This window comes from Coturnix japonica, chromosome 3, assembly GCF_001577835.2.
Source record: "Coturnix japonica isolate 7356 chromosome 3, Coturnix japonica 2.1, whole genome shotgun sequence".
Lineage (NCBI taxonomy): Eukaryota > Metazoa > Chordata > Aves > Galliformes > Phasianidae > Coturnix > Coturnix japonica.
This window is the reverse complement of record NC_029518.1, coordinates 24,874,143-25,018,321: the sequence shown is the minus strand read 5'-3', so window position 1 is coordinate 25,018,321 and position 144,179 is coordinate 24,874,143. Positions and strand designations below refer to the sequence as shown.

Here is a 144,179-nt window from a genome sequence, read left to right as displayed (position 1 = left end):
TGCTAGCTGCAGCCCCAAAACTAACTAAACAAAGGAGACAAGCTTCTGGGTTTGTTCATTATTCTTATAATCCTAAATTAACAAAAACTCATGACTGTGGTGGGGATAAAACATTCTCCCACTGCCCCCTCCTACCACCCAATTACAGTTTTGGATTAGTGCAATGAGCTGCCTAGGGTGGTTTGGCCAGCACCCAGCTCCGAAGTCACTCATCCCTGACAAAGTCTAAACTACTGCAGCTGAGAAATCTTGGAGCTAGGCTGGCAGACTGCCTGGAGAACAGAGACAATGCCTATGCCTAGATCTTGTTCCTCTGAGAGTCATGGGCTCTGCCTGTTTATGTTCTCCCGCACTGCTGTGTGTCCACAGGAACAGTAAGTAAGAAGTCCTTAAGGAAGAAGAAAAAAAAAGGTGAAACAAGTATGGAAAACCACCATGGAGAGATATCTACCCTCTAGTGTGGATCTGCACTGTAGTTGTAGCTAAACATAAAGAGGCAGTTACTTTTAAAGACAATCAAAGACTTACATCTAAAATTCAAACACGGCTGGAATAGCTACACCACTCAAAGGTATTAGTTTGTAAAACTCCATACTCTTCTACAAAGAAAACTGCTTTTTAAATTATATTTGCTTGCTATGCACAGCATAGAAAAGAAGGAATAAGATGAAAATTGGGTATTTACCAGATTGGTTTCTTGACGGATTCCTTAATTCTCTGTGATGGCACACGATATCCTCAGCACCTTCCCAGCAGGAAGGACACCCAGCCTACTTGGGGCTGGCATGGCCAGTGCAAACACTGCTCCTAGCCAGAGTTTCCAAGTCATTCAGCATGGTCACTGCCACTTTGTGTGCAGTTCACCCCTCCTCAGTTCTGGTAGAGACTAGTCTGCCCTCGAGCTCAGATAATCTGGTTTCCGCTTTATGATGTCTTCATAGGGTACCTTAATGAGGGCAGACATAGTTCCCCGTAATAGGTTCTATTGTAGTGAGTAGCTCATTCAGAACATCCCACCTTTATAGGCAGGGAAAGACACCGATGCTGTTGAAAAGTGACTATTATCTGCTTTGGTTACTTTCTTTTTATTGTCTGCTCCTGTCATTCTTGATGTGTTCTGTCAATTAACTGGTGTACCAGTAATAAAGAAAGTTTTCCTCACAGTGAGTGTAGACAAGTCAGACAGGAAAATAATGCTCAACTTCTCAAACCTATTCACACGGCCATCTGCATTCAAACAAACAGCAAATGCTTTCAGAGTGATTGCAAGACAAACATTCAGACAAAAAGGCTGAATATAATGAGGCAGGCTGAGCTTAGTTCTAACTTCTCTCACTTTACATGTAACTACAGGTGTTCCATGTCTTTAAAAGTCAACCCTCAAGCAACCAGCATTTTGGAAAATCTGGCACCACAGTACAAAAAGGACATAAAACTACTGAAGAGTGTTCAAGGGAGGGCTATGAAAACAATGAAAGGTCCAGAAGGCAAGATGTGCAAACCACAGGTGAGGTCCCTGGATTTGTTTAGCCCAAAGCAGAGGAGTTGAGAGGAGGCTTTTGGTGACATACAGCTCCTCACAGGGAACAGAGAAGCAACACTGAGCTCTGCCCTCTGTGACAGCAACAGGGCCCAAGGGAACAGCACGGAGCTTTGTCAGGGTAGGGGCAGCTGGGGGGATAGGAAAACGTTCTACATTTAAAGCATGGTTGGGCACTGGAACAGCCTTCCCATGGAAGTGGTCATGGCACTGAATTTGCCAGAGTTCAACAAGTGTTTGAATAACACTCAGACATATGGTCTGATTTTTGTGTGGTGCCATATAGAGCCAGGAGTTGAACTCGGTGATCCTTATGGGTCCCTTCCAACTCAGGATATTCTGTGTTTCTGTGATTCTACGATCTTCAGTTAGAGAAAAACAGTAGCACTCTGTGACAGTGTGGGCACAAAAACCATCATGAAAAAGTTATTTTTATAATCTGATGGCATATTGACTGAATAATTATGGAGCAGAACTTGTTAACAGGGCTTATCCTGACTACTCAGTTTGTGTGCTGCTTCTTATAGGACCATTATTGCCATATTACATGAGAGATTCAGTTGCAGTATTCAGCATATCTTCCTAGCAAGGTGGCAGGTTTTTGCCACCCCCCTTTACCTTGTTTTATCCTTCTCCACCCCAGTGCTGGCCCCAGAAGACAGCACTCTGCAGTATTGGGGCTTCACAAAAGGGGTTCTTTCTCCAAGGGCAAGGGGCTGAGGTCTTCTGCCTGAAAACAGACCAGCACTCACTGCAGTTCCCAACACATAGTAAAGGAGAACAGCCATGAGGGGCCTTCCTCCTTCACTCCAGTTTATGTCAGAAAGTATCATCTTGAAAAACAAGTACTTGAGACAAAATAGGCAATAGAGAGCAGACTGAGCAATTTACCCAAATCAATTAACAACACTGCATACACACATTTCCAGGCAAAGTTTTGCTATGAATAGAAATATTCCAATAGCAAATAGTAATGGTAGTTTTCCATTAAATATATGTATCAGAAAATCCAAGATGGCCACCAGCGCACATTTTCATTTCTCTGGAAGAGTATAACACACACAAGTAATGCTATAATGCTACCTTTCCAGCCTTTACTTTCTTCTCTACAGCCATGTGGCTTTTATTTATCTTGCCAAGATTTGATATCTCCATAGCATTCTCCAAGCAGCACTTTCCTTCCATAGTAACTGATGCTGCATCCAGGCATTGCTCAGTTATTTCCATTCACATGTGCACCAAACTCTGCCTCTGGAGGCAGACATCGATTCTTTATGACATTCTGTAAAAAAAAGTGATAACATGTTCCCTTTTATCTCAAAGTGTGAATTGACTGCACTTAAGAAAAATAATAATAATAATAAGGGAGGAGTATCTAGTTTTGATCTCCAATTGCTATTTACAGCAGTCATGGATTATCTTGGTAGTCCCAGTCATATCACTCCTGACCACAGTGTCAAGAACATCCTACGGAAATAGAAGGCAGCTACTACTTCTGAAAATAAGACTGCCCACTTATTCAGACCCAAGTTACGCCTTCATATAATAACACACACAGATTATGCATGGGAGTAGCAAGACTTCATCAGCATTTCTAACAGCACTTGGAAGAACCCTGGATAAAAGGCGCTACAACATCCATATTCTTAGCCAGGAATAAGAAGAATGGGGGGAGGGAAAAGCAATGTGGAAATTCATTTTGCTAATATAAGGCCAAAGCAAAAAATAATCTCCATGAATGGACTCTACTAGGGGCTTCTATCTGACAAGCCACATGAAATATGAGAAGCTGCTAAGGCAGGATGGCAAGCTTATCTGGGAGGAAATGAACAGAGTGTATATCTGGCTGTCACCAAGAGAGGAAAGTGCCAAACCCGTATCTACTCCCAGCACGAGGAGCCGTTGAGCTGCCCTGAATGACAATAGCTCTCATCAGAGAAGGACACAAAGTGCCTGAGGAGCGATAAAAAAGCAGCCAAGCTTTTCATTTTCCTAAGTGCATCCCCTCATTATATTTTCTTTTAAAAACATCTTTTGACCAATTTTAATGCAGATGAGAAGTTGCCAGATTGACAGCCCCGGAGACTAAAGACCTTCCTCATTATCTGTAGCTTAGACAAGGGCAAGAAATCATTCCTCAAGCTCTCTCTACTCTGGCAACGCGCCTTCTGGCCAGCAGGAAATGAACTGGAGGGTAGGGAGCTCTTTCTGAGCACGAGCTAAGCTCTTGACCCCTGTATGGATCTACCTGCTAGCTAGATTAGATTGTAGCCTGCAAGATGCATGCCATAGGACTGTGCAGAGGATAATCTTCTAATTTTATATTACAATAATAGAATCCCTCGAGCAACGTGCACTGATTGGTGGAATGCCTGTAACAGGAGGCATAGTGCAAGAAGAATAAACACAGTAGAAGTTACCAACTCACACAGTGAGCTGGATTCCTACCTTTTGTCCAGGAGAAGTTTAAAGGGAAAACAAATCCCAGGCAGCTGCTGTGTGACGAATTGAGGATCCATCTGTACTTTGCACATGCGAGGGGAGGAGCTGGCTGTATATAAGGCAGAGAAACAGAGACGCACCTTTCTTTTTTCTTTTGAGGTACAGCCTTACCTTCCTCTAGCTCTTGCTGAGTTTGGAATCCTCATGGAACCGAGGTAGAGTTTGTCTATTTTCATTCAGCAGAATTCAGTAGGAGCTGAGAAGTTATGTTCTGTACCAAGATGCCTCCTATCTACCTTGATCAGAGAGGTCGTATCATTGCTCAAGGCAGCAGCTCCAGGCTCCTGTTGAGTTAGGAACAATACTCCCCATGCAACAACAGTATTTTACATCAAATACTGAAAAAGACCTTTTTGTTGTTTTTGCTTTTCCTACTAATCTAACAATCAAGTTTCCTGTTCAAGGAGCTGCACATTCAACCTGAAACAACTGAGGAGCTAACTTCAACTAACCCTTCCCTGGTAAAAAATTACACTGTTTTTCAAAAATTTACCTGGGGAGAGGAGAAGGAAGGATTACCTGCATTAGAAACACAGTCATACTATTTGTGGCAGTGACTGGTATTATTATTGACTCTGTTTCCACATATGTTATTAATATGCAGTAATTATTAAAGGTAACATAATGGTGTTATAGTAATGCTACTACGTAGCATAGCAGTATCGTTCCAGTAATTATTATACTATTAGCAAATTCTGACATCCTAGTTCTCTTAGCTGGCTATACCTGCAAATACATATTCAATGGTAATCTCCAGCTAAAACAATAAATTATTATTTTTTTTTAATTGCTGGAGTAGGCTTAAATTTTGCTTTAACTTCTTACAATGAGATGGATTTTTAAAAAAAAGCTTCAAAGTGAGTATGACGTAGAGCCAGTATTTTAAATCAGATCATACAATGCTGTTCACATCACCTCCCCTGTGAGTGTTGTACAAATACCTGATCACGAGGCTTCAAAAAAGGCCTTAGTCTTTAGAGAAGCTTCGAGCTCAGTGGAATAACACAATCCCTTCTTCTCTTGTGGGAGCTTTATCTTGACTGCTAATAGCATCTTATCACGAGTCCCAGAAGATCTGGTGAATTTCTAATACCTTTCTCCTTCAGTCTCAAGAAAAGGAATTCTCAGGAATTTTCCCTGGGAGGTTTCCTCTTATTCAACTCAGTATTAAAGTACAGTCTGCCTATCATCACAAACAGAGAACTTTCCCAGTTCTCTTTTCCTGACTCAACCAGGTGGCAATGCTAATGTATTTTACAGCACTCAGCTGAAAACTCAGATGTAGATGAGCAGTTGCAGCTTTCTTCATGATTAGGAGCACAGGGCTGACTACTTTGAAATAAAGTAGTGTAAGAGACTAACATTGCTGTAGGCTGTAATTTAGATGTTTCTCCTCAAGCTCTTCTTTTTCCATACCAAACAATGAACAACAGGTTTGAAACATTACAGGTTTTTTTTAAATAAAGTCTAATATTCTGAAGTATAAAACTGTGATACAGGCCGTTGCATTTTTGTACAGAAACTATTTCTGGATAAGCTACTTTAACCTCAGTGTCAATGACCGAGAGGTGTTAACTCTGCAGCAGTGGTTCCAGATATGGGAAGGAATAGGCTCAACTGGATTAGTCATGGCTCTGGTCTCGGACACCAGAAGCTCCAATGTATCTCAGGTGCTATTAGATATTCAGGCAGGGTTCACTAAGATGTGCAGATCACTCTTTCACCTGTCTTACCTTCAGACTTTCCATAAGCATATAAGCTTATGCCTCAAATGCATAGTTTCTTTGGTTGGTTAGTTAAGTATCCTAGAGCCTCTCTGCAGCCTACAAATGTTGTGACAAAAGCAGCACAAATAAGGTCTAAAAGACCTTGTGACAGAAACTGATGCTACCTGAGCTCTGTCTGTTTATCCTTGCCACTGCTTGATACTCTCTATTTTGTGCTTATCACATTTCTTCTTTACACTTTCAAAGCTATCTATCTTTCCTTCCATATGCAGAAAAATTGTAATTATTCTCTTTGGGAGAAGACACAGATGGGACCTCAACGTTTTTTTGGTAGTCTTCATACTTCTTTGACTCAGCAAACCAGATTTCACTTTCATTTAAATCTACTTTTCAAGAAGTATAAATTAGAGCAAGTTGTCTATGTTTGCATCCAAAAACCATACAATTTCTTTTATGTTCAGTACAAACCATTCAGAAAATGACATTCTGAAAGAAAGATTTCTCTGAGAAATAATTCTCTATGGTGCTAAGAACTTACAGAAGGAGCTGCTGTCAAGGTGCTGAATATTTTCAGTAAGATCAGATCCTTAGGGTTTATATGGGAAATTGGTAATCACAGCCTGAGCCTCTGATTAATCAGCTGAGGCAAGTGTTGGGTCAGCTGTGGGAGCACAGGTGAGAGTAATTTAGCTGTGCTCCCAGAAGGGGTGGAGCTTGAATCCACCTCCTCTAGACCTCATTAAGGGCTGACCACCACTAAGGCAGTGTATCTTGGAGATTGCTCCCTTGTGGAGATTGCTTCAGTGTTTCCCAGCAGACTGAAGGCTTCCATATGGGTGGGTTTTCCCTGTAAATAACCTTTTGGATATTTACTACCATCTTTACATTACTGTCACTATACAGGGTTTAAGGCTTTATACAAACATATGTGTATGTATAAATATATGTATATTTTTATATATTCCCTAGCCACAGATTATTAACAGGTCTCCAAAATTCTGCATTAAGCCTTTCCTTTCCTGGAGGTGAAAGGGACATTTCTGATGATATTTGGGGGTTTGTGTGTGTTTTCAATATCATGTGCATCTATAGAAATCAGACCTCTCAGCTATCTTTTTTATACACGTAAACAACTCCTCATTAGTTGTTCAGCTCACGTATACTTTTATGCTACTCTATGTAGTTCTGTTTGATAAGATTGCCAGAAAGATGCTATTTTCTGATGTGGAGGTAGTTTATCTCCCTCGCTAGTTGTCATAGCATTTCCAAAAGTTCTAACAAAACATTGGCTTCTTCATGAGATCTCTGAGGGCAAGAAGAAGATAAAACAGGTTACATTTCATTAACCTACTAAAATGTTACTGAATTATTTCAGTATAAACACCAGTACACTACCAGATATTCATTTTTTACATAAAGCAAAAGTGAAGCACAATGTCTTTATGGCATCACTAGTATTAGCTAAGTATATACCTTCTGGTCATTTAAACTGGATTTTTATGTCTCCCTTGAGCTTTTGAGCCTGAACGGCATATCCTGAAATGCAGAAAAAGCCTTGTATTGAACAAAGGGATGAAGTTTAGTTAGGAAAGGGTTATTTAATTTTCATCCCAGCACGAGCCTCAAAGGCACCTCTGAACACTCTAGTCCTTGTTAGCATCTCATTATCCAGCATCTTGTTGTTATCTGTTTTACTTTGCCATGAGTCTAATGCAAACTGTGACAGGGTGCACTTTGGGAGGGCTATTTAGAGCCTGCTGGGTCAGATCCTCAGTTCATACTCTACAGTATGCCTTCATTGGCACTGGCAGATACACATAGTTCACTCACACAGAGCAAAGGCACTGGTCCTTTGAACACTACTAAATCCAGACACGATTCTTGTCTGTCCTTTGAAATTATGTGACTTTGCCCCTTTTTTGTCTATTCTAGCAACTTATTGCTCTGTTCTACCTTTTTCAGCAGCCCACCTCTCTCTCACTTATTGTCTCTGTTTGTTTGCAGTCATGATTTTCCTTTTTAAAGCTCTTCTCTAAGCAGCTTGTGCTAATGCAATGTCCAAGCTGCTTTATTTGCTATCTGTCCAATTACATGTGCTCAGCCTTTGGGGATTTGTGGCATTTTGTGTTTTCATAATGGCAGATGTCAAGTGAGCCCTTTCGCTTACTGCAGTGAAAACATCATTGTTTTGGATTTCTTCTCTGAACCAGTTGCGCATTTTCAACTCTTCGCTTGTTTGAAGACATCCTGTGCTTGAGGACTCTGTTCATAGCTTTCCTCAGCCTAAGGTCTGCTCTTGCAAGCTGCTGCTTTTGTGGATATGAATAGGACCCAGGGAAAAACAAATAAATAAATAAAAATCTGTCCTATATCTAAGAAACTGTCAGCATTGGAAACACATTCCCAGTTCTTTTAGCTCAGCTAAAGAGTATCCCTGAGATATATATTTTTTCTCTCCCAATTAAATGAATCAGAAATATTTCCATTTATCAGCTGTTGTAAGTCAACGCAAGTTAGCACGGCTTTACTGATTTATGCTTGTTGGGAATTTGGCACATGAGCCACGCTTAGTAGCTTCTCCACCAAATGCTCTTCCATTGTAACTCTAACTGTATCTTTCTTCATGATAGAAAATGTGAACCTACTATTGCTGTAATAACAAAACAGCATCATTGTTTCTCTGTGTATTGTGTCTACTGCCATCGCCTTGCTCAGCATAAAATACTACTCTAGAAGAATCTTAACAGTTGAGTCTGATAGATTTTATGCCAACTTCGCAACATTATATCTCATCTTACCAGCTGAAAAATAAGCTCTCCAAGGCCAGAGTCCCCTAGATTCATCTTTGTTGCAACATACCTATGCAAATACCTAGGGATTTAGCTGCTGCAAGAAAATGTTCCTCTCCCCATGTATCTAAATGTCGCTCTGGAACAGAGTCAGTCTGATCTCTCCAAAGCATGCAGTAGTGATCCACAGAGATTCAAAGTCAGAGCTGATCACTCATTTATAATGTCTGAACTGTAGAAACTCTTCTAACTCCTAGCTCCAGAGATTCCCTGTCTGAGACTCACCTCCATACTGGGGTGTATGCATGGTTTCCTCCACAGTATGCTATTGATCTCATAAACCTTTGAATTCACAGTCAATGGCAGTAGAGACCTAGATGGGAAAGGGGAGAAAAAGCACTGTTGAGCAGCCTTTATAAACTCCAGCAGATCTCCTCCCATTTGGAGGTATGGCTTGTCTCTGCCACTGCACACGGATGAATTCTGCTCTTCTGACTCATGTCTGTTTTATGATAGCTTTTTACCAACATAGTTCAAATCTGTTTTACTTTTTAACCTGCTTTTCTGACATTTCTTGCAGAAAGGGCTTTAGTTCTCTTTCCTCATCACACCTCACCCTAATCTTATTATCCCTTTCCTTGTATGTTATCATTTTCCATTATTAAAAAAAAAAAAAAAGAGAGAGAGCTATCTAAATACTTCTCTAGTTCTTCTTCCTTTTCTTCTTGCTTGCTATTTAGAAGACACTGAGCTACGTAGTTTTTTGGGGGTATTTTTTTCCTTAGGAAATAGAAAGTGGTCATTTGTTGACTAGCTCATCCAAGATGTTCAAAGTTTGATCTTTCCCTCTCTCTTCTATCTTTTTAGCTGAGAGAGCCATGTTCATAGCAAGGCAATATCTCTGCCTCTCCAAAGATTTCCATGCTCTGTTGAGTTGGTCATAACAATCTCACCTTCCACCTTTTGCCTGTTTATTGTCCCCTGAGCAGATGAAAAGACACTGAAAGACTTCTCCTATTTAGTAGGGCTTATTTCCCTAGGGCTGACCATTATATGTTTACAGGTACAAGAGAGCTGCCTTCATGTGTACCTCACAGTTCTACATCCTCTTTCCAGCCATTGTGCTGGCACCAGGCACCACAGACTGTCTGAGCACTGTTGTCAAGCAGCTACTTACTTCCAATATGAAGAGATGCTGTAAGTGGTTAAAGATGTATAACTGCTGTACATGTTGACCTAAAATGTAGCTCCTGGCTTAAAGAGATTCCAAAATCAATGGAGGACAAGTAGGAGAAATGAGAGAGAGAGAAATGTACCAGAACAAAAAGGGCTAATGGTAGCAGCAAATCTTAGAAAACCTCTCTGGGTTTTGAAAACTTGTCGAGGTTTCAGAGCCACGAGAGGTTTGCAGGAATATTGAGATGGAAAGCCAAGAAATAGATAGTTATGTAAAGTTCTCCTTTCTCACACACATGGGGAGTGCAGGATAAAATCAGGAAGATACTCAGTGAGGTACTTCAAGGTATTACTGACAAGGGCCAGATGGATGTACAGGAATTCTTATGCCGCACTTCCTCTGCAGATAGAAACTTCTGTGAGCAGGAGGCTGTTGGTCACTTTTCCCCATTTCTGCTTCCAGCTGCATAACTTTTGATTTGATCTACAAAGCAGGTGAGAATTTGACTGCAAATTAAAGGCCTGGAATGACATTTTTCTGCCTGTTCTATGTTCTCAATGAATACGCTTTGTTTGAACTGATAACATTGCACAATGAGAAATCAGCAGAGAGCCAGAATCATTTCTCTTGCCTGAGTCGCAGTGAAGCAGTGCTCTGTACCAGACAAGATCTGTTGCCAAGGCTTGCTAGTTAGGCCTGCTTAGAGATTTGTTTAGGCATCTGTTCCTAATTTTGCAGGGCCATAGTGATCCTTCATTTCTGGCCCATGTGCAAACTAATGATCTGTACTGCAGTTTGTCTTTTAATTAACTTCCAGAGGGGCAGCTCACTGAGATGCAGATTATTTAGAAAGGCAGAGAACTAAGGAGGCATGTGTTAGCCTCCAGTGGCAGGATGCAGTGGCATTGTGTCAATGAGTCTGAGAAAGGCCTTACTCAGATGATCTTGCTTACCATTCTTTGCTTTACCTCACTGCTAGGAAAAGTGATGGAAGCTGAGAAGATGCTAAAGGAAAAGGATTATTTTGGACTTTCTTTTACAGACTCTTGTGTGGACAATGCTCTTTGTTGTTGGATGCAAAATAGAAGGCTAAGTGAACAGAGCTTTGCCAATCTAAGACCACTCAAAATGACTTCCTTTCCCTAGATATTCAAGCTTTTAAGCATGTTGAGAGAGAATTACTGAATAATAACTTCATTGTCAAGTGACATAAAGCCAGCATGCTGAGGAAGTAGACACTGACCTTGTGTGTAAAGGCATGATGTGAGTGAGCTACCTGAAAAAGCCAGAAGGCTTTTTTGGCCAGGCAACCCGTCTGCTGACAGTTTATAAACAGATATCGTCATAAGCAAAACAAAGCAAATTGAAATGAAGACCAGTCCAGAAGCTTTTTAGGTTTATATCACTTCAGCATGGACATCCTTGACCCACTGATAACCTGGGTTTGGAATAATGTGTACATTAGAGAGTATATGTGAGCTGAAATAACTACTATAAATGCAGTTCAGGTTCTTCACTGTAACTCTGGGTTTCTCCAGGGTGAAAAAGGTGGCTTTGGGATCACTGCCAGGCTGCCCTGACCCCATGTATTCCCACAGCCTCTTAGGCTTCTAAGTCAAATGAAATCATTTCCCAGCAGCCACTCTCATAGTCACTAGATACTTCTGACAACTCTTGTTTATTGCTGATCAGCATGCCTTCCTGTAGACAGCAGGGCATTGTTTTTTTGTGACACATAGTGGATACTTGGAGGATATTTCAGATTTGGGAGAATTATAATGATGCTATGTTTAGGGAGAAGGACTTCTGGCTTGTGAAGCAACCAGGCAGGAGACAGGTGGTCCTTCAGGAATATAAGGTGGTGTTTCTCAAACAGCCTGGAACATGAGTAGCCCCAGGCTGCTGGTTAAACTTGATGTGAACAATCCTGGTCTTCTGCTGCAGCAGATCCTCTTCATTAGTAAGAGGCTATATTTAGGTCTCTCTTGACAGGTAGGAGGACCAGGGTTGGCAAGCAAGTTAAAGAGAAGTCAGAAATTACTAAACTTTTCTTGTACTCACAAGGTGAACTTGAACTCAACCTTAGAGAGAAGAGGTGTATTTGTTTGTTTTAATTTTTCATGCACTCCTAATGAAGAAAAAACTCTAGTGGCTGATGCCCCAGTTCAAATTACATACACAAAACACAAGCTTCTACTGCTTTACTTCTGAAACATTTTCCATTAGTAGCAGTTTTCCCATAGTTACATCCACAGAGCATCAGGGTCAGAGCAGGACCTTAACTCTTGCAAAACACTGCTTTCATTAATTCTTTTTTTTCCTCCCACCAGAAATGGCAATTTCAATTGAAAAGGGGCAAAAATACACAGTGCTAGCATTTAACCACGCATTTTTGAATGAACTTACATATGCAATACAGTTTTAGTCCCTTCTCAGCTAACTACTCAGATCCTAGGGGAAAAATAAAAAAGAAAATCTTTTAATCCACTGCAAGACTACTATTTTAAGTCTACTTGTTTGTTTTCTAATTTATGAGGCAAACCGGAATATAAACAAGAGAAATCAAAACTATGTTGTATTACCAAATAAATTTGGAAGATAGGACTGCATTGTCTAAGGACATTAGGAAATCTTATATATGCTCTCCAGGTGCCTTATGACAAGTTTAAAACAAATGCGTAGATGCTTTTACTAAGGAAAACAGTACAACTGTGGAATTCATTGCTATAGATTGCTTCTGGAGGTCAGAATTATAAATAGTTACTCCACTTTGTGCTTTGGGTTTTCTGGGTCAGCACAGAAATACAACTGCCAGCCCAACTAGTGGTATTTGAGGAGGCGGGGCTACTCAAAACCAGTCATAAAAGCAGTTCTAGCATGGACAGACCCCCAGAAAAGGCTAGTTTGTATTCAGGAAAAACTTTTTGCTATGTTGGAAAGAATAATAAATTAGTTCTTTATGCAGTTTCAGGGAATGAACATTGCTGTGAGAATTACAAAAAGGTACAGTACCTGCAAATTTAATACTTTTAAAATGTAAACAAATCAAATCCCAGGGGAAAGGCATTGGCTGGCTTTTAGCTCCTGGGAGTGAAGAAGAAAGTGTTTATGAACGAGAGGTATATGTGGTTCTTCACACTCCGGAAATGCTCACTGAATTTGCACAGAACTGAAATATAAGCTGAACAACTTGATTAATCCTATCATGCATTGCTTGAATGCAAACTTCATTATAAAATGGAAATTGAAAGTATTTTGCTATTTGATCCATGCTGTATATATAGTGGTTGCTGCTAAAACCAACTATCATTCTGTATGATAGGCAAAGAAGTTTTCTCCCATCCTTGGAGTAATGTGCCTGGGATGAGTTGAATTTCAGCTGTAGCTGAACGTAGAGAGAACTCAGCTCTGCCCACATCCAGTAAGTTGTGAACAGTCTAATCCACTCAAGTCTGAGCTCACTGACAGATGCTGAGCAACATTTGCCTCTCAAGGCACTGGAGCTCTGTTCCTGAGACAAATTCAAGGTGCACCCTGGATTTACAGCTTGACTAAGGATAACACATGATGGCCTTTACCGTACACACTAATGAGATGAGAACAGAATGATTGTTTTTCAGGCTCTGCACTTCACCTTAGAGAGTGCATTCCTGAGCAAGTATTTCCAAGCAAGAGAATTTCTGATATCATTAGAAATAATGCTCCTGGATATGCCTTGAAAAACTGTAGATAACATTAGGTTTTCAAAATGAACATCTCATCCCTCTGTGTTTAAATGATGTAAGCATAGGTCATAGGCCAGGTCATAGGCTTTATGGTGAAACCCTGCCTACAGCTGAGTTTCACCCGTTGCTACACAGATATCATTAGTCTGCTGAAGATACACCAGAAATGTTTTTCCATAGTCGCTAAGACTCAATCATGAGGGTAAAAGGAGAAGATATCCTTACTGACCTCTTCCCTTTCTTATTTCTATCATTCTGTGAACAGAATAGCTTATTCTGCTTTAGTAACTAAAAAAAAGCTCACTTTTGACTTTTTTTTTAGTGTCCTAAGCAATTACAATAATTTATTTTCTTTCCTCCTCTTCTTATAATTAAATCAGTTTCCTAAAAAATCACACAAGCCAGCAGTACTCAGTGTACAGATTTTAATAGGATAGCCCATGGGGAGTATACTCTTGTTTTACTGAATTTAGAAACAAGTACCTTTAAAATAAAAGGATGCTTTAAAATGTTGGCAGCTCAAAAGACAAAGGCAAACAGATCAATAAAGAGACATAGTTTGTATGTTGTTTTGGGATACCTTTTCTTGCAACAAAAGATATAAAAGCAAATATTGATTTACCCTGGTTGGATTTTGATGGCTAAAAGGAGCCATCAAGGAACTATCAAAAGTTTGAAAGTCATGTAAAACAGAAGTAATATTAACTATTTGGCGATACAAAGTGAAGTTTCTGCAAATATATATATGTAACATATGTGAATAAAAAGACAGAAAATAAGACATTGTATTCTCTCCTTTCCTTAGGGTGAAGCATGTTTGACTTCCTCATCAGATCTTACATGTGAGATGTGTTTCTGAGAAGAAACTGCCACTTCTTCACTCCTAACAAGAGGATTCATTAAATACTGCTTTTTGCTTAGCCACAAACAGAAGCACTGACCAGGCAGTAGCACACATGATTACTGACTTGCTGGAAATAGCATCTTCTGTGGTAATGCAAAACCAAAATCCTGACTACTTATTTCATTCCTGTTATACCTTTAAACCACCTGGTTATCATGTTCAAGTATACTTAGAGATCCACTCAGTGTAACTGATGAGTATACATTCATAAATGGTTACTGTTTTGTGGTATTTCCACTCCCTTCTCTTCATAAATACATCAGGCTCAAGAGCCTAACCCCAAGCAGACTTCAGACCTCACAAGGAGTCTGCCAGACACTGCTTGTCATAAAGAACATCTTTGATGCCATTGATTTTAGATGCAAGTCTCACTGCATAAGACAGCAATGGATAGCAGATGTCTACATAAGAACTGTGACATCCATTTTAGATGGTGTTTCCAAGCCAAATTTCTGGGATAGTTCATCAGGTTATCTGCAGTTTCAGCTGAATTTCACAGGCTATTTCTTCATCTTCCCTAAACAGTCATACAACTCTGCAAAGCTGGGCAAAATCAATGAGTTACAAGCTCAACAATTCTAAGGTTAACACTGATGACATGAGTCCCTGAGTAAAGAAATATATAAATACAAATCAAAAATTTAGTCTAGACCCGCTTTTCAGAATTCTTTTTTTCTTCAACAGATGATGATGCTCATTGCCAACTTCTTATGGCAGACTGGCAGACGTAAACTGCTCCTGCTTTTGTCAAGCCTTTCACTGCCCATCTTCCAGTAGTGACTCAGTTTATTACAACCTTTTTTCTGCCCTGAACTCCAATCCCTGCCCCCTGTGGGCTGCTTGCCCTGTCATGAATTCCCTTCTCCCCATCATGTGCCCCTACCTGCCCATGAAGTGCTACAACTACTTTCACATCCTACAACTACCCAGTCTCCTACAATTACCACCACGTGTGTAAGCCTGGAAGCAAGAAAAACTGCTTCTGGTGAGTTGCTGGTACTCAGAATAAACTGTGTTCATCTCATACTCCCTGACGTTTAGGGTAACAAAAAAATATATGCCCTCCAAAGAACAATGCTGGGAAGAAAAGAGATGATGACATCTATAGGGGTGTTCCTAAGTCAGAGTACATGCCGATCCAGCACCTTCAAGCAACAAGATGTGGAAGTAACGGGCCAGTTCTCAAGCCTGCTGGCCCTATAAGAACCTGTGCAGTGATAAACTCCTTTGGCCTATAAGCTTGAGCCAATATGACATGATAATTGGAAAGAGAGCAGACACATGTCACACTTAATTAACTAAAAGACATTTTTTTCCACCATGGCAGAGTAGTTTTAAGTAAATTGTCCCTGATTCTCAGTAGTGACAGCTCACGGGTAGTCACAGCTTGCTTTGGTCATCTGTCATAATCATTGCTACCCTAGAGAAGATGAAAGCAGAGACTTGGCAAATAGTTTTTCAGCTATTTTTGTGGGTCACTATGAAAGTATATAATGGTAATGAAAAGCCACATAATTGAACCTCAGCTGAGACCTTCTGCATGAAATAATGGTGCCCTTTGCTTCAGGAATAACCCTTATTTGGCTGAGGAGTTGAATGGCAGTTGTCATCATAGATAGTTTATGATGCTTCATCACTATGGAAAGGTTCATAAAGCCTTGCATCTGGCCCTCACTAAAACTCTGGCTTGAACATTCAATAAAAGACAGGTTGACTATCATCTCCAGTCTAGATAAAGTATTGGCCTTGCCCTAAAACTTATCACCACGTTGCAAGAACCTGACACATTACTGCTGGTCTCCCTGCTAGAACCTATGACATGAAAGTACAGTGACCCAATATGTTTTAAATCTGGGTCATTTTCCTAAAGCAAGCTTGTTCTGTTAGAAACCAAGCACGGTTGCTATAAAAATATTCTGTTTCTGCTTTATACACGCCCTGTTGGTTGCAAAGACAGAGATGGGGGTTGGTATCAGGGACAACAGACAAAGCCAGGCAGTCAGCACCTGTCTGTCTTCTCCAGCTCCAAGAAAGCAACAAACTGAAACAAAGAGGAAAAAAATGTTCACTCCAAAAGCTTTCAAATGCCCGAATATGTATTTATGCCCCCTCTGTGCTCATAACAACACCCAGTCCCTGGAGTGGTTCCACTTGACTCCAAAAATACAAGGGCTCAACAGAGGGGTGAGCTAATGAGGAAATGCATGGCCCAGAGCCACACGTTTGGCTGTGTAGTGTTGCTTCTTGCCAACAGGTAGAGTGCTCAGCATGGCTGGCGAGCCTAGTCCTCTCCTGCTGCCAGCAACAGAAATCTGCTGCCTCCTCCTGTGTCTCCATAGAAACTTCTCTGCCATTTGAAAGAGGCCAGCAAAGAGCTTTACTCCTCTGCAGCATTTACTTAACATAATGTATATGGAAGGAAAAGAAGGAATAAAGGTAAGAAGATCAGCAGGACTTTGCTGGTGGGATAAATGCAGCAAAGCTGTTCACAGTCCTCTGGTTGCTACTCTGTTTCCACCCCCACAAAACCAGATGCAACCCAACTTAGCATGGCAGCACTCAGCAGGGTTAGGGCAATGCCACTGACAAAATCAGCTTCAGCCTAATGTTCAAGATGGGATGCATCTCTAAACTTCTTGGCTGCAAGCTTCAAATCCACTTAAGGGACCTGAAGGCTCAGTTTCCATTAATTTTCAATGTGAAGGGACTACCTGCATCCTCTGGGCAGCTATGGAATTACAGAACTAGAAAAACCAAGTCACGGACTACAGGTGTTCTGAAGATAACATTAGTCTTGAGCTTTGTGGCAATCTGGGTAGAGATGAGAATTGCTGGATATAGAGCCAGTGGGCTCCTAGAAAAAAAAGGCAAAGGCTAAACATGGACAAGAAGTGATAAAACAAACAAACAAACAAAAAACCTACATTTTAAAAATTCATTAAAACTCTTTTGTGAACTTAAGTAGTCTCTATGAAACTTGGGGTTGGAGGACAAGCTAGTCTGCTTTTTAACCTAGATCAGTTCTCTAATATATAGGAGAATTGATTAGAGTTTTTGGAAAAACAGAAGTATTTCATTGGTAGATGGCTTTTCCCTTAAGTAATCAAAAGAGTAAATATGATATTAAAATGTCTATTTCTCACAGAGTATTGGATGGAATTCTTTAGCACACTCTCAGAATTGTTACTGAGAGTCATCACAATATTTTATTTTCTTTCTTCCTTTTTAATCTTTGCTAGATTGATTATTTCTTAATTTTTAGTAAATGCAAAACAAGCAGTTTATAGAAAATAGTCTATAAAAACTTTCATCACATTCTAAATATAAAGAAGTAGAAAATTAAAACTGATTTTGAACTCCATACAATGGAACCAGTTTTGAATATATCCAGAAAATATATTTCTCAATTAATTTATTTCACAAGGCTTTCCCAGGAAAAGTTTTCTATATGCTTGGGAACATTTTATCACGTTACTGTGAAATAAATAGCAGCGCCATTATAGCAACAGCCAAGTGCCACTTGTTCAGTTCACAGATTCTTACATTCCTAACGCACCCATTACTGTGACTTCTGGGTTGATACTGTGGGAGAGACTGAGCTGAGAAAAAAGGTTTGAGTTCTGCTTTTCCCTGTAGTCTATCCTCCAGATACTTTGCCTGAAGACTTAGAACCTGTGCAGAGGAGAGAAACGTGAAACGCCAGGTAATGAAGGGAGGAGGAAATGTCCATAGCCACAGTGTTAGGAGAGAGCGGTGAAGAATAATTTACAGGGATATTAATATTTTCAATTGCATCAGTCTCTCTGTGGCACCCAGATAACAGAGAGAGAAGCACTTAGAATAGACAGAAAGGTAAGACAGCTGGGCCAGAATGGAAATAGTTTAAAAAATATACTACCGTAAGGTTTCAGTAGGTAATGAGAATTTACCATCCCTGCCAACCTACTTTCTTCAGAGACCTGAAAAGGTGACATGCTCATTTCTAAGCAAACTGCTTCACACAAAGAAGTAGGGCCTTGATAAAGTTATTGTTCTCAGAGGTAATTAAAACTTGTATTAGATCTCATTGAGAAGCAAAAAGGTACTGAAAGCAAATGGAGGAAAAATAATAATATTGAAAGAACCTCTTGCCTCATCTTCAATTAGCCATGCTGTCTCTGGAAACTTAAGTACACGGTTCATTACTGATGAATAACCACCATAAAAGTAATGAACTCAAACCTGCGTGACTGAGATAACTCATCTGGGGAGTGTTTCTTATCAAACCATTCAGCAGAAACTTTCCCAACAGCCAACAAAGTGGGCAAAAGGGGAGTAGGCTTCCCCACACCAAGTCTTGCCAGCACATGGGCTGAGTGCACTTAATACAGCCACACAGAGATTCTTTCCTGAGAAAGCACTGTGAAGTATTCTGACTGGATTTGGTTTACATTTCCTCTTTGTTTGTTTTTAAACAAAAGAAAATCAACCAAAAAACAACAGCAAACTGACCATTCCAACCATGCAATGTCATTCTGTTCCCAGGCTGAAATCCTGGGAAGGTGTGGGCTCTTTAGGGTGCAAGAGGTTATATTCTGTTCACATTTACACCACATTTGTTCTACTCTACTTTAAAAGCTCTAAATCAGGGAAGCTGGAATCTGGTTTCAGTCTGCTGAAGAAACTGAGTGGTTTTTGCTCTTCATTAACCTCACATAGATCCAGATTTACTGAATCAACTCATGATCCATAGCTGCAACCTGAACCTGCTCTTCACTTTCTCAGTGTGATCTCTGCCAGCTCATGCCAGGGTTCTCTCACAGACAGAATATTAAGGTGGAAAGTACTCCATAGAACTGCTCAAGGGCCGGGAGCTTCATGACAAGCACCATCTCAGATGCTGAAGGTTCATTTAAAATATTAAATCATCCAGCAATAAATCTAAGCAGTCACTGCATAATCACCCACATCCTCAAGATATAGAAGAGAGAAATGAGAGTCAACTCCAATCATTCTACCATCATTCTAACAGCATAAGTAATAACCCAGCTGGGCAGCCCAGGAAAGCTTAGAATCACAGAATCAATAAGGTTGGAAAAACTGCTAAGATCACCCAGTCCAACTGTCAGCCCATCCCCACCATGCCCACTAACCATGTCCCTCAGTGCCGCATCCTCAGACTTTTTGAAAACCTCCAGGGATGGTGACTCCTTCAGTACCCTGGGCAGCCTGTTTCAGTTCCTTTTTGGGAAAGTTTTTCCTCTCTCCAGCCTGAAATACTCTCAATGTATTTTGTGCCCCAAACAGCTCAGAGTGCAAGAGTAATGTACCATCACACTGTGAACCTTATTTAATCCTGCATAATGCTGGAGCTTTGGTAGCTGGTCTGGATTGAGGACTGTCTCTCGGAGGGGTGATCAGCATGCCTGTGTTTCTGGCCCGCATAGGAAGGGTTAATACCACTCAACAGTAGGCTGGATGCCTCTGGACTGTGCCAGGGAGTTTGATACAACAAGGTAGTGAGGTGCAGATCCACACCTCAAGTGGAACTGAAGAGAGGGCAAGAAAAGTTATCTGCCTGAGTACTGAGGAAGTGCTTTCCTTTCCACCTCTGCAGAAGAGATACAGGCTATCTAGCAATAGGCCATTAGCTCTAAAGCAGGTTCAGTACAGTGTCAGATGGGCAAGAGAGAAGGCATTAATACAGAGTCATGACAACAGTTGCTATCTAGGAGTTCATAACACTCATCATTGCAGTCCCTGGAAGCCCTGACTGAGTGGCAGAAGAGACTCTGGAAGCTCAGTCCTAAACTTTGTGTCAGAAGTGTACAGTTACACAGTCAGTAGGTAAACAGAGGTTAAACAGATGTTTCACATGAAAGATTATCATGATAGAAAGATAATCTATGATAAATGGAAAATGCTCACCAGTGTTGAAGGTTTGCAGTAAACTCCACACAGAAGCAATCTCCAGAGAAAGAGAACCTGCCTTAGTGGTGGTCAGCCCTTAAATGAGATCTGGGAGAGGTGGAGCCAAGCTTCACCCCTTCCGGTAGCACAGCTGAATTACCTTCACCTGTGCTCCTGCAGCTGACTCATCACTTGCCTCAGGTGGTTGGTTGATCAGAGGTTCAGGCTGTGATCAACCGCTTCCTTTACAAGAAGGCTGAAACAGGAGGACTGCCCCAGAGCTGCTCCCAGCATCAGGGAGGGATGCGTATGCATTGCGGTGCTTTGGCTCTCATAGTGTCTTTCCAGATTTCCAGAGCATGCATTTCAGCTCCTTCCATACAGAACTGTCTGCAGCACTTCTACCCTTCCAGAAACAATGTGATTTCTTTAAGATGTTTTCCATTCCACTGTCTGGCACTTTTTATTCTGCCAGGAGCTAAGCCTTGACACTTCTGCTGAATTTTAAAAGAAAAATCTTACTTATTTTTCACCTGAATGAGAAGGCTGTGACAGAAAGGCTGCATGAAAGGAATGAGCTTACAGTGAAAGGAGTGTGGGGTGGGAAAAAGGTTGACTAATATAAACACTGAAACCGGTTTTCTCCTGCTCCTCCCAGAAGTGAAGGGCTGGTTTCCACTCCTATAATCCCAGACACCTTTTACCAATACTCTGCATGCCAGCACGTTCTGAAACTTGTCCTAACCCCCCTCATCTTTGCTTCTGCCTTGATCCACAGCACCCCAGAGCCTACCCCTCTCATGGAAGAGCTGAAAGTGCAGCTTATGCCAGCATTAACTCACAGCGTATTACTGTCTGATCTCACAGAGCTGACCTGAACTTTGCATGATATAAAGAAATGAAAGTCTCCAACAGTGGCTGTAGAACACAGTGCCCACAATGAGGCAAACAGCACAGCAAGCAATGGGACTAATACCATCCGTACAAGACTCTGGGGTACTCAGAGTAAGATATTAAAGGAGCATTTTTAGTCTGCCTGTATTCACTGTCTATATTAGCATGCAAAGGAAATCTTGGAATAAAGTCAGCACAAGAGCAAATCCGGGGAAGAAAGTCTTTGGGGGAAACAACTTTCTCAGTCTCTCCTGTCTAATTCTGGACTAAATCATGCTCTGTCTAGATGCTTCTTTTTCAATTGACTGCTCTGAATTGGCAGGCCTATTCAGGGTGAGACATCGTGCTGTTTCCTCACTTTCCTGGAAGTTTCAGTGCAGAAGCCTTGATTCAGCAGATAAGTTTTTGGCTGCTGGCAAGGAGTTAGAGACCATTGTGGGATTTATGGAGCAAGAAGAGCAGAGTCTTTAACACACAGACATGGGGTGAATGGGAATGAATTTCAGTATTTCTGTCTTTCCCCTTCCTGAATAAAATAATGATACAGTCAAAAAAAAAAAAAAAAAAAAAAAGCAAGGTTTTCTTACCGCAACCAGGATCAGACCTCTCTCTCTCTTGGCAAGGACATATCCTAGCCTCCAGACCTGGCTTACACCATGCTGCAAGTGGTCCCAAGACCCAGAATTTCTGCCACAAGAAAGACCCCAGGGCCATAATTCCCTCCTCCTGTGGTTTTTACCCTATCAACTGCCCACACAGCCTCAAATTCAACCTCTCTATTCTGCCAGGGCCAGTTTCCCATGACCCACTTTCCACGTTTGCCCTGCCTCAGTTGCTACTTGTGGCCCCCAGGAGCTGCCCTACAGATACCACACTCATGCCCACAGCCCCCCAAACCTACTCCACACACATTCTTATGCTAATGCTCCAGAAAACCCACTGCTTTTGCCCTGCTTTCCCTAGAGCCATCCCAAAGTTTCCAGGTCATACTTCTACACATCTGCACAGCACCAGACTACCGTGCTAGAATCTCTGCACTCAGCAGCACCACTGTTACTCCCACAGTGCATCCCCGTCACATATCTACCATACAAAATACTCCCCATTTCTTTGAAGAGCCTGTTTCCCCACCATTAGGGAAATGGATCATCCATGTATATTATTAACCATACTCCATCTGAGATGACCATATTCCTAACATCTCACTGCTTCCTGAAATCACCCAGCTATCTCAGGTGCTTAACACACAATCATACATGCACACGTGAGACCCTGGTACACTAGCTCCTGGCAATAGTTCAGGTCAGAGTCCCCCGAGCTGTAGAGATCAGCTGCTTGCTCTACTTCCCTCCTCAGAAACTGCACTTTGAAGTAAGAAGGACATGCTATTCCTGATATCACAGCCACAAATCTCCAAGTGCTGACACTTGAAACAGTTTCCATCTGCTTCATTAAAGAACAGAGCTGTGGGTCAGGCTGTTTATTAGGTACTAAAATTTAAATTGAGCAGTTTTCAAAGAGGAAACTTTCCCAACGCAGCATAAAATTGCTTCGATACTAAAAAAACTCCACTGCATGGACAGATTTAGAACCCACCTCTGATTTTGTTTATTTATAGTATTGTTTGTTTAAATACAAGAGTAGTTTATCTTGTACGTTACCTCCAGTTGTCTGGAAGCAAAGGGACCAACCTAAAAGCACATTCACCTGCCTCTGAAACAGCAAGTCTTTGTGCCTCTCCAAAAAGACTCTGCAAAGGGACCTGTGGACAAAAGTCCCAACACTTAAGACTCACTAGCACTTCTCATTGAAAATCAGCTGCTAATTCTTGCATTTAACTGGTCTAGACTGTAGTTATCTTTATAGAAGTTCTCCTCACAGATCTCAGCATCAGGCTGAGGTGGACAAAGAGGACTATGCACAGTTCAGCACCACTGGTAAAGCTGCTGAATGACTGAAAGCAAAGTAGGATGGAAAGGAGCAGAGGACTTAGCATAGCCACTTTTGTTTCTATGTATCTTGACTTTTGCACTCTTCTCTAAGTACAAAGTAACAGATTGTAGTCTTTATAGCAATGATTTTTTTTTAGCGTCCATTTAGTTTGCAATACTTCAAAGCTTTTTGGTCCGCTTTGTTCAATGCGTAAAGCCAATATTTACCTACATGTCCAGTAGAAGCTTCCAAGCCCGACTCCCACAGATATGCCAGTATTTCCCACTTGCAAGGAGCAGATCAAAATAAGATTCCTACTAAGAAATGTGTGTTCCTTTTTTTCCTTCCCCTATAATATTCTTAATCAGTCTGGGCCTTGCATGCTGGAAGCTATGCCATGTTTGCCTGGTCTGGTGGTTGACAACCCTGCACATAGCAGGGGGGTTGAAACTACATGATCATTGTGGACCTTTTCAACCCAGGCCAATCTATGATTCTCTGATTATGCTCTCTGGTTCCACACTCAGAGATCCACATAAGGGTCATTCCCCCTTTAAAGCTCACCCTCTTTGAAGATTACTTTCATTTCCATTGGAAGAATAAAAACCAGAGTGGCAAAGGGACTAAAGAAAAGAACTTAAAAAGAACTTAAGAGGAGGACTCCTACGAAAGCTCTGTTGAGCAAATTCACTCATTTCCCAAGATCCATCCTTTCCCTGTTTTAGCCAGTGAAATAAGCAGCTGTTTTAATAGAGTTTCACCCTACCTTGAAATACTTTGTGCTGTAGAGGTGCACTGATGCGCAGCCAGTTACCAATGCCCCTGCCTCCTGCTCTTCCTTAAGGAAAGCAGCTTCAGCTTGTTTTGAGCAACAAGCAACAGATGTGAACATTAGCTCAAGCCTGACCACTTTTGGCAACCAGCATTAACTTGCAAAGACACCTGCAGAGATGAGGGAATTCAGGGCTGGGTATTAGGATCTTTTCAAAGACATTTAATTAGTCTGACAATGGCTTAGCTTTGTAAAGTGTTTCTTACCTAGTAGCCATTAGAAACCCTCCATCATCCATAACACTATAATTTATAGTTATGGTTCTGCATCCTAGTGAATAATTTAAGCTGCACAGACTGTGAAAGTTACTGCTATGTTAACTCTTCATATTTTTTTCCTACGGCAGTTCTTTGAAACATAAGCTACTGATGTAGTTACTGGTGACTCATCGTCTTAGCTAGTATTTTTGATGTAAAAAGATCAATTATTAAACTGAACATTTTTTTTCTTCAGAAACCAGTCCTTTTAAATTCCTCATACAATGCAGGCACCTAGCTACTTATGAGCAGGAACCACATTCCTTGAATCTTCTGATATCTTTAAGCATCTGAATTTATTTGATTTGAGCTCAGGAAAATCCAGACAGTCTCATTTAAAAAAAAACTTAGGGCACTCCTTCAGCCAAAGAAATATATTTTTTTAAATAGGTGAAGTCAGCTGAAAGTTTTGACCCTTCTGAGACTGAACCAACCAAAGCCTTTGAGCTATTGTTTGCAAATTTTCATAGCCATCATAACAGCACCATTTTCTTTAGTGTTGGCAGCAGTAGAAACAGGAAAATTTACATAATGAAGCATGAGAAGGCATTTAGCATTCCTGTACTCATGTGACACGATTTGGCATAAATTTTCCATAGCACTCTACTTACACTGTGTGCTAAATACCTGGTTTCAGAAGACATGCACGCCAGTAGTGAGACATCTCACAAGGCTAAGAACGTACTGGTAGTAAATAACTTCAATAATTCTCAGTGTGCTAAATGACAGAAGCCAGAAAATTCTAACAGAAATTTGCTTTCTTCCCTCATTCTTCCATCCAGTGTATTTGCCATTAAAGCCTTAGTTACATCCTTCCAGAGTGCAATCCTCTTCCCAGCCTTAGGCCCTTCTATTGGATTAAATGGAATTTCTGGTTCACAATAGCTGTGAGATACATATAGGGCTAAATTGTTCTCTTCAAGAAACAGCAAAAACCTATAACCAAACATCGCATGACTGTAGTGACTGGAAAACAGGGTCATTTCCTCTGTGGAACAGTGATTCTAGTCAAACTTGGGGAAAGCTGAGACAAGACAAATTATGGGTTGATACCAGCACATCTGGTGGCTCTTCTCATTTCAGTGGATCTGTGCCAGCCCTCCTATAAACTAGCTCCCCTAGCTTTAGTGGTTAGGAGTCCAATCAAAGACAGACATCAACACTTAGCTCCCCTCATCCCAAGCATAAGCAGGATGGCTGAAGGTGTATGTTGAGCAGATCCTGCCAAGCACCACATGGTACATCTCAGATCCTGAGTTTGCACAGGGAAACTGGTGCCTGGGATCAGCTGGCAGTCACACAGGTCTTGCCGTAATGAAGTGTCTGAGCATACCTGAGCCTCTGCAGAGGTCACACTCCTCCCATGCACTGCCTCAGATCTCAGAAGAACAAATTACTGTGCCATTCAACATGTCATTAAAGAACTGAGCCTTTTACATGAGATCCAACTGGTCAGAGGCTCCAAACACTTAAAACCTCAGTCCTGCGAATACAGCCCAATAACATTTCTAAGATGTAGAAGATGCCTTACCTCAGAAAGGACAAATTATGAGCAGGACAGTCATAGTTGAAAGTTCAGGACTGTGACCACTGGCTCCTGTAAAGAAGACAACGTGGCAGACCCTGCTGAGATTTTATTGCTAAAGAAAGCTGCCAAACATGCAGACCAGTGATAAGCTTTATTTGCAGTAAAACAGATAGAAACTTTACAAAAAAAAATAATCATGCTAATCCTTATCCATTTTATATCTTTACTCAAGGACTGCTTCTAGAATATTACAAACAAATGGAAAGGCTATACAGATGGGGACAGGCTGCTGAGAGCCCACCCTGAGTGTATAAAGGATGTAAGCTTCTCAAGTGCTCAGAACTACAGAAGGAAAACAAACAGGGACACAAGAGCTGAGGAGCCTGAGTGTATTTTTGGATTTCACTCTTTTTCTCTGCAGCAAATGCTCTCTGGGATATAGATTAAGTCCCCTTGTTCATTTTTCCAGCTGCCTCAAAAGCAGAGATGACAAAGTCTCTCATGAACTGACTGAAAGGTCATTTGATTTCACTGCTGCTGTATCCAAGTACCTCTGTATCCTCCACTGAAATGTCATTGTGTGCCTTCTTCAGAGATACTCCTTAGTGATTACCAATTAAGGTACATTAGGAGTACATGGAGCATTACAGACTGCAGGCCAACATCTGTTCTTAATTATAATGGTATACATTTAATATTCCCAACTTGGTTCACAGAAATATAAATGAAAAAGGGTAAAGGCCTTTACAGTTTATACCTTAAATATAAGGTCTATCTGTGTCATCTACTGAAAACAGGAATCTTAGGAGCACTGGAAAATACTGCCAAATCATTATACTGGCAAATCATTAAGAAGCAATGACATTTCTAAGTCAGTAGCATGGTACTATTTTTCCCCATAGTCCAACCAGTGCTGATGAGAGATGATTGTTAACTGATTATTACTCAGTAAAATATTTTTCACACACCTGCTCCCTCAAAACAAAATCCCTCTTTAATCAGAATTGTTATAAGTATAAACTGATCATTATGTCATGCTGATTATTCTCCATTCAAAATGGTTTCTTATTTATCCCATTATAACATAAGTAACATAAGGGTAAAAGTAGAAATCAATATTGAAAGACTATTGAAAGACATTTTTATTTTCCCCAGTGTAAACTATTAATTAGTAAAGAATTAATCTCAAGGTTTTAGAGGTTTTAACTCATCAAGAGTTAGAAGTGTTAAGACTTTTTATGAAAAAAGCAGATATTTTTTATTTCATAGAAAACATCTTTATCAAAATATTGTTAATCTAAGAACCTTACCTGGATATCAGGTGTGTTTTTATTAAAAAAAAAAAGAGGATTCAACACCAACTGTCTTTTTTATTTTAGCTAGAACTATTTTTCCTCTTGTATTTTTAGATCTTAATGAAGCAAATAAGACAAAGAAAGAAAAAAAAGCAAAAGATAATATATTTGCCCAAATGAGAGGAAAAATCATAAGAGGGAAGAAAAACGAGATCTTTATCTGAAGCTTCCAAGGCTAGTACTTTTGTATACTTTGCCAGCAAAAGAACATTATTATCAAGTTGCATGATTTCCCATCTCAGAAACCTTGTCCTTGCTCACTCAAGAAATGAGTTTTTAAAGAATTTTATCTTAGTTTAAGCACTGAAGATGTTGCATAGCAGCAAGTGTTAGAAACTCCTGGGAAGCTCTTACACTCCTGAGACCTACTGTGTGAGCTACTATCACCTAAGTTTCCCCAGCTGTGTTCCCAAGAAAGCAGGAAAATTCACAACACGTAAGAAGGGAACAAGTTGATACTGGTATTTATCTTATTGTCTAATACAGAGCAGCATCCATCAAGAAGCTACAGACCAAATGTTTCTTCAATGCTAGCTAAGGAAAGCATATAATATCAGGAGGGCTTCAGTAGTATGATCAACCAAGAAAAATGTTGAGGAATATCTTTGGGGGAATCAAATGTATTGAATAAAAGGACTAAGATGCTCCTCAGTCATTCTCTAAAATCTTGTTCAATCTCTTAAGACCCTGAGGAACAAGCACTCCAAGTTGAGATTCAAGCGTGAAATCAATTTGGAAATATAATTAGAGGCATTATGCAACCTGCATGAATGGTAAAGGAGTGAAGGTACACGTCAGATTGAAGCCTTTCATTTGAGTATAAATAACATCAAGAATGGGAGTAAGTCGTGCTTGCAGAGTTATAACTTCACAGTGTCTGCTTACAAGTCACTGTACTATTCTAAATGCTTTTCACCAAGTTTTATTTGAGGAGTAAATTTTAGGAATTTTACGATTATTCCTTGTTTGACTGAAAGATATTACTGTCTCGGATTTTGGTTACAACAATGATTTTGAAAACTCCTGGAAAAATAAAAAGGATTCTACTCTGAGCTTTACAAGCTATTAAAATAAAATACAGTGAAAAGAAACTGTAAAAGAATTATGCCTAGTACTGCATGTCACCTCCTTCCCTTTTGTTCAAAGAATGAAGAAAAAAGGATAATGAATCTTAGGTACGCCTTTTTAAGTCAGCACAAATTTTGTTTGCTGCAACATAGGAAAGATATTTGGATAATTCCTTATTATTTCTGTGACTTATTCTATTTATATGTTTATCTGGGTGTCTCTCATATCCAGAGCACTTAATATTGAGGATTTATTCTGAGTCCTTGTACCAGATAAGAAATAACAGAGTTCATCTCTGTTATAGGTTTGTTTACAGGTGATTACTTTAATACTACTGCTGCTTGCTATCTTGTAATACCCAGAACCAAGGATCATCTGTTACATTCATTCTAATTTAAAAAAAAAAAAAAAAAAAAAAGAAGAAGAAGAAGGCTGTGGAGAGAAATAATTATAGAAAGAGCACCATCTATTGTCAGGTAAAAAAATATTAATGCTGTTTATAGGCTTAGAGATTTCATAGCATGGTGACAGCTGTGGGATTGGGATCTATGCCAGCAGCTAAGCAGAAAAGCATTCTGAATGCTTTTGGCCCCAGGATGAAATTGCCTAGGTGCTATGAATGTCTCATGTTATCTCATAGAATATGAGCTGCCGAAGCTCACATGGGGCTGGGTGGTTTTTATGCAGCTTTCTTTATAGGGGCCTCTTAAAAGTGAGCCATGAACGAATATAGAGTGGTAGCAAAGTGAGCCCGGACAGTGTGGCATTCAGTGGGATGGCATGGGGCAGAAAGACAAGGTGTGAGATATGCTGGCTGGCTGCAGGCAACACTGGGCATAGCGCAGAGTGGCTAGTGCCCAAGGCAGCAGGAACAGAGAGGCAGCAAGACCTACCTCACAGCCAGACCCAGCACCACTCCCACAGGGCCAGGCTTCCCATGCCAGCCTCCATCGCTTGGCGCAGGACAGCTCAGGCTGCTCTTACTCTGCCTTGCAGACATTGCTGATAAAGACCCTGGAATGGCCTGGGATTTTGCCAGGATTGTGTCTAGAGAGGGTCAAAACTGAAGCAAGGATATTCCTTGGTGGTTATTTGGTAAGACAGACTCATCCCAGGCAGCACAAGTTGTTATGCCAAACACTTCATAAATCATTTATTCAGCTCTGAGTTTCCACTAGACAGCTTCATTATTGTTTTAATACCTTAATAAGAATGAAAGGCAGAGACTCCCCAGACTAGCTTCTGTGGCCTTTCCTGTTGCAAGCAGCAGCAGAGGTGACAGAGGAAGCTAACAGGAATGGATTATATTCATAGACTATAAGAAATAACTTCCTCCCCCTTTCCTTCTCAAGCTTCCCCATGTAACTGATCCTACACTGGGACTTTCATTTCAAGGCAGAAGATAACAAAATAGAATACAAGTACAGCTAGTGGAATGTCAGACCAGCAGAAAAAACATCTCATCTACTGCATGTAAGCTAATAACTCATCTACACAACACTGGCCATGGTGCTCCTTGGAAGAGCATTTACCATTAGGCAGGGTGTTCAGCTACAGAGGCTAAAGGAAGATAAGTGGGTGCATTTGTAAAAGAACGTGACTCCACTTGGAAACTTGTGTATGAGTGCTGGACTGGTAAGTAAAGCAAAATATAAATAGCGGCACAAACCACTGACCAGAAATGAGCTGTTTATAGACTTAATGGACAGCAGGGGACAAGTGCAGAGATCAGGGAAAGCAAATACAGTATAGTCCAGTAAGCCAGTGGACTTCTACCACTAACCCACTACTGTGCAGGTAGCATGCATTGTATCATGTGAGCAAGGAACAGATGAGAGATGTGGAGAAGAGGGAAAGATTTACACTTCATCTGTAATTGCACTGATGGAATCCTTTTTCTCCAGTGGCACTGCTTTTGGAGGAATACGAGTGCAAATGAAAGCAAGGCAAGCAATGAGTGGGGGGGGGGGGGGGGGGGAAAAAAAAAAAAAAAAAAAAAAGTGCTCTGGCTTCAGCATTTAAACCAATCAAAACATAAGAACCAAGCAAACTCCCATTGTATGCAGTGACAAGTTCTTAAGTGTACATAAGAAGGATTATCACAGTGGAAATATTTTTTATTTTTTTAAATTTTTATGTATGCAGGCTGCATAAAGACAGATCTTCCCCTCAAAACTTACTGGAACCAAGGTAGAGTGGGATCAATCTGTTTCATCCCTTCTTTAATCTAGTGAAGCTCCTTCCTCTTTCACTCTCACATTCTTGGTTTCCTCTTGATTATGAGAAACTTACACAGACTATTTCATTCAGTAGATAGTAAAGTTCTCAACAGTGATGAGGGGTGTTATAGTCTGCATTTATTGATGAGTGAGCCAATACCCAATACCCAGCCTTGGAGCCACTCATCAACATCAGCTAATGTAATAGGTTGTAAAGCAATAGAATGGAAATATTCAGGCTCTCATTTCCTACCTATTGCATGTTTCACTTGCAATTGAATTATATAAACTTGACAAAGGAAACATCAAAACTGTAATAATAATAATAACAACATAGCCACTACAGAAGTGAAAAGAAAAAAATAAAGAGGAAAAGTAAGAGCACGGTTCAACTCAACCAGAAATATTCTGATAATTCATGCATGCCACAAATAATACAGAAAATAATATAGGAAAGAAAATAAAAATTTCTCCTCTATCAAATGGAGCAAGCTTCCAGCACACTATATTCATTTTGTCAACTGAGGCTTAAAGGGAACTTTTTAGTGTGCGTGCTAAAGAGTGAATTTTCAGAGATTATTATTTACTTGTGTTAGTTTGCTAACCCGTTGATTTTTCTAGAGAACTTTAAAATGGAGATTTCTTTCTAATGGAACTCCAGGATAGAGTGCCTGGGATTCAGGGGAAATTACAGAGAAAGAATGATGACAACTGAATTCTCAGACTTGCACAATGCCAAGTGAAGCAATCCTACTTGGAGTTTAATTTCTGAAAAATCAGCATTCCAATAAATTAACTCCAGTAACGGCAAGTAAGAGTGAGTGTCACAGAGGTCTCCATCAGTACAGTTGTGATGCTCTTCACAATGACAAGAAGACAAGGGATCTGGACAGAGAAAGATAAAGCTGTTGCGGAGCAGTACAGATAGGAAGCATAATGTTCAAAAAACCTGAAACCACCTCCAGCTGTGCCCCCAGATTTTTCTGAGCATTTAGGAAAGCAAATAACATGTTCAGTTCTTTTTAAGTAAAAGAGTGGTCAAAGATTTCTCTGTCTCCCCATATTCTTTATTAGGAGTATAGTTTTCACTAGCTACTGCTACAGAGTTCACATCCATTGGAGAGTGGCTCTGAGCATGCCAGCTAATTACTGCAGTGTAAACAGTGAAGACCAACAGCACTTTGCCAAAAGAGCTTTGTTTTCCAGAGCTGCCAACTCAGAACCTTTTGCCAGCACTGACTTTGTCTAAAAAGATGGACACTGAGGGAATGGCATGAGCCATCATACCCCTAGAAGCACAGGTGAGCGTGGACCAGATCCCAGATTGGATGGCAGCTGGCAACAAGTCTTCAGGAAACTATGTCCAGCAGCAGGCTTGCCTAGTGTGAGAGATGAGTGGTGTGTGACCTTCCCAGAAACAAATTATCCTTATTCCCAGAGACCACAGAAAAATATTACGCCCTCACTGCATTCTCACTGCAAAATATCATGTCTAAAATCTCATATCTTAAAGCAGAACACTAAGCAGCATGGCAGCCAATGGGTCCGGACCACCTCTGTGGGAGGAATGTGGCAGCCATTTCAGCAACAACAGCAATAAAGGCAAATGTTTTAGGAAAAGAGTAATAACTCTCACACCCTTGGTTCTGCTTGCTTTTCCAAGCCAATACATTAACTATCTGTGGGATATCTTCAAATAAAAAAATGCGCTTTCACAGTGGAGCCAGCTATTCGGAAGTAACAACATCAACACTGCATAAAGGAAGATCTTAGAAACAAAATCAAGTCCTGCTGATCCAAATGACCAGGCCAGAGACATTCTCCTGAGCTGGTGACATATGAGCAAGGGGATGAGGAAGTCAAGGACACCATCTATATAGAAAAAAAATTTCCCCATGAAGTCAAAGAAGATGATATAAGGTTACTGCAGCCAATGCTTTTTGAGAGCAAAGTATCAGTAGAACATAAATGAGACCTGCTTGCCCTGAACTCCTTGAATTCCTGCTCCCTCTTAAATAAATAATGATAGTAATAGTCATAATAATAAAAGAAACCCACTACCCTATCTTTCCATACTTCTCCAATAGCTAAATTAATGATAAAATCTTGGTGATTATCTTCTCACTCCTGGACTAAGGCCCAACTCCCATGAACTGGAGACTAACTGGGAACTAAAGAGAACATCATTTTGGAACAGGAAAAGTATTCCCCAACTCTCCATTTCTTCTTTTCTTTTATTTAAGAATATATGTCCCTCATTTTGACAGCTGATGGAAGGGAGAGAAGATGAGAGAGGAAAGGAGAGGGAGCTGCAACTGAGCTGAGAATGAATGAAAGGTTATGGACAAGGTGATGAGAATAAATTGCATGTCCAGGACTGGAGGAATTATGGCATCTCTGCACGTTTTCAGGCCTTGAGGGACTGAATCTTTTCAGAAGAAATTCTAGAGACTAGAGGCTTAAATGGGAGGGGAATAAGGCAGCATGAGGGCTTGAGCATGCATGACTGTGTGCATCTGGCATGAAAATAATTGTGTCTTTCTCCCTCCATAAGAGAAGAAAAGGAAAGCAGCCTGGGCCGTGCCTTTGGGGAAATCAGCATATGCACAGAGCAGCAACACTGGTATCTTGGGCATCTGCTCTTTCCAGCAGGGAATAAATTTATTCTTTCGGAGTCGCCTGGTGATTTTCTTCTTCATAACAAAACCTCTTCAGGGGAGAAGGATTTGACATAGTAAAAGAGCACTCTACTATGATTTGTTTCCTCAAATCTTGTATTTGAAATTCACCGTCCACTTGACGTATTCAAACATTTTTCCTACTTCCAATAAGTAACACATACAAATGTAATGCATTGCTACTCCTTTCTTCATTAATACAATTTATATGAGGATTCCAAGTGCCTTTATGAATAAATGTTGATACCACCATGGGGAAAGACTAGAATTCAGGAGGTAAACCAATTGTTCAAGGCCATACAGCTTTAGAGCAGCAAGCTGAAAACTTGATACCAAATTTCCAGATTCTCTAAACCTGCTCCAGAACCATTTTGGGTTCCATCCACAGCTGCAGCCTGCTTGAAATACAACAAAGCCAACACCAAAAACCCCTTGGCAAACATTTCCACCTGTCTCGGAAAACACGCGCCCGGTGCTTACGTAGAGCAGCTCTGCTCTCTTTCCTGTGGTTTCTTGAACCTCCCCCAGGCTTCAGAATGTGCAGTTAACTGCCACCCAGCTAACAGGATAGACTCTTTAGCAGGAGCTGGAGAGGCTCATCCAGTTCTGCAGGCCTATGCCTAAACTATGCATTCAAGCACTGCCAGCAAAGGGATGTGATAGAAACTTGTGCAGAAGTGGTTGTATTACCACAGTCATAGTGCAAACGTGGCTCAAAGCCCCAGTAGGGTAAGGCTCACCATACAGACATGGACTGCAGTATCTGTACAAACACTGTCTCAACCCAGAACAGGCTCAGAACTGTAAGAACACCGTAAAGAGGAAAAAAAAAAATCCATACTCCCACTGACAGTATGACCAATAAAAAAGCCTCATGAGGCCTTCTTGTCTTTTGGATTCAAGAATAACGTAAGCTTGAAAAAAGAGAAAACCCTTGCACGCAACAGAAGAAAGTCTTAGACACTCCATGTCCTTGCAGACCCCACCACTGGGACCTGTACCTAGGCACGACAAAATTAGCATGTCCTGGCTATCTTGTGCTTCAGTAACTCATTGCAATGCAAGGTCCCCTACCTCCAGGGAAATGCAGAACAGCCATCCTCTAGCTTTCTTCCCAGCCTACGCCTCTACCAGGGTGGCTGGCACACTTCCACAGTCTGCACCACTGTTGCACTGAGGCACAGGGAGCCCAGATGCAGACTCAGCTAGAGCCAGGGCACCTCCATGACACCACTATCATGCTGATACCACAGCACCCTTGTTGAGTCATCAGCAAAGGTGGGCATTTGTAAGACTGAATGTTACAGGACTGGGTTCCTTTGTCATACACAGTACTTGTTTAGCTAGACCCCAACAGTAAGAAACCTGATGAAACACAACACTTAATCTTGCTGTAGGGGTTGTACAGTGACAAAAAAGAAAAGATGGTAGTAAATATCCAAAAGGTTATTTACAGGAAAAACTCACTCATGTGGAAGCCTTTGGTCTGCTGGGAACTACTGAGGCAATCCCCACCAAGGACCAATCTCCAAGAGATACTGTCTTAGTGGTGGTCAGCCCTTAAATGAGGTCTAGAGGAGGTGGAGTCAAGCTTCACCCCTTCTGGGAGCACAGCTCAATTACTCTCACCTGTGCTCCCACAGCTGACCTGACACTTGCCTCAGCTGATTAATCAAAGGTTTAGGCTGTGATTATCAATTTCCCATGTAATGTCCTTACTTTAGAATTTGTTTATGGTACAGATTTTTCTCTTTGCCTCCAAGTCTCATATATTGCTGCTTCTTCAAAACAGTCAGGACTGGAGGAAAGTTTGGGGGAAAAAATTGCTCACCCCAAATGTAAAAGCAAGGAGAAGAAATGTCATTGGTAAAGCAGAGAACAGGAAAAAAAAAAAAACAGAAAATTTGTATTCTTTGAAGGAGTGGCAAACTCACAGCATTGCTTGGACTGTGGAATAAGCTTTCACAGTGGGATCCTGCTGCCTACAGATGGAATGAGTCCAGAGCCAAAAGTAAATGTGCAATAGGCTACAGGCTGTGTTATCATAGCTGGGCAGCCCAGGATGGTAGCACTGGAGTAGCCAGGTGAAATAAGCTGCGAGGCTTCTTTCCCACTCTGAATTCCCACAATGCTTGCTGAGGCATACCTCTGTTTTTGCAAATCACCGACCCAAATTGCCCTGAATTCCCATAGAGTTCTAGTTTTATTTCATAAGCCCCCTACTGAGCAGTGACTGGAAGCTGCCTTTCCTCCACTGCATTCACATGCTCTGTAGAGCCACTCTAGGACAAGGAATATTTAAGGTAGTCACACAGAAGCAGAACAGCTTGCACAGTGGGGACAGAGCTCTCTCTCCCATGTATCATCAGTTATGCTGATGCCTAAAACTCTGGGGGTTGTTTGTGGTTTTTTTTTAAACTTTCTTGGGGAAAGAGATTCAGTTCTGACTTCTGCCTGGGGAGGTCTGTGTTCCCTGCCTCCAGCACAACTGCTGTGATAAGCAGCCTACAGCCAGCTTTAGGGAGCAAAGGATTCCCAAATCCCAGCTGAACAGTGGTTCCTGTCACATCCTCCAGCTGGCATCAGCTTGAAGGAATAACCCCTGTACCTTGCAGAAGTAATTTCTGGGAAATTATCTCACATTACCTTTAGTGTACATACTGAATTTCAAGTATTGGTATTAAAAGATTTTCCACTATCAATCTGTACCTGGAAATCATGTCCCTACCTGCTAATATACGCCCCTACTGTCATTGCAGTGAAGGAGGTATATCTCTCAGTTGGTCCAAAATTGGGACTCCAGTGGTATGGGGGGAGGGTGTCTCAAATTCAAATTGTATCAGCTGGCTATACTACTTTGTCTTCCCTTTTATTTTATGGAAACACAGGATTTAATGTCCTACTGCAGAAATAAGGCTCCTTGTGTTTGCAGAGCTCTCCAAATCAGAAATTAATGGCAACACTTTTCATTCTTAGGTACCAAAGCACTCTGTGTAGATCACTGATTACATCGCTTCCCTCATTTTACCAATGAAGTCTCTTAAATCTGTTTCTCTAATCTGCTGAAGACCAGATATCAGGTAAATGGCAGATAAGCTAAGGCTCCTAATTCCTAGTCTGTGCTCTGTTGACTGACATTGTGTGAGGGTAGGAGACTGAGACACAGAGGAATAGGTGGAGAACTGAGGCAGCATCTCAAGCATTTATATCAGTCTCCAAACACTTAGGAAAATATACTCCACCAGTGTGCCCACAAGTGCTAAATGGCACTGAGTGCTTTGAGGGAGTCTGACAAACATGGGCACAGCCATCCCTTATTGGCAATTAAAAACAGAAAAGTAATGAGAAAGTGAACTGCCTGTCACTTTGTAATAGAAGAGCACTTTGGAGTATTTATCAGTTCTATGGCCAATAACATATGAATTTTTTAATAATAGCCCTGTTCACATCCTCACCACTGCATAATGAACTCAGACCATTTTAAAGCCATTAATTAATCATTTATTACTGATTACACTTTACAATAGCACCTCAGACTGCTCCTCTGGTAGTGGTAGTAAACATGTCATGTCATGTCCCTTGCTTCACATTCAAGAGGCCAGCGCATCAGCAATCCCTAACAGCTCATTACCCAGTAGGGCTTCTGTGACTCTTTATTATGGTAGCAGCTCTGGAGCTCAGGATAGCGTAAGCGTGTGGTATAACCTTGTTCCTGTGGATGTATGGCATGGCAGTAAAACAGTCACAGATAGTGCATTCTACTAATGAGGGTACCTTAGAAGGATCTTTTGAAGCCATCTGAAACAGCTTCCTGAATCTGCCTTTTCCATTAACTCTTCAGACCTCCTCTAAGACTTTTGTCTCTTCTTCCAAAACTGGTTCCTTCTTGCTCTGCTTTGTTTTTTGTAAATTATTCACCATGCAGCATCTCTCACACCACCATTTCCTGTAATTTATTGTATCTACTATGTTGTATTATTTAACAGTGAAAAGCATTACAGGATCCAGCTTGAGATGTAGCATGGAAGAGATAATAAATCGTGTTGTGTTGTGTAAAAGCCTAGCCAATAAAATGGAAAACTATTAATAGCTTAATGGTTGTTGTCTTGCTAATGTCTCTGTCTTTTGTGTTGATAACAAGCTTGTCACATTTATTCCACTGAAAAGGGGGCAGGAGCTTTTAAACTTGTTTGCCTCCTCTCAGGGAAATTGCTTTGTTCTTTTCAGCTGACACCACATGCCTGTTAATGGAGTATTAATAATATCCATGTGATAAGCTTCCTCCATCAGACAGTGAAGTCCACTAAATAATCCCCAGCAAAGACTTAATTCTAGATCAGAAGTGCAGAAGGTAAGGACGCAGCTGCTGGCAGTTTATTCAGCTTTCATCATAATGTCATATCAGAGTAAGTTATTGAAGATGACTTGTAATTTACTTATCTCCTCTCAAATACAAACAAGCTAGAGTTCCTACCATCGCATTATACCTCAATGCATTTATAAATCTAGAATAGTAATCCAGCTTGTTTGCATGTTATATAGTGAGATGAGTGTAAGTTAAAGTTTTATTTGGCAGGTGTGGAAGAATGGACATTTATTTCTCATAGAAAGCATAAAGACTAGGTCAGCACCTCATGCTTGGTGAAAAATATGTTGTTTAAAACCCCTTAGCTCTTCTTTTTATGGCCATATCACTGACACCATGTGAATTTGTACCAACATTGTGGTACTAATTTTGGGGGGAGATTCTCTGTCTTTACACCAGAATTAAAAAAGAACAGGAATAAGTTCATTGCCTTATATTGAAGGGAGCAAATAAGAATTATGAATCCAAGCCAGATTCTGTCTCAGATAACACCAATTATGCATTAATTGTACCACAAAATTATCACTGAATCTGTTACAAATATCCAAAGTTCAAACCCTTTCTGAAGCTGTATCTGGTATCCCCTTCTTTGTGGCTGTGACGGTTTAGTGTCAGAAGTTTCCATTTCACACTCTTGTTCCAAAAGGCTTCATTTAAAGACCAAGATAAAAACACATGTATTATCCACAACTGAATAACAGCTTTCAGCAGCCGTAGTGACGGATAGCATGCCTGTTTTTTACATGAATTGTAAATGTTTGGCTCAACTCCAGGTCTTCAATAAAAATCTTTACTGAGAGAGAAGCAACAGAATTTCACAGCCAGCTCCTTAATGAAGATATCTAAATGCAGAACCAATGTCCCTGCTTAGGCATCCCATTAAATGGTTTCATTTTCAGAAAAGCAGATCACACTGGATCAGATTTTGTCTCAATAGATTCTGAAAATGACTGCTTCTGACATGCCTTGTAAAGATGTTTTATGGTTTTATTCATCTATTCATTGCTTTCATTGGGAGCAATTCACATCAACATTTTGCAAGAGAAAATCTAACCAATGTAGTCTGAAAAAAAAATCACCTTTTTATGTGACTGTTTATCAGCAACATTATCTCAGATTTTAGTTATTCCATAACAGTAATACTCATTCCATAGGGAAGTTATGATCTTTAGTTCCTTGAAAATAGTACGAGTCTGTTTTTCATATTTTGAACCACAGTGAATTCCTTTTCATTCCTTTAATAATAGGCGAGCTCCGTGCTTACCATCCCAACTGTGCGTTGCTTTTCTTATCTATGATTGGTTAATATGCGAATGACTACTCATCATAAGTGTACACTAATGCTTGTTTTAGCTTGAGATTGCCATTATTTCCCTTGATAAAGCTAGGAGAAATAAGGTTAACTGGCCAATATCTTACCCACAAATAATCTTGAATTAAAAAAAAAAAGGCTATGTAAATGTGTTAAAATGTCTTAAATGTGTAAAAACAGAGCCGTGGAGGAGAAAGTAACAGCAACACACTATGTAAATTATTCCTTTGTGGAGAGTTTTCAAAACTCGCTACCTTGAAGAATATCCCACCTGAGCCCTACCTTCAAAAAAACTGAGGTAAACGGACACAAGAATAAAGTGCATAAGAAAAAAAAAAGAATTCATATCCAGCACATGATTACACCAGCAATGTGCATTAGAAAAGTGGCCATTTCTTACTGTTCATGCTTTCCTTAACAAATTATATAAACTGAGGACAGATAAACCCAGCATTATCCCCAGAAGAGCAGCAAGTAAGGAAATTACAAGATAATGAAATCCAGAGTTAAAAGTAAACAACACAAGGACAGATAGGTATGTGTTCTTTGCTTACTGTCTATGAGACTGCGGGGTATTATTGATTACATAGTCTCATAGTACTGGGCTGGGAAAATGAAATGAGTCAGCAGAGAACAGAGTCAGAGCATAGCTACCCTGAGCAGCCTGTGCATTCTTACTGAGAGGCATCCCAGCAGGAGATTTTCCCCATGTAGTTTCTCTTTCTAGCTTTCTAAAGCAAAATTCTCAGAAGAATGTATAAAAAGGTGCCAGGACATGGAGGTTTGTACAGCCATTCGTTCCAACAGTTAGTTTGGGGTTGATGAAAACCCAACAGTTTATCCAGTTTTCCTGACTAAATAGGGCAGTCTAATAAAAGCTATTACTTGTCCTACCTGTCTGGCCTCTGTTGTACCTGCATGTCCTTCCACAGTATATCTCCAGTGAAAGGTGCTGTCCCTTGCACTCTGAAGCATGGGCTGGACAAAAAAGGGCATGATTCTGCTGCTGGTGATGATTTTGAAGCAGCAGGCTGAATTGCCTGAGGGCAGGAACTGTCATGTTCTTCGCAGTCTATAACTAACTCCTTTCTTTTCTGATGTGCTGCAGAGAAAACATACAGAAAAATATCCTTGTGCATTTGGTGTGGAAGAGAGGGATCGGGGAATTTCTCCTTGAGTAGAGCATCAGTCCTCATTCACTCTCTGCCTTTTGACTTTTTATGCCATGTCAGTGATGTCAGAAAATAAACAATATTTATTTTTTTTAAACCAGAAATGCTGTATCTGCTGAGCTGTTAATCTAAGGCTAGAGAGATGCTCAGGCTTTCATAAATGTAGCTTGTAGGCTCCCAGGATCCTGGTCTCTATAACAATCTGAAAGGATGCTATGGCAAGCTGGGGATCAGCCTCTTTTCCTATGTAACTAGCAATAGGATTAGAGGGAATCACCTCAAGTTGTGCTAGGTGATGTTCAGGTTGCATATTAGGAAAATTTATTTTTGAAACAGTGGTCAGGCACTGCAATGGGCTGCCCAGGGAGACGATGGAGTTCACTGTCCCTGGAGGTGTTCAAGAAATGTTTAGATATACTAAAGGACCTGGTTAAGTTGGGAAATATTGGTAGGTGGACAGCTGGACATGATGATCTTTGAGGTCTTCTCCAGCCTCGGTGCTTCTATGATTCTATTCTAAAAGCAATAAGCAAGAGGAAGATGGAGACTTACAAAATGCAGCTGTCCATCTTTTAAGCAGCTCCAGATATGAAAGATCATGAAAAGAAACCAAAGACAGTGAATGTATCTCAACTGTCTTATGTACAGAGAAACACTGGGAATCTACTTCAAATTATTACCCTCTGTAATTCAGAAAGCAAAGAGATATTCCAAAGAGTCCACGGAAAATCACTTTCTTGTGATATTGTACAAACAACACTGGTGCAAATACCTGATGTGTTATGATTATGATCTTCAGTGTAAAAGCTGATTTTATCATAATTTTCTCCCGTATATGCGTCAATCATTGTACATTGCCTGCATTTATATCATTGAACTGAGGATAGAAATCACGACAAATAAGAAGGAATATCCTACTGCATGAGATTAAAGGAACCCAAATTAAAATTTAAAAAATCATCATGTTATCTTAGATTCTCCAATTCAGGTTCAGGAGAACAAAAAGAAAACAAACCCCAACACAGAAGAATCTAAGATGCTTCCTGTCCAAAAAGGAGAGAACAGTGTTATGGTTAAAAATGGGTTGCATCCAATTAGAACAACAGAATTGTCATGACAAGAACAACTGGCATTTCCTCTGGGAGCTGTCTGGTGGCTGGCAGTTTTTCAAGGAGGTACCTTGTTTAACAGTGTATGTTACAAGCAGTCCTGAGAGTAGAGGAGAGACTGCAAGAAAACCAAAGGATTTGATAACCTATATTCAGGATACCTTGGGTACTGTTCAGAAAACACTCTAATGCTGCCTGATGTAATAATACATGTTTGCTCCACTGGTTACAATACAAGACATCCATGGATCCAACCAAATGATCACTACTCAACGTTTTTATATCCTACTGCATTTCTCTAATTCAGTTCATTCTCTTCTTCATAGAGAGAGGGCAATAAAATAAAACAAAACAGAGAATGTAAGAATTGCTACTACAAGTCAATTCCAGGTAATTTTTTCTAGGATTGTTTAACACTGTTGAAACCCTTTGTAACACCTAGTGATGCGTTCATAGTGAACGAAGATATTCAGATGTGGAAATGATCATGCTTGTTACAGAAGAATTTCAAGAAACTGATAATTTAACTGAGGCCACACTGGGTTCAGTAGTTACAGGAGAAAATGGCAGCAACTGAAGAGGGAAAGATAAGATCAGACGAAAGGAGAAAAAGTAGAGAAAGTGACAACAGTGCTGAAAAGATGTCAGTGGGCTTTCTGATATCTATTACCTCCAAACTGCATCTCCCTGAGACACTCTGTGGCTCTCCCAACTAGAGATTTCTTTATAGAACAATTTTAGCCTGGAACCGTCTTAGGTGGAAAAGGCTTAAATATCAAACTTTCTAATAAAAAAAAAAAAAAAAGGCAAGCAAATTTTTCAACAGCATCAGCCTCACCTCTTAGTTTATTCTAGGTTCTTCTTGGTTTTCAATCCCCTAACTTTTTTGTCTGAGTTTCTATAGTATCTGTGGTGTTTCTTTAGCAATTGATTTTGCAGCTGAATAAATATGTTGGTTGATTGTACACTGGGGAAGATCAGATCAAGCATCACCCAGCAGAAGTCACTGCAGATGCCTCCACTGGCACAAAGATTTCCCTCTTGCACCTGCATTTTTCTTGATTCTTTCAGAGCTGGACCTTCATATAGAAGAAGCATTGATTGATAGACTTAAGCTAAATAAGTATCTCTGGGCATAGTAATCAGTCCTTGACTCATTCTGAATGTACTGTGACTGCATAATAAGCTGGCACGGAAAAAACATCTGCAGCTTCTGGGCCCCCTTCTAGACAACTGAATCCTATGAATGCTGATCTCCTATGACATCTGAATTCAAAACAGGTGGTTAAACAACTCCTATTCTTTGTTTGTCTTTATATTTTAGTGGGACTTCTTTGTGAGTTTTTGGTGTGGTTTTTTTTCACTTATACAAAATTCTGTTAAGTTATATGCTAGAGATTCCCATGTTTTGGTTAGGCAATATAGCTGTTACAGTCAGTCAGCTCCTTTCTCCTCCTCTGGTTACAAAGGCAAAAGAGGCAGTGTTACATTTCTATAATCCTTTCATCAGAGACATGCACTTAAGAAAAGGACCAAAAGGTGGGGGTGGGGGGGGAATAAAAGAAAAAAGGAAAAGGAAAAAAGGGGAAAAAAAGAAAAGGCTAAGCAGAATATTTTGTGTGTGTTATGCCATTATTTCAGGCGTCAAAACTTCATGGATTTCATCCGTACTGCACAGAGTTTGATAACATATCAGTGTTAGTTAGGGGCTCCCTATGGGCTCTTCTTTCTTCCTTGAGCTTGATGCTCAGAAAAGCCCATGGCACTGAAGAAGCTGGCACCATTTCATATGGTCTGCACCTCAGCTGTCAGTGTTACAGTAGGTTTTAGGGCTAGTATTTAAAAAAAAATAAACAAACAAAAAACTGGGGAAACAGGCTCACTAATTTGGATTCTTGTCCTGTATTTTCCTGGTACACTGAAACTGAGATTTGTTTTGGCATAGTTCTGTTCTGGTTCATAGTGTGACTCTTTCAAGAAACTATTGAATAAATATTAAATATATTTTTCTGATTATTTATTTTCTTCCTTTCACACATTCTTATAACTATTCATGGGCCTGCTCAGGTTATTCACTTGTTTGTTAATGACTAAATGTAGACGGATAGGCTTCATCCGAAGGCTCTGTGTGACAGGCCAGTACATTCTCCTCCCCTCTCTATTCCTGCTCATCTTTCATGCTTAAAAACTTTCAGTGCTAAATCTTTCCACATTCTGCCTTAGTAACTCAAGGTTGTTTTGAAAGCTGCTGGCAATTCTGCCATCATCTCTCAGCTCTTCCCTTTTGCATCACCCAGCAGAGATGATCTATAATAGTGAATGTAATTAGAAACCACTCCTGGGCAGTGTGAGGTTGCAGGGTTTTGTTCTTTTGGGTTTTTTTTAGCTCTGGAAATCTCACATTTACTTGTGTTCAAGAATAGAAGCTGATCTACTTCACTATAGAATAACAGAATTATATAAAATTACAATTCATCTGTATTTATATATGTGTGTGTGCGTGTGGCTTCAAAGACATGTAATGCATGTATACATACATTATACATCTTTGAAATCACGCATTTAAATAATTGCATTTATATGTATATATGCATGCACATAAATATAAATATTTGAATGTATTTGTGTCACTTTATCTTCCACCACATATACATACAGTTTTATTTGTATTTAAGGCAGCAGAAAGCAGAGAAGTTTCTGCAATTTTGGGCCAGCCTTGATCCTAATGAACTTTTTTTGAAACTGTAAGTAATTTCCTTCTACATTTTAGAGGTTTGTGGTGATTTATTTGTTTGCTTGCTGTACCTCAGGCTGTTCTTTAGCCAGCTTGCTCTTGCCTGGCATTAAATATTTGGTGAAATTTGTGTTGAAACACAGCAGTTGGTTTACCCAGGCACGGGAATTAGCAAAGTTGTGAGGAACCCCCCCACTAGGCTGGGGGTCCCCACCCCACAGGAGTGAGAACAAGGTTATCAAGGAGCTAGATGCTGCCTGTTACCAACACTCAAGAGGGACTCGGGCAGATTGGACAGATGACTTGTAAGTAGCACACTTTTCATCAGATTTGTCCAACAGGGAACATTAGACATACATACATACAGGACTGCAACATAACCATTTGGTGCACTGCCAAGTGTGCACATTCTGTGCAGACAGAGATGTGTACTTTGAGTGACACCTCATTTAAATGGGACATTTCTCCACTGCTCTCAGACATTTCAAGGTGTGACCAGTATCTCCTGCAATCTTTTAAGGTTCTTGTCTGTTCCACTCACTTTTCTTCTCTCTCAGAGATAACGGCAAAACCCTCAAACACAATTACTCTGATAGATGATATGAGCTATATACTTCCAGTTTGAAGTCTGTAATCAGAAAGTATACAATATTGAACTCAGATGCTGCATCTTTACAAAACTTGCTCTTCTATAGATCTGAGGGCAACCGTATATCAGAGGAGGATGCCCTCACATGTTTTGCCATATCCATCCACAGAGGTTTTCAAGAGTGAGCTGCACAAAGCACTGAGCAACCTGTTGACAAGGTGAAAGCTGTCCCTGCTTTGAACTGGAGATCTCCTATGGCTCCTTCCAATGTGGCTTGTCCTCTAATCCTGTGATACTGCACAATATTTCTAGTCGGTAGGTTGAAGGAGTGAAGCATCTTAGCCTTTGGTAGCCATGCTGGCAGATTGTTCTCTGCAGCTTGAGCACCAAAAATAAAAGATCTGGTAGATGACTAGGTATGCAGTGAGGAGGAAAGGCAAGTGAATTTTGAGACAGTAGCTCTATATAATACAAGCCAAATATCATTGTCTTATTAATCAGCTGAATTCAATCTGATAGGGAATTGTGGCTTTACCTCTTTGCCTTTCAAACCTGAAAGACCAAGGATTGTCACAAATGCACACCTATCTGTAAAGAAAAGAAAAGCAGGAGTCTGGCTCATGGCAGACATTACTCAAGGTGTGTGATTTAAAGAGAAATCTGCAATGCGCTCTTTCTCACCACTACTAAACTAGGGAAATCCAAGCCTAGCATTCACAACAAACAAGGTTCCTGTTTGGAAAACAGATACATAAATAACTGAGATTTGAGAACTATTAAATTATAGGACCTAATCTCTACCTGAACACTGGAACTAGTATTTTTCTCAAATGTGTCACCTAAGCTGATCCTCTAGGAGGAAAACTGTCGTGACATAGTGGCCTCTGTGGAATCAAAAGCCAAATTCAGAGAAGATTACAGCAGGAGCATGCAGAAATGACTAAAAATGGAGACAGTGAAAACTGGAAAATATAGAGAAAGACAACTGCCCATATCATGACGCACAAGAAGCATTGATACATAACATTGCAAGTGCTGTAAGCAGTGGTGCTTTTGTTTTTTTTCATGCAGGAGCATTGTGTAAACTCTACTTCCAGCCTGCCATGCTCCTCCTGCACTCTGGTGCAGGTATCCAGGGACCTGTATTTTCCAAAAGTAGGCAGATGTCTCCTATGTCCTTCTAAGGATATCCCATAGGGAATGGTAGAGGCAATATTGCTATGAAGTTCACAGGTGAGACAAAAAAATTGCAGTGGAGGCTGACCTAAAATCTGTCTCCACCAGAAAAGGAATCTTATCTGAATCTGACACCAGCTGTACTACAATATTGCAGGAAAAGAAGCAATAACAAGAAGATATGTGCATGAAAGCTGAGTCCCAAAAGAAGAGATTTTAACTAGGCATACAGTGCACGATGAAAGCAATTCACTAAACAAAGACGTTCCAGAGATGCAGAGACTAGGACTATTAATCTGCAGTATTGGCTAGCTGAGGGCTAAACATGAAGCCTTTAGGGATGAAGACTAGAATAAAAGAGATCTGAAGAGAGGATATGGCAGTACTTCACCCTATAATAATCCCACCATCTTGTGAAGAATAAGGTGAATTAAGAATTCAGCAATTCCCTATAAAGAGACTGCAAAACCATCCTTGCAAATAGGGCTGAAATTCCACTCTGAAATGGATGGAAACATAAATGAGTTGATTCAGAACATGACAACTCCTTTTATTCTTAGCACACAAAGAACTTCGTTCAGAGATCTGTAAATGTATTTGAGGGGAGGCGATCAATCTGTGTCATGGAGGACTCAGTGTGTAGGTACTTTCTAATGACTTCTGGAAGATGCTATAGATTTCATGGTTTGGCTCTACCTGTTGGCTCTGAACTAAAACAACAGAGCTGATTTTTTTTTTTTCACTTCCACGCTTTCTGGTTGGTGTCAGAGCATCTGCTGTGTTCACATCTGTAATGTTGCTTGAAACAACACCTTTTGGGATTTGTGTGCTGTCACTGTCTGTTGGTTTCTTGAAGAAAACAAAAAATATCTGTAAATAACAATGGCTAAGATTATTTTGGTATTTTGGACACTATTTGTTTGCTTGTTTCCATTGGGCGGGAATGAAGACAAAAGAAGGTGCTCTGATGCTGTGTTTGAATGCAGCTTTTTGGCTCAGCTGTCTATATCAAATCCGTATAGGGATTCTCACATGCATAGTGATGCTCTAATTTGAACATATTAAAGAGGAAGAGTAGAGAATGAAATGCAAGTGCAAATTCCTGACTTGTATGACTCCAAATCTCAGGAATACTTGAATCAGAGGTTTGGGTTTGTTTGGTTTTTTTTTTTTTGGTTTTTTTTTTTTAATTCATCCCTAGATACTTGGCTTGAATACAGGCTGAGCACTGAAGCACTATGTAGCAAAAAACAATGAAGAACACTATGGAAAGATCTGTTACTTGGGACATCCCAAAATCTTGACATAGAACTAGGTGCTTTCTCAAGTGTTCAAGCCAGCTCCTAGTTCCCAAGGACTCACAGGAGCTACAGTCTTGCTGATAGCTCTCAGAAAAGTCTGGTCTCCAGCTGTATCATGAAGCAGCAAGATTGAGCCTATCCACTTTGCACAGTGTTTGAAGTGTTCCCAAGCAGCCCTGGCTCATGAAAGTCCAACATACCTACCACCTCTTTTAGCCAGGAACATACTCCCAGGAAGATCGGAAGACTACAGAGCAAGTGAGTTAAGCAGTAATAAGCTGATCCCTCCTAACATGGCATCTACTTTCCCAGTGTTCATTTCATTTGTTACTAAGGATGCGTAAGAGTAAAGGACTATCAAATTATTCATAGTGCCACAGATGAAATCTCCATTCAAAGAGAAGTTGTCATGTAACTAAGTCAGGGAATGGTTTGAGCACTTTCTAACGACAGGTAACTCTTGATGTAATGCCTGTTGTATACAAAGCAGAGAAAGAAAAGATTGGAAGCACCGTGGAAATAGGTTCTTATCTTGAATCATAGGTGATTAGTTTTACCTTATCTTATGTAGCTCAAGTAGTCATGAAGTATCTGTCCTTTATCAAAGTCTGAGCTTTCCTGAGTGTCCTTCTGCAATGAAGTCCCACTGGACAGCTGTACGCTCCTGAAACAAATAGTCACGTCAGAATTTTTGTCTTCTTTTATTATCACTGAGCAACTTGTTGTGCTTATATTACTTACTATTGTTGAATGAGCCAGTGACCTGAAAATACAGAATGCTCTCTAATATGTATAAAACAGAATACATAATAGGTTACTACTGTCCTTATGCTACTAACATTTGCACTGCTAGCAACGGGATTCTAAATCAATGGATTTTTTACATCAGTAAAACAGAACCTTCTGTTCATCCCAAAGATTACTCAGCTTCTGTAAAAGAGGAAGCCATCACTTTTCAAAACATGCAGTGGTTTGGGACAGAGAGACTTTTGGTACCCTCTGTTAAAATGAACCTAATATCCAGAGAATACGTAACACCTGGCAGCTACAAAATCATTTTTTTTCTATGAGATTACCTATTCTAGACCCCTAGATGGAGATCTTTATGGATTTAAATGTTTTTATTCAACAAACTAAGGCTGCTAATGTTTGGTCATATACTGGTTACAGTCTGGAACATAAGGAAGTAGTTTTCCTCCAGGAAAGTGTATATGTGGGTACTATTTTCTTCTTTGCCTCTTAAACAAACACCGTTGCTATTTTTAGGGAGCAGCACAATAACAGACTAGATGGATCATTAGATAAGGCAATGGCTTGGTCAGTGGGTAAGCGGACAAATGTTTGTGGAGAGTTTGCAAAATGTAACTATGTAATGGTTTTTCATAATATCTACACAGCCCATCCATTTCCAGACTCATTTTTAGTTTTGCAAACATACAATCACGTTGAAAATGGTTTTTAGAGCCTCAAGAAATATTTTCTTATGCACTTCACAGTACTGTCTTTGCAAATGCAAAGCACAGTGTGCTGTGCTGCATTTATGCACTTCAGGTTTGATAGATGAGGGATGCTAATGGAATATAAGCTATTAAATTAAAAACTTTCATATTAGGGATGCCAATGGTGTTTGCTGTACCTAGGAATGTGGGATGGCACTTGCAAATTTTCTCTGCTTTTTAATATGATGTAATCTGCACATTCTTATATGACATTTTTTAAAGAATGGTAAATGTACAATTTTAATCAGGGGGTGTTCCAGATCCACAATAAATTCTGCATTATTTTTGCATTAAGCAGGTTCATTGTGCAGCCTGCAGAAACTGCCAAATGACAGCGCTTTGCACAGAAGCTTTAAACCTTATTCTTAGCTCCCCACCTATGCAAATAGTACTATATTTGCACATAGTTTGTTTCATTGGATACTTTGCTCTTGTCCTGCAATAAGGACTGAGCCAAAAATGCTGTCAATGTCTGAACCTACCTATATGCAGGTGTGTGAGTAACAGATTTCTGCTCCAACATTGTCTCCCCACATTCCTTACCAAACTAGTGACATCAGGTGTAAATGACTCTCTGCAGCAACAAGTATTTATTTAATCCCTCTACTCTGCTCTAGTGAGACCCCACCTGGTCTACTGCATCCAGTTTCGGAAACCATGGCACAAGAAGGACATGGAGTTGTTGGAGCAAGTTCAGAATAGGGACAAGATGACCAGAGGGTTGGAGCACCTCCCCAGTGAGGACAGGCTGAGAGCTGGAGCTCTTCAGCCTGGAGAAGAGAGGTATCTGAGAAAACCTTGTAATGTCCTTCCAGTACCTGAAGGGGGCCTACAGGAAAGCTGGAGAGGGACTTTTTATAAGGTCTTGTGATGAGCAGATCTGAGTCAGAACCTCAGCCCGTGAAAACCAGACCAGCTTCAGCCTTGGTGGTCAGATGCTGTTTGGGATAAGAAATAGTATAAGAGATAGGACCTATGACTGACATGGCAAATCACAGCCTCCAGGTTTGCCACCATATGAGGTATCACTTATTTGCATCTCATCTGGAAGGAGATAAAAGGGAAGAAGAGAGTAGGTGGGGCTGCATCCTCTCTCTCTCTCTCTTTTTTTTCTTTTTTTTTTTTTTTTGCCAAGGCTCTGAGTTCCCTCTCTACAGCTTTCTTGGCCTACAGTTTGCTAATCAGATTGTAGCTTGCTTGCTGCTTGCCCACCAGAAGTCAAAGAAAGGGAAGTAATTAGTAGGATCTCTTACAGTAAGGATTTTGCAAAGGATGGTGAGGACCAAGCAGGTAGGGGATGTTGGCTCTGCAAAAGGCTCCACAGATCATATTGCCAAGGACTCCAGATAGGAAAGGGAGGGAAACATGTTAGCAGTGTGATGTAGCTTTGGGCACTTGTTCATCCAGCTGTCAGCAGGGAGGGTAATGCAGTTCAGCACAGCTAACTGCAAGATTAATGGAACTGTTCAAATATTTAATCCTATAAAGGTATTACATGAAATGCTGACAGTAGCCTGCATGTTTTTCATCTTGCCAGCAACGCATGTGTGTGTGTTTGCATGGGCTTCAACCTGAGGCCAGGGTAGGAAGGGAAAAAGAAGAAATCTCCCACAGTTTTTAATGAATAAACATGGTCACAGCTTCATTTTTTTTTTTTTTAAATGGAGCTGGAGTAAAGCATGACCAGCTGTGATGTGAGCAATGGGGAGTCTGGGAAAGAGAGAAAGAGATATATAGCTCTCTTTCTCCCCTCTCTCATTATCATTATTTTTTTTTAGATCGCCTAGTCCAACCATCAGCCCATGCATGTGGCCGCTCTAGACCATGCCAACCAGTACCACAGCTACCCTTTCTTGAAAGCCTCCAAGGATGGTGACTCTACCACCTTCCTCAGCAGCCTGTTCCAGTACCTCACCACTCTTTTGGATAAGGTATCCCCTTATCTTCCTCTTCTCCAGACTGAACAATCCCAGTCCCCTCCGCCGCTCCCCTAAGACTCTGGACCCCTCACAGCTTTGTTGCCCTTCTCTGGACACGCTCCAGTACCCTTCTTGTAATGAGGGACCCCAAAACTGAACACATCTTCTAAGGCAGAAGATTTTCAAGTGAAATGTAGCTGATTGTAGCCCTCCCATACGTACCGCATGCTTTCAGGGATAGGCTGGCCCAAAGCATCCAGTCCATTTCCCAGAAGGACACTGATTTAGTCACCAGGCTACCATGGCTTTCGGATCACTCCTGAGCAATTAGCTGTGCTGTTATTATTTGCAAAGTGGCCTGGTCTTGCTTTGGACTTCGCTTCACTGCTTTTCCAGTTACCAACACAATTTACTGAATTTATTCAAATCCCACGTGCTTTACACAGCAGAGTTTTAGGATGGCACTTCTCAGACATCCAAGACTATCATTTATATCCTGTATAGAGCAAAGGCCTCCAAGAAATGGGAAACTGCTTCTGGTGGTGAGAAGCATCTGAGGCATAAGGGGTTTCCATCCTGAATGACTCCAGTGAGCATGCTGGTTCTCTTCATAGCTCCACTTAATAGATAAATCCACAGGACTATGATGTATTCAACAGCCCTTAACTCACAGCAGGTATCCAGTGTTATGGTTTTGCAATTTGGTTGGTGTTGGTATTCCACATCAGAACACCATGCTTCATAATGGGAGTAAAGGGGACAAGTTTTTTTTTGTGAACTGCCTTAATGAGCATGTGGGGAGGGGCACCGGAAGGGAAGTGAGGAAGGGGACGGCGTTGCTGGACCGGCTCCCTGCGAGGAGACAACGTGGTCAGAGCTTCCTGCCTTCCACAGCTCCATCGGTGAGATTTGGACTTGGTATTCTCTTTGTTGAAACTCTCTTGTTGTTGTTTAGTGTTATTAGGTTATTAAACTGCCATTCGTTCTCAGATCACCTTTTTCTCCCTTATTTTTTGTTTAGACCTTAATCGCAATCTCCCTTCCCTTCCCCTCTTCTGAAACGCACGTGGCCGGGCCGGGCCGCGCCGCACTCTGCCGTACCCTGCCGCTAGAGAAAAGGGGGGGAGGGGGCTTTTGTTCCTGCTGCCCCGGGTTTTGTGCCCCTGTCCCGGAGTGAGCTCTAGAGAGAACTCCGTGACATCCAGCCAGAAAGCTCTGGTGCAAAATCCAGATGAGAACTTCACGTAGCACATGCACAGTACGACCATACAAGCACAGAAGCCCTTTGCTCTGGATTTAAAGCAGTCCAGAAAATTCAAGATGTGGTTCAGTTTATCTTTTTCCCTACAGAAAAATCTCTGGCCAAATGGAGAAGCCAGCCATGTCAGGTAACATTCATAGGAAGATGGAATTATATTCCCCCTCCACTTACTGTGTTATCTCAGCCGTATTCCCCACAGAAAGTGAGTAGGACAGAAAAGAGCTGGGCAAATGTTCCTGGGGAATGAGGAGAGCACACAATTATTCAGGTTCCAAGGGGCCGCTGCTGATGGCTGCTGCAATCCCTGCTCTTGACAGGACAGCTTCAAAGCAGGATGCTCACAGCCTTGTCCACTTGGATTTTGGATGTCTCTGGTGGCACAGATCTCACAGACCCTCAGGAAACTCTCTTCCATCACTGCTCTTTGTACAGGGATAAACACCTAGTACTGTGTTAGGGGTGAGAGAAGCAGAGCTTCCTGAAGGCAACGGAGATGCACCTGGAGCCACAGAGAAAAAAGGCAATCCAGGGTGGATATAGGAAGAGTAACAACACCCAAGGTCTTGTACAGACAAAGAGAGGGTTACTGCTGGGTGGGGAAATGCCATTTGGAAAACACATTAGTCATCTTCTTTATGTAAGTCCAATAAATCAGTGTGAACCCAAACAGGCAGGCAATCAGAAAGCTGCAGAAACCTCAGCAAAGGGCAGGGCAATGACAGCTGATAGCTCTTTAAATAATAATAGTGTTTTTCCCAGGGGACTCCCATTTCATATCACTGCTGTCTGCAGCATGCAAAAGATAAGGTTCCCTATGCCCCACAGATGGCTCCAATTTCCCAAATAATTGATAGCTGCAGCTCTCCTTGGAGAAATGAAAAGGAGCATTATAATGGCTGTGTTTTTCACTTGGCACAAAGCTGGGCTGGTTTGCGCCCCAGCATAGGCAGCATTGACTGCACTGAAGCAACAGAGAAGGGGAGGACTGACAACCCAACTGGGTCCTGAATCTCCCAGCCAACAGCCCAGGCCTGCACCTAAGAATAGCTACATAAATAGCTCAGGCAGAATGACTGTGAATAACAGGAATCTTGATTTACTTCAAGGAAAGTAATGTATGGACTCCTCATGCTGTATTTCACACCTGCAGTCAAAGTGTCTTCAGAAGAAATGAGAAAAGATGTGGAAGGAGGCGTAGGGTGAAAACCAACTTAACATGAATATACAAGAACATCTTTTTCTCCAACAGTAAAGAAGACTTCCAATCAAAGNAGGGAGAGAGAGAGAGAGAAAAAAAAAAAATCACTATATCTTCAAGTTTCTCTGCACATTATGATGAGTGTGGCAGCAGGAAGATATTCCCATTCTGGAACTACAAATTCAAAACCTAAAGGGACTGCAATGACAAGAACAGGCACAGACTGTTCTCAGAAGAGGGATGTCTCTGTTTTTGTGTTGCAGAAGTATGGGGTGTGTAAGCCACAGCATTTAAGCATGTGAACAAGGACAGGTCCTGTACAATGGCTACAGAAGGAAGACGAGGACAGTCAATTTCAGCAGCAGCAGGGCTGTGTAAAAAAGCTGTCTCCCATTTATTTCTGCTGCCTTCAACACTTCCACATGTCCACAGACTAAAAGGAAAAAAAAAAAATAAGTCTTGCTAAACCCACATCTTTGCCAAACTAGATGGTTTCATTCCACTTTTGTGTTGGAAAGGTAAAGTAGGTAGGGAACAAAGATAATAGCTTCCATTAGATCACTGTCTTTCTCTCACTGAAGGAGAGGGAGTACCTTTATGCTGAATTTTCATCTGTTGCTGTCTTCAGATCTCAGAATTTGGAGCCGTTCTTCAATGATTCCCTGAACAACACCATCTCCTTCCAGTTACACTCTCACTATTGACACCATCACAGTGTAGCTGCTGCGCCCTGGTGCTGAGACTGTGATCCTACAACTCTGGAAGAAGGATGTTTATTAACCAACCCAAGAAGGAACTCACACAGGTAGCAGGTGACACCAGCAGTGGGTCTTGTATTAGTGCTGGGCACAGAGGTTGGCAGGTAACATCAGCCCACACTTGTGCTTGTCTGTGTTACACAATCCAGCAGCCTAGATTTTCCTAGATGGAAAGTAGCAATAAAATCCCATGGAGAAATTTCTGCAGAATTTGGAGGGATGATGAGCAGAAAGGAATGTTTCTCTGACCCTCTATCACCTTGATGCTGCTTTGATGCTGCTGGATACAATTTGCCGACTGGAAACTGAAAGGTCACTCTAACCCTCTACTCCTTTACAAAAAAAGAACAAGATGCACCCAAGTGCTCTCTCATGTTTCCATTTCTCTGCTCTTCTCTGGAAACAGCAAAAATAGATGTTTTATTTCTCAGCTGAAACCACTTGAGCAATATAATTTAAATGGCTCAGACTGTTGCAAAACATCTTAAAATCATAGAGTGGTTTGAGTTGGAAGGGACACTAAGGCCCAGTTTCAACCCCCTGCTGTGGGTAGGGCTGCTCCCCACCAGCTCAGGCTGCGCAGGGTCCCATCCAACCTAGCCTTGACACCTCTAGGAATGGGGCACCCACAGCTTCTATGAGCAACCTATTCCAGGGCCTCACCTCCCTCTGAGGAAAGAATTTCCACCTAATATCTAGCAATGGGAAGAATTATGTTGAGAGAGGCATAGACAAGATACAAAAGACAACACAGTGGAGACCAAAGTGTGCTTATATTTAACACTGTAACTGAGTGTTAAGGACGTGGGGAGTTTTAGTGAAAGGAAGTAAGAAGCCTCAAAAAGCCTCTTTTCGCTCTTTTCTTTCTTTCTTTGTAACTTAAGTTTTCTTCTTATGTTGTCTCTGTGTTAGAAGGAATGCCCTTGCTCCACTGAATCCAGGTTGGCTTGCTCACCTGCAGAGCAGCACTGTTGGCTGCAGCTTCACTCACAGCATCCCAGCTTCAGTTCTGAAACACTGGCTAGCCAGAAGCTACATAAAGGTGCTGATCCTCTTTCTAAAATGTCTCTGCAGTTCAGGTGCTCCAAACAGGCAGTGAGAAATATATAGAAACACCAGAAGATAGAGCTTTTCAGGCCTTTTGAAGCAATGTGACATTGATAATATTGTCTGCATGCTTAATCCCCCTGAAATCCCCTGGCTGAAAGACAGCCATGGCAGGTGTGTATGGGTGGTGAAGGAGCTCCACAGAGTGCTTAGAAAGAAAATGCTTGAGGGGAAAAAAAAAGTTTGGAAAGAATAGAACTGGAGCAGGGAAAGAAAAAGACAGCTTCAAACACACAGATCTGGTTTTATAGCATGGCATAACTAGAAGGAAAAAAATCCAATGGCCCTGGAAGCATTTCCCCATCAGATACTGCACCCAAAAGGAGCACAGGCTGATTGCAGCAAGCAGAGACCCAGCTCACGTTCAAACCATTTTAGCCCTGCATAAAACTAGGACTGCTTGCTGGTTGCCCAAACGTGCTTTGTAGAGGACTTCTTATCCCAAGGGGGAAGAAGTGAATGGCTGGATGGGCAGAGAAACAAGAGGTGAGGCTGATCCTTGGTCCAGGAACTGATTGCTGTGACACTTGCCTCCAGCAGGAAAACAAGCTGAGCTCTCCAGAAAAGTATATAACTGGCTCTGTCTGGGAGGAGATTGTATGGTTTGGATATGGCAATCACTATATCTTCCATAGTAGAAACATTTATATATGAGAAAGATAATTTACTTCAACAATCAGTAAAAATAATGAAGGAAAAAGAGAGCTCTTTGAATTCAACATTTTAGAGACTGAAACAAAGTAATTGTCCTTGTTTTCCAAGGGCTGAGCCACACAATGAAGTTAAAGCAGTGGAAAACTATTTGACCACTTATAGGACTACTCATTCACACAGTGTGCAGAACAATCCCCAGAGAGCCTTGTCATGTCGCCTCAGATTATGAAGGATATGAGCTTAGCTCCACTGGATCAGTAAGCAAAGCAAGAAACAGAAGGCTCAATCAGGTTTGTTGAAAGAGGGGAAAAAAAAATCCTGCTTTCTATTATACGTGTTCCTCAAGTGGAGAGGCAGAAGTAGGAAGCAATAATAGCTCAAGGAGGAATGCAGGGTAGTGAATAGCAAAATGAAATCCAAATCAACAGGAGAGATTCTCCTGGGGTAAGTTGACTTAGGGGACAAAAGTTTTCTTACAGCACATTGCTGAAGCTATATAGGTTTTGTGGTCTGCACCCCAGTGGAGCTGGGCCACAGGGCCAGCCAGCAAAGAGAGAGCGTTCATGGCTGGGATAATGACAGCTTAAGAACATAATCAGCTCTGCAGAAAGTACTTTTTTTCTGTAATGCCAGTGAAAACTACCATATAAGTAGAGCTGGCCAGAAAATTTTTGATTAAGCATTTTTACTGAAGTGCTGCATTTTGCCAAAGTTGAAACATTTCATGGAAGCACTAGTTAAAGCTAAGGGTTTCTTTTGGCAGGAAGATCTCTGAGAGGCAGGCTGGAACCTCCTGTCAGGCCAGAAAATAAACCGTAGTAGAAAAGGGAAAACAAAAAGAACTCCATAAGCTTTTCCAATTTGAAAAGAAGCATTCCTACACAATAGTTGATACAGTCTATAGTGGAAGAAGTATTCACAGGGCTTTGTTTTCACCCAAAGAAGAAAAAAAATGTTATTTCTGAGTCACTGAAGGCCACCTCAGAACAGCACTCTCCATCTCTAGCTGTCTTTACATGCAGGTCCATGTGCAACTTGAACCAAGTACTTTGAACCAAGCACTTTGCCAGTGCAAAACTCCATTTCTCAGTAATTGGAATGCTGGTGGGGATAACTGAGCTGTTGTAAATTATGAGAATAAGAACCTCATGCAGATACATGCAGGAGTAACAGTTTCTGAAGAAAGAAAACATACAGAGCACGAGAAATTTGGGGCTGAACTTGAGCACAGCCTTTGTTCACAAATACCACCTGCTGACAATGTTAGCAGAAAAGGATACCAGCCATAGCAACAACAAGAGATCCTGCAAAACCTACTACACAGTGGTGTCCGGAGGCTATGCTTGCTGACTATCCTCTAATCCTGGCCCTTTTCACTACTCTAGTCTCATCTTCCAGCACAGTTGCAATTTCTCCTTCATCCTCACCATTTCTCCCTCTTCTTGACTATTTGCTATGACTCCCCCCTTTAGTTCACTTTATTTTCCTTCGCATTTCATGTAGTATAACTTTATTTCCCTGAGTTTGACACAAACATTTACAGCAACCTTGAGTAAAAAGACAGGATGAGATTCATCAGTGGGAAAACATAATGCTAGAAATCATTTAAGGTTACTTTGGAAAGGAATCTTTCTTCCCTTATTTTATTACACAACAGAGTTTGTTATTCCAAGGATCAAACAAACACAAAGGTTGTATGAACATGCAATTTGTAGAGATTCCATATATAAAGACAGATTCCCCTATTGGTAACTACTCCTAGAATTCTTTTTTGTTGGCTTGGACCCTAAGTCCAACAGGCATGAATAGAATAAGTCAAACTTCTGCCAGTATCACCTTTTGTTTAAGAGATAAAACTTAGACCTTCCTCTTCAATTCAGTCTCATTCTGCAATATATGAGTGTTGAAGGATCTAGGGGATACAGTCATGGCAATGATTTGAGAGGACTACTCTTTTTAGAAATCAGTTCCTTTCTGCATGAAGAAACAAATCTAAACCATGGTAAATCAGCACTGCAGGAAGATTAGGACCCAGGTGCTCCCAAAGATGATCAAAGCCCACTTATTAGCACCAGCAGCACAACCCTAGTACATGTGAAAAGGAAAAAGGAAACTGCTTAGTAACTGAAGTTACGTACTGACAGGAACATGCTCTATTTCTGTCTGGCTTTAATAAAACTATACCCAAATGTTCCACCCCAAAGAGTGAAGAGGGTCTTTTTAGGTTGCTTTCCACAATCATCCCTCCTTCCTCTATTATCTTTTCTATATTCCCACCTTTGATGCCAGTCATGCTACCATCGTCATTCGTTCACACTGCCGCAGAAATACTTTACTCCTCTCTCTCTGCAGCAGCATCACTTCTTTCTCATCAGCACCATTGTCTCCCCTGCTTCCTCAGGGACCCTAACGTACTCTCTCTACCTGCCCATCTCAGCACAGTGGTCAGAGCTTTTTAAGAGAGCATTTATCCCCTGATAGCCCCACTATCATACAAACAACAATAATGTTTTTAATGGACTGCCTTGGATGGAGGGCAATTCAGATCCTGTAGAAGTGCCTTCAGCAGCCCCTCTTGAGCTGAAGGACTGAGCCTGCAGAGGTACTTACAATGGAAATGCTGTTAGAAAGGACCTGGCAAGAGACTCTTTTTGTAGCTAATAATAATAGTGCTAAGGAACTAAGGCAGGAAAGATATAAGTCATTAGGAATGAAGAGAGTTATTTAAGTAGAATAAGAAGATATTCTGGAGAACTCAGATTAGCAGGGGGGATGCTGATGAAAAAAAAAAATGCATCTACATGAATAGGCTTATGATTAAAAGCTGAATTAGTGAACATAGTTAAGAGGATTAAAGAGAAAACAAAATAAACTGAAGAGCTGAGACAGGACTAGGGGGACTCTAAGCAGACCAGCCTGCAGTGCTTGTTCTGCAGAGAGAGGGTGAAGAGGAGCAGGTGGAGCAGGGCATCTCTTCCTGACTTCTCCCATAGGCACACTCTGGCAGTAGTGAAGGCTGTGTCCAAAACACAGGGCCATCTGTTCTTAAGGGAATGCAACAGGTTCTGGAAATGGATTTCTGTCTTTGTAGGACCTGTTCATTTCCTCCTGCTGGAAGCTGCATCACCATGAATGGCATTTCAGTAAGGAATGAGGACAGCATTTTCAAACATGAGTGTTTGCATTAATTGCCACTCTTTTTCTGGACAGAGATTTGGACACTTGTTCTATTTGAGTGCGGATAAATAGCAGTCTGCATATAGTATAAGGCTGATCCAAAACTAATGCCTCCTACTTCATTATGTCAGCCCACAATGTCAGAGGCAGATGTTAGTAGTATGGCAATAGAGAGAGAACCTTCCCATCAATATTCCATTACATTCTGAGGTGGCCTCAAAATCACTGTCCATAACAGTCATTCAGTTAAAGGCTGTTCTTTCTGAAAACCACCCCTGGATCCCAGTCTCATGACACAGATCACTGATATCAGTTAATCTGTTTACACTTCAGCATTAGGACACAATGCATGACAGTGGCGAATGAAAGCTTAAGAGCTGGAAACCTCCAGCAGCACATCTGACAGCTGCCATGAAGCTGAGCTGCATGGAAAACACTGGCACAGCAGCTTCTGTCTCAGAAAAAAAGAAAAAAACTTCAGGATTTCTGCAGCTGGAAAATGTCACTACTACCAAAAGCTAATTATAAAGCTTTCACCAAGGGCACTGTCAGTACTGGGATTTTTTCATGCCAATCAGGATTTTTATTTTATTTTTCCCAAAAGTAAAATTGCTTTGGCCAGACCATTTTATTAATTATGATGAAATTCTGCTTAACCTGTTCTGCTGATAGAGACAAGAGTACTTCTCAAGAAAATAAGCACATTAGCATGGGAAGGAGTACAGGTGAAGAAGTAACTAATGTGCTTCACTTGGAAGACCATCACACTAGTGCATCATTGCAGACAAGGGTCCACTGCTGACACAGAGCTATTTCACGTTACACAATTTCAGGCTGGATATTAAGAAAAATTTCTTTCCGGAAGAGTGGTTAGGCATCACACCAAGCTGCCCAAGGAGATTTGGAGTCGCCATCCCTGGAGGCATTCAGTAAATGCAGAAATGTGGCACTAAGGGACACTGTCAGTGTGTATGGTGGGAATGGGTTGGAGTTAGATTAGATGATCTTACTGTTTTTTTTTTCCCAATGATTCTATTGATTCTAGCTTAATGATTCTATTCTATTTCTATGAAATTCCAAATTTTCTTACCTCTTTAGTACCACTAAATGTCCCTTGGCATATTTCCACAACGAATAATATTATTTGCATCAGATTTCCACAGAAAGAATTACATTATTTTCAAGCTAAGTTGTACAACCAATCCGCTAGATAATCTCTTATTTGCTTGGACAATTGAGCAGCATATGCTATTTAATTGTGGCTCAATTACTTAATTTGTGATTATAACCAATATGGGTTAATTGTGCAGCACCTGTAGCACAGGCTGCTTAGGACACCATACACACAACCTGCAAAGCCAAAAAAACTGTCTGGTGGGAGCTCTTTCTGGGTACACAGCTTGTAGGGAGACCTTCAAAGAATAAAAGAAACTGCTGAAATAGCAGATGTTTGTAATTCTCTGAGTGTGCTCTGTATTCTAACAAGATCAGAGCCTGTTTATTTGCTGAACTGATCCTTCGTATTCACCCAGTGCAATTAGGCTCCCATTTGTCTCACTTATGCACCATAAGCACTCCAAAGTAACAGGGTGAATAAACTCTAACCCTCCAACACAATTTGTTGTGGCAACTACTTTCAAACAGAAATCACATTCAAGAGCAAGAAAACTATATGACTTCTCTTTCAACTGATGAAGTAGAAGCAAACTTAGTTAAGCTTAAATTCTGACTCAGAATTGCCATCATCTCTGAGCTTGAAGCAGACATGCACACAACTGCAAGGGTACGTGAAGCACTATTAAACAATCTTCTTGAACTGCTAAAGTTCCCTCTCCTTTCCAAGGCCAGATCACTAATGCCAATTTCAATAAAGTTTATTGAGGAAAAAAAGAGATTCACACCACTACTGTCTGCATCAACTACTGACAAGTAATGTCAAGCAATAAAATTCATATGAAAACGGTTTCTTGTTAACTAGAGAAGAAAAAAAACAACAAACAGGTTTACAACTCACAGTTCCCTATCCCAATTAGGTATTATGCTACCCTGGAATCATAGAATCATTAAGGTTAGGAAAGACTGCTAAGATCACCTATTCCAACCCATGCCTGTGACCACTCTATACCATGTCACTCGGTATGATATCCATGTTTCTTAGAAAACCTCCACGGACAGTGACTCCATCACCTCCCTGGGCATCCTTCTCCAATGCCTTGCCACTTTCTGAGAAACTGCAAGGTCCACCTGTGCTCCAGACCCTTCACAGCTTCACTGCTCATCTCTGGACACACTCCAGTGCCTTGGTGTCTTTCTTGTAATGAGGGACCCAAAACTGAACACAGTACTTCAGGTGGGTCCTCACCAGAGCTGAGTGCAGGCAGACAATCACCTTCTCTGCTCCTGCTGGCTACACTATTTTTACACTATTACAAGCCTAGATGCCATTGGCCTTCTTGGCCACCTTTGCACACTGTTGGAGCATGTTCAGCCATGTGCTGACCAACACCCCCAGGTCCATTTCCTCTACAGAGTCTTCCAGCTACTCTGCCCCAAGGCTGTAGCATTGACTGAGGTTGTTGTGACCAAAGTGCAAGACCCAACACTTGGTCTTTGCAAACTATGTCCTATTGGCCTCAGCCCAGCTATCCAGCTATCAGCTGTCCAGATCCCCCTGTAGGGCCTTCCTACCCCCTGACAGCTCAACAGTTCCTCCCATCTTGATGTCATTTACAAACTTACTTAGGGTGCACTCAACACCCTCATCCAGGTCATCAGTAAAAGTATTAGACAGGTTGGGTCTCAATATCAACCCCTAGGGAACACCACATGCAACCAGGCTCCAGCTGGATTTAACTCCATTCACTACTGCTCCAGAGGCCTGGCCATCCAGCTGAGATTTTTATATTTTTTTTACACAGTAAAGAGTGGATAGCACTGATGGGTACACAGGGACTGCCCACCACCCACTCCCTGTGGCTTCTAAAACATACCACTGTGTTTGTAGGCAATGAAAGCACTTCCCATTGTGAGATGTGCAGCCAGATCCCCAGGGAGGCACATCCCGCTCTCTGACAACAACATCCAGCCCTTGTAGAGATTTGTTTTGCAGCTTCCCTCCTTCTCCACTTCTCAGGCAGTGTTTAATGGAAACTACAACAAAAAAATGATCCACTTCGTTGCTTTTCAATTAGATAAAAACTCCCATTAGTGATGCAATTAAGGCGCCGATTTCAAGACTGTTGTTTAACAGTATCCTTGACATTTCACAGAGCTCATTTGTTTTGCTTTGTTTTTCCCTTTTCACAAAAACAGATGCAAAAAATGATTCACTCACAGAAATGCAGACAAAGCAGAAAGACTCAAACGAGTGGGAGCAGGGTGAGGCGGGCATGCTGCAAGAGCAAAGAGGGAAAATGAGAGAGGAAAAACAGATGCTTATGCTGTCCTTAAGGGTAGGTCCTAGCTATGAGGAATAAGATAGAGAGTTTAAAAGAGAAATTTTCCTGTGATCCTAAAGGACCTGTAAATAAGCAAGCACGCTGCTCTGTGCTATACAGCACTTAACGGCAGAGAGGCTCACAAAATGTGCCCCATTCAAGCACACCTAGAATTTATACAACTGTGCTGTCTTTGCATCCCCAACTTTCTGACTGTCATTATCTCCTGTTTTTCTTCTTCATGCAGATGTTTGGAAAATGTTTGTTCTTGTCATTCAGAAGGAATTGTTTTGCTTGAATTCTAACAGACAGCTGATACTTGCATCCCTCTGGGGAAAAAAAAATAAGGAAAAGAGCTTAGGTTCAGAACCTGCTGCCTTTAAACTTCGCTGGTGCTGCGAAAAAGCAGCAAAACAGAAAGAAAGAAAAAAAATCCTGTTCTGAAAACAGTTTTAGATTAAAGTCAAGGGTTGCCAGAGCACTTAGTGAATACAATGCACAACTACAAGCCCATAAGACTGACAAGCAGCTCTATTCCACTTATGACCCATGGTCCAGGGGATATGAGGAACAACTTTGTTGTGAGCAGGTACCAATGTACCCCTCTTGGCTCTGTCACTCACTCCCTGATGATTCTAGGCATGAGATTCCTTACCTAGGAACACTAGAGACTGCTGCCTTGAAAGTCCTTCCTAAAAATATTCTCAGTTTCACAAATCCTGGATGGGCTTAGACCCATCTGCAATGCATCACAGGGGCTGAGACCTCTTTTCAAACTTCACTGCAGCTCAAGCTTATCTGTTTCACAGATACCTCACCACTGAATCTCAGCTAAACTCTGCGAGGCAAACCTAATGAGCAGCCCAAGTAAGCAAAAAGACCAGTGTGAAAGCCAATACATTCTGCTCACTGTCTTGTTGTTCGCTGTCTATCACTGCAGACAGATAGAGTGTCAGAGCTGTTGATATTAGTTCTCTGGGTGATCTATAACAGAGTGATATTTTCTCCCTTCTATTTCTTCTCCAGTCATATGGAATTACAACATCCTTCTCTGATTACCAGAAATAGCCATTCATAAGTAAGGGTCCACTTTAAAATCCACAGGCAACGGAGTGTGGAAGGTGCTGAGCAGCTGGCAGCATCCCCATTACATATCTGTGCCCTTCCTGACCAGCAGTAGAGGAATGCTACAGGTGAAACCCAAAAAGTAGTTCTGCTTAAGTAACCATCCCAGTTCTTCATGCACAGCACTCCCAAAGAAAGAGAAAAAACAACACACTCTGGAAACAGAAAAGCCCTTTTCAAACACATTGCCTGTCAAAGAGAGGGACTGAGGCAAGGCAAAGTCCTCAGTGAAATTGGTACAGCTCTTTGCACTGCAGCCTACTCCTCCAGCTTCTCTTTTCCACCTCTGGAGACTGGCTCCTTCCTTCTCGTCACACAAAGCCTCATTCAGCAGCTGACATCATCCTCCATCACCCCAGGAGCAGCGACAAGAGGCATTCCCACCCTGTGGCTCTTTTACATGTGTCTGTGGCTGAAGGGACTGATGGACTTCTCAGGAGCAGTGCAGTAGCTTTGCTGAATGCTTTGCCTGAGGGCTCTTGCCAAGCCTATCTCTATTTGGCTGACTAGATCTAGATTAAAGATACATGGCTCTGCCAACTGCTGCTTTTCAATTTAGATGCTTGCACTGTATTCTTATTTATTTTTAGAATATTGATTTTGTCAGAAGGCAAAGCAAGGGATGCAGGAAAAGAGTGATAAGTCTGACAGTTGGAGGTGTTAGACTTTTAAGGCACTAAGGAGATTTGTTTCTTAAACACCACAACTGCCTAATGCACCAGTTTATCTGAACTACATTATTCTGAGCCTGCTCTCACTCAAGGTCAGTAATAAGGTGTCATTGACTTTGCTGGGTACAAGTCTACGGCACAAAGTACTACCATCAAGTAACAAGGCAGTAGGTGTGAGAGTGTATTATCTGAATCCCTGGCTGTGAGCTGCCTTCCCAGGGTTTAGACAAAAGCTGTGTCAATATATATTTCCCCCACAAGATTCTCTGAAATGAAAAATCAACACGAATTTGTTGCAGGTGGTGGTGGGATGCAACCCTGCATACACCCAGGGCTGCACTTCCCATAGATGCTATCAGCAGATGCAGTGTTGGCAGCAGATGCAGTGCCAACCATACTGTGAGATGAGGCAGCTCTGAGGGGGTCCTGTGGCAATTGGATAAGGAATGATGAGAATAAGACAGCCCAGTACTCTTGACATGTATTTCAGAATAATATGAGCACAGTTTTGCCAATCCCAACAAGCAGCACCATTTTACCTACACCTTTTGTTGCACTAATTGTACAATTACTTCCTTAATATATCAAAAGAACAAGAAAGTACTTACATTTAGCAAGCGGCTGGAATCAAGGTTGTAGGTTTTTTCCTTCAAACCTTTAAAACTATATTGGCTCAAAGTACTTCAGATGTTTTATTGCTCAGACTACAGAACATAACAAAGTAATTGTGTAATTAAGAGATAATGTCAATGCAATAGAACATTGTTGACAAGATAATAGTCTCCTACTTCTATAGAAAAACCAAAGCAATGCTAAAGAACACGCAGGAAGAACATACATACAGAAAATGAAATAGGATTGTTTGTTTTTAAACTAAATGGGCAAATTCTGATAGGTCTAGCTACAGTTCAATACAGGCAGGACTCCCCCCACAGCAAAGTACTAGTTTATACAAAAGGAGCCTTATATAGAAGGAAAGGGAGACAAGAGGAAGAAATACACCCTTGCTAATTTGTAAACCAGTCTCCAGGGATGGCTGAGGGAGCACTAGCAGAGAAACACCTGAAAACCCCAAGCGGTGTGATGCTCCATTTGCTATCCTGTTGCTGTTCTGTGAAGCTGGTACAGCACTGAGTGATTTCATACTGTAAAAATGTCAGGACAGAAAGCACTTAAATGTCAGCTGGATTGTATCCTACTTTCATTTAGCCTAGTAGATGAGTTCTTAACCTCAGAGTTACACCACCTACTGTTTGCTAGCTGGGCACAAGCCCAGCCTGTGTTTCAAAGAAACCTGAGCTATTCTGAATTACTTCCCTGGGATGTTCCACCCACAGCACCAGCTCAGGCGCTGTGTTCCCAGCAGAGAAGAGGGCATGGGGCCAGCTTCTGTGTGACCATGCCTCTTTCAGCTGGGAAGTCCTCACTGCAGGCTTCCTGACACATGCAAGGCAAGCCAGAGAGAACGGCCAAGAGTATTAATGCTGCTGGTACCTGTGGGACTCTTGTTCATGCTCAATTACAGCCCAACTGCCGGCAGTGGGAGGAAAATCTGGGTGTCATTTTTGCCCCTGAATTCTGAAGCAGACAAGATGGAGGGAAAAGACTGACTGACTGTACTTCTGCAAGGCAGCAGGCAGTACAGTGTTGTCTCCTTGTCCAGGAATACTAAGATAAATCCCATAGATATCCAGGCTGGATACAGATGCTACGCAGTGTGACCTGGGAAAGAGCATAATGCCTGGGATTGCTAAATGGGGGCCACCTAGCCCAAGTATTTGTTGTAAAACTGCACGCTTCACTACCCACCGTGTGATTTCCAGCATTCCCCTTTTATGAGAGTTGTTCTTTTCTTTGAAGGCACTTTGTGTACCCAGACACAATAAATTAGTTATTTGAGTAGTGACTGTGTCTAGGTACAAGAAGTACATAAAAAAAAGCCCATCACACTAAATGAATTAAAAGATTACAAAATTGCACTCTCAAAGAAAACAATAATAAGAGGTCTCTGCAAGCTGTCTTCAGTCCTTTGTGGGCAAAGTCCATGGCATGATCCTTAATTTCATGCCCACACATTCCACCCTCACCTTATGTAGTATACAGTGAATCTGCTGCCTGTAGAAATAGCCATTCAGTAGCTCATTTTATCTCCATTTTTCTATGTAGAGCTCCAGGTCTTATTTATGTACGCTGTGAAGACCTAGTCTGAACACAACATTAATCACGAGTTCTTTACAACATTCATCACTGCACCATCTGAGTGGTTTGTAAAATCCAGTTAATTGATATATCAAACAAATCTTGAGAAAATAAGTGGTATTGTTATTTCCTGTGGATACATTAACTGATTCACTGAGAAATTACATGTGAAATGTCCTCTAAATGTGCTGGATATGAAATGGCTGATTTGGTAGGGTTTTGTTTCACTTTAATTCCTTGGACTCCAGCTGCTGGTTTCTCCTGCATGTTTTACAAGGAAGAGTCTGCTGCTCTCATTGTGTGCAAGCAGGATACAGAAAATACTGCATTAGGAACTCTCTGCCTGGCAACACACGTGAGTCCTGTGGCTGCAGTACAGACAGCATCTGTTCCATTCTTCTAGGTATCTCACTGACTAGACCATGATGATCCCATCCACCATCTTCTCCAGTTCCCACTGACATTTGCTGTGAACTTTCCCACCCGGTTGCTGCCACAGAGAAGGATGGAGCTCACACAAACTGCATTCTGGACACAAAGTTTGTACTCAGACCCACACATTCAGAAGCCACCAGAGAACAAAAATATAGCCAAAGAGGTGCCCACTAGGCAGGCCTGATCACTCTCACTGATCAAGTAAAAATCCTGCTAAGAAACACAGCAGGCCATCCTGCAATATAATGTAATACACAGAGAAACCAAATTAGGACTGTAAATCAGAGCAATCCTGAATCATTAGGGTATTTCAACCATAATATCCCCAAGGCTTCATAGGGTTTAGGAATGTAATTCAGACTCATGCAGAGGAATTTGTGGGAGTTAGAGCCAGAAGACATCTACCAGGCTTGGGAAACAAGGCCAGTGCTGATTGGCAGCCAGAGAAAACACGCAGCAGCTTACTGAAGGGGTAGGGGATCCCAGCTGTCATCAGCATCACACAGAGACAGCTATGTGTTTTGAATGCGAGTTACTCCTGCATGCAGAGTAGGCCCAATAAGGAAATGCAGCTCTCTCCAATGCAGGGAGCAGCAGACAGCGAAGTGAGGCGTGGTAATGGTGTCTGCTCTCCCTACACAAGTCCCATGCTGACCACCAGACCTCCCTCACCTCGGGTGAGGAGCAAGTAGTTTGGCAGACCACCAGTAATAGCAGCTGTCAGACATACATCAGCCTCTCCTTGCATCACCTTCAGCTACAAACCAGTGTCTCTGTAGTCCTTGATGGAAAACACCTCTTTTTATTACCATCTTCACGAATTCATGCATTTTCATGTTAAAGCACCAGCAGTGCCCATACCATAGGCTGTACACACCTCGATAACCTGTCCTCAACAACTGCGCTGAATTCTTATTAGTACAGTGCAAGAGATTCATTCATCTAATTTCCTCCTTGGCACAGACTGACTCCTGCAGTTTGGCTCCTAATTAAAGAGAGAAAATGCCTTTCATTCCAGCAAATGACTGAACCTCTTTCTTTCACATAGTTCATTAAAAAAAGAGAGGCTGATATTTGTGATCATGCAGAGACAGGGAGAACGTCCATATGATCGCAAAAAGAAAAACATATAAAAATAAACCTATTATAGAGCAAAAAGTGTTTTTAACATTTTCCCCTTTTCTCTTTTCTTCATTTTATTAAACAGAGTTACACTGTTTTTTTGATTGCTAAAGTGCACCAGATCTTGCAGCAGACAAAGAGACTGGTTTCTCTGCCAAATCCTGCTATGTGAAACACCCACAAGTTGAAAGTCGAAAAGATCATCATAAAGCCTATCCAGGTTTCAAAGGTGTTTCATTTATTTTGTTTTCTTTTCCTTAAGAAACTTATTGTTCTAAATCAGCAGTTCTGAAGCTTCTTAGATCAGGTCTTCCTCCCTTATTTCTACAGCCTGGTTCCTCATTTTCCCACTCAAAAGCGTTCTACAATCTTTATAGATATACTGGACAGCTGTCTGCCATTCAGACACCTTTCTGACAACAAGCAAAAAACAAACACAAGGAAATCAGAAATGCAGCCACACAGAGCTTAAAGTAGGAGGCAGAAAGCAGGATGCGAATGCCACAGTAATGAAGATAGGTGGTGGACACTGGTGACACTCACACTAACCACATCCCTACTTGATGACAGATGTCCTCCAACATTGCCTTGAGTTGAAGATGCCATGCAAAGATCTTTGAGTACTGCAACTGCTACCGGGGGCCTGCTCAGCACCCAATGAGATATCCAAAGTCTGGCACCAGGCATCTGCCACCACACCCTTTCTCACATCCAAAATGGTATGGGAGGCTGAAAGACTTAACATAAATACATTGCAGCCAGTGCTCTTACAGAGCAGCTGAAGTGCATCTCCAGTCAACCAAAGAGGAAAATCTATTCTAAAAGTAGAACTTTTTGGGGGGACTACCTCTGTTAATAGATCTCATAGTTTTGGTATCATTAACAGTACTTTCTGCTTCATTATTTTGTATTTAGATTGGATTTGTAGACCCTCTACAATGAATTAAGTGCTAGTTCAGCTAAACTCCGAAGAGTGGGCTTCAATAGCATTTAATCATGTATTTAAAGGCTCTGTTAAGTAGGAATGTCCATAAATGCACACCTAGATTAATACTGAATCAGGAACATAGTCACATTTTTAAAGGACATAATTATTATTACCTTAGAAGTGAAAAAGGCCTTCAGATTATAAATTAACTAACCTTGGAACTGACAGATTCATTCCCTGGCCTTTGTATCTGTTTATAGGTTTGTGACTTTTCACATTTGTCAGAATGCAACTTAAAAGACGTTCACTTTAGAAAAAGAAAGTTGTTCCTCGAGGAACCTTCTTAGCAAGGATATTTATGGGTGTTGCAGCAACTTGCACTGAATAGTGAGCAGATGAAGCACCAACAATGACTTGCACAGGAGGTGAGACAGTGAGAGGAACCTCTGTGTGGCAGTGACTCAGTAACATGCAATTATGCTGACACTGTATCTGCTGCTTTTTGCAAAGACTGCTAGTGGATGTTAGATCAGCAGGTTGCATCAGGCTTTTCAGATGGTTTGGAGCTGTTATTCCCCAGTAATTTGCAGGTCTTATTCCCAGTCAAAACTTTGGTGGAATTTCACTGATTTCAGACATCCATTTCACAGATACTAATGATGAGCATTGATTTTGTTTATTGACCCACTTGCCACATACAGGTAGACTGGTTTGCATCCTATAGTCAGAAACCTGTTTAGAACTAACTACATCAAATATATCCCGAGCTTCCAAGGTAGATAGCATCATGCATTTTTGCAACTACTAGTTACGCAGTGTAACTTAAAAGCAAGACATCAAGAGGAATATCCAGTGGGTGGGCAAGGTTTCCCTCCTATATCAGCTCTCATTTTATGGTGTGTGAGCACTTCCCTGTGGCTGAGACATATCCCAACGCAGAGTTTTTTGGTCTGATACCCTATTAGTTGAGCGACATGCCATGACCTGCATAATTGTGTTTGTTTGATAAATTTGAGGACTAAGTGCAGTGGTCTCATCAGCTCCAAACGAGTCAAGACCTTTGGTGAGTTTGGTAATTAACCTCAGGAATCATTCCAGTCACTCACATGTACACATCGGGGTGTAAGTAGGCACATCACTGACATTGGCTAAATATGTGGGCAGGGATTTTTAGAAACATGCAATTTACTCAGTTCCTACATTATACTTGGGTGCGTGTTTTAGAGTTATTTAGCTGTGTCTGCTATTAACCCCTCCAGACCTCTCCATCAACACTCTTGAAGTCAGTACCTCAGCAGGCTGCAACTGTCAGTTTTCAGCTCCTACCCACACAGCCCTTTCTCTAATTCCATCTTGAAGCTTTCCAGGACAGATTAAAGCAGCAAGGTGTGTAAATGCCCTGTCTACAAGAGGTGTGAATATCATTTGCATGAGTAGGCACAGAGCCTGCAGTCACTGGGCATATGGGAGGTGAAGACTTCTGCTTGTTTTTCCCTGCTCTAGGGCTTAGCTCTGGCTCCTGCTGTGATCTCTCACACTTACTGAATCTGAGGCCAAAGGCAAAGTATAGGAACTCTGGGGTAATCCAAAGGGAATGATTTTTCCAGTAATGTGTGGCCTGACCTTCAAAGCCTAATAGGGAGGCAAGGGTTTCCATCAGATGTCTCATACAAACTGGTTGCCTGAAGCTGCCTATTTCATTCAGATATATCTATCATATTTCTCCCTCTCAGAACCAAGGGGCTGATCCTGCTGCCCTTTGTAACCTGCTCAATTTGTACGCTAGGTTGCACTTAACTGTACAAGAGTTAACAAAAATGTTGGCAACCATCTATAGCTGCAGTCATCTGATCCTTAAAATAGGAGATCACCTCAAGATGATCAACATTCTATAAGCAAACACTATCTTATGCAATCACAGCTTTTATAGGTTTATTTCACTTACTCACTCAGAGGTCCATATGTGCACTACTTTCTGGTTTCCTGACCATTTATTTCAATGAAAGTTGAAGAAATAGAGAAGATACCAACAAAGGATAATTCTTCATGTGAACTAAATATGAGTTTGGTTTGCAAATCTAACCACCTCTCTAGATTTGTATTTTTGCCATAATTATACTTGTGTTCTGATCAGCATCAGCTCTCACTACGAAGTCACTGAAAGTGTGTCTTTTACGACACTCAGAGCAAAGGGAATTTATGTCTTTTCATTTGTTGGTAAAACACTGCGACAGTTCTATCTTTTTGTTCACTTCTTGCAACATAATACATGCTGATATGTATATTTTACTTTCAGTGCTCCCTGAACTGTATCTTCTACTGTTTTGCTACAAAGACCTTGATTTGATAAACACACAGATTGCTATGGCAACCTGGAGAACCTGCCTCTGCCTGAGGTTGTAGAGAGAGCACTTACACTTTTCTCTCAGATCTGACATGTGGAAACCCAGGCTAATGTTCCCTTTCAATTTCAGGAGATTATTTCCCCATTATAGGTTGCTTCTTCAGGCTGCCAAGCATCTGTTACCTAAAGTGTTATGCTTTCCAAGTAGAAACAAGGCAGGGGTCCAGCAAGGAGCTGGGATCATCTGCATTCACCACAGAGACTGAAAAGAAGTGAAATGTTTTGACAAGAACACACTAGAAATAGAAAATGCCATATGAGGCCAATCTCCAGAGAAAGAACAAGAATGGATTTTGCCATTATTAATAAAAACAGTATTTTAGTTAATGCTCCAGCTGCTGGAATGTTTTGTTTTTTTTCCCTTCTAGTCTCTCTAGCTCTCATAGTGGCTGAGATGTAAGAATATGATCCCTGTAATACACAAGCTTCTCAATAATCAGAGCCAAGAATATCAAAATCATCAAAAGATCTAAGATCTGTTACTGTAAATCAAAACAGTGATTTTAGGGTTGTTTATTTTTAATTATTTTTTTTTTACAATTTGGAGCCAAACCAGAGAGGTAAATCTGATAGTCCTCTCAAGGAATTCAATAGCTGAAGAGGTAAGAGGGGGGTCTGTGGACATAGATGACAAAGAGGCTAAGCAGGGACGTTTTAAGTTTTGATAATCACCACAGCATTAAATATCTGTACGTCACGTGTCATAAAGGTTTCTTGTCAGTCTGCTGCAGGATCCCTCTGGCATATATTTTACTTATCTCCACCCATACAGGAAAAATAAAACAGGACAAATGTAAGTACTGATTCCACTTCAGCCCTAGGTGTTATTCTGATGTTTCAGAATGGAAGCTCTAACATTCATTAGATTTCAGAAGGAATCTTAAAGCTGTTCAGTGTAGGTTCCTGAAAGACAGAACACAGGCACAGACTGGAGGTGATGAAGAAATAACTGGCACCAGTAACTTCTATTTAGGAAAGATCTTCCCTATTAATTCTCTAATATTTTCCTGCTTCTTCTGGAATCAAACAGGGACTGGGGATACTAAAATGCCATTTAAAAAAAAAAAAAAAAAAAAAAAAAAGCCATTCTTTTTGTATTTCCTGGCTAGATTTGAAAAAGGAAGCTTTGGATATCTCATGAGAAAGTCTGGTTTGGTTCCACTGCTGTTGGCTTGGTTTTACAGACACAAAAGAAGAGCCAAGTAAACATTTCACAATAAATAAATCATACAATGAATGTTGCCATTTCTGTGTTTATGAATTGTGCAGAGGCAAAACTGGAAAGCTCTCAGATGTACCTGTTATTCACAGTCATCCATAAATTTCTGGTGAGTAGTTAGTTTTTGACGGTTCACTCCAGTTGTGAACACAGTTAACTTTATAATTTGCAACTCATGCCCTAACTTCCATAAACACATTCAAAAAACAGAATAAGGGCAGGGAGGAGGGAAATACTAAGGAGGGCAGGGCATGCTTTGAAGCTAAATTCACAAAGCTTATACAGGATTTTGGAGGTATGCAATAAAATTTTTTTGGGAAGCAGTAGGAAATACCACTGTAAAGTAAAATCCTCTTTGCCTGCATGGATGCACTGACATCTTTGAAGATGTGCTTAATGCCAGGGCCTCCAAAACTGATCGGTGAGCCTTGACCCTCTGAAATAAAGGAGCTGTTCCAGTGCCATTAATATAACAGTACTCAGAATGTTTCTTTCCTGCATCAGGTCATCAACAGATAACAATACATGTAGCCATGTGGTTATCTCCAGATATGGCTCCAGTTGTGTGTAAGGTCAACTGCAAACCTGTTCCATGGTAGGAACTATTTCATCCAGTTCAATGCAGAAACTCTCATTCCCTCTATCCTAGGAGCCACAGCTACACCAGATTTTACAGTTTATTTCACACATTCCTCTTCTATTGACACCTCCTTTTCCAAAATCACTGGAAAACAGTACAGAGAAGGCACATTACCCTCACTTCTTCCTTCTCTCCACTTATTAGTGTAATTAGTGAACTGACCCAATCATACAGCAGTTTGATTTTGATTTTCTGATTAATGGAGTGATTAACTGATGCTTAAAGAACCATAAAATGTTTTATCACCCTATTCTTCCCAATTCCTACAGATCTACTTTATAATATGTTTGTCATTTATTTTCCCCATTGCCACCGCCTCACTCCTCAATTAACATCTAGCTGCATCACAGATGTCAAAAAGAACACACACATCTAGTTTTTCCTCCTAATTTTCAGTGAATTCTTGACTAGCTAATCAGTCCAGCAAGTATGTGTAAGTAAGTTTAAAGATGGCATAGAATCTGCATTTCGTCAGGGTTAATTTCTCATTTCATGAACAAAACTTCACAGGTTTTGCATGCTCTGAAGAAAACAGTTTGTGCATCCCTGTTCCACCTACTTCTTGGTAATCCTAACATAGTCCAAAATCTTTTCAAGAAATAGAGACAGCAAAAACAGCACCTGCAAAATTATCTCTTCCTTATCCTCTCTGCAACATATTGCTTTTGTAATAGCAATCAGAGGCAGTAAGAGGATCAGCTCTCTTCAACAATCCAGGCACTCTATGATTGCAGGAAACATTTTCTGTCCAGAAATCTGACAGAGAAATCCAAAGCCAGAAAGAGACACAAAATGGAGGGAAAAAGGAAACACTTGTGCCATGAGGTAATAAAAGCTCTTGGCTACTTGATACTCAAAATGCCACTTGCTGCAATGCATACAATATGGTAGGAATACTTCTTAGCAAAAAAATAATTGTTCCTTGGTACAAGGAAAGCGTACCACAAGGACTCACATTTAGGATAGTATTTACATTAACCAGTTCAGTTGATTAATCCATTTAAGCTCTCTACAGAGACCACATAGAGCGAGGCTTCTCCTTCAGGCAGTACAGAGCTTTCTAACACAAAAGATCTCCAGGGTGGTTAGCAGACAAATTAATCCCCTTTACTAGGTGTCCCTAGTGACATGACTATCCTCCTTCTTGCCCCTTGTGAAATACTTTTGTGGTGCAATTTGCTACTTTGGTTTCTATCTAACCTTCCTATCCCTTGTATCTCTGAAAAGCAAAGAATTTGCCAGACTGGGCTAAATCTGAATGGACAACTTTCAAGGTGAAAGCCTTTATTTGCTACTATTAATCAGGCTCTTGAACCATCCACCGTTATGGACAATGATCCTTTTCCATGGTCACGGCTTACAAACCCTCATTTACAAATGACTCTCACAGAAAGCCTGCCGGAAGGTTCAATAAAGAAATCTGTCACAGCCTGGCTTCTGGGCCACAGCACACGGAATACAAAATCAGATTCATTAGTTACCAGGCCTTCATCAGGTTCCTTGTTATTCTCTTCAACAGGAGAAATTATGACACTATTATGTAAAAAATGCTTTAAAAATCGATGTTGATTAATAAAAGTAATTTCAAGAAGCTGTACCAAAGATTATTCAATTTTAAATTAATTTCCCCTGCTTAATTGTCTGAGGATACCTGAGTGGTGGTATAGGAATATGAATGTGTTGCCCATTTGGCCCTGGGTAAGACTATCTTCTTTGATGGCAGTCACCAGTCACCAACCCACCTCTGGTCTACAGCTGGTCAAGGGTATCTGATAGGAATTATACAAATATTATTTAACCTGTTTTGCTGGTGAACAGGGTTAAAACTCACTTCTTAGATGAAATGCTAGATACAGGTATAGTTTTAAAACAGCACATAAGAAACAAGCACACCTGATAACCTCAGAAACTGCAGCAGGCTCACAGTAGTCATGAGATTCTTAAAACCAAAACCAACAAAAAAACATGCATGGTCCACTGATTACCAGGAGATCAATTTAACACTCAGTTTCCTACAAAAGAAACTTGTTCAGCCCGCTCCCTAGTATTAGTACAGATCCTTCCACACAATCATCCGAATGACAGTGATAGCTCTTTTCTAGTTGTTCAAAGTACACAGAGCCTTTCAGCACTACCAAACACTACTGAATCAGCTATTGCTTCAAAAGGAAGGGAATGTTCTGGAAATACTCAATACATTTATTAGCTTTTCTGAATAACAACACAACAACAAAGAGGTATGAGCATAAGATCTACAGACAAAGCACCAGCAAGATCCACAGTGCTGAAAACAATCAGAAAGAGACTCCAAATGCAGAAGCTAGAGCCAAACATCAAAGTTCTGGAGTTTCTGACCAATGAGTTGGCTGATTTTTATTCTACTGCATTGTAACCCTAGTAACACTTGGACTCAGAAATGCCTTCAGAGCCAAGGACAGTTTGACATGCTTCTATCTCCAGAAATAACTTCAAGAACATCTTTTTTCCAAATGCTTTACAGAGGCAAGGCATACACAGGGACAATTTCATGAGCTGAGTGCTACCCCTTAAGGAAGTAGTGTGCTAGGCATTTAATAGTGCATCAGAACAGAAAACAAGAAAATAGGAAGGGAAAATCCAGGGAGGAAGCAGAGAGAAGAAAAAGAAAGCACTTTCTGGGGAGGAAATATATATTACAAAAGGCTTGAAGTTCAGTTGAGTGCTATCTTTGAGCTTACCATTTTCTCTTTAGTCCCACAGTTTGTATCTGTCAAACATAAATGATGGTATTATTTGATGATATTTGCATAATAATATGACTCTAAATGTAAAGTCTTAGTATAATCAAAATCAGATAAGATACTGTTGGTGAAACTGTTTCCATCAAATGTGTTTTAAAAGGCATATGAGCCCATTGTAGATCTTAGGACTCCTTAGGGAGAAGCTGTTGACTAATATTTGTTATTTTTTACCAGTAGAAATTTGGCTAAGATTGTGCATCTATCAAGAAAGACAAAATCCCAGCAGAATGTCCATCACCATGGCTATTCAGAACTGGGTTTTATTTCTGAATTCTGTTCAGTTGTGGCCAAAACTATACATCCCACAGAAAAGAAAGAAAATATTTTGTGCAGCCCTTAAGTTTTCTCTGCAGTTAAAGGTTTCCTGTGTTGTATGGGGCTGTGCCTGTCTCCGTTATCTAGTTACAGAGTGAAGACCATGTTACAAAAATAAGATTTCTTCCCTGTCCAACAATATGCCCCTTATCATCGTTCACAAGCAATGGGTGATATTTTGCTTTCATCATAAGCAAGTAGCTCTTCCATGGATTGGAAAATAATGCTCCCGACTCTATTACCAACAGCTTTTTGTCACCCACACCGTGGGGAGGAAGATGCACACTGGAAATACAAGCTCTGCTATACTTCATGATGAGCAAGGCCCCATACAAGGAGGCTGGGAACTCATTGCAGCACACCAGCCACATTGTTATGATTGCCCATGCATGTGTGAGCTCTTAACCTACGATAAATGACAGGCAGCTTATTCCCAGTAGTAAGAGGGGCACACTCTTTGCACATGCAGCAGAGAAGAGAGGATGCACATAGGTACCTGCTTGTGAAGCTGCTGATATGCAGCAAGATGTAAGGTGTTTGTGTGCCCCTGCCCTTAATCACTGGTGTTCAAAAGCTTAAGCAATGCTTTGCTTTGCAATCTTTATCCTTTGGCAAGCTCCTTAACAGCCCCTTGAAATTTTCCATATGGGAAACTGAAAGCATAAGCCCTGTGTTTTTATGCAGTGTCCTTAACCCTCAGAATAACAAGATGCTCAACAGAGAAACAACAGCTGAGCAGGAGGAAACATTCAGTTCAAAGGAGAGATGAAAGTGCCTAAGAGAAGGAGGAGGCTCCCTGATGCTGAGTAGCACATAGCAAAGAGTTTTCTCAGCTATAGAGAAACTCAAGGACAGAACAGGTGAAGGCACGGCTGGGATCAAAGGATAAGGAGGAAGGCTGAACATAAATAGGTGACAGTGTTTAAAGAGAGATAAAATTGAATTCAGGCAATGCAGCTGGGCTTCTATAGGAGCAATTACCTAATCAGAACTTATTCTGAAAAACAAACCAAGATTTGTTTTTTTTTCTCAGCTCCCACCAGCCATTCTTACCGCCGTTCCTGCACTCAGAGCTCTGTCACCCAGCTGCATGTGAGAGGCAGCCATGCAACAAACGTGACTCAAGAGCACTCCCAGTTGACATCACTTATCTGCTCCACACCACCACTTATGTGTCTGCTGAAAGGGAAACAGAGGCAGCCGCCAAGCTAACCACTGTGGGGAAAAAAAGATCTCTATTGCAACAACTTTCCGAAGGGACTGTTTTCACGGGCTCTTGTATTCTTTGTTTGAGGACGATAAAAAGTGAGGCAAAGGCAGGCAGTTCTTTGGGACTTCTGCAAACGTGCATAAATCACAAAGCACTGAATTTATTGCTGATTTGTTTTACTCTATTTCTGTTCTGAGGATCCAGCGGTACTGCAGATCCCATGTATAACTGCATACTTGGAACCTCTAGTTGTTGTCTGCAGTGAGCAGATTTAGTAATGACAGCAGCACGCAGTCTGCAAACCTCTCTGCAATCCTTTGGGATAAAAGGAGCTTTCCAACAAAGTTCATTGCTTTTAATTATTGATTTTTCTAAAAAGACTACTAAAATATTACTCCAGAATCTCTTTATGTTAGGCAAATAATACTATGAATCTGAGACTGCCATGTTCAAAGCTGCAACAAGTTCTGATAGAAGTGCACTGAATATTTGAGGTAATGATTCCTACAGGAGATGTGAAGCTAAGAGCTGAGTGTCTGGATTTCTCCTGCTTTTATCTATGGAAGAGGAAACATTGTCCATTGTACACCTATTGGGATACCTTAGGACAACTTTAGCTTTCCCCTGCGGCATCCAGTGCTTGTGCCAGGCCAAACATACAAGGCTAAAAGTATCTCTGAAACTAAAGCCACTGGCTTTAGTGGCTTTCTAAAAGACCAAGACACCTCGGTCACCTCAGTACTTCTACCAAAAAGTCTTCTGTATGCACACTTTATGGCATCAAATGGTTCTAAACTTAGTTGATGCATTACAGATAAGTTTGGCAACTCTGAAACCCCTAGGAATTTTGTCACTGATTTCATGTTTCAATCTCATGTTTTTGTTTTTTTTTCTGACAAGTATTTCCTGGACAAAAGACGGTGAGTTTGATGTCTGCTTTTGCATACTTGAGAAACACACATCTCTCTGGTAGAAACCAGGAGCTGTTACACATCAGCAGTGTTGAGTAGTGAACATTTACATTCCAAAAATCTCAAAGACAAAGCCTTAACAAACACCCTCTTCCTGGCTATGAGTTTGACTTTGTAACCCATCAGCACAAGATCCTACATGGCTTCAGTTTTGGTTTAAAAGTCACACTTTTTTATACAAACTAGGATTTTCAAACATTCAGACATCTGTAATTAAGGCCCAATTTCCAAAGCATGTGCACAGAATAGTACCAAAATACCAAAATTCTGCATTTTTTTTTTCCATACATGGTGCCAAGTGTCTTTATCCAGATATTTCTTCAGGACACTAGAAAAGTTCTCAGTCAATACGGCCTTGCTCTACAACTCACAGTTGAGTAGAAAAAAAAAAAGTAGAAACACTTTCCAGGGTGGCTGCTTTGTAAGGCTGTGGGTCAGCCCATTCTTTAATAAATAAAATAATAAAATAAAATAAACTCAGTAATGTGTTGGCTGGTCTTGCTGAGTAATGTAGTACCGACACACTGAAAAGTCGCATTTACATTTGAAACACTTCTTAAGCAGGAGGCCTCTGAAATCTTGGAACATCATTTAACACTGCATTTTCCTGGCCTGTTTCCTTCCTCCAATTTTAATTTTTTGGTAAACACATAAATCAGCATCATCTATATTCATTAGGTTACCCAACTTGTTCCGTGCAAAATTAGTGGTTTTGCATTATTTTTTTTCCCCTTCTGATTAATATAAATGACTTACGTTAATTATGTTTCTCTTCATAGAAAAATCTATTTGTCAAACTGAGAAAGCATCAATAAAAATAAACTTGTAGATTTTACAAGAGGACAGACATGCAAACAAGATCCACGCAGTTGAGTCCCATCCCCAAATCTTATTTCAGAAGAGGCAACAATCCCCTGCCTCCACTAAGGAAACCTTACCCTCACTTAGTTTAGACCACTGGATTGACCTGAGATTGATGAGGTCAGCAGAAAATAATTAACCCACTTACTTCAACACCATTAGACTGGAGCAGACACGAGCCCTTTGCCTTCCTCGACTTGCAGTAAATCTACAAGATTTAACCTTAAAATCTCCCAGAATCTTGCTCTGATGCATCTACAAGGTCAATTTCATTTCTTTGTTTTTCATGGTCTTAAATATGGATGGCTCCTCAAACTGTCTCTGGAGGCTTACATCTGCTTGCTCAATTTTCATTCTCAGGAGCAGCCCAAAGAACAAAGGAGAATTACAGCTGAAATATTAGAGCTTTCTGCAAGCAGTTCTCATTCAACATTCCTTTTCCATCCATCTCAAGCATAAACTTCAAAATATAATAAAACATAAAAATACAAATAAATCCAACAGAGAAGAAGCAAAAGCAGAGAATAGACTAAAAAGGGAGATTTTCCATTGCAGACATGGAGCAGGGAACAAATCAGCCATGGCTAAGTGTCCTGGTATCGACTCCAGGACAACTCTTTTCTCCTGAATACAGGTGTGATGAGAGGGTTGGAAGCTTTATAGTCAGTAAATATGAACCATTCTTGCCTCTAGATTTTCACAAATTGCAACAAAGGGATAAGAGAATATAATCTGTGCTGTCAAAGAGATGTCAGTATGTCCTCAAGCCCTGAGAGGCAAAGGAAATTAAATAGGTTGTTCACAGGATTGTGGACAACTGCATCAAAATATATTCAATATCCCATTTCCCAGAGGAAGAATCCCCTAGGCTGTAAGTGCATCCAGAGAAGAGCTATGCCCTACGCAGCAGCATCCAGTATAATGATACTGAAGAGACTGAAGAACCAAGCCCAAAGCCCCTTCCTTGTCACACCTTTTACGAGCATGAAAATCTGCACTCCGATCCCATCCATGAACCAAGCAGCGTAAAGTTGTGTGACCAACTCATGAATGTGTTTATTCAATATGAGGGGCAGCACCCACGTAAGAGGCATCAATGCATCTGCCCACCAACGGACTCATGGGACAGAAAACTTTTGAGGAGCCTTTCAGCTGTGGGGGTATGCAAAAGAGCATTTATCCATTTAAAGACTGCTCTAGCCTTCAAACCCTGTCAAACCAGGCTGGTTATTAAGTCCAAGGGTTACGACAGTTTCCATTTGTTCCAACTCTGCTTTCCCACCTTCCTTTATTCCATCTGGCCAAAGCAGCTTTACATCTGAACAGGTCAGTGCGCCTGACATTGAAATTACTCAGCCCAAAGCCAAAATAATTATTGAAATCTATTAAGAAAGAAAAAAAAAAAACCACTGGCATCTGATTAACTTAATCTGTTCAAGCGAAAAGTCTGCTGACCTGGAGTGGAAATCAATTTGGCCTTCTAGGAAACAAGACCTGGTGTGAGTTGCCAGCCAGGCTCTTAAACAGGGGAAATCTGCTTCAGAATCCTTTACTGTAATCTTTTAGCATCCCTGAAAAACTGAATGTGGAAGACAGCGAGCCTCAAACACCTGGTAACAAATCCATTGTCACTGCTGCTGTCTCATATATAAGTTATCCTTTCTGACCATGAAGCGATGCTTTTCCATCTATGACTGAATTAACTATTCATTACAGATGTTCATCATTTACTACACACAACTGCTTGCCTCTTGCTGCTCTAAAAATAATGCAACAGAGCTGGTTTCTTTTATTTATTTATACTTCAAGTCCCACTTTTCTGTACTGCCATAAGTGAACTGAGGACAGGCTTTGCTATGATTAAATTGCACACAAACCTAGTGTAGCCACCACAGTCAAAAGTGGAAGTCCAGCACGTACCATAGTGATTGCATTTTGTCTGTACAGCTCCAGTGCCAGATGTGCCAGTCTTGTTGCACACAAGAGAACTCAAGTCTCACATTTCCACAGCTACATCCTAAATTTCTGGATAGCTGCTATTGAAGAAAGATGGACATAGGTAAGGTGGGAGCTCAATAACTGTGCCAATAGTCTGGAATATGAGTAGCAGAAAGAAAACAATTTGACTTCCAGATCCACATTTAATCAAAGTACAAGATCAGAGCAAGAACCACCTGACTGATAATAGGAAGGCTCCTGGTTTGGAGCCAGAAAATGATACACTGAACTTTGAAATTCTACAGATTGGGATTTCAAAACAGATGTTCCAGCTTTATACCCCTGGACCTTGCATACAGTTTTCTCAATAGCTCTTCTTTTAGAAAAGTGGATAATATTACAGCATTTTACAGTGGAGAGATTTTGGGGCACAGCAATACAGGGTGTATTTTCAAAAGTACAGCTGAGAGTGATGTACCAAATTCTCCTTTAATTTCATCTCCCCAGGAGCGACTTGTCCAGTCACACAAAAAACGTTGGCATCAAATCTGGCAGCAGGATCCAGCATTCCCTGCTCTCTGGCCAGAGATCTCAGTACAAGACCACACCCTTTCTCTGCCTGGTTTCTACCAGAATCCTAACATCATGTCTCTGCAGATTTTAGCATCCCTCCAGCTTCTGATATAATTGATATTAATCTCTCAGTGTCACAGATACTTGCAATGCACCAGATGGGCCATTGTTTAATTAATAGCACTGCTTTCATTCAGTATGAGCTTGATTAAATGAAAACTCCATCTGTGGGGAACCAGAAACCTGCAGGCGGGATGCAGGAGAGTTATTCTGCTATCAGTTTTGATGATCGTGAACAAAGAGGTTGTATGGGGTGAGGCTACATTTCCAAACATTTTGGGGTAAGAATAAGAAGTCTTCATTTTCTATATTTACACAGAGCAGCTTGACAGGACAAATCTTCCAGTGCTAAGATTTAAATCTCTCTTGTGTTTCTGAAGCCCAAGAAAATACCCTTTATTTCAAGGAACTCAACAGAACCCCCTGGACTCACCATTTGCATTGCCACAGCTTCCTCATTAGTAGGGAGCAGTCAGTTTCCTTCAAGCTCTTTGGTCAAGAGATAATACTATCTGATGAACAAGATCATTCCCTGTTGCTGCTCCACAGAAGACAGCATCACCTGCTTGCACCTGCTCAGAGATTCATCAGCAGAGAATCTACCAAGTGAGGATTTCAGAAGATACTGCAAAGCAACACTGCAAGATCACAGGATCTGCCTGATGATGAATACTGGGCAAGAGAGAAGAAAAAGGAATTCTTCAAAAAGATATTGAAAAAATCCCTATGCGCTGTGGCCAACAAGAGAGTCGACAAAATTATTGTATTATGAAACTGCTTTACAATATTTAAAGTAAAATTAAACAAGCTGCATATCAGAATGACTCACTTAGGGTCATGCAAGAGATGCTATTTGTCAGTGTAGCAACTTCGAGAATGTACTCAGCTCCTGAATTCTCCAAACCTCATTTTATAAACCAAATAATGAAAGTTCTTGCTGTAAGAAGATAAACATGGTACAGATACGCGTACTTCTGTAGCTCTACCCACCAAAGTAGACAACCTAGTATACAAACCCAAATGTTATTCTGGGATCTTTCTGAGCAACTCTGGTTTTCCACTCAGTGTGTGTATGGATTTCCAAACTAACTGAAAATTTCAGGCATTAACACAAAAGTGGTTTCAACCTGCATTTTGCTACAGGCAGCTCCCACCTTATGCTGAGCATAATGTTGTACCCAGGCTACCACATCTTGATACTAAAAATCAGTGAGACACAGCAGCACAATAAGGAAGAGCAGCAACAAACTCTGAGCCCAAGTATGTGGAAATGTGCAGTTTTTTCTTAGATCTGTAAAGAACCCTTCACACAACTTTGACCAAATCTCTTAAAAACCTTCTGACTACATGTGCAACTAACAGTATGGTTGCTTATTTTGAAACCTTGCCTGAGCACTATGCGCTCAGATCCTATGTGAAGATGCTCTAAAGATGTAAAGTGTATTGCAAAAGTTAATCATTGTTCAAAGAGGCAGAAAAAAATCAGGTGACTAAAGCCTTCAGGGGACATGCATTTTCCCTGGACCCTGCAGGTGTGGACTGGGGAAGCTTTCCAAGGGTAACAAAGCAGCCAATGTGTCTATGGGGGTGGCAGCCAGCAGGCTGAGAGCCTCTGTCATTTCCAGAGCACCTTTACTGGTACAGACACCCCTCAGTAGGCTGAACAAGGGAATAGCAGTTTGGTATTCCTCTGCACACTCCCAGAGTCATCCTCTGAGCTTCCTAGCTGGCCTAATTCCCAACACTCCTTCTTGTTTTCCTTCCCCTCCTGTGGAATTTTATTTCGAAGAATTAATTACTTTCGTCTTGAATTATCCTTGACTCATTACTTCCAGATGGTTCTATTTATATTCTTTTCCCCCAGATACACACAGAAGTGTTTGGCCTTCACTGAAATTGAGCCAGCAACAGTATGGTAAACAGTCCCTCATCTGTGCAACCAAAGAAGTTAAAAACAAGAAGGGCCTTTCTAGTTTTTATCAATTTCCCAATGTTTTCCTCTGACTGATTCTATATGCTCCAAGCCTCTGATTTCAGTATCTTTTCTGCTTTACTTCTACACTAATCATTCACAAAGTGTTCCCAACTAGTTGTACTATTTCTTTGCTTGCTCTTTCCATAGTCATGTTACCATCCCTTCTCAAATGATGGGTAATAATCATTTCTCTTATAGTACAGATGGATTGGTGGAGGATGAGACATTATCAGAACAAGGTAGATAATACAAGCTACCAAGCACAGGAGAAGACATCATAACTCCTGTCCACCAGTAACAGTATTCAGACACAGCTCTGCCACCTCTCAGCCTCACTCCCATTATTGGGTGATGTACAAATCACAGTTCTCTAACAGCAGTCACCTTCCATGGTAGAAAGGACTGTGTCTTACCCTTCTGCCTCACTACCACAGTCTTCCACACCATTTATATAATGTGGTGTAGTGGAAATTTTTTATTGAATGAGTGGTGAGGTGCTGGAACAGGTTGCCCAAAGAGGCTGTGGATGCCCTATCCCTGGAGGTGTTTAAGGCCAGGCTGGATGGGGCCCTGGGCAATCTGATCTGATACTTCATCTAGCAGATGGCAACCATGCCTGTGGCAGGATGGTTGGAACCTGAAAATCCTTGACGTCCCTTCCAATTCAAGGCATCTATAGTTCTATGATTCTATAATTGTGTGCAAGAGAAGCAGCCCATTTTTCATGATCCCTTGTGGCAAATAGATCCTCATGCCTCTGCTTAGCTGTCAAGGTAGGATACCTCCCAACCCTCATTTATCCCATCTCACACCAGTCAACTAGAGCACTGCTGTGGACCAGATTTGGACTGCAGGGAGATGGAGAGACTTTTCATCTGGCCAGCCTGATGCAGTCTATACTAACCAAAACTGAGGGAATACACCAATATTAGCATATTATGTTCCATCCTAGGGGTCACAGGAGGTTCTTCCTGCCCTCAGCTTCTCCTGCACCATTACCCTGAGATAAAGATGGGATACAAGTATGATACAACTCTGTTGCAACAGAAAGACAACAGTGAATGGACATCACTTGAAGTACCACACTACAAAACTCCCAGGAGGGTAAGAGCTTCACAGTACTGCTACATAAGGGCTACCTCCTTGGATGATCTGTCCTTCAGGGCCCAGATTGATCACTAGCTAGTCCTGGAAGGACAAGCAATAATCAAAATTAAGCTTCCCATAGGACTCACAGCAGCCGCACCTCTTTGGCAATTCCTTTACATACCTTGAGTTCTGTTATATCTCAAGTAAAACAGTGGTTAAATAAAACTCATGAAAGCAAATACTTTCTCACTTTTTCTGTGTGTGTGCTTGTGTTGATGAATTATTCATAAACTAATCAAGGCATTCAGTATTCATAAGCAGGGATTTAAGAAGGGAAACTCAAGTGAAGTAAACATTTTCAATCTCTACTAATTTTACAGGCTCATTCTACTTGTAAATTGCTGCTTGCTCCAGGTTTTTCAGGACTATTTTCTTGGTCTTTCATATGTGACCATCCCCACACACACATTTTCTGCAATCCTTAATAAACTATTAAAATGAAATATTATTTTGGTCATCACTATTCTTATACTCATTATGTTTCACATGAAGGGTTCAACTGAGACGAATAAGACAGTTCACATCTTTCAAGGACTGGGTTACTGTATTTTATATATTACTGTATTGGACATAGCTTGCCCATATTTGGAAGAGTTGTCACCCAATGGCACAGTCAAGAGAGTAAAATGTTATGTATTTATATATTATGTATCTTAATGGTAACATTCTTGGACAGACTAAGAAATCATCAAGGAAAAGTACTGGCTTTTTTCATTTATAAATCTTTGCTACTTAGTATAGATAAGTAATATCAAGAATATAATTTGTTCACAAATGGCTCACTTTTATTCCCAGTCATTCATGAAACACGAACAATCATTTGGTATAACTTTTGCTCTTAAGCTCAATGATGAGAATTGTGAGATAATGTCTCCACCCAGGAGACCAATGAACAACAACAAATAGCAAATAACTAATTTTCAAAATGTTTTCCCAAAACATTTACAATTTGCAAACATTTTCATAAATTCCCAGCAGCCACTTGGATATTGATGAGCAAGGAATAGCAGTGCCTCTGCAAAAAGCCAACGAACCTCATGCTGGACAGAGTCATACAAGTTTTCTCATTGTTCAACATGTCATATCCCTCAATAGCTCTGAATTGAGATTGCTAAATTCAAAGGAAGGTTTATCATTACTGGCAAGGATATGCAAAAATATCTGGGTTAAATTAAACCATGACACTGGTTTAGCTTGGAGAGGATGAGCCCAGTTTCCTATGTCTGGAAAGTTAATTTGCAAAGCAGAAGTCAAACACTGCCAGATCAGGCCAAAAGCTTTTCACACCCACATGTAAAAAGGAGTTAAAGAGGTCTTTTTCAGTCGAGAACACGCAGATTGGGTGCAGAAACCACTTACAAGCCTTTTTCCACATACATCCCCACTTGGATTATGATAAGAGGCTGTTGTTTTTTATCCCATAGGTACACAGAATTCTGCTTTTTAGTTCCTAATAGACCTTCCTGTTGAGCAATACTAAGATGGAAAATATAGACAATAGTCGAATAACAAAGTCTGAACACCAACAAAGAACAGATGTCCAGTGGAAATTAAAAAGGAAAAAGAAGAAAGAAAAAGAAAAAAGGAAAAAAGAAAAAAATCTTCACTTAGAAGTGACTGTAAAAAGATGAATGTGCTATTATAAAAGCATACACCCGCCAAATCATATTCCCACATCTATCCCACAAGAGGCAGAAACAGCAGGATGCTCCAACTTTTCTGGTAGTGCTTCCAGAAATTCACTAGAGGCTGATACAACAACAGTGTTTATTTAATAACAGAAGCACTCAACCAACTGAGCTAGGCAGGGTAATTAGCACAGAAACAGCTGCAATCACAAGGGGGAAGGTAGAATCACAGGAGAATGTGGCGCTGTGGCTCTAGTGTTCTCTACGGGACCCCAGGAAGTGGCAAGATAAGAATTACAGCTTATAAATGTGGAAAGAAATTATCTGAGTCTTTATTCCTCAGTACTACAGAGACCGAAGATCATCAAAAGACACTTTCTTGAATGAAGTAGATGGCTAACCTTATCACGTCCTAGAATAGAGAGACAGTGGTGGGATGGAGAGAACAGTCCAGTTCCCCAGTGGAAATCAGTATGTTGAGATCAGGACTGAAATCTCTCTGTGGGAAAAGACAGCAGTTCTGGCTGCTCACACTCCAGCTCTGTTCCATTGTACAGCTGCTGCAGAAAAGGGTGTAAGTACGGAGAGCCACTGATCACAGGCTGATAAAAGACAGCAAATGGGCTGCCTGTGAAGGTGATGGTGGAAGTCAAGGAAGTCCAGAGCGTACTTCACACTGGCAGAACTGAACACCAAGGAATGCCATCATCTTGCCCAGTACACTGTAATTCTCCATTTGCTGAAATCTCTCCATCAAACAGGTGGGAGCATGGAGGTAATTTTGTGTAGGGGGCTAGAGAAATACTCCAGGCTTTACACTGCTCGCAGTCACCACCAGCACACACAGCCCTCCTCCAGACCAAGCTGTCTTGGGAAGTAGAGAAGTATGACACCACCCTGAATAACTGTTTCCACTTCCAAGGAAGGGAGCCATTTCCCTCTCATTCTCTCCACTCAGTAAGGACACGGCACATTGATTATTATTGCAGCTGTGTATTCTGCCTGCCCCCCTGCCACATAGCTAACCTGTGGACTGCCAGCTTCATTAAGCATCCAGATGTATTCAGGCTCAGAGGATCGTGCAGCTTGTACAGCATGCAAGACTCAGATGGCCTCAAGATGCAGAATGAACCCACCCACTGGAACCATAGGGCTTACAGCCGGAGAGCAGACTAAAATGCAATGCTTGTTTAGCTTAATCTTTAGCATTTATTTAAGAGAAGATAAATTCTTTTACAAGCGATACCAGGGGAAGCAGAGAGAGAACTCATGCTGCTCTACAAAGCACATAAGGCGGTACAACTGCTACCTTTTCAGGACTTTCCCTTAAGCTGTCAAGATATGGATGCTACCATAAAATGGTATTAGTGTCTTCAAAAAGTAGCCTGCACTTCCACTGGGGTGTGGATCTCTTTCATTTTGCATTAAAGCAAGAAATGACTGTGGAAAAGGCTGTTGTAACTGAAGTTATCTTGCTTTGGGATTAATTTACAAGTTGTTATTTACCCCTACTCTGTTGCGCTGCCTGCAGCTTACTTTTGTGGTTCAGAAAGTGAAGCAGGGACTGTGGGGAGAGCAGGAACTTTAATATGGAAAATAAAGCAATTTAACAGCAGAAGACTCTGAGAACTCACTATGGCTCACATGATGCTCTGCAACAACAAAGAATGAAAAAGCAAACTTTGAAATGAGAGCTCTGAACAGCACGAGGATCTGATTTTGTGCTGACTTGAAACAAAGACATGTCCACATGACAGATCACCAGCCTATGGGACACAGCACAGACACTGATGAATATGAAGGCCACATCCAAGGCCCCAAGCTCCAACACCAGATCACACTCCCAATAAGAATGAACTCCCTGTGCAAGGACAAATGTATTTAAAGCAAGCAGAAGCAAAGGAAAAGTTACAGACTTGTGAAGGGCCTGGAATACCACGGAGATGCCCCCAGCTCCAGTACCCTCCTGCTGCATACCACCACCATTCAAAATCTCAGTAGAGGCTGAAATCCAGCTTTACACCAAGGCCCTTAATTTATCAGTATTAGCCTGAAATGCATAATGATGTGATTCAGATCCTCTAGTGTGAACACTGATAATACCACTAAAAAGCTGTTTCAACCAGTTCAGAAACTGAAGGCAAAATGAGAAGCAGACGGGAACAGCAATTGTTTCTAAGAGATGAACTCTACATCAGCAAGAGGGCCCCATCAATAATGTGGGGAATGTTATAATTCCTGCTGCTCACATTGGGGAAAAGGGCTAATAAATTGAAATGACCAATAATAACATCCAGTCCAACCCCAACCCATCACCAGTACTGCCCACTAACTATGACTCTCAGTGCCACATCTACACATTTCTCAAACATCCCCAGGAATGGTGACTCCACCACCTTCCTATTCCAATAGGGTAAAAAGAAGCAGTCTAAGGAAAATGAACCTAAAAATCTATCAGTAGAATAAAAGGGACTTGTCATTAAAAATAAATTTAAAAAGAACCTTCTTTGGACTGAAGAAAAAAGGAAAAAAAAAAAAAAAAAAGAAAAAAAAAAAAGGTATCCAGTGGAAACCTGAACAAGGAGGATATTACATGGGACACCATAATAAAAACAGGCAACTTATTTAAAGCATTGCACGGACTGCTACAGACAGACATCCACATCTGCAGCTCACTGCCCAGAACTGCAGCCTGTGTCTGAGAGTGTCAGCTCTGAAGAGTTGTTCAGCAGTTCTTCCCTGCTTCTGCCTTCAATTTTAATTTCTGTGCTACTCAGTTTTACTCTAAGGGACTTTCATTTCTCTCGTTGGTACTGCACGCTCTTTTGGAGGCTGTCAAAGGGCACCTGGCTTGCCACCTGCCTCCACAGGCTGGCAGGAAGCGCTGCATTTCTGGTGCATCTGAATTAGCTTGCTTCCCTAGTGGTTTTTCCAGTTCCTTTGCACATCTACCTTTGTTTTCAGGCAGTGACAGCAGTGCCTCATGTGCTCTTCAGGAGATCCAATGTGCATCTCCTCCTCTGAGCATGCAGGGGCAGCTCCAGCCTGGGCTCTGCTCCTGGTTGCTGGAGCTGGTGGCCTACCACAGCCCCTAGATGAGCATTAAGTTCCCTCCCAACACAACCCATTCTATGACTCTATCACAATGAATAAATAGAGGCCAACGGAGACACGCCTTTTTTCCATAACCAACAGCTTTTCCTCATAGACAGGCTTGTAAAAGTGTGCTCAGAAACAGGATCCCTTTTTTCAGTGTATAGCAATTGCTATCATTGCTACAGGATTGTATCAATGCCACTAGCAAGTCTGTGACAATTCCCAAGCAGCACCTAGGTTTGAATACAATTCCCCAAGACCAAAGCTTGGGAGACTCAATTCAGGCACTGTTAGGAAGAACATTTTCCACACAGTTTTTGTGCTCTAAGGTAGGAAAGGTACAGCTGAACCATTATGTGCTGCAATTCAGCCCTCTCTTCCACGCTATGCTGAACAGTTGCTTGTATTAGCATTCAGGAAATAAAATAGGTCTTTTAATGGGTCCTAAATGTGACTTTGTAAAGTAGTGATGCTGCCACAGTGACACCCCAGAGTGGGGTGTGCAGCCATCACTGCTATCTTTAGAAGCTTCCAGTCTGGATGCAACTCTTATTTTGGGAACATGTAGAATTCCTCAGCTGCTAACAGAGTTATCATATGCTCCAGAGCGGCCAAGAGTATCCTGAGATGGCTGAAATGACCTGTGAGATAGCAGATTTAGGATACAATACACTATTAAGAGAAATTATGTTTTCTTAGCATCCACAGTTTGCAATTCCTAGCACACATGCAGCCCTTTCCATCCTGTTGCTGTACATCCACACCTTGCAGCTGAAGTCTGCAGGGGGCACAAGCAGGAACTGTCATAATCACCTCTGTTCCTGTGAGCTTCCATTTGTGAGCTTTTTCCTGAAGAAGAGACACTGTCGTTTTTAATCTTTGTTCTGTTTTTTTGTTTGTTTGTTTTTACCAGAGTTCTCTCTTTAAAAGGAGTGACTCACATCACCATCCTGCAGGCATGAGTTGGTAAACTGTTCATTTCTGGTTTGGCTCAGGGAAGCTCTTAAAACTATTGTTTTTCTCCCTGACCCTTATCTCCCCTTATCTAAAGGGATTTTAAGCCACTCTGTTCCTTCACCAACCAAAGGTGGATCACAAAGTGATGCCATAAAATGTCAAACCATATTGTCCCTCCATTTGATGAGACCCATCTCTCCTGTCTGCCTGAGCTTTTATGGTTGTTTTTAGGTGTGTTTTCAGCAATTCACAGGCACAAAGCACAGACATTTTTTGTAAGTGAAAACTTACAAAAGAATTCGAACAGGTTACCCAGGCCGCAGCAAATGAAACATTTTTAAAACCAGGGTCTGATCAAATATGAAGGGACTTTATCTACTTTGCCTGTCAGATCTCAGCTACACTCTCTTTAAAAATAGCAAGCAGGTGAGCTAAGGAATGTGACATCCTGACTTTCTGCAGTGAGTCAGAAGATAAATGACACCATCAATTAGGTTAGATTGATTTCTAGATCCAGGATTCTTATTCCCTGTGTAAATCGCATCTCTTCCTGTGATAGGACATGCTCCTCTGAACTCTGCCATTTAATTATTACTACTGATATTAACGTTTTAGCTACTGATCAATCTCTGACAACATCCACCACAACCAGGCCCCCACAAGAAGGATCCCATCAAGGAAAGAGGATGTTAGAAGTACTGGACTGTCAAAACAAAACTGCTAGCTTATTTCTTGACACCTGTATCTCTTCAGGCAGAAACATTCAACATCTCGTAGCTTTTATAATAACCTGATTGATATCACAATTTTATTTTCACTCAAATGTAAATGAATACTAGAGGAATCATAATGGAGTTGATCCAACCTGACCACAGTGTCTGGCTATACAGAGCATGTTTCACAGAGGAAACAAAGCAGGAGCAATGAAAGAAATGCAAGGGCTGACTGTGTTGGCTTTCTGAGATCAAGTTAACCAGAATTGTGTGCATTTCAGGTAGGCAACAACAGAGCAGTAACTTCTTGGATTAATTCTTCAGTGAAGTCAATGGTACCTACTGCTGACATGAGAACTTAGAAGTAAATATGTACAATCACAACTCCACTGCTCCTGCAACTGTCACCTTCCTAGGTGGCCAAAGACAGAGGTAAAAAACAGTACAGCAGCCCAGTAAGGTATGCAAAGCAGAAGGGAATACTTCCCTCCAGTATTGTGCATGAAGATCTACCGTTATTGCACTAGGCTTTCCTATTCCTCACCCAACAATTCCCTGGGAGACCAAGCATGACCAGGATTTAGGGGCAGTGAGTCCAGTTCTCACCACTTTTGTTAAGCCATGTTTTGATTTACACACTGCTCAAGACAGGGAGTTGGAACTAGGTGATCTTTGAGGTCACGTCCAATCCAAGCCATTCTGTGACTCCTCTATTCTATAATTATCCTTTTCTGCATTATTAAGCTGTCTTTATCTCAACCCACAAGTTTTACTTTTTTTCTGACTTTCTTCCCCATCCTAAAGTCAGAGGGGTAAGTGAATGTTTGGGTGGAGTTTTATCTCCCTGCCAGATTAAACCACAAATGAAGAGACTGAGACATGGAAAATTTATATCAGGTGCTGTGGATGGGGCACCAAAATGTTGCCAAGATATTATTTACTACTGATGACTTTCCAATGGCACAAAATAGCTTCCAAACGGTCTGGGAATAACCCACTTCCTCCTAGTATCAACCACAGCTCTAGCACAGCCATAGAAATAAGCTGGACCTTCTCTTCTATAGACTTTCTGGGGTTCATTCTTCATTGTTCTAGAGAGCCTAGAGAAAATGAGGACTGAACACATGCAATTTGGAATTTGGGGTGATGGCTCACAAGAACACATTCCTGGTCATTTCTACTCTGATAAAGAAAATGCGGAATGACTTTGTGCTTGCTTTGTACACTGATCAGAACACCATGAGAAACCACTGTGCACAATGATAATTTTGTTTTCACTCTGACTAGTGACTTGTAAAAGCTGTCAGCTCATTGTGAAAGAACCATTAGATCAAGCTGCTAAAACGGCAAACAGTTTACGTGAAATTTAGAGTCTATGTAGACACTGAATATTCATCGTCTGCCTGGACAATTTCACATTCATGTTTAAGTAACGTAGATTTATGCCCACACACAACAATGATTTGTGAATATTTATAAGTGAACACCTGGACAACAGTGACTACTTATGATTACATTTGAAAGAAAGAAAAAGGCTCTACCTGAAGCCTGAACTACAAACACTAGCAGATAATCTTTAATCTGCACTGTATCCTAACAGCAATGAAGAACAGCTGAAAATAGCATAAAGGAAGAAGTTGGAGGTAGAACACTGATCACCCAAAGAATCGGTAAAAAGCCAGGAAGCTTCTCTAAGCTGATAAAAGAATTCCCTTTGGATTAGTCTTCTGTCAAAAATCAGGTTTCCAGTGCAGTGATTTTCTATATGAAAATTACCTGATTGCTTTGTTTTTGTCCAAGACAGAAAGACTAAAATATTTGTTAGGAAAAAAAAACACAGGTGTGAGTCAATGCGTGTATATTTAAGGAGTCCTTGTATCTATGCCTTCAAGTTACACATTTAAGCCTATGCTGCTCCAAGCAAGAACCACTACGCCTGGTTATCAAGGAGAGGTCCTCAAAGCCAGCTGAGATGAAGCCAGATCATTGCCTGAGGCACAGGTGAGTTCTAATAGACTCAGTTTAGCTTCAGACAAGAGAATCACAGGGTATAGTTCAGTTTCGGTGATAAGGGGTTTCAAGACTGAAATATAGATTGGGGGACTCCAGGAAAACTTACATTGGCAGCAGAGAAGCTCAGGTTAGGGGAAAGGCAGCTGCTAGACTCGCATGTGCTTATTCTCATGAATTGCCCTCTTTGGAGATGAAAGGCATCTGGCACTGGAGTTTCCTCTAGGGGAAGAAGATCCTACCAGGTGAGACTGGAACAGTAACTTTGCTAACAAACCTGGTGTGTAAAATCCCAGCCTTGCCTCAGTGCTGTCTTCAAACTCTAAACTTTAAAACTAATCACATTGTTCTGATTAATAAGATCCTCCAAGTCTTCTTCTCTGTGTCTTTCCACAGCTGCTTACCTCCTTCTATAATATCTCATTAACATGGGGAAATTAAACTCTCTCTTGCCATGTTCACTAGGAGCAAAGCAGTGAAGACCAATTTCAGAGACTTGCTAGCAACCAGAGAATGGAAGTTGGGCTGTGTCTGGTCACGTTTGGCCATGCTTTGTCACATTTCATCCTGTCTCAATGACTGCACAAGAAGTAGGACAACAGAAATTCAATAAATGCCATCACCTTTACCCCAGTGACACCCAACAAACATTTTCTATAGCCCAACATTGCCTGGACAAAACTGTATACCAGACTCTTTAACCTAAATTCATTGAGACAGTCGGAAATTATAGCAGTTGAAAATAAAAGCATCTCCAGATGGGTAAATAGCTCACTTCTTCCCATTTCCTCAAATTATCCCAGCATCTGGCACTTTTCTGCTGAGACTGCCTCCCCAGGAGAGGAAACTAAAGCTCAGGTCTGCTGGGACACTCAAGTGGACAGCACACAGCAATCAGATATCAGGCTTGGGGACTCATTTCTGTTCCAGGCAGAGATGAGCTGCCTTGTTCCACTCCATGCCTACACTGACCTTCTACTCCAATGCTTCCAATTGACTCTATTATCTATGCTTGCAGTGACATCAGACAACTAGGAGAGCTACCCCTAACTGTGTCTGTTCTTAGCTTGTGTTGAGCAGCATGGTGTATGAAGATAAACTGCATCTCTGTGATGGACTGCAGCCAGCTCTGGAGGGTAGGTGGATGATTTGGATTCATTATGCCCCAAAACAGGTTCTTCAGAGCAGCAAATGGACACTGAGCAATTACCAGCTCTGATAGGGCTGATTCTCTCCTGAGAACATGACATATTTCTACACATAGAATATTGATGAGATGGAGGGCTGCAAAGGAAGGGTGGACTTACTGCCCCACCTATTGCCCAGAATACAGTACTTATTCATATTTAATCCTGTATTTAATATTTAATTTTAATCCCAAAGAATTATACAACCAAAAGCATATTAAGACCCCCAACATTAGCACTTCAAAGCCCCCTAATTTTTAAAGTCAGTCTCGTTATTACAGGGTAAATTTCATAGTGTTTGAGTGAAACAGAAACAGTAACATCCTTCCACTGCCTCCCTAATTTCTGAATATACCTTGGATACGTCATTTACCTAATCCCTATGAGGAAAGCTTCTTCCCTAGCTTCTTTTTGCCCTCCTTTTATTATATATATATATATATATGTATATATATGTGTATATATATATATATTAAGAGTTCAAACAACAATATAGAAAGATTGAAATGCAATGGCATTTGGCTACCAATAATCTCATCCTTTCTATGAGAATGTATGTAGATTTTTAATATCTTAGGGCTGGAATCGACTCTCTCCACACTGCCAGCACATCATCCACAGCAGTAAAACTCGTGTTAAGAACATAAATTGCCCACTGATAGATTGTCAGTAAACAGTGAATAGTGTTTCTGACAGAGTCAATCCTGGCAAATGGACAACTATTATATATATACATATATATATAATGTTTTTTAACCAATGATTTTATCTGTCCTTTCAACCCTTTTGCAAAAATTTATCCCACAGCAGTTGATTCCAAGGATCTGTTACATACTGTAGAATGAAAACATATGCTTTTGCTGTTTCACTAAGTGCTGCCCTTTAGTTTCCCCGTGTGTTTTCAATGTTTTCTGCCATGAAGCTTACAATGGGAGTCCTTGTTTTGCTTCTATTAAGGCATTATCTTCAATAGAGCCCTTCACCTGATTACCTTGCAAACACTGTCGCCCTGTGATCACTCAGGGTCAGTTCTTCACTTAGGTGCACAGCTGAAGAATTTGCCTAAACCCTTTATTTTAATGTGTTGCATCACACTTTGCAGTGCTGTGTGCCACTCATGCTTGTAGAATACAACAAACTGCAGCAAGTGTCAAACACTGCAGTGTTTGAACGTTAAATCACAGCACACAGAAGCTCTTTATTTAGTTTTGACTATTCTTCTGTGTATCTCACATGCAAAAAAATTAACAACATTACTGCATGTTACCTTTAGAAATGGAAAAGGGAGAAGGTGAATTCTCAACATCTAATCTTTCCAAGCCCACAACATCCAAACCACAACCACATTAGGACTAGCTCTGAAGATTTCTGAGGACCAAGGAAGAGCCATCACCTTCACCTTTAATAGGAAAGCCTAAAGAAATAAGTTCCAGCCTATAACACTCTTCTGTTCACAACAGCTGCCAGTTATTGCAGTAACATCTGCCTTCACTTCTGGTGAATAAAGGCTTAAAGAGACAATGCCACCCCTGCTCAAAGAAGGATCACAGAGTCACAGAATCATTAAGACTGGGAAAGACCTCTAGGATCATTTCATCCAACCACCAACCAATCCCCACAAACCTTGTTCCTCAGTGCACACCCACATAGATTGTGAACACCTCCAGGAACAGCGACTGCACCTCCTCCCTAGGCAGACTGTGCCACTGCTTCACCACTCTTTCTGAGAGTAATTATTTTTTCCTAATATCCAACCTGAACTTCCCCTGATGTGACTTGAGGCTATTCCCTCTTGTCCTACTGCTAGATGCATCATTCCTTCCCAGCTATAGGTGTTGCCCTCCCTACTGCCTTGTTAATCCATGAGTGGCAGTGGCTATCAGGCACTCCATGTACCAGCCTGTTGCCTGGATCTACACAGTCACTTTTCCTCTCAATTCCTATGCATCCCACTGAGCACATATGAAGTGGGAGAAGCTGTAGTACATTTATCTTCCTACAACACCCAAAACAAAGCAGGCTAGAAGGCATATATTAATGACTTCATCCTCAATACAGCTGATCTTGGAAATGTTTTGGTGCCATCAGCTTTTCATCAGAATACATTAGAGTTGTTAAAATTGATATATATTTTTTAAATGAAGTGTTGGGCAGGAAAAGTTCTTGAAATCTAGAGTTGTCTCTGGGAGATAAAGAGAAGGAAAGATGGAGAAGGTACAATTTTCACTGTTGACTTTCCAATGCCAGACCCCTTCTGTGAGCAAACACATCCTACACTGAAAGCACTCATAGGGGCAACAGTGTAGTGACAGCAGGATTAGTACACTATAAAATGGCAGAATTCAGCTTCCATTTCTGAAAACACACTCTGCAAGCACTAAAATCATGAACACACCAGGAAAGAGATGAAGTGCCACATTTACTCACAGATTCTTAATAAAAATGTCATTCTAAGTTTAATTAACATACTTTTTTGTAAACAAAATCACCCCACAGCTGCAGCAAAACCTGCTTTTCTACAGTGTTCCAGGGCCAAGTTCTGCAGCAGGTTATGCCCAGGTGCAACTGCAAGGCAGCTCATTTGGGCCAAGTCAGTATTTACAATAGTACAACAGAGCAGATTCCATCCCCTTGAAGTCCATCAGCTACCTTTTCCTTCCCATAGTAGTTTTTATTTTTAGCTTGTCAGCAGCAGAGGAAAATACAATAAAAGCCTCATACTGCTGCAGCCAGTTGGCAGTTCCATCTCCTCTTGTATGTGTGGTACCTGTGCTTGTGCCTGTGCTCTCTTTCCCCAGAGGAAGAGTACAACCAGACATTATTATTTGGGGGATTGCTCTACTGAGATAGCCAACTGTGATCACAGCTTCCTGAACTCCCTGACCTGCCCTGCCTAGAGGAACAACAGCAGTTTGGGAGGGGGAGGAGAAGGGATGTTCAGATGAAGGAAGTAAGATACAGGTTGATCATTTCATCCGTATTGTCTGGGTGCCATCGGAATACATTAACTCCTTCATTTATCACAGCACTATCATTAGAAATCTCAATTATTTCTGAATGCCATACTGACAAAATGTTTAATTAGCTACTTTGTTGTTTTAATCACTTCTTGGATACAAGGAAGAACTGGAAGCACCAGTGCGGGGCCCCATTATTTTTTATAGAAATGTGTGGAGAGTGAAGGAAGCCGTAATAAATGTCCCCATCGTTACACAGAGATAAAGGTCAAACATTAACACAGCATTCATATATCTTAAGCCTTTCACAAGGAGAACATACCCACCAGCTACAGCATTCTGTAGCAGTGATGTGAGCTGAATGTGAGCTGCCTGCAGAGTAGCTTGCAGAAGAAGCTTGGGGGGGTGCTGCTCCCCCTCAGGAGGTGGTACTGGGAGATCAGCAAGCTAAGCAGTTCAGATATTACCATCAGGAACCTTTTACAGGCAGATTTTCCCAAGCTTTTTGTGGAATCTGACTGAAATTGAAGGCAACAATTTCATAGTCTGACTGTATTAGGAGTTTCCTTCTTACCTTGAAGTCACTCAGCCCACTAATGAAAAGGCAGCAACCATGGAGATGCCTGACCAGTATTCCCACACACCCCAGAATCAGCACAGGATGAAAAACAGCTCACAGATGTCTCACCAGCTTGTGAGGATGTAGAACACCCCAACAAAGACAAGTTCCCTTTGGTGGCCAAATGTAGAAAACCTTTCCACAGCACCTGCCCAAAGGCAGCAAGCACATGAAATAGCACAAATTTCTGTTTGTCTGTGTTACATCTGTCTTGCTGAAAATAAGACAAGGTCATTTCTTAACATATACCTCCAAAGAGAATTAGGTTATAACTTCATATGAAACACGGCCCTTGAGTGACTTCAGAGGATGACAAAGTACATCAGGGTAAGACCATTCAGCCTGCAACCCATTTTGATGTGGACACTTGGCATTCAAGGCTCAGAGACCAACACAGACCGCACTTCCCTATGCTTAAAAATTAAAGGGCACAATAATTTTGTATCATAAATGCTTCCTAGCTGCATGGGCTCTCCAAAGGGCTCTGACCAGGATTAAAAGGAAGGAAATAAATGTTTGGATCCCTCAAGGGACCCAAGCCATCAGGATTCCTCTCCAACAGTCACTTATGGTGGGTATCTGCACAAAGCATTGCAGTCACATTGAAAAAGAGAAGGGCAAAGTGGTGGCAACATCCAAGTTCTTTCATAGAGGATGAACTTCTAATTCCCACCACTCAGCTGAAGAGCTTCAAAACCAAACACCCTCTTCAGAAGGGTCATGCCCTTGCAGGGTATCTTCCCTCTTCTCACAGAGAGGGAGACAAACTCTACAGCCTATTTCTGAGACTCTCCCAAAGAAAGAGTTATCACAAGCACCAGACCCTTCCCCAGTGCTGTTCATGCATTCATAAACTGAATTTACTATAAATTTAACAGGCCTAAGTTAACTGCCATAACCAGCAGTGGTTAGTTAAGAAGTGTCTAGCTTTTTTTTCAAACCCTAGTCAGCCCATACATCTCTGATGCATCTGTAAATTACTCATGTTTACTCTGCACCCAAAATCCTTTCTGATGCCAGCAGTCTTCTTTGCATTGACGCATTAAGACCGACCAAGCTTGGGGAGGTTTAATGGCTAGGAGTGGTATGTCCAGTGCAGGATACTGCTGGGTATCTGAGGAGATAGCTACAATATGCTTTATTAAAGTCCTCAATTACAAGTATTGTAATCATTTCAGGAGAGATCTTTAGAACAGTTAACAAATAAAGAAGACAGATGGTTTAGCTCAAGCAATACAAAATGCTGAATCCACTTGTAACTTGTTTCAGAAGGACAAAATAATGCAAAACTGAGAAAGACTACGCACAAGGAAAATTAGTTACATTTTGATTTATCAGTCATTTCCACATTTCCTTCTTTAAAGTACTTTCAAACAGCCTCAGAGTAAAGACATTGAAAGCATCTGATTTCTGCAGCAGACATATTTAACGCAGGGAGATGTTCTGGCTCACAAACTCCAATTAGTTCTAATATTAGGTCTGCTCATAAAACAGTCTCCCTTGTTTTCTACAACCACATCAATAAGAATTACTATAAGGGGATATAAATATAACTCATTAGTTTGTTGACACTCAATGGTTTATCTATATATGTAATGCCATCCTGCCATTATTGATGTTTTTTTAATGGCACAATATCATTAAGCAGGAATGTTGTATTTCTATTAATATAATTTGGGCTGGTTCTTAATAACGACGCCAAAGTGACTGCAGGATCATCCACAGGATGTGGATGAATGCCTAATATATTTCTCAGCACATCATCTATCACGTTCACCATCCTCCTTAACCAGCAAATCACAACCTTCTTACCAACCCAGATGCTCACGCTGAGAGATGCAGAGCTCTGTAGAGAGATTATCCACCCCAAAACTAGTCTTCCCCAGAATCCACTATGTAAAAATGTAGCAGCAAATTACCACTGCTTGGTGGGCTGTGGTCCACCACATCACAAGTAGATTTAGTACTAACTAACGGTTAGTGGGGTGCTGCTGTGCAGCAGATATTCTATCACAATATGGGAATAGGACTGTAGTTGGTTGTAAATGCAGGAACTGAAGGTCCCTCTACCCATGTTTGAACTTCCAGATACAAATCTTTGCACCCAGCTGCTGGCAAGGAGCCAACTGATTTCCACTGTCTGTTCAGTGGCTCTAGTGAGAGCCAAACAACAACATAGCCAGGAAGACCACTCTTCAGCAGGCAGAGCATTCACCTGAAGACTTCTTTCAGTTTCCAACAGGAAGACAATTTGAAAGGCTGAAAGCAACAGACAATATCTCCCACAATAACACTTCAAACCACAGGAACACAGATTAAACAGAATTGTCTGCTAACCATCAGTTATTTAGTTACATGCTCTGGGCAGTGTACAAAGAGGATGACTGCTGATATCATTTAGCCCACTAAGCCCAGTGAGTTATTCCTGACCTATACCAGTTTTAATTAAAAGAGTTTCAGGCTTATTTTGCTTTTTCCAGGAGGAATACAGTAACCAAATACCATCAAGTTTTGGATTTTGTGTCAGTGGGACTGATCAGAAAAAGCTCCAGGTAATCTCCCAACAGCCACCCCCATCCAACCGGTGCTGAAAGAAAGCCAGGGTACCAGCCACTGGTCAGTACTAGTGGGTGCTGTGGGGGTGCAGCCTCAAAACCCATCTACAAGGCTGACACTTTGCATTTACCACACTGAGTTCAGCTGTAATCCTTCCCACAGCAGATCTGTAGGTGAAATACATTTTGCATGGTGCTGGTGTTCTGCAGCTAAAAGGTTTCAGTCCAATCATTTAGGTCTAACATTTCTCAGCACAACATGGGTTCAGTTGATAAAATATGCTTTATTTTTAAACAAAGCTTCCTCTCATTGGAAACATTGCAGCTTTGTACATCATATCATGTTTCTTTTAAATAGCATGGGAGATAATACTCTGCTCATGCTACCAGCTAAGGGAATTGCTCTTTAGCTCAAGTTGTAGAAAGCTGTACTTTGGCATTACAGTCTCTGTCTTAAAACCTGTCTCAAAATTCGTTTCTCTGCCAGGCAGCGTGGGATGGCATTAAATAAATCATTTTCTGTTCTTTTAAAGACAAATACTCAAGCTGATGTAAAGTAACAACTATAAGAAAAGCATAAAATGTTTTAAATTTTAAAAGAAAAAAAAAAAATCTGGTATTTCCAAAACCACACTTCCTATGGCAAAGCACATCCGTAGGGGTAACAGGCTATGCACAGCTACAGGCTTTGTGAATTTAGGAGTGAACAAGGAATCCCTGAGAGCCCACTCTGGCTACGGAGAAGGAAGACTGCAATGTTTGGGAGGATGCTGACCTGTGCAGTCCTACCAGTGAGCTTGCACGGCAGTCCTTCAAACACTTGTGTACGAGTTTCCCCACTCATACCTACAGCACACTCAGGACTGCCTCCATTCTTCTGAAATCAATGCACAACTTCCCCTGTACAGATGATAGGACAGAAGTTCCTGGCCACAAAATAGCCACCAGATTCAACAAAAAAGAGCAATCATTACCTTTGCAGCTTTTTGATGAGTGATTGAATGGTTTACAACAGTTTTGGCCTGTGTGATTTTCATCTCACTGTCACACTAACAAATGATTCTGTAACACCCAAACAGCCATTTATATCCTTGCCTGATGCACAGAACTTGGGAGTTTCTTCAGCTGCCATTGCGCCCATCTGATTGGCACATCACAGCATTTATTTACTTTACTGATAGAACCTAATTGGATGTAATTGCTGAAGCATCTTAAATAATTCTAAATACAGGAATTGATTTGGGGATTAAATGGAAGATGATAATTGCATAATTGAACAAAGTAGCTGGAGTCCTCACCCAGCTAAGTGGATTTCATGATTGTGGCTGATTGCATCAGAATATAAATCAGCCTGATTTGCATGGCTGACATGAGTTTTCCCCTCCTCCTCTCTAGAGCTGGTTTTAAATAGGTCACATCCTACAGAGCAGAGAGTGGAAATAAAGATCTCAAAGGGAAGTCCCCTGGATTTGGTGCTTGATGGTTGAGTGCTCTCTGTTCTGTAGGAGATGATTAGGGCATTTTTTCATGAGGGTTTTGGGTGCTCTATCACTAGCCAGGAGCTGTTAAAGCCCCACCTGGGTTTGGGAAGTTCAAGATGCTACCTGTTACCTTTTTATCCTTATAGCTCTTGATAGTTAGAGACATGGTTTCCAGGGAGATCATTCTCAAGATCACTCAATCAAGGTAATTTTCTACAGAAGTGATTATGTTTAAGTAACTTCTCCCTGGGGGAAGCTGAGTAGCTTGTAAGGTACTTTGTGAAAGAGGCTTTCCCTTGTAAGGCACTTTGTGCAAGTAGCTTTCACTCTCAGGTGTGCTTCTAGCTCCACCTGGGTTCATCAGCTTAGATTTCTTACCCTTCTTGTCTCATTGGAGAATTCCAGTTCTCCAGTGGGAATTGACATGAATAAATAAATAAAAAGCTGGCTGAGGTTAGGATAGGGCTTGTAGAGATTCACTCTACAGCCATTTACCAGTCTAATCAAGGAGGCTGCAAAGCATCACAAGTGGCTCCACAGGAGCTGTTGATGCTCTGTGGAATTTTATTTATTTATTTAGTAAAAAGCACATAGTTCTAATTTGGGAGTTTTGCACAAGATCATTATTTATGTTTGATAAGTAATAACACATACACAGTAACACTAATTTCATCTGAAAAAAAAAAAAACCCAAAAAAACAAAAAAACAGTAACATCCCCAATCTTTTTTCCTTTCTCATATTGTCTGTGCATTTAATTAGGCTGCAGCTACCTTACCATAGCAGTTTATATCCATAGCACTCCCCACATAAATATTTATAACTATTTTACTGGCTGTTAATTGTTTGCTAGCATTATAAAATCAAGTATATTAGATGTGTACACTTATATTAGGAAAAATATGAGGAATAGAATTTCAGCTCTATAAATAAGTTGTTTCTAATACTAAGAATGACACTAAACCCTATTAACTTCATTAATTGTATTCTTAGGTATCACTTTGTTGTCAGTGAAGCAGGACAGCATTTAGAGAAAAGTGGAAGTTTTTTCTATTAGATCAATCAATCTGAACTTGTCATTGTTCATTCCTAAGTCTTTCTGTTGAAGGGAAAATTGTCCTTCTTCTCCCCTAAGACTGGCATATTGATTGCTTCAGTGCAAAAAAGACATTAATCAAAGGAAATTAAGCCCTGAGTATCTCACTGAAACATTTCTGCTCCTCTTTCTATTTATGCACGACCACAGTTCACCCACAACAAACCTGCACAAGCAGAAACAGAACACTCCCTGGGATCATTAGACCCTATGTCAGATGATATGGAGGACGTGCTGTCCTTTTCTCTACCAGGCAGTATGTTAGGTGTTTGAAGCTAGACACCAGCACAGGTGCAATGATAATCTCATAAAACCAGTATATTACAAAATCTCAGCTAGACTAAAAGTAGGATGCTTGTCTAGGCATAAACTTATAAATAAACACTATGTACACACACAGATTGTAGCAGCTGATAGCTACCTTTAATTTTTAGGCTTCACTGTATTTTGGTCTTTGAAACAAGGTTTGAGACCAAAGAAGAAAAGATAGGCAATTTGAGATCTCATAGTATGCCTGAGCTAGAGAGAGGACAGCTGTAAACAAGCATTCACTGTGTTTACCCTGAGCACAGATAATGTTAATCTTCATGTGCTTACACACAAGCAAAGAACAAACACAGTGGTAGGTGCACAAAAAGCAAGCCTGAGTAGCTTGGGCTTCACCTCTTGTTTTCTGAATGTGCTTACCTAAAGCAGGGAACAATGTTGTAAAGGACTGGTGGCTTCTGCATAGGGAAGACACTGGACATCTGTTTTCAGCTGTCACAAAAGTAAGAGACAGCACAGAAATCTAGGTAAGGTTTCTTCCTGCCAGGTAGGTGACCTCCTGGTGTTATGTGACATCTTGGGACATATTCATACATATGCATGCAGTGGCATACAACATTTCTCTTGCAAATTTTGACACACTTGCTGAATTCGTCAGCTAAACTTTTAGTGAAAAAGTCTCTTGAAACCAAATATATGAAGTATTTCTTTTGGGGGATAAAACTAACATCTCAGTTTGAAATCTGTGTCAAAAAGGTCAGCGTATTTAGCAAAGGTATCACCTTTCTAAAACATTTAGGTTTAATTAGGGATGGTGCATGAGAGACAGAGGTAAGTAAATCCCAAAACCATAAGTTTGTCATCAGGCTCTGTGCTACATATTGTTACCTGCCAAACATGACTATTGCATATGTGATATATTGTGAAATACTGTAGAACAGTTAATATCACAGGTTTCATGCTTTTAATTCATTAATGTTCCTCCCCTTCTGGAATATGCACCAAAAATGAGGTATGATGCTTGCAAAGGCTGAAAGATAAAGAGGATTTTCATCTGTCTTTTGTTATCCACGCTTAAGTAAACCTTAGCTTTAATCCTTAACTTTGCTTAAAATGTATCAAAGTTCAGTTGATCAATATGAACACACTGAAAAATCCTCTTGATGAAGTGCCCTCACATTCAGTCTATAGGACTTGAAGATTCAGCAATAAACTAATGCTTTTTAACCTCTTAATTACAAAGCCTTAATACTGTCTATGAAAGTGAAAATAGCATTGATGAAATAAATATGTACATCCCTTTCTGCTAATATTAGCCTGCTCTATAGAGTTAGTTTCTGGATTATTTTCTTGCATGTACTACCTTGAAATCATTCAGACATATTACTCAGAACTGTTGGGTTAGGTTTACTGGTGAGCACTGAAACATTTCTTTTAGGTGAGGCTCAGGACATTTGCAGTGTTTCTACCTAGCCCTAATGTAAGGAAAGTCTTAGTAAGGGGCTTGAGTTAGAAAATAATAAATAAAGAGTTGAAATTTCCTTCTTGCTCAGTTTGCAACAACCTGTAGAAGCACAGAACACCAGCAGTTCTGAGAAAGCTAGAAGGTTCAGTGCCTGTACTGGTCTTGTTGAAATGTTGATCAGTCCCTGTACTGCTCAGATAAGGGCTTTACTAAGACATTAACCACAGCAGGCCTTACAATACATGAGTGGCTTATACCATTGTGCTAGCAATACCATGAAATTCAGTATAAACACCCTAATCAGGTTGCAGATAGAACACAAGGTAAAGGAGGACTGAAGGTACATGCAGAAGGTTGTACTTGTGCTAAGATTTTAGAAGTAAAATAAGATATTCTTATCATTCAACAGATTGAGTAAGAAATTACACATCTTTGTGTTGATCTGCAAGATGCAGTTTTGAGCTGACACCTTAGTGCAGGCATCCACATGTTACTATCTCAGAAGAGCATGCAAACGTGTATCATACTAGCTCTCATAGTTGAAATCTGTGCAGCTACAGCATACATTCAGATCAGGGTTTTAGAAAACTAGAGTTAAAAAGGCTTATGTCCACCAGTCAGGTTATCAGAGCAATTAGGCTACTGAAAATGGATGACTCAAGACCTACTACAACTCCACCTGGAAGGATCCTCAGGAATGATATATGAAGCTAAACATGTCTAAGAAACTTGACAATTTCTTTTCTGTATAGAGATTTCTGGCAGTGCCAGACCTCTGTTTGTCGAAATTTTTCTCAGATAGTATTATAAGCAATTAATTCAGAGTTCTTCAACAATGGGAATAACCTCTTACACGTGAAATGTGGCACAGCAAGTCCTGAGAGATAGGGCTAGATGTTTCTAGGCACCGGACTTCAATAAGTTCTCCCCTACACATCTTCTGTTGGAAAGATAGGTGCTTCTCCCAAATAAAAGTGGGCTTCAGAGTTTTAAGAGTTACTTTTTGTATCGGGAGCTATTGATGCTGAAGACAATGCTCTCATCTTAATTTAGTGATGACTGAAACATCACATTGTCTGGCTACTACACTTCCTAAGGAACTGCTTAATGACTTGTATTCAGATCTCTATCTGCACACTCAGGCAGACACTGTTTACATGCAAATGAGGCAAACATTCATTCATAGTGTTTTTCGAGTTGATTGGTTTTCTGCTGTTCACTTATGTCTTGCCCTAAGGAATATTTAGATGCCCCTGAACCTAAACTGGACATCATCTCTTTTCTAACACATTTCAAAGTACAAGCAGGATTAACAATTGGAAATACACAGGTTGCCACTGCAGTAGCCACTATTGGGAACATGCACATTTTGCATCAATTTATGTTCTCATTTCAACTTCCCCATGCCTCAGACTGAGTAACAGACCTAATGAGAAGAGATCAGACCTTGAGATTTGTGGCAATTCATTTTCCTGACAAAGACAGTAACAAAAACTGAAAATGACACAACCTTAATCTCTTTCTCTGATAACTTTGAGGTTGTAATGAGAACTGTCAGCTATAGAAAACATTTCTCTTTTGCTTCTGAAACCGGAGTCTTGTGTCACTGCTATGGAGCTCCAGTAGCAAACAAGAAGAAAATATTAGTACCCAGACCACCCCCAGCCTTGGTCTTTCATGAAGAGAGCCACTTGAGCTTCTTTATGCATATTATGTATAGCCTCAAGTACAACTTAAGTGCATGGATAATAAAGCTAGAGCACCTACTTTCAGATGGAGGTTCCCCATTACTTGCATCTCAACCTATCCACTAATGTACTTTTGCCAAGAACAATTAACCAGACTGAAGAAGGAACCACAAGAAATTGTATCAGAATAGCGGGATCTAGTATTAATTGCATGACTGGGGCCTCTGAAAATGAAATTAATAGAGTAAGAGGACCACAAAGAGTATGCTAAAGTAAACGTGTTAATTGTCAGCAGCAGATGTTATTGGAAAGGATGATCAAAGCCAGATAACTTAAGATACCAGATACAGCATGTAGCAGATAGGCAGGCTCTGTAAAACAATAGATACGAAAATTAACAGCCTCGCTCAGAAGCATTCTTAATCCATAAGAAGGGTAGAGGGTTCAGGAGGAAAGACTTGGTTTGAGAGGAGAAGACTGAAGCAGTACGCCATTGTAGCACATTCACAAAATCACTTTTGTCAACAGGGAAACAGTCTGGAATTTATCAGGAAGCAGTTTCACACCAGACCATTTTTTGGTACCTCTTCAGGATGAGATAATTTGCTCAAGTGCATGAACAAAAAGGGCTCTGTGTGTATACACATAGAGGAATATAAATTTACATATACCTATACACACAGTATGTGATAAATAATTCAATAGTATAGTGGAGAATGGAAATTTTTCCAAGCTATCCAAGGCAATAAGCAGAGGGTCAAGCCCAAGCACAAGAAAATAATGAGACTACAGGTCAATATGAAAGGTGGCAGACCCTGTAGATAAGGTACACTGACCTTTCTGCAGGCTACACAAAGGGGAGGTATAATGAGAGACCTACCAGAGGATAATGAGGTATTTGTGCCTGTTTACTTGAAGCCCAACCTAAATGCACAGCATAACATTGGGGGAGAGAAAAGGAATTGCTGAGCCCCTTAACCAGCAACAGGAGAAGAGATAAGATGCAAGTTGTCTGCTTGAAAGGGAAGTCACGCTCTTTTTTGATACAAGAGGGAAAAGGGATACTGCTGCTGCCCCATTATTCTTCAGTGACTTCCAGTGTCTAGACCCTACTCTTTTCTTGTTTCATACCCAGAGTGACACTTTTCTCAGGTCTGATTTTTGCTCTCCGTCATTTGTCCTGATGCATAAGCTGGATTTCTTGTTCTGATGATTTCAGCTATTACTGTGCATTCCCCAGGGTCAGATCCTGTGTTTCAGCCCATGCAAGTACATGTGGCCACTCAGGGGGAGAACACAGGACAATAAAACCAATCACACTCCCTGAGTATCCTGGAGAGGGCACATCTCCTAAAATGAATGAGAATCCAATCCACATCAGCTTCTGACATACCAAAGACAACAGCTTCTCAGACCAATCTCTACAAGCACATAGAAACAATCATAGGATGTGTTGGGTTAGAAGGGACCACAAGGATCATCAAGTTCCAACCCACTCCCACAGGCAGGGCCACCAACCTCCAAATCTGGTACTAGACCAGACTGCCCAGAGTCCCATCCAACCTGGTCCTGAACACCACCAGGAATGGGGCATCCACAGCCCCTCTGGGCAAATCTAGACTGCTGCATCATTTCTTACCAGAATTTGCAGTTTGTTGACACACAGTTTTGATGGGAAACCACATGAATTTTGATGCTTTCTAAGTTCGACCTTGAAGATGGGAGCATTTTCACATGATTTGACAGCACAAGTATTTGTGTGGCCTAAAATGTCCACCCAAATAATATGAGCTGGTCTCTGATTCACCACCAAACAGAGGACTTTTTCCAATTCACTGTTCTGTGAATAGACTCAGCATCAAAAGAAAAATCCCACCTAGACTTTCCAAATTACAACAGTGAATTTTGTCTTACATTCTCTTTATATCACTCCTGCTTTTAATTATTTAGTTGTAATAAACCTACTTAATATTCCCAGTATAAACCAAACCAATTTTAACTTCCAACCTGTGGCACTCTTTGCCCCATGGGCTGTCCAACTGACTGAGCACAGACCAGATCACAGTATCTGCTTGAGCCACCTATATTGTCAGGATGAGAAATAGGCCCATCTTCAGTGTGGTTCATCTCAGCCCCAAGATAGACACTTGTTCAGATATCTGTACTGCAGAGATGGAAAATTAAATGAGTGCCATGATCAGACTGCTCAAGCCTCACTTCAGCCTTCCTTCTGGAAAAACTGAACAGATTAAGCTCCCAAAGTGGCTGTCTTCTCTAATCATCCCCTAGGCTTTTTTCTTTTTGAACCCTTTCCCAACTTTTCTCCCTGTATTACCTGAATGTCTTCCTTACAAAACACATTGATCACACAGTGCAATCTCTCAGACTCTGTGCAATCTGATGCCTTTCCTTCTGGGCATCATAGATAGCTCACTAAGAGACAGGTTTCAAAGTTAAAGCAAAGAAAAAAGCCAACAAAAAGAGCTATAGCAGTTGCAGTGAGAGGCCTCAGTATGGCAAAAGGAATAATATAGAAGCCAGGAAGAAACTGAGTGTGGTTCCACGCACTCAGGGCAAATTGTTGTATTGTACATGATACATTCCGCATCAACACATTTTTCTTCTATTTTAAATGCCACACAACAGATGTCATTAGAATTAGAAAAATCTTGTGAAGTACCCAAAAAATCCCTCCTGGCTTTTTGCAACAAGACAGCTGAGGAAATCAGCTCTCCATAAGTCCCCCATATTGGGAGAAGGAGGGTTGGGGAGGCACTGCAGCTTTCCTTACAACTGTCCCTTCCCCTGTGCTCCTTTCAGCCCAGTGGTCCAACTGGAAATAAAAAAAGCAAGGCAGTGCAAATCAAAGGGAAACAGGCCATCTTCAAGCAGCTTTGCAGAGATTACAAGTGATTTTCTTTTATAAAAAGTAAAACTTGAATTCAAAGAAAATGTGTGTCCCCTGAGGGCTCCCCATCTGCTGCACTGAAGGAGCTGAAGATCACTGCCCATACTAACCTCAGCAGCAGGGCTGCTGGACGGAGCACCAGCCATCTGGAGCGCTCCCCTGGGATGACTTGTATCAGATAATTATAAGATGTAGCAGGCTTCATCTTCAAAGCACTTTACAAATATTTATTAATTAGCCCATACCATTCCCTCATTAAGGATAGCGCTGCAGCCTCCATATGCACAGAGGGGAGGAAAAGATGTAGACTTGATGACTTTCTCAAGACCTTCTGAGAAGTCAGTAACAAGGCACAGGTGTGCCTGGCATCCAGTTCTGGGTTTGCTCATATTTTCAGATTTCCTACAACCCATCATGCTTTAGATCCTATCGTAAATGTGACAGGCATGCTTTGCTCTGCTGCAAGAACACATCCACAGCAACTCTCTCAATAGGATGAGAGGGAACAGCCTGAAGTTGTGCTGGGGTGGTTCACGTAGGAACTATGCCAGTGGTGAGACACTGGCACAAGATGTCCAGGGATTTGGTGGGGTCACCATCCCTGGAAGCATTCAAGAGCTGTGCAGATGTGGTACTGAGGGACAAGGTCAGTGGGCATGGTGGGTATGGATGGAATAATCTTAAACACCCTTTCCAACCTTAATGACTTCATAATTATGTGGTTACCATGAATCTAACTTTGCGCTGGAAATAGAGAAACAGCAACAAGCCCACACGTGCAATAGCACATGTAATTTTAGTTATCAGAGCAGAAATAATACTTCCTGCTTAACAGAGAAGCAGAAGAATCTCAAGCCCTGAAAGCTTTTTAGCCAGAATAACGTTTCCACAGAAGTAGCTTTACAAGGTTGGGGAATTGATGGGCAGCTGGAGGACTTGACCAGTGCATTGAGAGAGGGCTGCCTGAAGTGCCCTTGTCTGGCAGGATGAGTCTCCATCTTGTTTATATTCCACTTAACAGTAACACAGTGGTGTCATTCACAGTGAACGTGTCCCTTGGGAAGAGCAAAGCTTGCAGGAACTTGAAGAGGTGAATTTTAATGGAAGGTTTGAAGAGAAAAACCTGTTGGCCTAAAGTCTTCAGAGGCAATTTAGTAGCTGGAGACCAGGGTCTCAGCTGAGGTAATACAGATTGCATCAGCTCACACTAACAATTTTATCCACATGTGTGTAAGAATCACACACCTGATTTAAAAGGCAACTGCTTCAGCCAATTCACAATTTTATGCAGTGGCACACTTTAAGGTGATGAACTAAGGAAAGTTATGTAGGAAAAGAACATAATTAATCACCTTGCAGTTTAAAGCTACCTCAGAATTGCATTTAGTATTAATACAAAGTGAGAATTGATAGCCAGTCACAGTTTCCTTTTCTTATCACATCTGTCATATAGCAGCATCAGTGCCACAGCATCCTCCAGCCCTTCCCTCTCTCTCCCTGAGAAGGTCTCCATCCCTCTTGCAACCAGACGTCAAAGTCACAGCCTTCTCAGAGGACCATTATCCATGTGCTCACCCATAGATCTAGAAGGATCACCTCCAACAGCAGTAGTGCTTCAGAAAAAGCAGCAAGGCAGTGGTACAGACTGCCCAGGGAGGTGGCATGATCACCATCCCTAGAGAGGTTCAAGAACTGTGTGGATGTGGCACTAAGAAACTTGGTTAGTTGGCATAGCGCGGATGGGGCAGAGTTGAACTGGATGATCTCAGAGATCTTTTCCAATCCTTATGAATTTGCAACCATATCATTCATGGCAGAAGTGCACATAAGAGGCATAGGAGCCCACACTAGTATAACCACAGGTGCTGGGAGCCTCCCAGCTGCTCTACCGTGCCTGAAACTGCCTAATCACCAGGTTTGGCCTGCATATTTATACTACTCTGTAGGGAGAGTTTCCTTCTGCTACAGCACCTTAAGTTTTTAAAGGAACATCACAAGTAGCATGACAAACAGAAGAAGCAGTAGTCTCCTCAAAGTGTTTCTACAGCATTTTGCCATACCTACCCTTCTGCTTGACCATTTTATAACAGCTTACAAGCAACAAAACTTTATCTTAAAAAGACAAGAAGATAACTCAATGACACAAGAGACAACATTAAGAGATCAGCTACCACTGAAACAACAAAAGAAAAATGACAAAAAAAGAAGTCAGAAAAAACCTATTGGCCTAACATCTTTTCAAAATGTTTTGAACTTACACACTGCTAATCACCTGTGATATCAAGTCCTTCAATAACATAATGAAAGCAGCCCATCCCCTGATCTACCCATCACATCAAACATGTTAACTCACATACAGTCCTCCACAACATATGTAAACAAGATTTAGCCTTGCCTCTAGATTCCCATTTCATTGGGCTAGCACTAGACAGAAGTAAGATATTGCCTAATAAGAAGGAAAAATAGAATTTCCTCTTTGCTTGAACACATTTATATCTAACTACATCACAGAACAGCTTTAGTTGGAAATTGTTTCTGATAAGTTATTTGTGACATGAGATAAAGAACAATTAGGAATATTAATGATCACATTTAAGAAAAAGATTGACTCACCAAACCGGCAAAGAAGGTCTCTGGCTGTAGAATGTTCTTTCTCAGGAAGAGGTTTTTATCCAGGAAACATTTGCACTTTGGAGGCTAACCTTTAAATGAGCCCAGGGAGCTCTTGTCATGTGGGAAGCACAGGTGAATTGCTTGCAGCTGAGCTTCCTGGGTCAGACACTCCCCTTCACCAGGTGCTCAGTCATCAGTTCAAGCTGTGACGTAACAATTCCTCTACAGAAGGGACCCTCAGAAGTCATCTAGCCTAGCTTACCCGCAATGGATACACTTACAGCTTGCTTAGAGTCCCTAAATGTTAATAGCATGTCAAATTTAATATGTGTTTGTTTTAAGTCATCCCAAAATAAATGTCAAGCTCGCTAAATTATTGCGTTTGTAAACAAAATGACACTGTTTAACAGTAAAATAACAAAAAAGTGACTCATGCATATATTCTCCAGGACTATCCTTGTGACTTTAAGAAGAAAACCTCATAGTCAGGTGCTTTCTCCAATTGTTAAGCATCACGGTCAGATAATAATACACTACACGTAGGATGAGCACTCCTTTCTTGTTTGTCCCTTTTGCCATTCTACTCCTGTATTGTATTTCCACTGTGCTAATCTTTCCAACTGTAACAGATATCAAATAAATAAAAACACATGGGGAGAGGTTCCAGTATTAACTACAAAGTGAAATGTCAAATTTCCAGTCAAAGAGTTCCAGCACAGCTTCTGCTAAAGCAAAGACATCTTTAAGGATCTTGCTTTGTGCCATTACAAAATTCATGCTTTCAGTAAAATTACTTCTGGTTTACACCTGTATAAGTGATTGTGGAATCAAGAGTAGGATGTTTGAATTTGAATTAATGCTTATTGGGAAGTCTTTAAAGCGTAAATCACTTGCACCTGATTCTTTAGCAGTGACACAACACTCAGATTTCCTGCAATTAACTGCAAATGTTTGCACACAAAGCTGCCACCATAATGCAAGCCTTCATGAAATCATAACAGCGTTTTAGCCTTGAAGTATGCCACTTTTGAAAATGTGTAGGTGCAATTATAAGGTGAAAAAGCCAGCTTTCCTGGAATACCAGGTTTTATAACCACACTTTATAATAGAATTTTTTACTCAGTTCAAGGGGGGAAAAGAAGGTGAACCAACTGCAGTGAGGGCCAAGAGCAGTCTGTTCAGCTGATGCAAATCAAATTATCACTCCTGCATTTGCTGTGAAGATGAACTAATCTGTAACTGAGGTGTCCTTCTTCTTTTCCTTTTCATCTTTTTTTTTTTCACCTCCTGTCCTGTAAATAGGCACAACTTTCTGCCTTTGTTCTGTGCATACAAATTTTCTGAAGCTTCTGGGTTAAAAAATATAAATGAATACCTTGCAGATAAGGCTGAGATCTCCCATTCCTTTTTGCTTTACCTAATGTCCTTTTTCAGCCTGGATTGCCTGGAGAGCACCATGACCAAAGAAATGAATAAATCTTGAGGGTACCAGTTGGAGGAACTCAACAATCAGAATTTAAACATCCAGGAATCACAAAATCAGTTGTAAAAAAGCCAATGAGACTTCTGAATAAATGTTAGTCTCTTTTTAGCTCCTTTCTTAACTGTGTGAATTAGAACACAGCTGAATTGGTCTTTCAAGCTTATTTCTATAACCTGAGAAGTTCAGAGCTTAATTTTTATCTTATTTTACTTTTAAGGAAGGTAGAGAAGCTGTCATGTAACGTCTCCAATAGCTGTGGCTTGGAGAGGTTCCCTGCAGATCACAAGATTCCCATTGAGCTCAGTGATGACTTAAAATTTAATTCATGGAAAATTATCATTAATTAATTAGGTGGTGAGCAGTGAGTTCCAAGGGTTTTATTACTATTAATTCAAACTGGAAATTAGAAATAAAAACAAAGGAGTAAAACAACTGAACATCTAGAAGAGATGTTTTCGTTAATCCTTTCATTTCAGTACCACAGAAGATTAATGAATTATTTTTAAGCTGAGATAGGCATCCCATACAAAACGGTCCAAAATGTATATTTCAGAGCTAGACTGAGGAGAAATTGCTTATAAAAAAAAGAAAATTATGAATCTCAAAATAAAATTGAAAGCAAGACCAAAAATGCTTCAAATTTGCAGTAATTATGTATATTTTCATATGCATATCCAGCCACTATCATTAATGATATAAAGATTCTTCTCATTGTGATTCATCGTCACTGTAGGTTCTATATGAGTGGAGAAAACACTAGGGAGTTTACCCAAAAATTCTCCCAAAGGCTCCTTTCTTTGCTCTGATTTCTTGATCCCTGACTGCTTTAGCATACCTTGTTTCCAAAGATGCAATTTATCTGCAGGTGAGGTTTACCTAAGGATCTGTTTCAAGTACTAAAATTTTAAAGAGGCTGAAGTGAACTGAAATAAAAGCATACAAATACAGAGCTCCCTTCCTTCCTCCCTCCCTCCCTCCCTTCCTCCTTTCCTCCTTTCCTCCTTTCCTCCTTTCCTCCTTTCCTCCTTTCCTCCTTTCCTTCTTTCCTCCTTTCCTTCTTTCCTTCTTTCTTTCCCTCAGATGCATCCAGAACAGCTCACTGCTTTCTCACATTGTTGTCCTGCTGCCTGCAGTTCACTGGCTTTGTCAAACTGAGCATACAGCAGACCCCTTCCACAAAACCTACATGCAAAGTCTCAAATCCAATGCAGTGCAAACAGCTGAGAGTTCATTCATGCTCAAGCTTTTAAACCTAGTGGTTTGAACTCAGTGTGGAAGGACAGTAACACTGGGACAACCTCAGTGAGACACATAGAAAACCATGAGCTCCCTAAGACAGCTTCCCTGTGCTTGATATCAGGTAAGCTTGGAAGACAGCTGTGAGACGTGAAATTTAGGACCCTTGGTTCTGTGGCATCCTATTAATTGCCAGTAGCATAACGATACTCTTCCTCTTCATAGCTGTCCATGTTGCATGTAGAGCAGCCAGGAGAGATGACTTCTTTTGACAGACAGAGACGCTATGCAAAATGACAAAATGGTTCCTGGGGGCTGTGGTAGCTCCCTTGGAAAAAGCTTGCCTTGCAGTTTTACTTTCCAGGCTAAGCATGTCTCTAAGAAACAGAGGGCATGTAATGAAATTCACAAACTAGACAATAATTTAAATCTTAAACAGATGAAACAGAGTGAAGATGAAGCCTGGTCTGTTGAAACAGAATCAGCTGTTCATGGTAAGACTCTCCAAGTTACCTTGTGGGACTTCAGGCAAAAAAAGCACCCGAGAACTCACTGTATGACAGGAAGATGGTTTATTTAACACCATGCAGCAAATCCCTTGGCATCAAATAATGCTGTCCTCATCTTCATAGACAACACAGTTTTCCATGATGAACTCAAGTTACAAATAGATAAACATTTCACATTTCATGCTCTGCTCACATTTCCACTCAAGCATCCTGCCGTGTCCTATCTCAGCCCCTTTCTCACAGTATTTCTCTTGCCTGTGATGCCAGTGAGATCTCAGTGATTTGATTGTGCACACTTCTCACACCTGTCTCCTGTCCTGGTTCCCCTACCTCTGCATGCATGTCCTCCAAGCAGCAGCCATCTTCTTGTTTTAAACATACCCCCTCAGTGGCATGCCAGCATTCCTACTGGAGTTAGAAGGATTTTCCCAAGAAAGCAATGTGATCTTGAAGTCCCACAGTTTGCATCCTTGTCATCCATCATTTTCTATGCTTTCTTCTATCTCTCCGTCTTCATAACTGGACTTTTAGTTCCAGCTCCCACTACTTCTATATGAAACCAATAGTAGCCTCTAATCTATGACAATAAGAATAAATAATAAAATGAAACTTGCGAGGCAGACTGCAGGTGAAGGAGAGAAAAGTGATTCCAGAATCATCATCTGCGAGGCTTTTACTTTTCCCTTGAAAATATTTCATATCCATGAAAACTGTTTAGCACATTAATCATAACATATGCTTGACAAGGTCTGGCAGCTGCTGCTTTACTAGTTGAGCAGATTAGATTATTTGAAACTTGCTCACAAAAACCTAATTACTAAATATCCTTGAATTTCATCAAAATGCAGGGCCCTCTCCCATTTCCTAGCAAGGACTGAAAAGTAGAATTGGGATCCTGTGGTTTCAGACTCCCTTAGCAATGTAACTTGTGCTTCAGTGGATTCACTGACTCACTGTCAAGTATTACAAAAAAACACATTAAACAAAAAAAAAAAAATTCAAATCAATTCCAAATCTAATATATCATCTTCAGTTTTCCTTAGGGGTCACAGTACATTTTTGTATGTATACCTGTTTAACTAGTTCACAAAGGTATCAATCTGCCTTGAGACTGGAGTGCAGTTTATTGAGGCTCTTCTCCATATAAATCCAACATTCCATCCTGCAATAGTACATATTTAAGTCATACTTCCAGCACTGTATGTTTTTGGCAAGCAATCAGCAAGTGCCACATGGAAAATAAAGTTCAAATCACAGATCCCATGAATGCTGAATGTCTCACAGGAACATGAAGTAGTCTTTAAGCACAAAGATGTTTTCTGGCAACCTGGTACATTGCCTGAGGGTCTAGTTGATAGCAGCACACTGTCTAGGTCATTGACAACAATGTTGAAAAGTCACCTAGACTGACCCCTGGGGTATGCCCTATATGACCGACCTCTGCCGGGCATAGAACCATTGATCACAACCCTACAGCAGTGACCATCCAAACATTTATCCACTTAATAAGCCAGCTTTCATATCCAATTTAGAGATGAGGATATGGTGTGGGACCATGTCAAAGGCCTTGCACAAGTCCAGGTAGATAACAGCACTTGCCTTCCCTTTATCTATCAGCGCTGTTCCTCCACCATGGAAGGCCAGTGGATTGATCAGGCATGATCTTGGTGGAGCCGTGATGACTGTTTCAGAACCTCTCTTCATCCTGAATGTGTCTTAACATTTCTTCAGAGCTTCTACACTCAAATACAGCAATTATGATCATACATCAAATAAAAGTGACAAAAGAGTTGCAGTTAAATGGTTATGTGTAGTCACTACACTTGCAATCTCCACTTGCCCTTGACTATGGAATGTGAATTCTGCCTCTGCAGTTCAGGCATCTGCTTATTGAACAGGTTCTTGTATTGCTTGGCCCCTCTCCCAGTGAAGCAGCTGGTCTCATGGGATTGGAAGCCACAGGTACAGCTTGAAGCCCATGCTGAACCGTCAGAACCACCCTTTCCAAAGCCTGCACTCAGCTTCCCTGCCTTTTGGTCCCTACCCAGAGTACAGTTGTTCCAGCCACCAAATGAAACTATAAAGTACTTTTGATTGCAGCACAAGACTTATGCTGTTTCACTGCAATGGCTATGTAATGCAAACAATTTCCTCTTCTCCAGCTCACTGACTCCCATTGCAAGCAGGGAGAAAGTGAGGATGTCTGAATGTCGAAGTGAATTTACACAACTGTAACACACAGCTGAGAGCCATGATGCCTCTCAGGGCTGTTTCTGTAATTAGCTGGTGAAGAGATCAGAAGAAGTGACTTGAAAGACAGCAGAGAAATAAGGGCAGGTGAGGGAGTATGTTAGGGAAGGGGGGAAGATGATTCAGGGAATAATGCAAATAAGATTTTTTGGATGCCATGCTTCAGTTAGATGCTAAGTACACAATTGCAACTTACTGGGCATTTTATTAGGTAAGAAAATCCTATTTGACATTAAAGGAACCCCAGATTTAGGTATGCCGGGGCAAGTATGTTTTCTCAAACAGCACATAAAAGGAGCTTGCACTGTGCAGAGGGTAGCACAGGTTCACAGTTACCCAGCTTGTACTCACAGATGGCCACTTTCCAAAGTGGTAGCAACTGTGGGGCCTAATGCCAGCCTTGCACTTTGTGTAGTTATTTAAATCAGGCAACAAGCCACCAGCTCACTGCAGCAGTACTCCTCTTATGCTTAGCTCAGATGCAAGTCACAACATTCAGCACAAAATAACACTCCAGGCTGCTTGACTCAGAGTCAGCATTCCTGGATGTGTTCAAGAATGGTGTGAATGTGGCATTGAGGGACAGTGGTATGGTGGTGATGTGTCAACGACTGGACAAGATGATCTTAGAGGTCTTTTCCAACTTCAATGATTTTATGACTCTCTGCTGAAATCTGAAAAAAAACTGTCCCTGGGTTCAACTGATGGAACCGAGCCGCACAATCCATGATGATCAAAACCATAACAGCAACAAACAGCCTTGGGAAGAAGGAGAAACAAGAAGCAATGCAGAGGAAGAAGGATTAGGTGTACCTACTGAGTCAGCTCACCAGGAACATGACAGGTGAGAAGTGCCTCTCACTGAAATGAAATACAAAATGTTCCCACCAAAGCCCAGCCCACAGCTAATGAAAGCACCTTGTGCTGACAGCAGCTGCTGCAGAGGGAAATGTCGATGAGACTATCACAACCAGCGATTCCTCTTAGCTGATGGCAACCCTGACCTTTGCTGTGCCCGGAGGCAATTTGTTTTCCTGGCTGCTGGAAAGTTGGAATGTACCAAGAGACATTACAAAGCTGGTGCATGCCCTGACCCTGTCTCCTCATCATTTGCTATGCTACAGCTCTCTGCTGAATGCAGTGGCTGCCAGCAGCTGTGGCACCGCTTCCTGCTGGCTCCATATGGTGGCTCACAATGTGATGTTTGATGGAGCAGCTTCTGCTGGACTGCCTCACTGCTGAGCGAGGAGCAGGGGGACTGCAAGTAGCAAGGTTCACACATCTCCACTCTTGGATTACTGTTTAGCTGATGCAACTTTACTTTAAACTTTGGGTACATCTACAGTTACCAACAGTGAAAGTCAGCTCTAACTGGCAGCTAGACAAATGTCTCCTCCTTTTGCTCACAGCAAGCTTGAAGCACTGCTCACTACAGCCACCCAGCAAGGGCATTATATTGGTATCGGACACTAGAAATACCCTGCATACTAGGAAATATTCTCCTCTTGAGAGAGATGATAGAGGGGTGCCAAGGGAGAGGTCCTTATTATCCCACATTGTTCACTTGGTGCCATGGTGGTTATGACCACCCATCCATCACCTGGGAAGCTGGCCTTTCCAGAGGCACAAATGAGCAGCATTAGCTTTGATTTCAAGAGGGTACATCATTTGTAGTAGCTTAGGAGATGGGCCTCATATTCAGCTTCAGCTTCTAAAATACAGATGTGAAACAAAGAGCTGCTGATGTGATGAGTAGGCAGCAGCACAAAGAGCCACAAACAGAAGTGGAGCAATCTATGGCTAAATTTGTCTATCTTACAATGTGTTTGAGTTCCACAAGTCTCTTTTCACAGCTTTTTTTTTTTTTCCTGATTAGCTAGTTTTGTTGGCAGATATTGGACAGTCTACTCAGCTGCTAGATCTATGCCAATCAGACCTCCCATGCTAGGTGAGCCTTCATCCCATTTACAATGGGGAAATGCACTTCTGATGGAATTTATTTTCAAAGTTTTTGCTTATGGGAGAATATGCCTGCTCGTGTGGGCTCTGCTGCAGTCATCTAGTGCCATGCTGAGCATGCTTACTGGCATCCATTTGGTCTAGAGCAGAGGCAGCACTGCAACTGAATACCCGGCAAGGGACTGGAGTATGCAGCAGTCCTATGGATCTGGGGCAGGAAAGATGCTCGGTTCCATCAGCTCTCTTTTCAAGGAGCTGTACTGGTAGCTGCTTTTAGGTTTTGGTTCTGATTTCTCACTGTCTATAACGACAGAGCTTTAATCATTATCTTTCTTTATTGCTCATGTGCCACTTTAGTCTGCTTAGTGCTTTCACAGGTGCCCTAATTTCAAAGCCTGCACTCTGCACATGAACTCAGTCAGCTGTAGGGCACTGCACAGACTTCTGCAAGCTCTGATTCTCTCCCTGTGGTCAGCTCCAGGATGGAGTGTGTGAAACAGCAGCACACATGGTAACTGTAGTGGGCATCTCAGGGCTTTTTCCCTTGCTACTTCCCTTGCTACTCTTTCCTAAGGGAATGAGCTTGCTCTGGTTTGTTTGCTCCCTTCCCTGTTGCAGTGAGCTCCTTCCTGCTGAGCACATCCCACAGCCCTGCTGTGGGGCAGAAGAGCCCCTGAGGTGCTTCTCAGCCCTGTCATCACACTCCTGCATCCCTGCAGCAACAAGGGATTGGCACCACCTCCTTCCCTGCAATTTTGTAAGAGGACACTGCAATTTCTCTCCAGACTTGAAGTCAGGAGTTGGGAGCTCATTGGGATGGCAATCTTTTCCTATTAAGCCATCTCTCTCGTGGCACAGTAGATCCAGACAGATCAAATGCTGTCTCTACTTGCAGAGGGCACCAGCACATCTTTTGTGTCTGCTATAAAAGCCAATTCTCTGCAGCCTTTTTCTGCTTAGGCATTGACTGGAGAAGAATGTGTTTGGTTTAAACAGGGATGCAGACAACAGGGAAGAATTGCATCATTTTCCCATGTAAATTTTTACAGAAAAAAATGTAGGAGAGGGTTTGTTTTTTGTGTTTTTTTTTTCATGAGGGCTTTCACATTTTCCTGGACCTCTGGCAAATCTTAGTGAGGTAAGAAAACTGGTCTAAAAACCCTGCTGCCAATGGGAATCCATGCAGAACCATGCAGAGCTCATGCACAAGAGTCCTGTGGGATGCAGGCATGGGAAAGGGGCTGCCCTTTAATTGCACCAGTCGGGGTGCCTGTTGGGATGGGGAGCAACAGGTGAGGAAAGATTTATGAACTGAAAAAGTAATGTCTGAAACGTGATGCAATGCGATAGAACTCAGTGAGCTCTGGGGCTAACCTGGAATTACTGTGTGTCTGTACAATCAATAGGCTTAAAATTAAAGCCCAGCTAAGTGAATTCCTACGCTGTCCCAGTAAGACATTTGTTTTCTTTCCATTAGGGCAACATCTTTGCATCTGGTTGCCCAGCCCTCATATGGCAATGTCTCTCTGTGCCACCCCTTTTATAGGATTCTTATGATCTCTCTGGGGGCACAACTAAGATGAAACACACACTCCAAAATCAAGGTCATAAAAAATCCCCAATAGAAGGGGATCTATAAATTTCTGTGCACAAATGGAGCCATGCATAATTAGGGAAAGCTTCTTCTCACAAAGAGCAGTGAGGTGTTGGAAAGGCTGCCCAGGGAGGCAGTGGGGTCACCATCCCCACAGGTGGTCAAGAACCATGTGAACGTGGCACTGAGGGACATGGTCAGTGGGCATGGCGGGGGTGGTGATTAGACCAGATGATCTTAGAAGTCTTTTCCAGCCTTAAAAATTCTATGACCTGTAAAGAAAGGTTGAGGCACTGCAGAGAGGAAAGGGCTTCTCCCAGAGTGAGCAAGGTAGGACCACGTCCTCAGACTCCAAAGGAGGAAGATGTGCAGTCTCAGACTCTCACATAGCTGCCTCATTGCAACAAGGTGCCTTAAACTCCCACTGAATCTCATGCAAGCCACAATATTATCTTGTTTTTCACTGGTGGAGGGATACATACCAGCTAGAGGTCTCTTTAAGACAAAGAAATAAAACTAAATATCACCAAAAACAATATCGGCTTTCTTCTGCTCAGAGTTTGCTCTGTCCCAATTTCAGTGCAACCTACACAACAAGAAGAAAAACCTCCTCATTTGACAGCCTAAGGGCCAGAGCTTCTGCACAAGTACTTTATTCTTCCCTGGGAACAAGATTGTCATGCAATCACAACTGCCTCCTTGAAGCTCCCAGAGCTGCGAGGGCATAAGTATTCAGCAAATAAGCACGCATCTATACATAACAAATCTGCATTTATTCAAGATGAAGCCAGGCTGCTGGCTATCCGCATAATACAGCATTCATGCCTACGCAAACCACTGTCATATTGCTGGCACTTTTATGCAATCTCAGAGCCGTGTACAACTAAATCTGTATAAAATCAGATAATCCACTCTGAAGGAAAAGCATGGAAATTGAATGCAGCTTGGTGGGGGAAGGTAAAAGAAAGCTTTAGCAAACGTAAACATGAAATAAATGTACGCATATTCAAATGACTGTTGCATTCTTGTGGAGATGTAGCAGGAGAAAAAGGAGGAAATTACATCCTTCTTTGGTAACCTATGCTGCTGGTCTCCTAGCTCCTACTTTTCCACTTGCTCAGTTAAATTCTGGCTGCATCATTTCCCATTAGATCTACACTTAATTGGGAGTTTTCTATGTTCCAATTTCTTCACTGTTTTGCCCGGTGTGCTCTTTTGGGACACCTCTGATCACTGCCAATGACTGGCACCAAGGTAAACTTCATGAAGGGAGAAAAGTTAAAGGGTGAAAATAGTGTGACCCGTTCCCAGTTACTCTCTCCTCCCTCCAGCAATGTGATGTTTAAATATTTCCCATGACACTCACATTGAAAAACAGCCTGGGACAGAATTTCTTTGGTAACTTTTTCTAACATTGCCTTCATGAGGCTTAGGGGCAGCACAGCCAGATGGCAGCAGAGCCAGCACTACTACCTGGTGCACCTGCATCAGTCACTTTGGGGGTAAGCAGATACCTGGCAACTTCTAAGTGAGGAGGAAACTGGAATTCAGATGAAGTACCCAGACCACAGGTGCACTCAATTAATTTCATTAGACAAGAGATCTCCCCCAGGCTAAAAGGCTTCAAAGTGGCAGAAGAGATAAATTATCCTTCCAATTCAGACTCATGGCCAGCCTTTGCTTGGGAGACTGCTTGGATTATTATTAATTTTTTCCTGCTCAGTAACAGTGGAAGATGTCTGTAAATAGATTCATGAAGAGGGAACATTTCCAGAATATAAATTCCAAGCTTCCCCCTTGATTGCTTTCAAACTTACTTCCTCCTGTAGCATCCTCAGTTCCCCCTCCCTGCCCAAGCACATCAGAATTTCCTTGCTGTTTCTAAGGACTTGTTTAAAAATGCTGCCAGACATAATACTGTCTCATAATTTCCTCCAAGAGATGGATTACTTTTGGGGGGTCGGAGTACAGTGATTTTCCCTGACCTTACAAAGGACAGAGATAAACAGCCGTAAGGGGGAAAAGTTAGCGTTCTGCCATAAGGTGATATCAAACCACTTGGTAAAGCACAAATTGATTTGAAGTTAGGGTGACAGCATAGATGTGGAATGACAGTCAATATCTGTAGGAAGGCATTGTCCCATTTTTCAAGGCACAGAAAAATTCACCTGAACTGATGCACAATCTATTTCTAAACATATTACTTCTGCAGATGGACTAGGATCAAAACAGTGGGAAGGAAAAAATGAAAGACAGAGATATTTTTCAGAAGCTTCATAAACTTCTTCCCCTGTATTTCCTATTGAGATGAATCTTGCAGAATAAAAAAAGAGGGTGAAATTCTCATCTTGCTCTGATTCCTGGCATTCAGAGCAAAGGCCAAGCCAGGGCTGGGAGGGCTAACATTTCCCACCTGCTGCCTGCGCTGCACCTGGCAGGAGGAGATGGATCCAGGAAAGAGGGATATAGGAGAGTAAGCAAGGGCTGTGATGACACCAACAAGGGCTGGAGCCCTGGCATCAGCTCTTGATGGCAGCTGTGTCACACCATCCCCAGTATCAGTAAAAGAGAGTGAAGCAGAGAGGGATAAATCTAAATGAAATTGACTATCCAGATATCAGAGGAGGGAGAAGGGCATACATATACATCTTGTGTCTGTCTCTATACCATTCAGGTGTAAGACTCGGAGGCTTGCTGCCAGCTCTCTTTTTGCCACAAGTGAATAAGCCACAGTAGCCATCCTGCCTTCTCTCAGAACTGCTGACATCTCACCCACTGGGCAGCAGTTGCCCCATTCCCACTGGGCTGTAGGAGATCAACACAGCATCCTGGGGGGCAGCTGGCAATGGGAGGCTGTTAGTTGTGTCATAGAGTCACACAGAATGGCTTGGCTTGGAAGGGACTTTAAAGCCCACTCAGCTCCAGCCTCCTGTCATGAGCAGGGCTGCTCCCTATCAGCTCAAGCCACCCAGAGCCCCATCCAACCCGGCTTTGACAGATCCAAGGATGGGGCATCCACAGCTTCTCTGGCAGCTTGTGCCCATGCTTCACTGCCATGTGAGTAAACAATCTTTTCCTAACATCTACCCTAAATTTCCCCTCTTTTAGTTAACAGCCATTCCACCTTGTCCTATCCCTATCAGTCCATGTTAAAAAAATTAAAAAACCAGCCTCCCTCGTTCATAAGCTCCTTTTAAGTACTTGAAGTCCCTAATGTGGTCTCCCATGGAGCTTTCTCTTCTCCAGACTGAAGAAGCCCACCTCCCTCAGCCTTTCTTCATAGGAGAGGTGTTCCAGCCTTCTGATCAATTTCATGGCCCTCCTTTAGACCTGCAACAATACCTCACCCTTCTTGTGTTGTGGTCCCCACCTTTCCTATGGGAACAAAGTGACAAAAAACCCAAGTGTTCTGGCTTGCATTCCCTCTCATCCCCCTTCCTCTTGGGGCTGCATGAGTGTAAGCTCCACAGACACTGAAATGAAAGTTAATTTTGCACCAGGAATGTGCACATCGTATCTACATCTTTTACAGTATTGCACAATCATAGAAGGGCTCGCGTTGGAAGGGAACTTAAAGATCATTAGTTCCAAAGCCCTGCTGTAGGAAGGGTTGCTGAAGTATGATAGTACAGGAAGGACTGAATAATTCTATTTATTTAATTATTTATTTAATCCTATGAGCTTGGCTGCTGCTGCTGAGGAGGTGGGAAAACAAAGCAGTTCCGCTACCCGTAACTTGGCCAGCCCTGAACCACTTGCCTTTTGAGACCTACCACACAGATACATTCCAAAAACTAAATCATTCAGCTGAAAAACAGAGCATAAGGATGAGGAGAAAAGAGGAGAATAGCTGGAGAATGACTGACCGATAGAGGACAGCGGGAACCAGCTTCCTAAACTGCAGGCAGATTGTGCAGCAGAGGATGCCACAGTGTTGGGGATCAGTATCTTTCCTTGCAGCCATCTTTCCTTTGCTTCTGCTCCCAGGGCTGGCAAAGCCAGGCAGTGCCCTGCCATCCTGGCATCCCTGCAGGAGGAAAGGAGACATGGCAGCAGTGGCTACTGCATTCTGCCAAAAAAATTTGTTATCTCCAACCCTGCCTCTCCAAGGCATCCGCACACAGCTGCACACAGATGTATGCACACATGCGCACAAACAAGGACAAGCTGCCACACATTACTAGCACTATTAGTAATATGTAATGGAATTGTCAAAGCCACCCAACGCTGGCATAATAGGTAATTCTTCATCATTAACAGGAACTGCCAGCAGAACAGCTTCCAGCATCCAAATGTTTAATTTTCAGACTGAGAAAACACAAAGCTCTGCGGGGGCTCAGCAGGGAGGGGATCCCATGGCCAGTAGCTCTTGCAGGCAAGGATGTATCTTTGGTAGAGAAAATGGCATCACCCACATCAGAGCTGATCAACAGATCCCAGAAAGAGACTATACTGAGGGCAATGTTGCACCTACAGTGAAAATGAATAATTACAAAAAGTTTGAACATTTCATACATGTCCATTAGCCCCAGTCAGGACAGTAACATGCTGTGATTTAACCCAGCAGCAGCCATGCACTCACTCCTCTTCTTCCCAGTGAAATGGGGGGAGATAAATGGGAAAAAACAGTAAAATTCAGGAGATAAAACAAAAACAATTTACTAAGACAGAAAAGGAAAAGAGAAATAATAGTAATGATAATATATATATATATACTCATATTTACAAAAGCAACCAACCAAACAAGAAGTGATGCACAATGCAATTGCTCACTACTCACCAACTGATGCCCAGCAGCATCTGCCCCCTGGCCAGCTCCCCACAGTGCTACAGTTTTTTGCATTATGCCATATGGTATGGAACATCCCTTTGGCCATTTCAGGTCAGCTGTCCTGGTTCTGCCCCTCCCAGGTCCTTTGGACCCTACAACCCGCCCTCACTGGCAGAGCAAAATGAAAAGCTGAAGAACCGATACTTGTCTTCACACAACACTGCTCAGCAATAACTAAAACATCAGTGTGTTATCAGCACTGTTTTACCCCCAAAGCCAAAACATAGTTTGGACGTGATGCTCAGGGACATGATTTAGTGGAGGGTTGTTAGTTAAGGTAGTACGATTAGGTTATGGTTGGACTCAATGATCTTTAAGGTCTTTTCCAAACTGAGCAATTCTATGATTCTATAGTATCTTACCAGACACTGTGAAGGAAATCAACTCAGCTGAAAGCAGGACAACGTGGTGGTTCTGAGACACCTGCATTGCTAGCTTGGCTGCCTCAAGCTCATCACACACTTCCAGTCTGGAAAAGCAAGCAGTAGTACCCTATTCTCCATGTAGTTAGTGTTAATATTTCAACAACAAATTGCTCATCTCACAGGCAGTATCTCAGCCAAAATGCTAGGGATCCAATCAGAATTCTCAGCAACAGAAAGCACAGGCTGATTCTATCCAAGTTAAAAACAACCAAACTAAACCCACCAAATAAAAACCACAGATGTCTCTACCCAAATTATGCCTGTGCTGGAACAGGTTGTCCAGAGAAGCCAAGGATGCCCCATTCCTGGAAGTGTTCAAGGCCAGGCTGAATGGGGCTTTGGACTACCTGGTCTAGTGGGTATGGATATCTGTTTCTTCTTTGCTTAGTTCCTCCCTTCCACTCCCAGATTAAAAGAACCGCTCACAGACATACAAGCAGGGTTAAAATTGATCTGAGAATGAAAAGGGCAAACATATTTACTTGGCTTTTTGAAATCCAGCTGATGGAATCGCAATATCTGCAAGATGAGTTCTCAGCACCTCTGGAAGAGCTGGGGAGAGAAGGCAAAGAAAAAGCAGAGGAGTAAGCTGTACTTAGTAGAGGGAAGTCACTAAATTATAGAGCTGGCTAAATACTTTCTATCAAAGCAATTTTACAGAAAAACAGACATTTGTCCAGAGAAATGTCATTTTCTTTAAATTTCAGGGGAGCTATTTTAAGCAAAAACTGCACAATTTCCAGATGAGGAGAAGGGAAAATAAAAATAAAAATAAACAGAGAAAATTGTGGTTTTGTGAACCAAAGCATTTTCAGTTTATTGGAAAACAATAAATTCCACATCAGACACTAAAATGTTGGCTATTTTTAAAAAAAAACTGTGCGAAGAACTGTTGACCCACTCAAGCAGTTGCAGACAGGCTACAACCACTGGATAAGCAACAGAAGCACATCCCACAACCTCATCTATCCACCTCTGAGTGGTTTGTGGTCCATAAGTGCCCATAAGAAGAAAAGGATCACCTAGCAGGCAATGACTATGCACATCACTGATGATGGGGTACAGCAGAGATCATAGAATCACAGAATTATCAAGGTTGGAAAAGACCTAGAAGATCATCCAGTCCAACCATCACCAATACTTCCCAGCTAAATCATATCCCTCAACACAACATCCAAACATTTCTTGAACACCCCAATGGTCGGCGACTCCACCACCTCCCTGGACAGTCCGTTCCAGTGCCTGACTACCCTTTCCGAGAATTAATATTTCCTAATGTCCAGCCTGAATCTCCTCTGGTGCAGCTTGAAACCATTCCCTCTAGTTCTATCACTGATGTTGGGATATGAAGGTACAGACTGGCCAGAAAAACCCTGGCAGAGTGAATTTGAACACCAAATTGGAAGGGCCAAAAAAATAAAAAGTAAAAAAAAAGCCAATCAATGAGTGTCTTCAAAATGAAGGCTGGACTGCAGCCACTTGTTAAAAATCCCAGCTGGGAAAGTCATTTGGGTGCAAACGACTCAAACTCTGATATCCTCTTTGGAAGAGGGGCAGACTTAGCAGAAACTCAAAGGAAATGCAGGATCTCTTTCCCAGGCTCAACAAACTCAGCAATGTGGCAGATGAGGCCTCTTGAGAAGGGAATTTCAGCAAAGAGGAAGAAAATTGGCAGTTACTGAGAAGGACCATGTTAAAGCACAATGGCAGCCTATCCTATTGTGCTAGAAAGATAGGAGACCATTATAGTTGCATCTCTTCAGGGAAAATCAAATAGAATTTACAGCAAAAGCTAAAACTAGACCACATAGATAAAGACCAACATAAAAGAATAATAGAGGCATAAAAATCAGAAAACTTAAAGCAAGGAATTAATTAAAATTAGTAAAGAACATAAGGCCATAAGAAAAACCACTAGGATATCAGTAGAAGCAGAAAAAGAGAACACACAGACCATTATTTAATGAGAAAAGAAAGAAGAAACGATAGCTGATCTAGAGAAGAATAAAGTAGCCTCATCCATCTCTGCTTCAGGATTCATAACATACATCAAAAATTAATTTTAACAAGGGGACAGAAATTCAAGCCAGAGCACAGAAAGAACAAAACCCTGAGATAAATGAGATACTGCCAAATTATCAGTGCCTTCTGAAATCCACCCTCAGGCACTGAAGGTACCAGCTGTAGAAATCTCTGAACTGTTCAGAAATTATCCCTGAAATTCATGGTATGGGAATGATCCCAAAAGATTCAAGAAGGGCAAATATGATATCTTTATTTAAAATATGGCAAAGGGAAAGCATGGAAAAATGTACACTGTTTAGTCACCCTGGAAGAAAGACAAAAAACTAGAACAGGCTATTACACGATCAATATATAAAAACCCAAAAGACAACAAATGGATAAAAACAAAAAACAAAACCAACTCAGCATAATGGAATAATCAAGGAAAATATCATTTCAGTTATTCATTTCAACAGAATGAACATTGAATCAGTTGTTCATTTCTGAGCAAACTAATTTTCCTCTTTGACAAGGTAACAAGCTTTGTGGGTCAGAAAGAAGTGGCTGAAATATGTCTTCTAACACAGATTTCAATACTGTCCCACAAGGCCACAAGTAAATTTAGACAGTACAGCCTAGCTTAGCAGTACTTTAGCTTTTTAGGTCCTTGAACATAACTAGCCATAAATTTCCTTGGAAACACTCTTTGGCTTTCCCATTAAGCTTTTTATGGGAAGGAAGAGCGCTTCTTTGGATCAAGTGCAGATCATGTACCATGACTTCGCAGCTCATCAGCAATTCTGAGATCATGATGTGAAAGTCATCGGCCTACATTGTCTGTTAGTGCAACTGGGTCAGGGGAAAAGCATAGAAAAGAAATACACAAAGTATTACAGATAAACTACTGGTATGGGATTTAACATCAATCCCACACAAACTGCCCCAGTGCCCCAGCATTAAAAGAATGCCACCTTATGTAATCCAGCCAGTCAAACTTTTTTCCATTTTAGAATAACAACACTAACAGAAATTGACTTTTTTCCCTTTTTGGTGCTTGAAAACAAATTTAAAAATACACATCCTTTCATCATTTCCGATCTAGACCTTAGTGGAAGATTGGATTCACTCTTCTTTCATTTTCCCTTTAATCTATTGAAAAATCAAAACAGGATGATGGAAATGAAATGAGTTGGTGAAGAAGAAACAGAAATTTAAGGGGGGGAAAAAAAATGTGGAAAAAAAAACCCGGTATCATCAGTTTTCAAAGATGGCAGTCAAGCAATAAGAATAAATCCAGAATAATGCTATTCACATTTTTTTAATTAAGAAAAAAAGAAACAGGAATACTTCCTAGTATATTTTATGAAAGCCTGACTGGATATTTTTCACTATCTCTGTATGTGATAGCCCTTCATCTGCCTCAAGAGCTGAAATTACTCAGCTCTGCCCCAAGCACAAGAACCGCAAGTCTCACGGGTCCTCTCCTTTACGTGCTCCTCTCCGCTTCCTCCAAACACAAGCTGAGACTTCATCAGCAGCACCACAGTAGGTATTTTTTGCTATCATTCTGTATCAGCTTGGTCAACATGTTAGTAACAATATAGTTCCTCATCACAGCTAATGCATCATCTTTGATCATTGTCCGAGTTTACATTTCTCATGTCTTTTATTCGCATATCACAACCCTCATTATTAAACACATTTCCAAACTTTCATCTCCCAAAGGGCAGAGACGGATTAATGAGGAAGTTGGAATTTAACAAGATTTGGCACTAAGCTTTGATTTATTGAATCAAAGGCCAGCGGGATGGAGCACAGAGAAAGGAAAGGGCAGGAGAGGAGTAGTGCACAACAATAATTTGCAAAGACCTTAGGTGAAGCAAAACACAGCTTGCTAATGACAAGATGCTTCTTTCAGTGCCTATGGTGAGGCAAAACCTCCGCATCTTCCAAGCACAGTTCACCCTCCCCTCAGCCTTTTCCCTCCTCCCAGCAGTGATTTCCCACTCTGCTAAACAAAGCAGCCCCACGGAAGAACATCAGCAAGCAGCCCACAGGGAAGGAGCATCCCAGGAATCCCAATACTCCCAGCAGTGAAATAGGGCTGCCATGAGAGCAGCTCAAACAAGGCAAGAGAGGATATCCAATCTCCACCACCCTTCTAGAGCCCTGAGGTTATTGCTGACACCGAACATCTAAACATGGTGCTCAAGACACAAATCCTTCCTTCAGAAGCTTCCCAGAAGAGCAGTAAAGCCCCCTCAAAGCCCTCCTGCTCCTCTCCCAGTAGGAACAGGTACTCCCTACATCCAGCTTTGCCCTTTTCAGCCAGCCCTTCTGCAGAATAGGAAGGCCAAAACTGAGCCCCACCGAGAAATACAGCTGGTTCCAGCTAAAGCAACAACAAATCCCACTGCTCTCCCACAGGGGCAACCACCAGAAGCCCACTGCCAGGTGGTGGAGGGAGCCAGCACTGGTGTTCTCTGTTGCACAGCTATCAGCCAAGTTAAAAGAATCATGGTTCTGTCCTCAGGGGCCCTCTGTTAACTGCCACAGTTAAAAAAGTGCTTTGCAAAAGATAGATACAATTCACAGTTCCCTGCCCAAGACACTGGAGGCACAGGCCACCAGCTTACATGGCCAAAGGAGATAGAAATAAACACAAACCTATAAAAAGCTTTAAGGTCTTCTGTAAAAACTTACTATATGCAAAACATCAAGGATAGATTAAGCATGGGAAGAAATAGCCTTCCTGCTGCTTGTGTTGTCCCTGTTTACTAGATAAACAAAGGGCTCCTGTAGATAAACAAAAGATTGCGAATCTAACACTTTTCTCAGTGCCAAATTTAGAGATAAACACACAGATGAAAAGAGTTTCTTCAAATAAGCTGGACTGTTTTGGCTCTTGGCACTGGAAATGACAGGGATTTGTGTCAGTGGGGCTCTGGAGTGCATTAATCCTTTATAAACATTTTTTAAATAATATATGTGCCCTGAAGGAACATGTGAAGACTGCCTTATTAAACTGAGGTTTAAATTTAAAGATATATTTGGGGAAAGGCATGATTTATTTAGCTGTTGCCAACAGCCTCTCAGCCCCCACACAAGCCTCCCTTTCCTGCCCAGTTGAATCCCTTGCCAGCCCCAGTCAAGCCTCCACTGCCATACTGGAGAACAGTGGAGCCATATGTCCCAGGGCACTGGGATGGTCTTACTATGGTTGCAGCCAGGCCAGATCAGTGTCCCAATCATGGGGAATGCCTACTGAGCCTCTTTGTCCACAGCCTCAGTACAGAACCCAGCAGAAAGGGAGACCAGCAAGCTGTGAAGTCCTTGCTTCCATCAGCAGAAAGCCAATGCATAATGCAGTGTGTACTAAGACATCCCTGCAGTGTTTGTCATGGCTTTGTATTCATCAGCTTTGGCTCCTGAACTTCCAAGCCAGCAAACTGTTTAGTACCTGGGCACTTCCCATACTCAAAGTTCACAGTGTCTTCACTACCTGCAGAAGGAGAAACACATACATCCAACCTGAGTGTTCTGTAGACAGACCCGACCATCCATCCCGAGCACCAAACTTTATAGTGCAATACTGAATGTCTTTACAGTTTGCCTTCCTCTATATGCCCCATATCTCAGGAAGAGAGCAGAACACACCAAGTCACAGAAGCAGACCTTCTATCATCTAGCCATCTAACAGACTGTGTCTTCTTTTTAGACATTGAGTCCTCTCCTTCACTGTTGCGGTAGGGTCCTCTAGCAGCGGGTGCATGGGGCTGAAGACTACCCAAAAACATCATTTGTCCACAAAGACTAGATGGTGTGACTGGGAATTAATCCAGACAAGGCACAGATGGCTCTTCTACCAACCACTAAGCCATAGCAGTGATTCTCCTTCAGCTTTGGCATAACCAGAGGAAATAGGAGCTTCCTTCTCCCAGAGAAGAAACTTCTGAGAAGGGGGTAAATTTATGGATCTCCAATTTCTTAGGCGTTAGCCCCACTATTCTGGTGGAAGCAATTCCCCTGTTCTATTCTCCAGAGGAGATCTGAGCAGTTAGCATTCACCTTCCTGCAGCAAGGCTGTGGCAAGGTGGGAAGGAGAACATCAGGACTGTGAACTGCAGGACCTCAGCTCTTTTATCCTCCCCTTGGAGTGCTGCAGGGGCTGCCCTGGCCCAGGGCTTGCTGACAGCACTGGGCATCTCAATTTACCTTCTCAGTAACGACACTTTTGACAGCCTTTGCTATCAGTGAACAATCTCAGGCCCCAAAAAAGCATTAAAAACAGAGACAGAAAAAGAGAAAAACCTGACATGTCCTAATTTGCGGTTTAACACCAAACAAGTCTGCAATAAATTGGAAATTTTCTTCACATAGCAGAGATCAATAAATGTAATTATTTGGACTTAAGCCTCATGAATTCTGAAGAGCTTCTCGGATTACTCAGAGAATAAGTGCTATTTCATAAGATGTCAAAGCTGATCAGAATAATAACGCTCACAGCAAAGACCCTATCAACAGGAATGAAACCTTACGGTATCTCACTATACCTCACACTTCTTAAAGGAACATTACGAGGGCAGACATCATGTTTGGAGAATTGATGTCTCCTCTCTTGACTTATTAACAAAGCAAAGTGGGTTTGTAAACTTCTCATTGTTCCAGCCTTCATCTCTGATCTTAACTCTAACACATTCTAGAAATCTCATTTGTTGTCCTTGGAGACAATGGCTGTTTTTATACTTTTCTTCACAATGGATGGTGAAATTAGATGGGACCAGCAGACAGTGATGGGGTTCAAATCCAGACTGTATTTCCACAGATTTGTATTCTGGGATTTGGGAAAAAATAGGATCAGTCTCCAAGTCAGTCTTGGTACTGGAAAATCAAAAAGTCAGCAGTAAGTTAAATCAAATAGAGGCTTGGTCGATATCCAGGACCTTCTACGTACAATGCTATGAATAGGGGTAATTCCACTAAAGTCAAGTTACTACTCAGCTGGAAAACTGGCATTAGAGGAATATTTCTCTGGCTTTAGGGTTGAATCCCTTTCACTTTCTGTTAATCCTCTCTGGTTCTCCAGCATTGCACAACATGGCTGCACTGAGCTCACAGCAGTACAGGAGAAAATCTGAAACAAATTCATCCCCAGCAGCAGCCTAAGTGCCCAGAAATCTATGCATTTTAACCAAGGCTATGTTTTGGAGCTAAAATCCCAAGCTTAGAGATCAGAGCATTTAGACTGCACTTGCCTCAGATGCAGCAAACAGGATTTTAATCTATTTAGATGGTGCACAACATCAACTAAGCAGAAAAAAAACCCAGCTCAGTTTTTGAAGCTCATGGCTGAGCAGCCCTGCCCTTGCTGTTAGACCTGTACATCCATCTCTGCACATCATTTCTGGGCCCTGTCACCCACAGCCCATCACCACTGTCTCTGGGGCATGACTGCTGGTTGGTAAGTCCTGCAGCAATGGCTCACGTCCTGCCTACCAGCTCTGCACTCTGCTCAGTGCCCATGATGAAGGGTGACTGCCTGATGGCCTCTCTGGTTCAGCCAAGTGAGTCTACATCATGTGCTGAGGGATGTTGGCTCCTTGCTGTCAGCTTCTCCTCTCCTTCCCATAGGAGATAGCTGCAAGGCACCATTCTCGCCTAGAAGCAAGGAGGTAGGAACCTGCTTACCTTTCTGATCCTGAAGATCAGAGACAGGTGAAGAGCCCATAGACATGAAACATGATGGCTTCTGTGATCTCTAACGGGAGATGACAAGGCTCTAGAGAGACACTCTAGAAGAGCTGCCTAAAGACCTACATCTGCACTTGTATGTCTTCAGCAAACTTTCAGAGTACTAGAGGATCCCTGCATCAGGCGATGCTCTGAACAGTAAATCTTCAAGATTTGTAATATACAGCCTTCAACACATTATTGTCTTAGGGTCATAGATTAACCAGGGTAAGCTTTTAACTAGCTCTCTTAGTTAGCATTGTAATAACAGTGCCACAAAGGCTCAGTGTGGGTGCAAGTTCCCCTTTTCTGTGACTTGCCTTCTTCTGCAGTAGTTAGTTTAAAATTAGGAACATCAAATACACTACAGGCACAGTTAGGATGCTGGTGTACATTTATGTGTATTCCAGGACAATATCTGAAACACTCAAGCAGAGACCCTGGCTTTTATAGATCTTGTTAGACAGGTTTCACGCCATGCTATGTGCGAAGGTTCTTCTTATCCACTTAACTAAACACATGGGAAAAAGTGCATCCCAGTCCTTCAGTTAGAGCCCAAAGAAGCTGTCATTCCACACATCTGAACGCTGCATGCACAGTGACAGGGGCTAGTCAGTATAGGCACAGAGCCATAATTATCCCAGCAAGCCTTCATGGTAGAATCACAGAATATCCCCATTTTTATCATCTTGGTTCAGAAGAGTTCTCAAACTAAAATAAGCAGAGAAGCGCACAAAACTGCTTTTTTTAACTAGTAGAACGACGCTTTATCCACCCTCCCCACCTACTGCAAGGGCAAAGCCGACAGGCAAAGAGTACGTTCAAGTGAGATGATGAAAAGGACAAAAATGCTCAGATTCTCCTACATTTCAGGAAGCAGGACGGAACAATCTTCAAAGGAAGAGCAGACTTGAAGGAGAAGCCAACTAATCAATGCCCATCCTTTGCATTTCCAGCCACCACAGGTATGTACTCGGCTCATCTCAGGTTCCTCATCTGAAAGTGAAGCGGGGATTGTTCCCACTCAAGCTAACTTACTGTAGCCTAGAAATTTTAACCCTAATGCGCTGCAAGACTCAGACGTGAGGAAGTAGAGAAGTCAAGCAGTCAGGACTTCACCCCCTGCTCCCTGTCCCCCCATGAAGCTGCCTGATTCCCAAGCCACTTTACCTGACAGCTGTTTATCCTTTCTATCATCTTTTTACTTTCAACAGCTCACTGCATGCCGCCTGCGTCTTTATAGGGTTAATTAAACGATTCCTCATCCTCTCCCATGCGCTTCCACAGCCTTTAACCACTGCCAGCTGGAGAGGTCCAACCCGTCAGCACATTAAGGGCACCAATTTAAGCACTCTGACCAGACTCCTCTGTTTTTCCCTTTTCAGTGCCCTTCAGTGCTGGGCAGATGGTACGTCATCTCACAGGTGGAAACAGCCCATTCACACACAAAGACACACACACAGGAAAAATAAATAAATAAATAAAAAGAAAGAAATGTTAAGTTCAGGAAAGAACAGCATCTAAGCAGATAACATTTCTCCCTGAACCACTCTGCAAAAGCATGCTGATACTGGTGTCTCTGCTGGCTGCACTAACTGCTCTTCTGAGTCATCAGCTTATCAACTACAAATGCGCTTGATAAACAGTCTGAAATGCTTGGTTACAAAAGCCCTCAGGAAGTAGGAGAACAAACAGGGTAAAGTAAAATTAATGGATAGGAAAACGTTTCTGATCTTGTTCCTGTTATAAAAAGGAGCCCCCAAAAAGCACAGATAACCAGACCAGAAACCTCCAACGTTCTGAGCTGCACTAATTTTAGCACATTGATCACATTCTCTCCAGGTTTGGGCAAATGCTTTCTGCAGTCAGAGAAACGAGAAAGATGATCCACGACCTGATTGCACACAGAGAGCCCCTGGCAGCCCCAGGAGAGATGCAGAGCAAGGGTCTGACTTCGCTAATGTAACTGAGGTGGGAACCAGGTCTAAGGGCTGACAAAATCAATAACAACAACATCCTGATAAAATTAAAATATGCCAACTGCTACCAATCAATAGACATTTCATATCACTGGATATCCACAAGGATGTTCAGCTATGTCAAAGGAATCAATTTTTCCAAAACCATGGAGATGGAGAGAGGGGAAAGAACATCCCCTTCTCCAGACACACCTATCTCTTTGTTTCTGTATTTTCCAGTTTCTTCATCCCCAAACAAGTAAATTGAGTTTTTCAGCAAATAATGATGCGAGATCATTGGGGGATAGATGTCAGAAGCATCTCTTATGTGTGTCATGCTCTCTTTCCTATTATTCCTCTCCTACATCTTCTGTTTCAACCTGTCTGCATTACAGACAGATACTGAGTTTTGTTCTGCAGAGATCATTACATTTGTAATTGGAAACCTCGAGAATTTTTTCTTCCATCATCTCCTCTAAGGAACAGCTGACAATAGAAACTTTGGTGTCAGGCTGCCATCCCGGTTATGGAAAAGGAGATATAGCTATGGAAACAACCCAGAATTATTTCCCCTTCTCTTCCTTCCTTCTGGTGCACTTAAATGCTGACAAAGAAGTTGCATTAAGAGTCCTGAGTAGCTGGGACCAGGGTAAGCACAGCACTGATGGGCAGAGATAGATGCTGTCATTGAGTGTGATACAATTTCACATCCAGATGATGTTTAAAGGCAGCTGCTTTTCTCTTCCTCTCCAGAGTTCAGCTGAGAAGGGGAAGTGCCCTTCCACAGCAGAGTCAACCACGTGATGCTGAAATCACAATAACCACATCTGCTTTGTTGCATCAACCCTCTTTGTGTTGTACCACATAGTATACATGGAAATTGTTTTGCATCTGCCACTTTGCCATGTAAGACACGGCACAGGTGACTTGGCCCAAATGAACTGGACTGAGGAAATGAAGAAAACAGGTAAGAAGAGAATTTTCCAATGGGAAAAAAAAAATATATATATATATATATATATATATAAGAGTTTCATGAGGAAAAAGAAGAGTACGAAAATGAGGAAATCTCACTGCATTGCTGACCACCTTAGAAGCCTTCTCCAATACCTGCTGGATTGGTAAAATCACATTAAAAGTCCTGTCACTTGAAAGATAACAAGCCATGAGCTGGGCAATGTTCCCACCAGCTCTTCAAACCAATCTGAAGCCCACGCAGTAACCTGTTGTGCTTATTTATTACATGCTTACAGTAGCCTGTCACATGTGCTGAGCAGTTTCCAAACCCTGAGGAAGGATGGAGCTGACCCTCAAGACCTCATATTATGAGGATAAGCACAGAAGATGACAGAGGTTTGGAGAAGAACAATTATTTGCCATGCATGTTAAAACTCTTTTCACAAATGGGACTATTTTCATTGCTTTGGCAATGTAAAGAGGACATAGTCAAAAGCACAATCTATTATTAATTTATGGTTTCTCTATGTTTCCAAGATAGCAAAAGGAATCTTTTCTATAACTGAAAATGAATTCCCAATATACAGATTTGATTGGTTCACAGTGAACAACCCAGCAGAAATGTGTCTTCAAAGGGATGCTAAAAGTAGAAAGGGCAATGCTAGCATACATTTAGTGTCTCCACACTTCTATGGATTTTTCTGCCTTCAGGTGAGCCCTAGGCACACTTTCTAGCTGTTTAGTAGCAATTTCTGCTTTGCTGGCAAAGCCAAGATGCATTCTCTGTGCCTGGGAACTGCATAGTATGCTACTCCCTCAGGGACTAAAGCATCTAACACATGTTGAGTGTTCCCCAGGCTCCTTCCAATAGACTTTGCTCTGCCCCAGAGACACAGTCCTGCCACCACACCACGCTCTGCCCTTCATGGCTACACAAGCTGCACAGAGCAAGAGGAGTCACTAACCATGGGACCATCTTACCCCATCCCAGATGACACTGCTCATCGCACAAATCCGTGTGCCCACGCCTTGTCTTAGAGCACTTTTCTAGCATATCCTGCTGCATCATACGTGGTTATCAGCATGGGGTCCTTGACAAGAAACCAAAGATTTTCTCTAGGCTCTCTAATGTAGTGATTCATCTCTGCCCAAGTTTCATCTATTATTAATCGTTATTATTTCTAAAATTTGTTAAGCACTTACAGCATATTTCTCCACGCACAGGACTGAATTACGATCCTGCACTAAGAGGCTGTATTTTAAATAGACAGATATTCTCACAAACTGCTGTGGTCTCACTGGCATTTCTGCAACATTTACAGTACATCTTGGAGGCCTACCACCTAGATCTTCAGCTCCCTTATTATTTTTAAGGACATTCTTTTTCCTTGTATTAGCAATGAAGTAAAACAGATTTTAAAACCTAGTGAGTCTTTGGAAACAAACAAAAGAACAACAGCCCACCTTTAATGATTTCTTATTAATCATATGATTTCACACCAGGCCCTCAATATTTGATGAATTGTGGAAGCTTCATGAGAAAACCAATGAAAGCCAACTGTGGTGAAATTACACATTTGAAGCACAGAGAAAGGAAATATCTTGTGTTTGATGTGGTCACACTTTCCTATGCTGTAGTTCATGCAGTGTAAGGGTGTGTAGAAGGCACGCTCTCTGATCTCCTCAGCACCACACACATCGAGTTGCATTTGGTCTGGTGGACCCAGTGTGGTTCTGCCTGCCCCCTCCATCTGACCACAGCATCTCAGGATGCATGCAGTCCCTGTGCTTTGTGAAGCAAAAAAATCAATCAAGCTTTGAGGTAAAAAGCACACTCACTAGTAGGCATTTTAACTTACTGCCTTCACAGTCCTTGCACCAAGTATTGGAGCTTCTGATCCAGAGCTTTCCTTTAAGCATAATGAATAGAGGAAATTATTCCACGGCCATGAACTGAGGCTGCTATGGTAAAGCGTCCAGAGCAGAAAAAGCAGTTTGCAGCAAGGAGTCATGATGAATGTGAAAGCTAAGGTCAGAAAATGGTATTGCAGCTGCTCTGCACATCACCCATGGGAAGTGGGGGCTCCTTCCCATGCCTGGAGGCAGGAAAAGTGCTCACACTGCAGTGCCTGTTCCTGCAAGTCAGACAGGGCCTTTCAGTCTCCCAGCCAAGAGTGGTACTATAAATGAAGCAGGAGAGCGACCCGTGGTTATGTATTGTTTTAAAATGAACTGAGAATATTGATTGTTTTTCCCCTTTCTGAAAACAGATTAAGTTGGTATAACAAACAGCTCCACTAATGGGCCGTGTCAGTAACTGATGTCCATCCTGAGCTGAAATGAACTGCATCCTACTGGGGTTTGTTTCACCCCATTGCTCTGTGATCCGGTAGCAGCCCACACACAGACACACAGTCCTTCATGTGGAGCTTTCTGGTCAAAGTGGGTGTCACCATTTATTTTCTGAAGGTCTGTGGTGCATGCAGTGAGCCAAGCCATGTTTTCACATCTGGCAAAGACTCCTTGATTCATTTAAATAGCATGAGGCATCTTGAGTTTTTCACATGAAACCCCTTCCTACAGATGCTCTGCTCTTCCTGCTTTAGACTACTTCAGGAAAGTCATGCCTTCCACTCCAGTATTCATCCCAAGATACCAGCTCTCTTGTGCTCACAATGCTGTCCCACCGCAGAAATCAGCCCCCATTTCCTGAAACCAGAGATGGATGAATGAATAATTTCTTCCACCAGTAACGCTGTGCAATTGTTTCAGTATAAGTCATTGCCACGTGTACTGGCACCAGCTAGGCTCTTGGAACTAACTGGTGAGAGCTCAGCAGCATTCAGCTGCACCAGCCTGTGGCTGCCCAGTTGCCAGCACCTCTGTCATGCTAGATGAGGGCCTCAACTGGAGCCCTCTGAAACAAAATAAAAGATGCCTCATTGTGAGGACTAGCTTTCCTTTGGGCCTTCTGCTGGTCTGTGACTTGAGTCAGGTGGAAGTGGCCACAGCCATTAAATGAACCAGAAGCTGTTGAGGTTGCCTGTATGTGACTCAAAGCACCACTAAGAGTGAGAGAAGAATGGAACACTTGGCCTCCCACCCTATGACATTTGGGGAGACAGAAGCAAGGAAGCGAGTGCCAGGCTGAACTGGTGGGGCTGAGGGCTTTAGTCATTTATCTGAAAGGATTACAGAGAATGGCCTCGCATATAAATAACGGGAATGCACAATCCAGGGCTTTCTGTCTTTGTCAGACAATTCTCAATAAGCAGTTGTGAGAAATACAGCAGCCACACAGTAATAATAAACAGGCTTACATTTGTCACCTCACTGAATCGAAAACAACACGCATAAAATATGACACATCCTTTTCCAGGAGGCAATGGCTTTCATGCCGCCTGTGGCCAGGTTCAAACTCAGTGATGCTCTGGAGGCGGGTATAAGTAATACACACACTGTGTACTTCCATGGGGATGGCGTTCTGTAAATTCACTCCCTGCCTGTGGGGACTGAACAGCCTTTTTCATCCCACCCCTACTTATTTCTGCTGTCTTTGGTGAGCACCATGAACAGTCAATGGAGCAAATACCCCTATCTTCAACCATGCCTACTGTTACTGCCTATTCTTCACAACACTGGCTCAGTGCTACTGATGTGATTAAAATCCTACAAATATAAAGATTTACCAAGGAGGGCCCAGTTCATATTCTAGATTTATAATTAAAGAGGCAGTGGTCAGGACTCAGAAAACACAAACTTTTCCATATCATCTGAAGAACATATCTCCCTTATGTCTGCTCTGACAGCACTGGTAAAACACGAATAGGTGTAATCATGCTTATTGGATTGAATCATGTGGCTAACTGATCCACTCTACAGCAATACAGAGCATCTCCCAATGAATGGCACTTGAGAACCATACGTGTTTTTAAGTTTGGTTCCATATGGGTAAAGCCTCATGCTGTTATCTCAGACTGATGTTACAAAGCCCCTCAAAAACATGCAATGAAGATGCAAAAATCAGCATTCAGAACTGTAGGTCCTGCTGTCCTGTCAGACTCTCTAGTCAACAGGAATAACTATGGAAAGAGCTCAGGAGAAGGAACAAGTTCACTGTGAACTCTTCTGGTCTTCTTCACTCCTAGCTCACAGTTCTACCTCACTTTTTTTCTTTGAGTCAGGCCAAAACAACTGCTAAAGTACCTAAATGAGGGATAGTGGGATTTTATTTATTCTCTCTTCCTCTTTCAAGGGTGGAAAAGAAAAAAAAACAAAAATCAACTTGCAATCAGGGAGAAATCCTTCAAACAGCCCTAGCTCAAATGAAAACAATACTTTTCATTTTCACCACATTTCCCATAGAAAAGAGTTTGATTTCCTTGACATCTGTTTCAATCATACAGTCCCAAATTCTTCAGCAACTTTAATTGGATCACGTGGAGAGAAAGGACAAAACTCTCTCTGAACAAACATCCAAAGGCTGCCCAAGAGCACCCTGGAACTGATCGATGACCTCTACTGTGCTTGGCACCCGTTCCCCACATAACCAGGACTCTGAAAGTCTGCAGTGTTTCCATACCCCATGATGGGATCTATATGTCTGGTGCCTGAGCTGGGCACGCTCCAAAAGCCTTGCTGGGGATGGACAGAAAGTGCTTCTCAGGGCAGGAGAGGCACCAGCACAGGTTAAGGCCAGGAAGGGGTACTGCTGGGCAGAGGTTTCTAGAATTTTTTCTGAAAGTTCAGCTTTCCATTTGAGTAAATATTTGTGTTGGTACAGAATCACAGCTGCCTTTCTCTAGTGCTCCCTGGTAATGCCTTCATTCATATTCCTCTGTGCTCTGCTGTGTTTGGTGGTTAAGAGCCTCCACAGACTCCTCCGTGCATTACACAGAAGCGGGGTTACTTCGAGCTCCTGCAGAAAGATGGGATTGTACTGTGTATATTTACATTTTTTAAAAAGATGTTGCTAATGCATTTCAGTAATGATAATTAAAAAAAAAAAAATCTTTCTAGCCATTACAGTAATGGCTTTGAGCTAATTGCTTGCATTTGCACTCAAATATGGCACTCCCCTCTCTGACTCATTTCCATTTTTATGCAGATAAGCTCTAATCAGCTTGCTTGCTAGACTTTTAACTCCCAGCTCTTAAAGACCAGCTGCTGCCCGACTTGCTCATTCAGGTAGGAACTTACCCCGGTAGGATCACAGTTCCTGTCTGGCCACAGCTGTGGCAAGGTGCCTGCTGGCTACCTGTATTAGCCAGCCGCGTACTCCACAAGCTACACATTGCACAGCTCAAAAAGGAAGCAGCAGCGTTACTTTAAATTCCTCTGAATTTCCCATTCAACAAGTTATTGGATCCATAGGAAAAGATAAAGGTATGAAGTTAGAAACTTGTTTGGCACACCTGCAGATAAGAAAGCCTGTTCCATAATGGATAAGCTGAGGCCACAGTCTGACAGGATCCATAGCAGCTAGCAGCCCTGCTGCAGTAACTAGGAGATGACTTCTTTCCTCTTGAGCACTGAAGCAAGAAAAACGTGGCTAGGACACACTTTTTGGAGTCACCTTCAAGCATTTACTGATGAACACAGTGACTGATTCTGGTCAAGGGCTGTTGCACCTTTCATGGGGAGCACAACGCCTATCAGAAAGTGTTGGCTGGCTAAAGGCTGTAAATCTGCCTCTGCTCAGAACACACCCATACCAGAATGGTAAAACAGAATGAAAAGCAACAACCCTTGAACACATGGGGATGAGAACACTGCAATGTGTGGGATACTGACTTGAGACAATCCGCTGCTTCTCTGATGCACACGTGCTCTTCCATTAAACATCTATCCGCATAGAATCAGAAAGCAGCAGCTCCCTCCAAGGAGAACACATGGGGTGGTGGCGTATTTTCTCCATTGTTACCTTCTGTGGGGAATTAGTAGTCTAATATATTTTGCTCTGTGCAAAGCAGGGAGAAAGACAGGGTCTAACAGCTGTAGTCACTTCATACTTTCCAAAGACCACCAAATGCACAGTGCTTCAACACGTGAGGCACTGTGACCAAATGCAGAAAGAGAACAACTTGCATGTGCTTTTTTTCCCCCTCTAGAGGTCTCTGAACTCCCAGTACTCACAGAAATCATATTATAACTCCACCAACCTAAATAAGTCATGGAGCCAGAGGGATGAATTTCGTAAGATTTTTTGATTCTACTTAATGGCAGCCAGAGATCTAATAAAACACATTGTTTTGCATTGATTTCCCTAGCACACGTGAAGCACAAAGTGCAGGAAACGTGAATTTCACAACTAACTCTCCTAGCCAAGGAGGTAATTTTCTTTGTGATGGCACTGTGCTCCATGAAGGCCTCTAGACAATCTGGTGAAATCTCCATTGCAATTGTCTTTTTAATACATTTCCTTTTATCAGTTTCACTAACAGAGAATTATTAACACCTTCTGAGCATTTTTGTTGCATCTCTGCTTGGCCAGCGTGAAGTTCTAGTAGTTTTTATGCTACCTGTCTATGTTACTGTCAGACATGGAGCTCAAGTTCAGACTTGAGTTTCCAGATCTAAATGACTACACTCACGCGGGTCTGCAGCATGACTTTCTGTTGGGTGAATTTCCCCATGGTGCCTCTGCCAGAAGAGCAGGGTTTGCACCAGTCCCCTTCCCTCTCCCTTCAACTCAGCTGACTGGAATACCATCAATTTACTCCGAACATCCCAATTCACGCAGATCACTGTACTTGATATTCTCCACTCCAACACACACACTATTTACCAATTCTTTCCTCCTTTAGATTCATTCAAAACTTAAAAGAATCCTTCCAGTATTTTTTCAGGCAGGGCACCCACAGATGACCCCAGGAACTTTCATCAAACATAACCTATGTCTGCTTCAATGTTGAACTTAAAAATACAGTGCTGTAGCCCTGAAGTACAGTTACTTTATTCCCGTGCTGTACTTAGTGCATGTGACCCTGTATTTTTTTTTATATAATTTGTTTTATAATTTATAAAGGAAAAATTAGATGAGTATCTCACCAATCTACATCCCCAATAGCAGATTTGCTGCTCCGGGTCCCAACGTCTGTTTATCAGTTTCTATCACACATCACGGCTCTTGCTGCAACAACAGCACCACCATTCTTAAATTAGCTTTCCTTGTTGGTGTTTAAATGAAAAGAGACATCTAATTTGTGAGTGAAAACATTTGTCATTTCTTAGGGGGATCCAGACACACAAAATACAATTAACATCACTGACGAATGTTGCACGGAGGTTCAGCAGCAGCTGACAAGGAAAATGAAATGAAAACAAATAAAATCAGTTGTTCTAATACCATAACTCGAGTGGCAAGTGTAATCTTCTCCTTTTATCTGAGGTCGGAATTGCTTTTCTGCAACAGCTTTCATTATGAAAATGTGGCATTTCCTAGCACTAGAATATTAAGACAACACATGCCCACGGGGGCCCAGATCATTTTAACGAGGAACAAACAATACAAAATGCAGCTTTTATGTTTTTTCTCAGCTAACACCTGCTTTGCAACAAATGAACAATGGTAATGATAAGCACGACAACTCACATGTATCTGGGATGAGATGTGTGTAGCTGGCATCTTTTTCTTCCTTCTGT

The 144,179-nt window shown here is 41.5% G+C and overlaps 2 long non-coding RNA genes across 2 annotated transcripts; both read right to left on the bottom strand.

Moving 5' to 3' along the window:
* Positions 1 to 939: 939 nt before the first annotated feature.
* On the bottom strand, positions 940 to 6,144 carry LOC107311130. The gene is made up of 3 exons (XR_001553881.2): positions 4,984 to 6,144; positions 3,989 to 4,326; positions 940 to 2,822 (listed from the first exon to the last, which is right to left on the bottom strand). It is a non-coding gene; the product is annotated as an uncharacterized LOC107311130 (long non-coding RNA).
* Positions 6,145 to 39,386: 33,242 nt separating this feature from the next.
* Positions 39,387 to 111,763, bottom strand: LOC107311134. The gene is made up of 3 exons (XR_001553887.2): positions 111,600 to 111,763; positions 47,333 to 47,439; positions 39,387 to 39,796 (listed from the first exon to the last, which is right to left on the bottom strand). It is a non-coding gene; the product is annotated as an uncharacterized LOC107311134 (long non-coding RNA).
* Positions 111,764 to 144,179: the final 32,416 nt, after the last annotated feature.